Consider the following 144,179-nt stretch of genomic DNA (forward strand, 5'->3'; position numbering starts at 1 on the left):
CAAGTAGTGGCCAAATACTATATCCCATGAGTGGCGGTTAGTATTAGGCACCACCCTCTGTGTCCTGTGGATTAGGGCTACCTTTAGGAGAGACATATTTAGTATCTCTCACATAGACTATGGTTCAGTACAAAGTGCCAAGGCAGAGGGTATGTCAGCCATGAATGGGCTGGAGAACTACGCACCCACCTGGAGCTGCGGCAGCGCCACCTGCTGGGTCCATGTGAGGTGGGAGGGCCAACAATTAGGACGACCCCTATGGAGTACAGTATTTAGTCACAGCTCACATATAACATGGCGGCAAATCCCACCACGACGGCTTGCACTGACTTCATATATAAATTGTGAATTTGATGCCGACGTGTATATATATATATATATATATATATATATATATATATATATATATATATATATTTACACATACGTCACCCCATGTATCTGCCGGGCCGACCTATCAGGACAGCCTTTTCTGCACCCCGACTGATGGACTCCCATAATACTAGCAAGTAACATCCTGTATATGGAGGAATTCCCGGATTGTGCCGAATTAAAGGAATTTACCGCCCTGACAATGGTAATCGGGAACAAACTGCGGGTGTGAAAAGGTCACCCGAAAATCACATAGAAAAGCAAAAAACCTCAGGATCTGCTCCAGGTCGTAGAGTCAGGACGTCAGATGGCTCAAGGTCAGGAGAGGTCGGACCAGGAGCAGAGAAAAAAACGGGAGCAGAATCGTATTAATACACAGCGAACCAAGAAGACGACTTTACACTGCTCAGGGCCGAAGTGCTGAGAGAAGCAGAGGATTGTGGGAAAGAGCAGGCTGAGGGGATCCGAAATCTGTGTCCTCCGGGGGCCAATGGCTTTAGGTCAACGTGATGTAGGCCGAGGCTTTCTCCTTCAGTTGTCTCAGGCACAAATGACAACTCCAACTACCTGCAAAGCCAAAAGCCTGTTAGTCAGATAGATCAGACCCCCAATGGATCCCACTATAAATCAATTGGGGTCTGGCGCCCCCACTTGGATCATCCGATCACCCTGGGATTACATAGTCTACAAACATGTGCAGCAGGACATGACAATACACAGGGGCGAGGCGGCCTATGGGGGAGATCCCGACTACAAAGCAGAGCTAGGATTGCTATGGAAAACTCCAGTATGTGCAGGGGCCTATAGACTCACCTTCAGGGGGCTCCAGCATGGGGGGGCTCAGACAATACATGTGGTAACCTCGGTCACAGTCATCACAGAACAGCAGCTGGTCCTGTGAGAAGAGAAGGGTTAATGGCAACATCCGAAAAAAATACAACATGACCAGCGTCTCCCCTATACACCCCTATATACACACAGGAGCGGATACTCCATATACTGTATATACAATGTGTGAGCAGAAAACGAGCGTCTCCCCTATATACACACAGGAGCGGATACTCTATATACTGTATATACATATGTCATGGCTGTATATACAATGTGTGAGCAGAAGAGGTGCATCTCCCCCCCCCATATACAGACAGGAGCAGATACCCTATATATTGTATATACATATGTCATGGCTGTATATACAATGTGTGAGCAGAAGACATACATCTCCCCCCATATACACACAGGAGCGGATACTCTATATACTGTATATACAATGAGTGAGCGGAAGAGAAGAGGGTCCCCTCTACATCGCTATATACTGAGGAGCAGACACCCTATAGACTGAATATACAATCTGTGAGCAGAAAACGAGCATCTCCCTTATATATACACAGGAGTGGATACTCTGCATACTGTATATACATATGTCATGGATGTACATACAATGTGTGAGCAGAAGACGAGCATCTCCCCTATACACCCCTATATACACACAGGAGCGGATACTTTATATACTGTATATATAATGTGTGAGCAGAAAACGAGCATTTCCCCTATACACACACAGGAGCGGATACTCTATATACTGTATATACAATGTGTGAGCAGAAAACGAGCGTCTCCCCTATACACCCCTATATATACACAGAAGCAGACACCCTATATACTGTATATACAGCGTATATGTCAGGGGGATATTCCAAGCACTCACATCGTTCTCTGACGTTCCGCAGAGTATACAGGACTTGCACTCAATGCATTGCCAGCGATAAGTCCGGACAGCCGCTGTCATATTGACGGTGAACTGTAGACACGAGGGGTGACCTAAAGGAAGAGACAACCACAGTATAGGTGCGGGTCATACAGGTGCACAGTCTCATAGATGTTTTATATTGTCAAGAATTGACCTCTTGGGATCCGTTTTGACTTGATTGACCTGAATAGCTGCAGAAAAGATAAAACAGATCCCACCAGATCCCTGAAACACACTGGCGAGAATAGTCTCACCGTCTGGGCAGAGGCCCAACCAGATCCAGCCCTGCTTACGATATAAGTGGCGTCACCGATGCAGGCTGGACGTATAATGGTGGAGGAGGTTCCCTTGGCTCTTGCCGTACATCCTGCTCCGCTCTACTAGTAAGTCTCTATTCAGATAAGACAGTCTCTCAGTCATGTGATGACACAAAGAAAAAGCTCTAATAGCAGAGCAAAAGGAAAGGGAACGGTGAAGAACCTATCAGGGCAAGTCAGGAGGTCAATGTCATGAAGGCTCTACAATGGATTGGAACGTGAGGATGACCATAGGGGACCAACCCTTTATGGGGGGCATGGCCAAGAGGGGGTTAGGAGTTTTGGCAGCAGAGATAAAGGGACCTCATCTTGTTGTAGAGACACCTCTTGGACCTCATCTTGGTGTAGAGAAGCCTCTTGAACCTCGTCTTGGTGTAGAGAAGCCTCTTGGACCTTGTCTTGGTGTAGAGAAACCTCTTGGACCTTGTGTTGGTGTAGAGAAACCTCTTGGACTTCGTCTTGGTGTACAGAAACCTCTTGGACCTCATCTTGGTGTAGAGAAGCCTCTTAGACCTCATCTTGGTGTAGAGAAACCTCTTGGTCCTTGTCTTGGTGTAGAGAGGATGAGTCTTCTATCCCAATGTTGGTTGTGCCTCTGGTGGGGCGCTGGAGAGGACCACAGAAGGAAAAGGCCGCGAGAAGATAGAAGATGGGGCTCTACATGAACAAGGGTGAGGTGGGCTGCCTTGTAGGATGTGTGAAGGTCTATGAGGGCGAATCCTCCTGCACCAATGAGCACAATTCAAAGCTTGGTGTTTCATTTCTACGATGTTCACGTTTAGGATCTTAATTGTCAGTTTTATTCTATGACTTTACGTCCATAACCTCATGTAAGACATCTATATATCTTATGTCCAAGTCAGCAGAACACCTTGGAGAAACGGCTGAGAAGGTGATCTATAGGTGACACCACCAACATGGACCAGAACCGCCAGGGAAGAAGTCCAGAACCAGAGAGTCCACCCAACCCAATAGACAGAAGATCCCTCAAGCCTTCATCTTACCGGAACGGCCGCAGTCAGCGCAGGAGATCAGGTCCTCTGGACACCCCGTCTTCTTGGCCCCTCCTAGACAGAAGTCGCAATAACCATTGGCAATGACCGAGCCATCAGGAGCTTTCTTTACTGCAATACACCAAAGAGAGGATTGCTTTACTGCTTGTATAACATTTGCTTCCGGATTCCAAGGTTTCATATATACCTTTAGTGTCTCTGCAGGACTATTCACACCACACCATATATATATACCCGTATACACACCACACCATATATACACCCGTATACACACCACACCATATATATGTATATATACAGATCCCCTATGGCTTGTGTTATGTCTGGCCTGGTTCCGGGAGTTGCGGTCACCACTGATACCTGTGACTGTTGCGGCCACTGAATTCGATCATCTGTTTCTCACCCAGACTTTATATATCCCCAGATTTCTTAGGTCTACTTCTATGTTGTACAATTCACAATGTTCAAACGCACACAAAAAAAAAAAAATTGCAATTTTTTACAGTGAATCTGTCGATTTGGGACACTGAACTGCCTACAGGTCCTTATGGGTCGCGGGTTTAGTGGCCCAAATCGCCCTGTTATAACGCAATCTGCGACCACATTAAAAATATAAAAGCTTTATACTCTGCCACGGGCTGTGACTCCCTCCTCCCCCCACCGGGGCAGTTGTACAATAAAGCCCAAGGGGTAGGCCTTAGTATCAGTGCGCATGCGCTAAACCTCAGGCACGTATACAGTGAGGTTGGGGGCGCCGGGAGCACCAGAGAGGGGTCCGAGGAGTCTCTTCAACTATCTCTAGGTAAGTAGAAAAATAATTTCTTTACAACAGGGAGATTTGGGACGCTAAAACCATAAGGGCCTGTATAGCATAGAAGACAAAGAGGGGTAAGGGGCAGAAAGAGAGGTAGAGGGTATAATATAACATATAGAACGGGCGTAAGGGGCAGAGAGAGAGGGAAGGGGTATAATATAACATATAAAATAGGGGTAAGGGGCAGAGAGAGAGGTAGAGGGTATAATATAACATATAGAATGGGGGTAAGGGGCAGAGAGAGAGGCAAGGGGTATAATATAACATATAAAATAGGGGTAAGGGGCAGAGAGAGAGGGAAGGGGTATAATATGCAGCCACCCAACAAGGCCCCTTTAGCTGTCTATATGCAAGTCTGGCCCCGCCCGCAGAGCACTTGATGAATTTCTTGGCACCAACTGCTTAAAGGTCCTGTATTATAAGCCTTAAAGGGATTATTAAACATGGCCGTTTCTTCTTCTCACTACAGTGCTGTAGTTCAGTCCCATTAAAATGAATAGGACTTAGTTTTAGCAAGGTCACGTGACCAAGACACGTGATGTCACTTCCTGAGAAGAAGAAAGCCACCATGTTGAACAATTCTGCACAACCCCTTTAAGGAGCTGCCGCCTTCTTCTTATTTGACTCCTCCCATTACTTTTCTATGTCGCTGTACCGGGGCTTGTTTTTTTGTGCGATGATTTACATTTTGGGGTATAAATAATTTACTGATTTGCTTTCAGAATTTTTTTTTTTCATTTTTTTTTGGGGGGGGTGGCAAAAAACTCTGCAATTCGTGGGTTCTGCTCAGTTTCTATTCCCGTAATAATACACTTTATTTATATGGCGCCGCCATATTCCTCAGCGCTGTACAATTTCTCTGCACCTCTCCGAGCCCTATAAATGACTTTTGTGGGTCCATCCGATTCTGGCAGTTTTTAGGTTTTTCTATTTTTGAGTATTTTTCCTGCCTCCCTTGAAGGCCACCGATTGTTTCCGTTTCTTTGTGTTTTCGACACATTTCATTGTCTTTATTATTACAATTTTACACTTCCGGTCGCCTCAGACCCCACGACAACAATAAAGCTATTTTAATTTATTTTGAAGGTTTTTCCTTTTCTTAAAAAAAATTAAATATTTTTAGACATTTTTAAATAATTTTTTTTTTTTCACTTTTTCTTGGAGTCCGACTTTGGGGTTTTATCACTCACATAATGTGCCGCAGTGTGATACAGGTCAATGTTACACCGGCTGCCATCTTGTCACGCCGCTCCTGGGTTGGGCCTCACAGGCTGTCGTAGCTGGTAAACTAGCCGGCCAATGTTAGGTCTCTAGGTTGCCATGAGAACTCCTGGATACCCCACAAGAGCAGAGGGGCTGACAGAGGGACCCCCTCCCCAATCGTTAGTATCTTAGATTCTGTGCTCGCTGCATGTAAGGGGTTAAAGAGATGACAAGGTGACGGAGCCGACAGTTACCCAAGACGGGTTATTGTTCAGCGGATTTCGGAGGCTTTCCGGACCTAACTGACCCCTTTAATGGCCACGGGGTCATCTGTTTTTTTTAACTCTTTATTTAAATTTTTTTAACGTCCAATGAAACTTCCTCGGACCCAAATTACCCTAAAGGGGCGAGGCCAGGAAGGGCCTGAGATTCCCGTGAGACTTTCTGTCCCCTCAGGACCGCTCAGGTCATTTCAAGGCAAAACTGAATTTCAGGCCTGGAATGGGGGACGGAAGAAATGTCCTTTATCCCCCCCCCCTCCCCCCAATATCCCTGGTTATTGTCACGGCCTCTCTATTATGGGGTGGATAGGCGCTCGCTGGTGACTAGAGGGCAGATAAGTCAGAGGAGCCCACAACTCAATTATTCATTGATGGGCATCTAATGTTTCTTTTTTGATGTTTCGAAAATGGTCCAAAGTGATCGACTTTTTATTTACTTCTACTCCGGATCCTTGTGGATCATCTGCAGATACTGAAGGGAATGAGAATCCTGTAACAAGGGTGTGGGCCTCATGTGGCCCCAGGACTGTCACCCAGGGATCGGGAGGGAGGGGGCGCCCAGTTGTTCGCCGGATATTATTAGGAATTCCCGCAGTACAATCTACTTGGATCCAGATTATTGGATGAAAACAATCTCAGAAGATTTAGGAAAGTTCCCAAATACATTGGGTGTAAAGTCAAAGAGTCGGAGGCTTGGGTCGGGCCCTCGGATGGGTCAGGCCGGGCTCACCTGTATGTCGCGGCTGCATCTCCGGGACCCAGTTCAGCTCCTTGTAGAAATCTAAGAAGGAAGAAAGGTCGGAATGAGAAGGAACGGAAATCCCAGGCAGCGGCACACAAGGGGTTAAGTGGGTGGTAAGATTATTTTAGGGAAGCGAGGAGGAGGGGAGCCTACCATCACCCAAACTGATAACCTACCCCTGTCACTCCTCTGTTTCCATAGCAACTGTCTGCATCCGAGGGACCGCCAAAAACATGCAGCATGGATTTAATATATCTCTGACTGATTTATTGTTTCAATTAGAGAAACAGACATAGAAATGGGGGATGGAAGAATCTGCCGGAAACATCCGCGAAATGCTACGGAAACTTCTACAGCCGAGGAATCAGACAAAAGAACAGTCTGCCTATACAACACCACTATAGATATGTCTATAGAAATGGGGGATGGAAGAATCTGCCGGCAACATCCGCAAAGTACTACGGAAACTTCTACAATCAGGGAATCAGATGCAGAGAACAGCCTGTCTATACGTAATCACTATAGATATGTCTATAGAAAAGGGGGATGGAAGAATCTGCCGGAAACATCCGTGAAATGCTACGGAAACTTCTACAGCCGAGGAATCAGAGGCAGAGAACAGCCTGTCTATACGTAACCATTATAGATATGTCTATAGAAATGGGGGGGGGATGGAAGAATCTGCCAGAAACATCCACGAAATACTCTGGAAACTTCTACAGCCGGGGAATCAGATGGAACGAACAGCCTGTCTATACGTAACCACTATAGATAGGTCTATAGAAAAGGGGGATGGAAGAATGTGCCGGAGACATCCACGAAATGCTACGGAAACTTCTACAGCCGAGGAATCAGACGCAGAGAACAGCCTGTCTATACGTAACCATTATAGACATGTCTATAGAAATGGAAGGGGGGGTGGAAGAATCTTCCGGAAACATCTGCAAAATACTAAGGAAACTCCTACAGCCGGGGAATCAGACGGAACGAATAGGTTGTCTATACGTTACCACTATAGATATGTCTATAGAAATGAAGGTGGGGGGGATGGAAGAATTTGCCTGAAACATCCGCGAAATACTACGGAAACTTCTACAGCCAGAGAATCAGATGCAGAGAACAGCCTGTCTATACGTAACCACTATAGATATGTCTATAGAAATGGAGGATGGAAGAATCTGCCGGAAACATCCGCGAAATACTACGGAAACTTCTACAGCCGTGGAATCTGATGCAGAGAACAGCTTGTCTATACATAACCACTATAGATATGTCTATAGAAATGGGGGGGGATGGAAGAATCTGCCAGAAACATCTGCAAAATACTACGGAAACTTCTACAGCCGAGGAATCAGACGAAAGAACAGTCTGCCTATACAACACCACTATAGATATGTCTATAGAAATGGGGGATGGAAGAATCTGCCAGCAACATCCGCGAAATACTACGGAAACTTCTACGGCCGAGGAATCAGACGAAAGAACAGTCTGCCTATACAACACCACTATAGATAGGTCTATAGAAATGGGGGGGAATGGAAGAATCTGCTGAAAACATCCGCGAAATGCTACGGAAACTTCTACAGCCGAGGAATCAGACGCAGAGAACAGCCTGTCTATACATAACCACTATAGATATGTCTATAGAAAGGGGGATGGAAGAATCTGCCAGAAACATCCGCGAAATGCTACAGAAACTTCTACAGCCGAGGAATCAGATGCAGAGAAAAGCCTGTCTATACGTAACTATTATAGATATTTCTATAGACATGGGGGGAAAATGGAAGAATCTGCCAGAAACATCCGCGAAATACTACGGAAACTTCTACAGCCGAGGAATCAGATGCAGAGAACAGCCTGTCTATACGTAACCATTATAGATATGTCTATAGAAATGGGGGAGATGGAAGAATCTGCCGGAAACATCCGCGAAATACCCCAGAAACTTCTACAGCCGAGGAATCAGATGAAAGAACAGTCTGCCTATACAACACCACTATAGATATGTCTATAGAAATGGGGGATGGAAGAATCTGCCGGAAACATCCGCGAAATGCTACGGAAACTTCTACAATCGGGGAATCAGACGCAGAGAACAGCCTGTCTATACGTAACCACTATAGATATGTCTATAGAAAGGGGGGATGGAAGGATCTACACTTTTGGAAAACCTGAACCAGCCCCGAAATAATATAGAAACTTCTACAGCCGAGGATTAAAGGGGCTCTATCACTAGGAAAAGTCATTTTTAACTAATCACACCTTTGCATAGCCCTTAGAAAGTCTATTCCACACCTACCTTTTGTATGTAGATTGCCTCAGTGGTTTCTGAATAAGTCCGTTTATATTCATATGCTAATTAGAATGGTGCATGATAGATGGTGCACACCTCTCTCTGCTGTTTTCTATGGGAGGCTGCTGCTGCTGCCTGATGACTCGCTTCCTGTTTGCTTCACTCACATAGAAGATAATGGGAGAGAGGAGGTTGCTGGGAACTTCCTGAGCAGGCTGGAGGCTCATTAGCATATGAATAAAAACGGACTTATTCAGACACCACTGAGGCAATCTACATACTAAAGGTAGGTGTGGAATAGCCTTTCTAAAGCCTATGCAAGCATGTGATTAGATAAAAATGACTTTTCCCAGTGATAGAGCCCCTTTAAGTCACAGAGTCTAGTCAGTACATTGGGCACCAAAACTAACTGCACTGACTACTCAGGAATGGAGGGGGGCGAGAGAAAAGTCTGTGCTGTTGTCATGTGGGGGCAGGGGAGTAATAGGTAGTTAGAATTGGTGGCGGTGATGAAAGGTCCTGCCTTAAATAGGATGAGCCGCAGTACCGGACACAGCCACACTTGTCTGGATGGCGCTCTTTCTGGATAAACAATGATTGGGCTGGAAAGCTGCGGCCCCTAAAGATGAAAGGAATGATTTCATGGGGGTGTTCGTGGGAACAGATGTAGTAAAATGCACCTATCAGATCCTTCTGTGCTCGCGGTCAGAGGCTCCTGGTGTCGGGGCAGTCTGCTTCCCCCCTTTTACAGTTCAGCACTCATGCACAGAGGTGATAGTGTCAGATGATCGCTGTAGTAGACGCCTAATTGTATAGGGGACCGCAGATGCCCACAAGGTGCAGTACGATGTCTGAAACATTAACCCTATAGTCACACAACAGTGAGAATCAGCCGTATTATTTTCAATGTCGGTGAATGGGGCCTACTCACATGAGCGATATTTTGATGGTCCTTTGTCATGGACTGTCAGAATATATAGGTTAAGGTTGAAATATATAGGTCATGCACTGTAATGTATTACAGATCAGCCGCCCCTCCACTGCAAAACCGTCGTGTGAATACAGGCCAAGTGTCCCCCGCGTTACACAAGTCAGGACTCTCAGAGAGATAAACTGCGAATTACAACGTACATCAAAATCGCGATTAATCCGGCATTTTACCTCAATTACAATTAGTGGTGATTATTTAGGCCACGCCCCTTTTACAGTAGGTGTATGTGTTCGGAGAACCTTTCGAAAGTTGTTTTACGAGCTTCACCCGGCGGTTTCATCTGGACCAGACTCGGCTGTGGTACTCACCACTCCTGGGCTCCGGCGAGGCTACCTGTTCTCTTCTGGTCTTCTGAATGACATAAGGCCTGTGATTGGGCCTCAGCAGTCACATGGGTCACATGATGTTGTCATGTCTGTGTCTATGTGTCATGATGCCATGTGACCTGCTGAGGCCCAATCACAGGCCTCAGCAGTCCCTGACTTGGGGTTAGCAGGGGAGGGAGTCTTGCCGGAGCCCAGGAGAGGTGAGTACTACTGGTTTTAGGTTTGTCACCCCTCCCTGCGCCTCCGATCATTATACTCTGGGGTCTGAGCAGAGAATATAATAAAAGCTGATTTGGATATTTTCTGTTTTAAGGAAACTGCTGGTAGAAGCTCCGGAATATTGTAATAACCGAATCTCCCCGGGATCCTGCCTCATTGTGATTGCAGCTCTGGAGGATAATAGAGGATGTAACCAAGTATAGGATGAAACCACCTCATTACAATCTGACTCCACATTCTATGTCATATATAGAAATTTCAGGATCAAATTTGCAGCATGTAACCTTAGTCTTAGAGCAGTGACCTACAATGGGGGCTCCGCCATGTCATAAACATCATAAAAGTGCAGGGTCGCATTGACTCTCTCCGGAGGGTGGTCAATGGACGCCATCAATTATACTCCTGCCGAAACGGTACTGAGAGGTGGCAGAAGAGCTTACAGTCTGATGGAGATGGGACCCGGCTGTGGAAGACGCGACATCACATAACATCGAGGACTGTATTTTATGGGCTTTTCCACTGAATCTGTTTGTAAAACCTCCAAACCTTGCAGTAATGAGTCCTCGATGCCACAACCACTCTAGGGGGCGCTATGGCAATAATAGGGTGGATGGGTTCATCTGAGGCTGTAGTCAGATGAGTGACTCTGGAGTGTGTGACGTATCGAAGCTGTATCCGAATCCAGAGAGACATCCATGGCACTCACGTTTGTGGTTATTTTTCCTATGGAAGGGGATGAGATATCGCTCGGCATTCTCTTCCCCCTCTTCCTCGGCCAGGTGGGTGTGGGTGTAATGGTAGCTGAGGCCGGGCCGGTTCTTATATCGCTTCCCGCAGACTGTAGAGATAAAGTGGGAGATGATGAAGTAAATCTGCAACGTGTGAGTGACAAGGCCGCTCCGCCAGGACAATACTAAGGTAACACTTACTGTCACAGACATAGGGCTTGTCGCGATCTTCTAAGGTGGAAGGATCCTGTCTTTTTTTCAATCCCCCAATCCCACAGGCCTAAGGAAACAAATATCTATTAGCGGATCCTCCGATCTTCATAATGTCTGTTCAATCAATGGAGACCGGACCAAGACTAAAATAACCTCTTCTAAAATATGGAGATGTCACCAATCTAAAAAAGTTTCTCACAAATCACAATTTCTCGACTCAAATATATGTACAGAATGTGGGAAAAAACTAGGGCTGGATATAAAATGGTTCCCACTCATAATGAACCAAGAATCCTGTTATATTTGTGCACTTCAGAGACGTAGTCGTTTTACAATAGTATTACATTGTTTCAATCCCCAGAATTGTGCCTATAGGTGCACCAATAACCCCCGAGCACCGAAAGCAGGGTCTGATCTACTACACCAGGGCTGTGCACCAATAACCCCCGAACACTGGGAGCCGGGTCTGATCTACTACCCCAGGGCTGTGCACCAATAACCCCCAAGCACTGGGAGCAGGGTCTGATCTACTATCTCAGGTCTGTGTACCAATAACCCCCGAGCACTGGGAGCAGGGTCTGATCTACTACCCCAGGGCTGGGCACCAATAACCCCCGAGCACTGGGAGCAGGGTCTGATCTACTATCCCAGGGCTGTGCACCAATAACCCCCGAACACTGGGAGCAGGGTCTGATCTACTACCCCAAGGCTGTGCACCAATAACCCCCGAGCACTGGGAGCAGGGTCTGATCTACTACACCAGGGCTGTGCACCAATAACCCCCGAGCACTGGGAGCAGGGTCTGATCTACTACACCAGGGCTGTGCACCAATAACCCCCGAACACTGGGAGCAGGGTCTGATCTACTACCCCAAGGCTGTGCACCAATAACCCCCGAGCACTGGGAGCAGGGTCTGATCTACTACACCAGGGCTGTGCACCAATAACCCCCAAGCACTGGGAGCAGGGTCTGATCTACTACCCCAGGGCTGGGCACCAATAACCCCCGAGCACTGGGAGCAGGGTCTGATCTACTATCCCAGGGCTGTGCACCAATAACCCCCGAGCACTGGGAGCAGGGTCTGATCTACTATCTCCAGGGCTGTGCACCAATAACCCCCGAGCACTGGGAGCAGGGTCTGATCTACTATCTCAGGTCTGTGCACCAATAACCCCCGAGCACTGGGAGCAGGGTCTGATCTACTATCCCGGGGCCGTGCACCAATAACCCCTGAGAACTGAGAGCAGGGTCTGATCTACTACCACAGGGCTGTGCACCAATTACTCCCGAGCACCAAGAGCAGGGTCTGATCTACTATCCCAGGGCTATGCACCAATAACCCCCGAGATCTGGGTCGGATCTACTACACCAGGGTCATGCACCAATAACCCCCGAGCACCAAGAGCAGGGTCTGATCTACTACACCAGGGCTGTGCACCAATAACTCCTGAGCACCGAGAGCTGGGTTTGGTCTACTACACCAGGGCTGTGCACCAATAACCCCTCATAAACCCTTGTACACACATCTATTACAACCAATAATGTATAAAAATGTTAAAACAATTTTTTATTTTTATTTTTGTATGTTCCTGGAGAATACACAGTCAGCCCAAACCTCCGGCTCTCTGCAGATCCCTTCTCAGCTTTGCTGTATACCCTGGGACAGGCTTAGCAGAGTCATCTCACTATCTCCAGTTTATGACATTTTTAATGTATTCCTGAAAGCCAAGATAAGTCCGGACATCAACACTATAGACATAGCCAAGACCTGTAGGCAGTTGTCCTGCTACTCATGGCCCTCGCGGGGAAGGGGGGGGGAGGGGCTCTAGCTGAAGACTACTAATACATTGGGATCCTCCACTAATTCCAATAGGATGCCATAGAGTATAACCCAAGGCTTTATTGGTGACACAGTAAAGAAGTCTTCTGTGGTCTCGGAGTCCAGATGCCAATGGATTGTCCAACATACAAGATTCTCTTAACCTCATACAATTCACTTAACTCTTTCTTACAGGATTCTTAATGACACATCAATTGAATAAAGTATCTGCAATCTCTATCCCCCCATTTCCGCCATCTTACCTTTCCTTTTGCTCTGTTCTTGCGCTTTGGAGTGTCATCTTCCAGATCGTCACCTTCCAGTTCATGTGGGAGATCTCCCACCTGTGTCTTCTGGAAACATGGGAACCAAACTTAAAATTTCCCTCCCCTACAATTCACTGTACATGTCCATAGATGGAGAAAGATTGGTGTTGGACAAGTGGATGGAAAAAGAACCAAGATTGAGGAGAGTTTAGATGCCGAATACTAGAAAACCACATTCAGTCTGGAATAGATACTTCCATATTTCTAGAGGTCAATGATTGACATTTAGTAAACAAAGCGATGACCATTATTGGGGATGATAAAAGAGAGGAAGGAGATTCCATGTCAATAGTTCTGTGGATGGATTAATAAATGGACATTACACAGCGGACAACAAACATCTGGCGTTATGATACAATGGCGATGATGATGATGGAAGAGCAAGGTCTAGGCAATGGCTATCCAACATGGCGGCCTCACCTGACAGTCACTTATTATCTCCTCTTCTTTGAGTTCCAACTTCTTGTCCACCGTCTCGGCACACAATAAGGCTTCTAAGACCGGGCCCTCCGGTAAACTGCTTTCCTTCTTCATAGGAACCTCATAATCTAAGACACAAAAACAAAGCTAAGACGTCTGAGTCTGTTTAGGGGTAAAGCTGAAGACAAATTTATACTCGCGGTAACCTTGTCACAGACAACTGAGGAACCCACAAGAACAAAAGCCAAGGAACAAGAAACACAAGATGGCGATTGTATTCCAGAAACTCCCAAGGTTTACATAGAGCAAACAGATGTTCAGCAACAACGTATGAGGGAAGTTTAGTGACTGCCCAATATAAGAAAACCAAAACGGTAACGGCGAGTAAGAGATCGGTAATGGGAGGAAGACTCTGGAGGAAACCCAATAACGGACAAAATCCATTCACATTACACATCAGTCTGCTCATGTATAGATCTCAGGTCCATCCTGCCCTATAGATTCATATATAATAGAACTGGCATGTCTGTAACCAACGGGAACCTACACAAGACCATATATGACAAGGCGCTGAGATGGCGCTAATAACAAAATCACTTAAAGGGAGTCACCAGAACCAGCATATCACCTCAGTTCTGCAGATAGATGGGTTACTGTCACCAGAACCAGCATATAACCTCAATTCTGCAGATAGATGGGTTACTGTCACCAGAACCAGCATATCACCCCAGCCCTGCAGATAGATAGGTTACTGTCACCAGAACCAGCATATCACCTCAGTTCTGCAGATAGATGGGTTACTGTCACCAGAACCAGCATATCACCCCAGCCCTGCAGATAGATAGGTTACTGTCACCAGAACCAGCATATCACCCCAGCCCTGCAGATAGATAGGTTACTCTCACCAGAACCAGCATATCACCTCAGCCCTGCAGATAGATAGGTTACTGTCACCAGAATCCAGCATATCACCCCAGTCCTACAGATAGATAGGTTACTGTCACCAGAACCAGCATATCACCCCAGTCCTGCAGATAGATAGGTTACTGTCACCAGAACCAGCATATCACCCCAGCCCTGCAGATAGATAGGTTACTGTCACCAGAATCCAGCATATCACCCCAGTCCTGCAGATAGATAGGTTACTGTCATCAGAACCAGCATATCACCCCAGTCCTACAGATAGATAGGTTACTGTCACCAGAACCAGCATATCACCCCAGCCCTGCAGATAGATAGGTTACTGTCACCAGAACCAGCATATCACCCCAGTCCTGCAGATAGATAGGTTACTGTCACCAGAACCAGCACATCACCCCAGCCCTGCAGATAGATAGGTTAGTGTCATCCAAACCAGCATATCACCCCAGTCCTGCAGATATTAGAGGCTATTAGTAGGCACCTTTGTCATCATGTAGCCTATAGACTGACTATATGTAACCTATAGACTTTCAGTCGTGTTTAACATTTCAAATAGAAAGTATAAAAGGAAAACGGAGAACTTTTTAGAATATAAACAATATCATAAATTTTATCTGAGACTGGACAAGCCCTTTACTAATCCTCCCATTCTCCCCATTACTGACATTCAGTGCAGGACATTGTAAAGCATTTGGGAATTTTTTTGTGCAATATTGTGATGACCAGAAATCCAATTTGGCTTCCAAGGCCCTTCCCTTTAGATCGAGGAAACTTAAGGCCTCTGGATGTGATGTCTTGGGTTATATTAAATATAAAAGAATTAAAAGTCAGCAACCAAAAATAAGACAAAGTCAACTTTTTTCATAATCAGTTTCAATCATTGATATTATATAGATATAATGTACAGTATATAACATATATATATCCTATTAATATTATAAATGTGAAAGTTTGGCACCAGAGGGCAGAAGGTATTTAGGGGGGAGGGGGGCCAGATTGCACATGTGCAAAGGGGGGGAGGGTAACCTGGGTCACAGGTAGGTGGTGGTGGGGGGAAGGGGTAGATGTAGGAGGTGACTCTAATCTCTAAAGGGGGGAAGGGGGCCGGCGGCATGGGTAGGGGAAGGGGGAGGAGGTGCAGCATCGGGGCCGTGGAGTCCCGGCCCACGATGCTGTGGGAGGGGCCCGCGCCGGCCGCAAGGAAAGGGCCGTGGGGGGCCACGGGGCGAGCTGCAGGTGGTTCACGCAAGGGTGAGGGGACAGCGGACGAAGTCGCGGGTTATAGCTAGTATCTATCTATCTATCTATCTATCTATATATATATACACACACACACGAAGACAATGGCGACCGACTAATAGTGTCCTTGAATAAAACCTACCTCAGAAAACATCACCAAGGCTGCTATAACCGAGACCCCGATGTCTCAAGGCTTCTAAAACGGCCCTAAATAGAAAATGTCCTATTGTTTTCCCCTTTTCGGAATGATTGGTCACCATGGTAACAAACTACAAAACACAACAGTGTAGTCTGATCCGGGACTCACTTTTATTATTTTGTATTGACTTTATTAGTCGACAAATCAGGATCATTGCAGATGAGGAGAGTCCGAGCGTGTGGTCAACCTCCCAATCTAGGGGTTCTGTGGCGTCTGTCCTAGTACACGGTTAGTCCACGGATATCTTACTCCAATGACTCGGTAACATTGATCTAGTAACAAATCTCCTAAATGTGACACATGGACCCAATAACAATCAGTTACCGGATGTCATGAGGTGTTACCATCTGCTAAGAATGGATTGGTGGGACGGGTAAAGGTGAGAAGACAGATTAAAATGATTTAGTTAGAATGGATGCAAAATGGCCGACAAAAAACAACAGATTGGGAACACACGGACTGAATTGTGGACACGGCTGTGTGAATACAGCCCAAGGCCTTAGAGAACTTGAAGCTTTTCTGGGCCAGAGGACGAATCCGTCACTAACACTCAGATATTCACCCTGGATGTGCAGTTCGAGGCGCCGCAGATCTGCAGGAAATTTGCAATATTTTACTGACAAGCGACTAATCCACCAGATTTTTTACAAAAATGAGCAGCAGAATATTTATAATTCTGTTTTATTTTTTATGGCAAAACCAGAGAAATTTTTTACCAATACATGTGAATGAGGTTCTGGCCATACAACAGGTCCTTAGTAACAGATCCCACAGATCAATGACCCCGATACTATACTGGCCATACAACAGGTCCTCAGTAACGGATCCCACAGATTAATGACTCGGACACTATACTGGCCATACAACAGGTCCTTAGTAACAGATCCCACAGATCAATGACCATTATACTGTACAGGCCACACAACAGGTCCTTAGTAACGGATCCCACAGATTAATGACCATTATACTGTACAGGCCACACAACAGGTCCTTAGTAACAGATCCCACAGATCAATGACCATTATACTGTACAGGCCACACAACAGGTCCTTAGTAACAGATCCCACAGATCAATGACCATTATACTGTACAGGCCACACAACAGGTCCTTAGTAACAGATCCCACAGATCAATGACCATTATACTGTACAGGCCACACAACAGGTCCTTAGTAACGGATCCCACAGATTAATGACCATTATACTGTACAGGCCACACAACAGGTCCTTAGTAACAGATCCCACAGATCAATGACCATTATACTGTACAGGCCACACAACAGGTCCTTAGTAACGGATCCCACAGATTAATGACCATTATACTGTACAGGCCACACAACAGGTCCTTAGTAACAGATCCCACAGATCAATGACCATTATACTGTACAGGCCACACAACAGGTCCTTAGTAACGGATCCCACAGATTAATGACCATTATACTGTACAGGCCACACAACAGGTCCTTAGTAACAGATCCCACAGATCAATGACCATTATACTGTACAGGCCACACAACAGGTCCTTAGTAACAGATCCCACAGATCAATGACCATTATACTGTACAGGCCACACAACAGGTCCTTAGTAACGGATCCCACAGATTAATGACCCTGATACTATACTGGCCATACAACAGGTCCTTAGTAACAGATCCCACAGATCAATGACCCGGATACTATACTGGCCATACAACAGGTCCTTAGTAACAGATCCCACAGATCAATGACCCGGATACTATACTGGCCATACAACAGGTCCTTAGTAACAGATCCCACAGATCAATGACCCGGATACTATACTGGAGTGGACATTGGTTCAATCGAGGCTTCGTGTCTAGCGCAGATTTCAGAGCGGCCTCGGCCATCCATTAGAAGTAATGACATAGACGGCCGTACAGTGACATTCTCGTAGAGTCAGCGTAGACACAGAGCCGCACATATATCTCTATATAGACAGATCTCCTTATTTTCACCACCTTCTTCCATACAGATTCTATTACTTGGAGGTTTTTCTTCGTTTCGCCAGGACTGGATTTTTTATACGAGAAGTGAAATTGCATTTTCTTTCCAGACAAGTATACAAAAAAAAAGAGCATTAATACGTCTGGTCATGTGGTTTGATAGTTTCCATGGCAACTGCTTTTTTCATTTACCGAATAGCTGAATTAAAAAAAAAAAAAACTGAAGAAAAATGTGAGAGGAAAAAACGGGGGAAGGGAGGAAAAGAAAGGGGGGAGGGAAGAGGAAGCGAAAACTGGAGGATATGAGATGGGATATAAAGAGTATGGAAATATAGGAGAAGAATGGAGGGCGACGGAGCAGCCGCAGCCAGAAGGGTGGAGGGGTCTGGGTGGAAGGAAGGTGGGGGAGAGAGCAGAGATCTCACCATCGATGTATGGAGGGTATACCGGGGTCATTTCCGGAGGGTTCTCTATTACACCCAAGCTCTTACCTGATGACACCCGACTAATCCCGAGACAGCGGCGGCGACTACTGACACCAAATTAGTGATAACTCAATTATTGCCCTTATATCATCTATGGTAATGGTAATTAATAGACAATCCTTGTAACGATCTGACAACTTCAGCAGAAATAAGGGCATACTAGAAAATCCCCTGAAGGCGCCTGGATGTGATGTCTACCAGCCGCGCCAGTGATACCCTGCAGGCGACTCCTTGTAAGAGTCTTACAGACAGTCTATAGCATTACCCTCGTGTCTACACCGACATCAAACCTCTAAAGATGGAGGTGAGAAGATCTACTAGGGCCCGAATGTGACCGCCCAATAATACCCTACAACCGCGTCTAGCAATAATCTATAGACAAGTGGGCAAATACCCCAAGTCAGAGCCTAAAACTCTACAAAGTCTGGAATGGAGAAATGAAGTTTAAGCGAATGAAATGATAAAAATTATCAATAGCAGAGAAAAGACGTCTACGAGGAAATTACTAACAATGCACAAATACAAGAAGGGACAGGACCAGGAACTTAAAGGGTCTCCCATGCACATAATCACAGCTATATCTGTAGACAACTAAAAATTAAACATTTTTGCAAATATAAGTAATTCAAAATTCTGCAGCGTTTTAAGGATTTTCTCTACTATCTCAGTGGTGACAGTTTGCCAAATGCAGAAACTTAAAATGGTCTGGGACTTGTCAAAAACCCAGCCGTGACTTTCTTATTGTAGCTGTTTTTCAGGAGAGGACACTACATGTATAAGAAGATAACCCGACCATAATAAGGACATCATGGCTGGTTATCAGGAGGACACTACACCCGACCACAATAAGGACATCAGGGCTGGTCATCAGGAGGACACTACATGTATGAGAAGATAACCTGACCACAATAAGGACATCATGGTTGGTTATCAGGAGAGGACATTACATGTATGAGAAGATAACCTGACCACAATAAGGACATCATGGCTGGTTATCAGGAGGACACCACATGTATGAGAAGATAACCCGACCACAATAAGGACATCATGGCTGGTTATCAGGAGGACACTACATGTATGAGAAGATAACCCGACCACAATAAGGACATCATGTCTGGTTATCAGGAGGAAACTACATGTATGAGAATATAACTCGACCACAATAAGGACATCATGGCTCTGACCTAAGGCTCTGACCTTAGAAAGATCCTGCATCCATGGTCGGATCCATTGGCAACTGATCAAGACAACAAAACTGTGAAAATTTAGAGAATATCTTTAAAATTCTGCAAAATGTTTAACTTTTAATTGCCTACAAATTTAAAAACGGTTATGTACATCGGAATACCCCTTTAATAGTAATCTTTATACTCCTGGACCAGTGACAAGGGGACGTCCTCTACACCTAGACCGGTGACAGTGACAAGGGGACGTCCTCTAGGTGTAGAGGAGAGAACTGTTCACCAGAATCATAGACGGGGATTAAAAGAGCAGCTAAACTTTTCTAATGAAAATTAAAACTGGTATCAATAAGAACCGACCCACAAAACAGACCCAAGCAAAGAAATAACAAAAATTCCAAGAAATCTTTAGGTCTCCATAGTGGATTCTTGGTTATGTGGTTGACATTTAGGTTTCACACCCCGCAGGTCTCCTGTTATTTTCACCATTCCCACAGGTTTTCTATACAGTTGAAGCAGGACTATTAGAGGTCATTCACATGGTGCAGTAAAGGTTCACCAAATACTGAATATAGACATTGTAGGATTAATAAGATTGATAGAATACGGTATCATGTATAGGATCAGAAGATGAGACATCATATATATGACCGCTAATAACGCCATAGGTTCCAACAACCACCTATAGGACAGTAAAACAAGATTTTGCAATTGGTCAGGACAAATACACTGGGATAAAAGGGTTAAAAACATAACCCAAGAAAATTGATCAAAACATTGCAAATAATCAATCGCGACCCTGGAAAACACTGATCCTACCATAGTGTTTGCCTGATAACTGCCCCTGGTGTTAAAAGGATTTGCACTCAGAGAGACCTGCAAGGCATTGTCCGGCTACTCTAGTATAAACCCTGTACATGGCCGTCAGAGTCAGCGGGGAGAAGTTGGAATGAATCTAAGCAATCGTTAAGTTTCCCTGCAGCGCCACCACAGGACATCTGAGGAACTACACAGTGTCCATGGGAATCAATAGGCGGACTCTATAAGGCATGGACATGGCAGCTCCTCCGGACAGGGAAACGCTTTTGTAGCCGTTTTTGTCAATGGATGAGGGTTTTTGGCGGGGAACTCCCAAATATTACCACAGAGATCTATAAGACCAGACAAAATTTCTAAGGGTCAGTTCACACGTGAACTGCCCGAACGGGTTTTGACACCGAGAGAGACGAGGCGAGCCGCGTCTCTCTCTTGTCAAAACCCGCCTGCCGCGACCATCGCGGTCGCGGCTTTCCCCTCTGCTGTCGGCTCGAATGAATGAGCCGACATAGGAGGGAGCTGCCGGGGGCGGAAGCTGTGCGGCTGAGCCCGCGCGGCTTCCGCCTGAAGATAGGGCAGGTCGTTTCTTTTCTCTGCCGCTAGCGGAAAAAAAAAGCCCGGCGGTCTACATAGACCACCATTGTAAAGGGGCGGATTTTGAAGCGAAATCCGCTGTCAAAATCCGCCCCTTTGCCCACGTGTGAACTAGCCCTAAGAGAAAGAGAAACTTATAAAAGCTTTAAATAGGACAAGAAAACTGAAGCCGATTGGAATGGAATACCTTATAGACAACAGCCGGGCCTGACACCCACTACTAACAAACCACCCCAGCTGGGCCTGACACCCACTACTAACAACAACCCCAGCTGGGCCTGACACCTGCTACTAACAAACCACCCCAGCCGGGCCGACACCTGCTACTAACAACAACCCCAGCCGGGCCGACACTGGCTACCAACAACAACCCCAGCTGGTCCTGACACCCGCTACTAACAAACCATCCCAGCCGGGCCGACACTGGCTACTAACAACAACCCCAGCGTGGCCGACACCAGCTACTAACAAACAACCCGAGCCGCACCTGACACCCGCTACTAACGACAACCCCAGCCGGGCCGACACCGGCTACTAACAAACCACCCCAGCCGGGCCTGAAACTCGCTACTAACAAACCACCCCAGCTGGGCTTGACACCCGCTACTAACAACAATCCCAGCCGAGCCTGACACCCACTACTAACAACAATCCCATCCGGGTCTGACACACGCTACTAACAACAATCCCAGCTGGGCCTGACACACGCTACTAACAACAACCCCAGCCGGGCCTGACACCCGCTACTAACAACAACCCCAGCCGGGCCTGACACCCGCTACTAACAACAATCCCATCTGAGCCTGACATCCGCTACTAACAACAATCCCAGCCGAGCCTGACACCCGCTACTAACAACAATCCAAGCCGGGCCTGACATCCGCTACTAACAACAACCCCAGCCGGGCCTGACACCCGCTACTAACAACAACCCCAGCCGGGCCTGACACCCGCTACTAACAACAATCCCATCTGAGCCTGACATCCGCTACTAACAACAATCCCAGCCGAGCCTGACATCCGCTACTAACAACAATCCAAGCCGGGCCTGACATCCGCTACTAACAACAACCCCAGCCGGGCCTGACACCCGCTACTAACAACAATCCCAGCTGGGCCTGACACCCGCTACTAACAACAATCCCAGCCGGGCCTGACACCCGCTACTAACAACAACCCCAGCCGGGCCTGACACCCGCTACTAACAACAACCCCAGCCGAGCCTGATACTCGCTACTAACAAACCACCCCAGCCAGGCCTGACACCCGCTACTAACAAACCACCCCAGCCAGGCCTGACACCCACTACTAACAACAACCCCAGCCGGGTCTGACACCTGCTACTAACAACAACCTCAGCCGGACCACACTCCCGCTACTAACAAACCACCCCAGCCGAGCCTGACACCCACTACGAAAAACAACCCCAGCCGGGCCTGACACCCGCTACTAACAACAACCCCAGCCGGGCCTGACATCCGCTACTAACAACAACCCCAGCCAGACTTGACACCCGCTACTAACAACAACCCCAGCCAGGCCTGACACCCGCTACTATCAACAATCCCAGTGGGGCCTGACACCCGCTACTAACAACAATCCCAGCCGGGCCTGACACCCGCTACTAACAACAACCCCAGCCGGGCCTGACACCTGCTACTAACAACAACCCCAGCCGAGCCTGACACCCGCTACTAACAAGCCACCCCAGCCAGTCCTGACACCCGCTACTAACAAACCACCCCAGCTAGGCCTGACACCCGCTACTAACAACAACCCCAGCCAGACTTGACACCCGCTACTAACATACCACCCCATTCCTTATTGATACATCCCAGCTGAGAATCTCCCTGACCCACATGCACCTCGACTTGTGTCCACACTGACAATGACCATCCTACAAGATTCACACACCCCCCTTCTCCACCAAATAACCAAGTTGACAACCATACTGACTAGACGTCATGCTAAAATTGCATCCTTCTAGACAGTCACACAACCAGAGACTACCAAAGGGACTCTATTACTTAAAGGGGTCTTCCACAACTATGATATTGATGATTTACCCTTAGGTAAAATCTTCAATATCAAAAAGGTATGGGTCTGGCATCAGGCACCCCCACCGATCAGCTGTTTGAAGAGGGTGGAGAATTGGGAGAAGGCCTGGGGGCTCATCACCACATGCCAAGCCCAGTGCCGTTTGTGTAGTGAATCTGAATGGGACTGAGCTGCAGCATGGCTGTGCGACCAGCAGAGGTGATGTCACTGATCTGAAAGAGGACGTGGTTCTTGCCAGAGTTACATGACCTAATCCATCAGCTGATCTGTGGGGGTGTCGGACCTCCAATACTGATGACCTATCCTAAGGATACATCTTAAAGTTTATAGTCCAGGAAGCCCCCTTTAATTTTACAAATTTATTGAGTAGCCTCTCCCTAAACTCTCTTGGAAGGCCTCAAAGTGAAGCTACCGATCCATAGTAGAGTCCACCAAACGTTGCCATATCCAATCACCTGCAGCCTCTCATCTTCTCGCCTTCAGCACATCATACCCCTATCTGACCACCAATGGTCCTTCTAAGAGCCTTCTAAAGCCCCCAATCTGTCATTGTCCTGGGATAACGTCATTATGATAAAGCGTCAAGTAGGTGGTCCTTTATGGCCGACACCTCCTATTCATGTGGTGGCCATACAGGACCAGGAAACCATCTGAGGTGTAGGAAAGGTCCAACCATTGCTTGTATGGTAAATTTCAGGGGAATATAGCAGAATTTCGATATGCCTCATCCTTTCTTCTCATGCTTCCCTTTGCTGGTCTGACAGTGGCTTATTCTACTTTCCCTGGTCATGCTGTTCAGTCGGGTGTGCGTGTGTATGGAGAGACCATTAGGAATAGCTGAATGATCAGTTTCTAAACATCCACTGCAGTTGTATGGCCACCTTGACTTTTGTTCATTGCGCCCTGATATTCTATATCGTCTTGGCCTTCAAACCTTCCTCTATTGTATTCTATGAAAGAGTCTACCAGTAAACAAGCCATGTGACTCCTCTCCGTATACTCTCCTCATACCTGGTGGCCAATGTGTTGCAGGTCCCACGATGGCAGAACATGATAACACCTGGGCCCCCCAAACTAACTTCTTACCAAGCTTAAACTCACAGGGCCTCAGACGAGGATCCTCCAAGATGTCCAGCCGCCTTTTCTTCCTCCAACAACGAGCAGGATACGTGTAGATCTGTCCCGGGGACAAACCTAGAGGTGAGAGGTGAGACGGGACAAGATCAGAGGGTTAATATGAGATATAAGGTATACAAAGAGAGCAGAGAAGAACAGACGACGTCAGGGGTCAAAGGCAAAAGTTCAAGGAACACCGGGAGAGTCTGGTATTGGTGGTCAAGCTCGTGGTATGTCTGGCCAGTCTCTGTCTATTCTAATTTTAATAATCTGGATAGATTTACATAAAAAAATCTCAATAATTTTGAGTATATATAAACCTCGCTCACTGACCACACATGGCCATCTTATCACTGGTGGACGGATCTTACTTTACACGGCACATGAGTGGTATGAGCGCCAATATGGTATGGACTAGAAGAGACTGAGGACAAACCACAAATGTTCCACCACCAGATCTGAATCCATCGATGCACAAAGTCTGGGCCGGGACAATAAGACAGTCTGAAGTAACGGTAAGAAACTCTTTATTAGAGGCAACTCCTAAAATTATTACAATACTGCTCGACCCTAATAAATAGAGATACAATTGGTGGCTCAAACATGTTCATGCAACTTCAGATCTCAAGACCTCTCAAGACGTCTTCCTGACACAACGCGGTTCGGTTTAATAGCGAGTCAGACGTCTGTAAAACGCAGACACAATACAGTGAACGCATAGTTAAGAGGTCATTGTATTCACGAGCCTGACGCTCGCCATTGACGGACAGCCACTCAGATATATTCCTGTCACTCATGGGTGGGGTGGACTGGACTCATGAGTACTGGGGACTCTCAGGGGAGTGAATACCCTCTATCTAATCTGATTACACAAGTATATAGACAGGCTGGACCTAAACCCTCATACCCTGCAAAACAGTCAACCCAACACATCTTTACCAAACTACACATTCTGAGCCCAGGCAGTAACCTAAAGGGGTCGTCCACTCAAGTCATGTTTATCTTTCACAGAAGCAGCATTGTACTACTCCCCTGCTGCGGACAGTGATTCCACGGCAGGTGAGTAGTTCCACCACCTTCCACCAGCTCCATGCATCCTTCAATAGCCCCCGCTCCACTGATGCCGGCACTGTGGGAAGCCTTTCTCTGTTCCTCACCATTCCTGAGCAATTGGTGCTGTTAATTTCAGCACCCAGTATGCTAGTTTGGCTCTCTCCTGTCCTGGACTTCAGCAGACAGACAAGGACAGCCCACCTGACAGTAGAAAGCCTAACTAGCATAGCAGGTGCTGAAACTAAGGACACCGATTCCTTGGGAGTGGTGGGGCCTAGGAAAAATTTCATAGCTCAGCATTCATAGCAGGGAGCGGCTACAAAGATGTGGAGGTGGAAACTTAGGAGAATGGACTACAAGAATGGCCATAGGTGCTCGTCCCACCTTACCTGGTCCTCTGTGTGTTTTCTCCATCCAGATATAGCAATTGTTCTGGGCTACGCCAGTCTGGGAGTCCAGGAATGGTAGCCTCATACTTCTCTCGGCACACAGGCGGGCGTTATAACTGCGGCAATGTTCTATGGCCTCCCGGTAGAAGTCCTCTCCCAGCCTGCAGAGAGACAACATCCTCCATGTTACTTTAGGTTCACCCTCTCAGCCTAACGGATCCACCGTCATTCCCATGTTGGATTATCCAATGACCCGATGACGGACATGTCTTACAAAGGTTATACAATGGGGGCCACGGTGGGATATCAGCGACACATTATCAGCTCCTCCAGACATTTCTCGAGGTGCCATATTTCAACCCCCTAATATTTCATCATTACGGAGGACTCATAATTGTTGCCCCATTTCATAGTTTTTTTCCTGAGTGTTCTCCACGCAGTTATAAGAAAATCATAAAGTCTGAAATCTCTGGTATTACATATCAGAACATAATAAGAAATATCTGCTCCTTAGAAGGTCTTAAATTAAAGGGGTCTTCCAAGCTTAACCTATAGGTCACTAATATCAGACCTGTGGGGATTTGACACCTGGTCCCCACATCGAGCACATGTACGTGTTCCTTCCTGATCATTGCCGGTAACTCCATCCTGCCTGGTACGGCCTTTAGTCCAGACCGCAACTGAAATGCCATGGCAGAATGATAAGCGAGCTGCACGAAACCCAATGTCCACAAACCTCAAGCAACCGAAAGAAGGTTGTAAAGAAGAATGGGCCAAAAGTCATCCGGAATAAGATTACTTCAAGATATTGCGGCTAAAGCTGTTGATTCGTTGTTCACCTGACGTTCTATCTATTTAAAAGGGATTTCTGGCCACAAATATTGATGACCTATCCCAGGGGATGAGATTGGTGGTTCTAATTGCTCCGAACTTCAACAATTAAAATTCTGAGTCCTGTAAAGTCTGAGATTTAGCTTTTGAGTCCCCCCCCCCCATTTTCTCAGATACAATAACAATTGCTTCTCTACGATCCTTGCTGATATCTTTCTTCCATGGCACTGGGCTAATACACACCTGAATGCTGCAGATCAGCAAACTTCCAAAACATCTGGCTTTATAGAGGTGGTCACAGTTGCTGATGATCAGTATTTGACTTACCCTCTTAATTGCTATGGAAACATTTTTTTAGCTTTTATTAAATAAACAATGCTCCGGAGTATTTCTCATGTGTTGTCGTTCATCTGAGGTTGTATCTTGTCATTTTCAGACCTTCTACAGGACCGGTTATTTTTCTATTATGTCCTGACCATCAAAGGGGGGGACTTGTATTTCCTCATGTTTAGTCTAGTCTAGTCATTCTACACTCTACGGCACCAATTCCTGCAGGACTCCTACCACATGGGGTCACAGTGCACCGGGGTGCTACCTAAAGGTGTTATACCTTCTTACATAGTATACTGTATATTGATAGAGTGTATGGATGTATTTACATAGGGAGTAACTAATAGCAGCCTATTATTGGTATACATGGTATATACATGGGTATATATGGGTGACTATGGAACCCATGCGAAGGATGGAGACCAGCTTAGGTGAGATCTAATGTGCCAAACCTTCCTTATCGACATATGAACTTTGCACACTGATTCCTACATTATAACACCCCATCAAACAAGCAAAGGGGGAGACAGCTAGAAGTTTCCAACAACCTTCTCTACCACAGGGGATGAGAGGACATTGGACCAAGCTATTGCACCTCCTAGACCGAGCCGCACAAGTGCCAGCAGGGGACGCCATTTTGGCTCCATGGCTTCCTTTGGTGATATAGCCCCCTGTATACGAAGGCTTGTACCTATTATTTCTGTATGGCCTATACAGTCCTATGAAAAAGTTTGGGCACCCCTATTAATCTTAATCATTTTTTGTTCTAAATATTTTGGTGTTTGCAACAGCCATTTCAGTTTGATATATCTAATAACTGATGGACACAGTAATATTTCAGGATTGAAATGAGGTTTATTGTACTAACAGAAAATGTCCAATATGCATTAAACCAAAATTTGACCGGTGCAAAAGCATGGGCACCCTTATCATTTTATTGATTTGAATTCCCCTAACTACTTTTTACTGACTTACTGAAGCACAAAATTGGTTTTGTAACCTCAGTGAGCTTTGAACTTCATAGCCAGATGTATCCAATCATAAGAAAAGGTATTTAAGGTGGCCAATTGCAAGTTGATCTCCTATTTGAATCTCCTCTGAAGAGTGGCATCATGGGCTACTCAAAACAACTCTCAAATGATCTGAAAACAAAGATTGTTCAACATAGTTGTTCAGGGGAAGGATACAAAAAGTTGTCTCAGAGATTTAACCTGTCAGTTTCCACTGTGAGGAACATAGTAAGGAAATGGAAGACCACAGGGACAGTTCTTGTTAAGCCCAGAAGTGGCAGGCCAAGAAAAATATCAGAAAGGCAGAGAAGAAGAATGGTGAGAACAGTCAAGGACAATCCACAGACCACCTCCAAAGAGCTGCAGCATCATCTTGCTGCAGATGGTGTCACTGTGCATCGGTCAACTATACAGCGCACTTTGCACAAATAGAAGCTGTATGGGAGAGTGATGAGAAAGAAGCCGTTTCTGCACGTACGCCACAAATAGAGTTGCCTGAGGTATGAAAAAGCACATTTGGACAAGGCAGCTTCATTTTGGAAACAAAAATTGAGTTGTTTGGTTATAAAAAAAGGCGTTATGCATGGCGTCCAAAAAGAAACAGCATTCCAAGAAAAACACATGCTACCCACTGTAAAATTTGGTGGAGGTTCCATCATGCTTTGGGGCTGTGTGGCCAATGCCGGCATCGGGAATCTTGTTAAAGTTGAGAGTCGCATGGATTCCACTCAGTATCAGCAGATTCTTGAGAACAATGTTCAAGAATCAGTGACGAAGTTGAAGTTACGCCGGGGATGGATATTTCAGCAAGACAATGATCCAAAACACCGCTCCAAATCCTCAGGCATTCATGCAGAGGAACAATTACAATGTTCTGGAATGGCCATCCCAGTCCCCAGACCTGAATATGATTGAACATCTGTGGGATGATTTGAAGCGGGCTGTCCATGCTCGGCGACCATCTAACTTAACTGAACTTGAATTGTTTGTCCAAAATACCTTCATCCAGGATCCAGGAACTGATTAAAAGCTACAGGAAGCGACTAGAGGCTGTTATCTTTGCAAAAGGAGGATCTACTAAATATTAATGTCACTTTTCTGTTGAGGTGCCCATACTTTTGCACCGGTCAAATTTTGGTTTAATGCATATTGCACATTTTCTGTTAGTACAATAAACCTCATTTCAATCCTGAAATATTACTGTGTCCATCAGTTATTAGATATATCAAACTGAAATGGCTGTTATAAACACCAAAATATTTAGAACTAAAAATGATTAAGATTAATAGGGGTGCCCAAACTTTTTCATAGGACTGTACTATAGGTTACCACTATACAGCTCTATTTTCCAGATCTCTAGCACTGCATTGTTATTGTTGGAGCATTTCGCCCAACCCTACAGATTTATACTGCCGAGAACGAGAACAGATTATTCTCTTCTGCTCCTAATCTGAAGTCTTTATCTGGAGTAGAGTTGTAAAGCCTTTACTACATGGCTCTTGTCACATCTGCTGGAGCAAAGCTTTCGGTTTACCCGGCCCAGGTGCAGATTATGGAGTGATAAAATATTCGGGTGTGAAATATTTCCTGAATAATTATCGTCCTAATTAACAGCTTCTAAACAGGGAAATCAATATCAGCGCTGATCCCGTACGACAGATCCTCAGAGACAAAGAGCAATCTTCATTTAGCCAAACTATCTCCAGCAAACGCTTCCCTTCGTGGGTTTAAAGCCCCATTGTACAGTTGTCGCACTTTGTGTCACCCACACATATTATAGTGCAGCCTCCGTGTGACTATATGTATGGGTGGTATCGGCTCTCACCCCATATCCTACTAAGGGAAACTTCTGCATTACCCCATTGCATTTATTCAGCTTTTCTCCTTGCCCAATACAAATTTCACTTAATATTTCCTTGTGCTGCTCAGACACCTCTTCATCTCTCCTAGACCACTGGTGTCCCCTCCTCATCTCTCCTAGACCACTGGTGTCACCTCCTCATCTCTCCTAGACCACTGGTGTCACCTCCTCATCTCTCTTAGACCACTGGTGTCCCCTCCTCATTTCTCCTAGACCACTGGTGTCCCCTCCTCATCTCTCCTAGACCACTGGTGTCACCTCCTCATCTCTCTTAGACCACTGGTGTCACCTCCTCATCTCTCTTAGACCACTGGTGTCACCTCCTCATTTCTACTAGACCACTGGTGTCCCCTCCTCATCTCTCCTAGACCACTGGTGTCACCTCCTCATCTCTCTTAGACCACTGGTGTCACCTCCGCATCTCTCCTAGACCACTGGTGTCACCTCTTCATCTCTCCTAGACTACTGGTGTCCCCTCCTCATCTCTCCTAGACCACTGGTGTCCCCTCCTCATCTCACCTAGACCACTGGTGTTACCTCTTCATCTCTCTTAGACCACTGGTGGCACCTCTTCATCTCTCCTAGACCACTGGTGTCACTTCCTCATCTCTATTAGACCACTGGTGTCACCTCCTCATCTGTCCTAGACCACTGGTGTCACCTCTTCATCTCTCCTAGACTACTGATGTCCACTCCTTATCTCTTCTAGACCACTGTTGTCACCTTGTCATCTCTCCTAGACCACTGGTGTCACCTCCTCATCTCTCCTAGACCACTGGTGTCACCTCCTCATCTCTCCTAGACCACTGGTGTCACCTCCTCATCTCTCTTAGACCACTGGTGTCCCCTCCTCATTTCTCCTAGACCACTGGTGTCCCCTCCTCATCTCTCCTAGACCACTGGTGTCACCTCCTCATCTCTCTTAGACCACTGGTGTCACCTCCTCATCTCTCTTAGACCACTGGTGTCACCTCCTCATTTCTACTAGACCACTGGTGTCCCCTCCTCATCTCTCCTAGACCACTGGTGTCACCTCCTCATCTCTCTTAGACCACTGGTGTCACCTCCGCATCTCTCCTAGACCACTGGTGTCACCTCTTCATCTCTCCTAGACTACTGGTGTCCCCTCCTCATCTCTCCTAGACCACTGGTGTCCCCTCCTCATCTCACCTAGACCACTGGTGTTACCTCTTCATCTCTCTTAGACCACTGGTGGCACCTCTTCATCTCTCCTAGACCACTGGTATCACTTCCTCATCTCTATTAGACCACTGGTGTCACCTCCTCATCTGTCCTAGACCACTGGTGTCACCTCTTCATCTCTCCTAGACTACTGGTGTCCACTCCTCATCTCTTCTAGACCACTGTTGTCACCTTGTCATCTCTCCTAGACCACTGGTGTCACCTCCTCATCTCTCCTAGACCACTGGTGTCACCTCCTCATCTCTCCTAGACCACTGGTGTCCCCTCCTCATCTCTCCTAGACCACTGGTGTCACCTCTTCATCTCTCTTAGACCACTGGTGTCACCTCCTCATCTCTCCTAGACCACTGGTGTCCCCTCCTCATCTCTCCTAGACCACTGGTGTCACCTCCTCATCTCTCCTAGACCACTGGTGTCACCTCTTCATCTCTCCTAGACCACTGGTGTCCACTCCTCATCTCTTCTAGACCACTGTTGTCACCTTGTCATCTCTCCTAGACCACTGGTGTCACCTCCTCATCTCTCCTAGACCACTGGTGTCACCTCCTCATCTCTCCTAGACCACTGGTGTCCCCTCCTCATCTCTCCTAGACCACTGGTGTCACCTCTTCATCTCTCTTAGACCACTGGTGTCACCTCCTCATCTCTCCTAGACCACTGGTGTCCCCTCCTCATCTCTCCTAGACCACTGGTGTCACCTCCTCATCTCTCCTAGACCACTGGTGTCCACTCCTCATCTCTCCTAGACCACTGGTGTCACCTCTTCATCTCTCTTAGACCACTTAGACGTCATCTATACATCTCTCCTAGACCACTAGTGTCGCCCCTTCTTGTCATAATACACTAGAACCACTCCTGCATATCTTACTATGGTAACCCCCGCATCACTTGTTACACTAAAGTCACCCGTGCATCTATTATACCAGTGTCACCCCTACATCTATTATACTAGTGTCACCCCGCATCACTTATTGCACTAATGTCACCCCTGCATCTATTATACTAGTGTCACCCCTGTATCACTTATTAAACCCCTGAATCTCCTGCACTAGTCTCTTCACCTCCGTCTTTACTTTCGTAGTATCCAGACACGTCTCCTAGCGCACTACTAGTCACCTCCACATCTTCCAAGGACAATTTGATGAAATCAGAACCTATCATGAGGGAACCCAAGACAAATTCAAAATATCTTCTGATAGCGTCTCCTATGGAAGATGCAAAGTATGAGCGTGTATACAGAGCCGTGCATTAGAAGTATATACAGATACGTATATTCCAGCTCTTATATAAGCTCGCGCTTTGCGTTCTCCATGAATTCCTCTGGGAGAACTGATTGGAGCTTTGAGGGAACATAAAATTGCATTTGCTGCATAAAGAGATTCAGGTATGAAATGAATAATTCATTGGGTAAAGCCTGAAAAATCACCATTAATGCTGCCATCCCTATCCAGGGAGGAAACGCACCCAGGACGCAGGAGAGAGACAGCCGAAATACGTCGCCCCTCAAGGTTAACATGGCCTCACATCTTACCCTGAGCATATGGGCTCCTCGTATACTACACGGTGCTGTCTGATGAACTTTCCACATAGTTCATATAGACTTTGATAGAATTCCTTTACAATTTTTATAAATTCTGGGGACGTTGGATATGAAGGCCATCAGATTACCATGGTCGTTTTGGGGCCCAATGAAATTTTGACTCTTCATGGATCCGACCGCGAACGCCGCCGTCTCCAAAGCTTAAATAGGGAACTTACGTGACATGGGATTGCTCAGTGTGAATCTAAGACTCACAAAGGCCCCAACAGCATAACATAAGTTTCCCTTATAGTCACGTATAGAACTCATCCTGCTCATGAGACTGGCTGCAACGTTACCTGCCTTATTATGGGGTGGCGTTATGGATTTGTGCATCTATTTGCATATGTAATTGCATATGTTACGTACGTATGGAAGTATTTACAGCAATTAGCCCAAATTCTGGTTTATTTTGCCCCAATCTTCATTTACGTCACTGAACTCCGTCTATTTCTGAAGGGTGAATATTCCTCTTATTTGTCCGTATCTTTAGGATAAAACAATTTGCTTTGCCGTTGCCAATTCACAGATTTTTTTCTTTTATACCCCCCTCCCCAAATTCCTGCGTATCGGCTTCTCTAGGTCTCACAGCGAGCAGTCAGCACTTTCCGTCTCCCCCCATTCTTCCCCCCTTATCAATCAGGACCTGGATCTCCCCCCCACGACCTCTCCTACATCCCCCTCCCCACCCTCGCCAGCGTGCTCTTGAGCAGCCAGGCCTGAAGCCTGGGGTGGTTGTAATTCCCGAATCTGAGCCCGCCACCATCCAGTGATCTCTGTCACCATGGAGAACAGTTGTAATATCCAAATAATACAGTATAATACTAGGTGTATGGGGGCAGGGTGGAGGGGGTGGTATGTCAGGATTTCGCCGGTATTAAGGCCTACTCCTCCCCCTCACCCCATCTCACCCTTCCTTCCAGGCCTGCACGTTGTTCTCGTACATATATCTTCTCGTGTTCTTGACCTGTATTATTGGTCCTTGTGTGGTGAACTTCTGCCCAGCAGGCCGAAATCTTACAATACAGAATACAGAAATATACTGCGGATCCTTCTAGTAAATTACACTTGACGTGATGTTATACTTGGAAGGAAATCAGATTCTATAAATTCAGTGTTAGGAATGTAGTGAAAAGGACGTAACCCTACAGGAGATACTCAGGGACAGGACTGGGGAAGCGGAATTCATTATTACTAGGCCGGGTCCAAAGTAGTATCAGATACAACGCTGCACCTATTACCATACTCCGGATCATACACGTACCCCTCAAGACGTGGCAATGTACCCCTGGGTAGAAACTAGGGCTCTAGAGTGGTGGTCCTTACAAAACGGATGGACAATGTACAAAACCTGCACCCTGGAAAGGAGTTACTACGAGTAAGGGACTTACATCAACTTTTGTCCCGAAACGCGTCAGCTTTTCATCATGTTCCTACCTTCTTTAAGGTGATATAATATACATCTTTTTTATACATTGAAGTAAAAGTTATGTTTTAGATAATTGGTGGCATGCTGGAATTTTTTTCTTGGATTTTTTCAATTTTCATACTCCTTTACGGTCAGGGGTTTCCGTGCAGCCACATTGGTCTCGAACTGTGAATTCAGGATAAGTAGAGCGATTTTTCTTTATGTCATTTCCCTGCAAATTAGGTCTGACTAAAGAGAACCCTCTCCCATGCCATCACCTGTCAAGGTCACAGATGAACTACACAAGATCACACATGATCTACACAAGGTCACACATGATCTACACAAGGTCACGCATGTGCGGGAGGTCTGGGAAGAGCAAAAACACCATTTACAACAATTTATGTCTCAAACTTCATTTAAAAATTTGCAAACCCGAGGATTCGACATTTTTTACGCAACAACAAAAAAAATTCAGTCCCAAACTGTCTATTCACGTTTCTGGGTTTTGATGGTCTGTCAGCAAATAGAACTTGTCCTCCTTGTCCACTTCCACAGTAAATTGAAGTCTTTGAGAGGTCAGTGAAAATAGGTCCCAATGGCTGCAAAACGGCCTTGAAAAAATTGTCCCAACCAATAGGCGATATTTAGAGCCAGGTTTCTTGGACATCTCGCACGTACAGGCACTTATTATCACAGATCACCAAGACATTTAAAATAAAATTTCAACTTTTTGACAAAAATAGGCCATGACCTACATCCGTTTCACGTCTGTTAAAAATGGATCAGTGGGTTGGATCGAAAAAAAAATAGACCAATAGTTAAAAACTGGTGCAAAACTGGATGACACTCGGCAACCAGAACAAAGAAAGAGAACAAATGCAAAATGGCCACCAAAAATGAACATTAAAGGGGATGTCCAGGCTGAAATTGTAGTTTTTATTTAGGCTGGGGGAGGTGAAGAAAAAAACCTCCATACTCACCTGTCCCCAATGCTCCAGTGCCCGCCAGCGTAGTCCGGGGCGCAACTTTTAGTCAATCAGCAACCTCAGCAAATGCCCCGGGAGGTCACAGCCAGCGAGAGCTTCCACAAAAGGAAAGAGCCAAGCAGCAGGACCGCACCGTGCTGGGAGGACACCGGAGCACCGCGCTGGGAGGACACCGGAGCACTGCACACAGGCGAGGATGGTTTGTTTTTTACGCACCTTCCTTGGCCTAATTAAAAAATAAAACTTTAACATGGACAATCCCTTTAATGTCAGTTTTTAATAGACATTACATCCATCCAGGGGTGAATCATGGCTTTCTGCCGCCTGAAGCGGATGTCAGAAAGCCGGGGCTGAGGGGGCGGGCCGAGTGGTGGGGGCGGGGCCGAGCGGAGCGATCGTCTTTAGCAGGCAGAGAGCAGGCAGCGAGAGGACCTGCTCTCTGCCTGAGCGTGAGGGGCGGCCGCTGCAGCAGCGCTGCTCCAGCGGCCTCCCCAATCCACCGCTCAGTGACGGTGACCCTAAGCCAGTCCGGGACAGCTTGTCCTGGACTGGCTTAGGTCAGCAAAAATGCCGCCTTCCTCGTGGCCCTGGCATAGCCTCATGGGAGGTGCGGCGCTGCATCCATCACAAATGTCACTGTCGTGCGCAAGGGACCTTAAGCTATAGTCACATCACAGCGAATAATCGCCATGTGATGTCACACGGCAGCATTAAATTCGAGTTTATGGGGGCTATTCACATGACCGTTACTTTGACAGGCTGTTGTAACCGATTGTTGTAATATAGGTCATGCCCTAGTTGCCGGTTTTCACGTATCCCTATAATACACTGTAATATACAAGGGATCCGTGAAAATGCCCCTTAGTTACAAGATGGGCGGGAAAAATGGACAATTTTTACAGCCTTTTTGCATCTCGGTCATGTGAATGTAGCCAGATTCTCAACAATCGTGTGAATATCGCAAAGTCCTTGGTAAACTGGAATGGGATCTGGTATATTCCACCAAAACTTAATCCTAGATTTCTAGGTCAATGGCAGCAAAAAAAATATAAAAAATTGTGTAGAAATAATCCAAGAGAGATGGCGGCGTATAATAGAGAGAATCTTAAAAAACTTGGAGAAAAATATAACAAACAGCATAGCAACAGGTAAGGGCCCTGTAAGCCATAGCAACAGGTAAAAAGTGACAGGTCATCTGTAACAGAAACGGTTCCATAAGAAATAGCGACCAGATTCCCAGTAGATCACCATGACAATGGTCAGACATAAACAACTAACGTGTACAACTCCTTGAAACCAATATATATCAATTCTTACAACGCTAAAGGTTGTCACATAAAAGCCGGAGCCTCATCATCAGTCGGTGCGACATCCGCCCGCACCGTATTTACCATCCCATCATCTATCACACTGAGATTTCTCCATATGGTGGAATATTGCCTGGTGCCGTTGTTATCCAGCCCCTACACAGCAGGACCAGTCAGTACGAGCCAAGTGTTTATGGCTAGACATCCCTCCCATACGTATCGCCATGGTAACAGACAACAAATAAACCCTGTGTAGTCTGATCCTGTATCAGTAATGTTGTGTTTCATGCTGACAACTGAAACCGTGGATGAAATATACAGATCTTATAGAAAGTCCATGTGCAAAGGTATGATCTATTACATTAAAAGGGTTTTCCAGGATGGAAAGGTCATCAATAACAGATCATGGCAGCCTGACTGACACCTGGCACCCCTGCTGACCAACTGTTTGAAGAAGATGCAGCCAATACCCTCATCATACACTACCAGGCACAATGCCGCACACCAAAGGAGACAGACTTGTGAATGTAATATTACAATCTGCTCCCCCTGCTCTATAACCTGTAGATAGGACACTATATACAATCTGCTCTAAAACCTGTAGATAGGACACTATATACAATCTGCTCTATAACCTGTAGATAGGACACTATATACAATCTCTTCCTCTATAACCTGTAGATAGGACACTATATACAATCTCTTCCTCTATAACCTGTAGATAGGACACTATATACAATCTGCTCCTCTATAACCCCTAGATAGGACACTATATACAATCTGCTCTATAACCTGTAGATAGGACACTATACAAAATCTGCTCCTCTCTAACCTGTAGATAGGACACTATATACAATCTGCTCCTCTATAACCTGTAGATGGGACACTATATTCAATCTGCTGCTCTATAACCTGTAGATAGGACACTATATACAATCTGCTCCTCTATAACCTATAGATAGGACACTATATACAATCTGCTCCTCTATAACCTGTAGATGGGACACTATATTCAATCTGCTGCTCTATAACCTGTAGATAGGACACTATATACAATCTGCTCTAAAACCTGTAGATAGGTCACTATATACAATCTGCTCTAAAACCTGTAGATAGGACACTATATACAATCTGCTCTATAACCTGTAGATAGGACACTATATACAATCTGCTCTATAACCTGTAGATAGGACACTATATACAATCTGCTCTAAAACCTGTAGATAGGACACTATATACAATGTGCTCTAAAACCTGTAGATAGGTCACTATATACAATCTGCTCTAAAACCTGTAGATAGGACACTATATACAATCTGCTCTAAAACCTGTAGATAGGACACTATATACAATCTGCTCTAAAACCTGTAGATAGGACACTATATACAATCTGCTCTATAACCTGTAGATAGGACACTATATACAATCTGCTGCTCTATAACCTGTAGATAGGACACTATATACAATCTGATGCTCTATAACCTGTAGATAGGACACTATATACAATCTGCTCTATAACCTGTAGATAGGACACTATATACAATCTGCTCCTCTATAACCTGTAGATGGGACACTATATTCAATCTGCTGCTCTATAACCTGTAGATAGGTCACTATATACAATCTGCTCTAAAACCTGTAGATAGGACACTATATACAATCTGCTCTATAACCTGTAGATAGGACACTATATACAATCTGCTCTATAACCTGTAGATAGGACACTATATACAATCTGCTCTATAACCTGTAGATAGGACACTATATACAATCTGCTCTAAAACCTGTAGATAGGACACTATATACAATCTGCTCTAAAACCTGTAGATAGGTCACTATATACAATCTGCTCTAAAACCTGTAGATAGGACACTATATACAATCTGCTCTAAAACCTGTAGATAGGACACTATATACAATCTGCTCTATAACCTGTAGATAGGACACTATATACAATCTGCTCTATAACCTGTAGCTAGGACACTATATACAATCTGCTCTATAACCTGTAGATAGGACACTATATACAATCTGCTCTAAAACCTGTAGATAGGACACTATATACAATCTGCTCTATAACCTGTAGATAGGACACTATATACAAATCTGCTGCTCTATAACCTGTAGATAGGACACTATATACAATCTGCTGCTCTATAACCTGTAGATAGGACACTATATACAATCTGCTCTATAACCTGTAGATAGGACACTATATACAATCTGCTCCTCTATAACCTGTAGATAGGACACTATATACAATCTGCTCCTCTATAACCTGTAGATAGGACACTATATACAATCTGCTCCTCTATAACCTGTAGATAGGACACTATATACAATCTGCTCTATAACCTGTAGATAGGACACTATACTGTATATAATCTGCTCTATAACCTGTAGATAGGACACTATACAAAATCTGCTCCTCTCTAACCTGTAGATAGGACACTATATACAATCTGCTCCTCTATAACCTGTAGATGGGACACTATATTCAATCTGCTGCTCTATAACCTGTAGATAGGACACTATATACAATCTGCTCTAAAACCTGTAGATAGGTCACTATATACAATCTGCTCTAAAACCTGTAGATAGGACACTATATACAATCTGCTCTATAACCTGTAGATAGGACACTATATACAATCTGCTCTATAACCTGTAGATAGGACACTATATACAATCTGCTCTAAAACCTGTAGATAGGTCACTATATACAATCTGCTCTAAAACCTGTAGATAGGACACTATATACAATCTGCTCTAAAACCTGTAGATAGGACACTATATACAATCTGCTCTAAAACCTGTAGATAGGACACTATATACAATCTGCTCTATAACCTGTAGATAGGACACTATATACAATCTGCTGCTCTATAACCTGTAGATAGGACACTATATACAATCTGCTCCTCTATAACCTGTAGATGGGACACTATATTCAATCTGCTGCTCTATAACCTGTAGATAGGACACTATATACAATCTGCTCTAAAACCTGTAGATAGGTCACTATATACAATCTGCTCCTCTATAACCTGTAGATAGGACACTATATACAATCTGCTCCTCTATAACCTGTAGATAGGATACTATATACAATCTGCTCTATAACCTGTAGATAGGACACTATACTGTATATAATCTGCTCTATAACCTGTAGATAGGACACTATATACATTCTGCTCCTCCATAACCTATAGATAGGACACTATATACAATCTGCTGCTCTATAACCTGTAGATAGGTCACTATATACAATCAGCTCTAAAACCTGTAGATAGGACACTATATACAATCTGCTCTATAACCTGTAGATGGGACACTATATACAATCTGCTCTAAAACCTGTAGATAGAACACTATATACAATCTGCTCTATAACCTGTAGATAGGACACTATATACAATCTGCTCTAAAACCTGTAGATAGGTCACTATATACAATCTGCTCTAAAACCTGTAGATAGGACACTATATACAATCTGCTCTAAAACCTGTAGATAGGACACTATATACAAATCTGCTGCTCTATAACCTGTAGATAGGACACTATATACAATCTGCTGCTCTATAACCTGTAGATAGGACACTATATACAATCTGCTCTATAACCTGTAGATAGGACACTATATACAATCTGCTCCTCTATAACCTGTAGATAGGACACTATATACAATCTGCTCCTCTATAACCTGTAGATAGGACACTATATACAATCTGCTCCTCTATAACCTGTAGATAGGACACTATATACAATCTGCTCTATAACCTGTAGATAGGACACTATACTGTATATAATCTGCTCTATAACCTGTAGATAGGACACTATACAAAATCTGCTCCTCTCTAACCTGTAGATAGGACACTATATACAATCTGCTCCTCTATAACCTGTAGATGGGACACTATATTCAATCTGCTGCTCTATAACCTGTAGATAGGACACTATATACAATCTGCTCTAAAACCTGTAGATAGGTCACTATATACAATCTGCTCTAAAACCTGTAGATAGGACACTATATACAATCTGCTCTATAACCTGTAGATAGGACACTATATACAATCTGCTCTATAACCTGTAGATAGGACACTATATACAATCTGCTCTAAAACCTGTAGATAGGTCACTATATACAATCTGCTCTAAAACCTGTAGATAGGACACTATATACAATCTGCTCTAAAACCTGTAGATAGGACACTATATACAATCTGCTCTAAAACCTGTAGATAGGACACTATATACAATCTGCTCTATAACCTGTAGATAGGACACTATATACAATCTGCTGCTCTATAACCTGTAGATAGGACACTATATACAATCTGATGCTCTATAACCTGTAGATAGGACACTATATACAATCTGCTCTATAACCTGTAGATAGGACACTATATACAATCTGCTCCTCTATAACCTGTAGATAGGACACTATATACAATCTTCTCCTCTATAACCTGTAGATAGGACACTATATACAATCTGCTCCTCTATAACCTGTAGATAGGATACTATATACAATCTGCTCTATAACCTGTAGATAGGACACTATATACATTCTGCTCCTCCATAACCTATAGATAGGACACTATATACAATCTGCTGCTCTATAACCTGTAGATAGGTCACTATATACAATCAGCTCTAAAACCTGTAGATAGGACACTATATACAATCTGCTCTATAACCTGTAGATGGGACACTATATACAATCTGCTCTAAAACCTGTAGATAGGACACTATATACAATCTGCTCTAAAACCTGTAGATAGGTCACTATATACAATCTGCTCTAAAACCTGTAGATAGGACACTATATACAATCTGCTCTAAAACCTGTAGATAGGACACTATATACAATCTGCTCTAAAACCTGTAGATAGGACACTATATACAATCTGCTCTATAACCTGTAGATAGGACACTATATACAATCTGCTGCTCTATAACCTGTAGATAGGACACTATATACAATCTGCTGCTCTATAACCTGTAGATAGGACACTATATACAATCTGCTCCTCTATAACCTGTAGATAGGACACTATATACAATCTGCTCCTCTATAACCTGTAGATAGGACACTATATACAATCTGCTCCTCTATAACCTGTAGATAGGACACTATATACAATCTGCTCTATAACCTGTAGATAGGACACTATACTGTATATAATCTGCTCTATAACCTGTAGATAGGACACTATATACATTCTGCTCCTCTATAACCTATAGATAGGACACTATATACAATCTGCTGCTCTATAACCTGTAGATAGGACACTATATACAATCTGCTCTATAACCTGTAGATAGGACAATATATACAATCTGCTGCTCTATAACCTGTAGATAGGACACTATATACAATCTGCTCTATAACCTGTAGATAGGACACTATATACAATCCGCTCTATAACCTGTAGATAGGACACTATATACAATCTGCTCTATAACCTGTAGATAGGACACTATATACAATCTGCTCTATAACCTGTAGATAGGACACTATATACAATCTGCTGCTCTATAACCTGTAGATAGGACACTATATACAATCTGCTGTTCTATAACCTGTAGATAGGACACTATATACAATCTGCTGCTCTATAACCTGTAGATAGGACACTATATACAATCTGCTCTATAACCTGTAGATAGGACACTATATACAATCTGCTCTATAACCTGTAGATAGGACACTATATACAATCTGCTCCTCTATAACCTGAAGATAGGACACTATATACAATCTGCTCCTCTATAACCTGTAGATAGGACACTATATACCAGCGGTTCTCAACCTGTGGGTCGCGACCCCAGCGGGAGTCGAACGACCAAAACACAGGGGTCGCCACATACCTCCCAACCGTCCCAGTCGGTGGGAGGTATGTCCCGGTTTCAACTGATCGGCGCCCGGAGGACGCCGATGAGTTGAAAACACATGCGATTAAAGCAGGAGCTGTCACAACCAGCTCCTGCTTTAATGCTGTGCTGCGGCTTTTGAATGTGTAGCCGCGATGTGATGACGTCACATCGCGGCTACAACTATATGAGTGAGCGGGCAGCGGGGGAGCGTTGGAAGGTGAGTATAAGTGTTTTTTTTGTTTGTTTTAAACATTAAGGTGGAACATAATGAAGGGGCAGATGAAAGGGGGGATGGCATGACACTGGGGGGCAGAGATGGAGGGACATGAAACTGTGGGCAGATGAAGGGGGGGACGGCATGACACTGGGGGGCAGAGATGGAGGGACATGAAACTGTGGGCAGATGAAGGGGGGGACGGCATGACACTGGGGGCAGAGATGGAGGGACATGAAGCTCTGGGCAGATGAAGGGGGAGACAGCATGACACTGGCGGCAGAGATGGAGGGACATGAAAGTGTGGGCAGATGAAGGGGGGGGATGGCATGACACTGGGGGCAGAAATGGAGGGACATGAAACTATGGAAGAGATGTGGGACATGAAGCTCTGGGTAGAGATGAGGGAACATGAAACCGGGGAACAGATGGGGACATGAAACTGGGGGAAGAGATGGGGGGACATGAAACTGTGGGCAGATGAAGGGGGGTACGGCTTGACACTGGAGGCAGAGATGGGGGGACATGAAACTATGGAAGAGATGTGGGACATGAAGCTCTGGGTAGAGATGGGGGAACATGAAACCGGGGAACAGATGGGGACATGAAACTGGGGGAAGAGATGGGGGGACATGAAACTGTGGGCAGATGAAAGGGGGTACGGCTTGACACTGGAGGCAGAGATGGAGGGACATGAAACTATGGAAGAGATGTGGGACATGAAACTGGGGGCAGAGATGGGGGGACATTAAACTGGGAGCAGAGATGGAGGGGGGGACATGAAACTGGGGGCAGATGAAGGGGTTATATGAAACTGGGGGAGAGATGGCGGGGGGACATATAATGTACGGGTGACTGTAGGAGGATTATACTGTGTGGGAGCACATGAAAAATGAATGAGAATGGGCGGAGTCAACATAAAAGTGGGCGGAACTAAATTCGCCGCTGCGTGCACCGCATATTTTGTCCCTCTTTCTAGTCTTCAAAAGTTAGGAGGTATGCCTAAAACCATCAGAAAATACATATTTCTGATGGCTTTAGCCACTGAGAAACCGCGCTACTGTCTGCAGCAGCGCTATTCAGCTGGAACACACGCTGTTATGGATGCGTGTTCCAAACTGAATGGGGTCACCACAACATGAGGAACTGTATTGCGGGGTCACAGCATTAGAAAGGTTGAGAACCACTGCTATATACAATCTGCTGCTCTATAACCTGTAGATGGGACACTATATACAATCTGCTCTATAACCTGTAGATTGGACACTATATACAATCTGCTGCTCTATAACCTGTAGATGGGACACTATATACAATCTGCTCTATAACCTGTAGATTGGACACTATATACAATCTGCTGCTCTATAACCTGTAGATAGGACACTATATACAATCTGCTCTATAACCTGTAGATAGGACACTATATACAATCTGCTCTATAACCTGTAGATGGGACACTATATACAATCTGCTCCTCTATAACCTGTAGATAGGACACTATATACAATCTGCTCTATAACCTGTAGATGGGACACTATATACAATCTGCTCTACAACCTGTAGATAGGACACTATATAGTATCTGCTCCGCTCCAGTGATTTTGGATGCCCCCCCGCACAGTAGTACAACACACTCAGCAGTCAATTTACCCTTGGAAAGGACTAGCCATAAAGAAATATCCCAAAATACCGAAGCCCCCGCAGTTCTCTATATGGGTGAAGAGTCACAATAAATGGCCACAAGGATCGGAATTTACTTTTTTTTTAAGCATATGAAGTTTTGTTGGTTTCTTCTTGTTCTGGGAAAGCTGGGTACCAGTCAGGTCTTGTATTACTGCTCTTACCAATGTGTCCTGAATGATGGATCCGCACTGACACCATGATTTGTCCCCTGCTGAGGGGTCTGTAATGGACAATATCATTTTTGTCACACATTTCAGAATTTTTTAATATAGTGATGAAATTCTGCTAATATTATTATGAATTTGGGGTGCGGTGTGTGAGGGGCTGCCGGGGGTGCATTACTAATAGTGTACTGTATGGAAATGGTGTAATAAATAGATGATTTCTATCCAGTCTTTGCCTCTTCCATTTCGCTCCCTTACCCCCACCCCACTCCCCCACCCACGTATTCCCCCAGACAGCCAACCTGCAGAACAGACAGAAGACTGTGTGGGTGTGAGGGGGGCAGGGCGCTGACACATTAATACTTGCACACCCTGCTGCATCAAGTCCCAATATATATGTATATATGCAGCAGTACAAGGGCATTAACATTTCAAAGGCCCCGGCCCGAGGAAGAGAATCCGCAGACTGACACCTCACCAAAAATACAATTATCTGCCGAGAGATAAATGTGGGGACAGGTGAATAATAAGGGTCTGGTGAGGCGCGCACCCCTCACGAATATTGGGAGACAATAAGAGAAATTACAAGGAGAGGTCACAGAGAGAAGATGCTCAAAATCACAGCGAGGAAAAAGTCATGTGACCGCGCCTATAGACGATTCTGGATGAAGAGAATAGATATAGGAAGGATGATGGGGGTTAGACAGAATATACCGGAGCCATAATCATTAAAGTAAAAGCAGCATTTAAGCCGGGGCCCCACGTGGCGGAAACGGCACGGAAAAAAAACACGGCACCTTACAGTGACAGCAAAGTGGATGAAATTCTAGCGAATCCGATCTCCTCATTCCGCAAAAATACGCCGAGCAGATAAGTCACGTTTTTGGAAATCGCAGCATGTCAATTATACCTACGGAAACGGCAGCAGATTCCCTAGGTATAATAGAAGCTGAAGGTCCTTTGCTGTCACGGTTTTTCCCGCAGCCATTGTCCACTACTTGGGGCCTTATTGTTGCAGATTTTCAGGCCAATTCTCAAAAACATAAGCCCGGACAAACCTCTTAACAGAAGGGAAAAGTATATGAAGTTTCCTTCACATTCCCATTTCTTTCCCACTTTTTTCTACAATGTGGGGCTTTGGCCTAGGGGTGCATTCACATGGAGGCCTCGGCCTAGGGGTGCGTTCACATGGAGGCGTCGGGCTAGGGATACATTCACATGGAGGCATACGGGAGCCGACTCTTAAAGGGATTGTCTATTTTCAGGAGATAAATGTTTGTATTATAAAAAGGTAATTAATATTTCAATATATTTTCTGTAATGTTTCCTTACAGGATTTCTAGATCTCTGATTGTTGTTCATTTTATGTACGCCAGTGCATAGAAATAAAAATCAGTCCATGGATATGTGAGGGACGCAGAACTGCACGGCTTGTTACATGGCGCATCCCAAAGCGACCAATATCTATACATCTCTCTCTATACATCTACAAATCTATATCTATAAGTCTCTCTATACATCTATCTATCTAACTATCTATCTATCTCCTATCTATCTATCTACACATTCAGCAGTACATAGAAGTTACAGCCGGCTCCCTCTTTCAGCAGCTGCACAATATCACAGCGGACTGTCCTTGCAGAACGCGGCCAAAACGATGCGTTTTCACAACATGGGGCCCCAATCTTAATGCATGAGCATTGGGCGAGAATTGTTGGAACAAACATGCACCAAAGTCAAATAGAGGAGTCACAAATATCCCAAATTACATAAAATATAAATCACCTTATGGCTAAGACCCCACGTAGTGTCCCGCAGTAAAAAAAAGTGCTGCGTGAAGAACCATGAGAGCAACGCATCGCAGTTTTCTCGCAGCGCTTTTCAGAGAAAGTTCACAGAGGATTCCTCCGCGCTTCACTTATACCTGTAGGGAAACAGTCAGCATTTCTGTAGGTGCTACTGAGATATCGCAATTTACAGAAACACAACAGTTTTAGAAATCCCAGTGTATCTGCTGTGCGTATTTATCCACAAAGTGGGGATGGGATTACCTGACCCTGGTGCTCCGGGGTCCTCCCAGCGTGGTTGGGTCCTGCTGCTCGGCTGTCTTCTTCTGGCAGAAGTCCATTCAGAACGTGACCGACTGAAAGGACAAGGAACGTCACAGCGAACAAAGGAGTCTGACAGAAGAAGACACCGGAGCAGCAAAGAGATGCCGGACCACGATCAGATCCAGTATTGTACAGTATGGAGGAGATCAGACCCCGTATTGTACAGTATGGAGGAGATCAGATCCCATATTGTACAGTATAGAGGAGATCCGATCCAGTATTGTACAGTATGGAGGAGATCAGACCCCGTATTGTACAGTATGGAGGAGATCAGATCTTGTGTTGTACAGTATGGAGGAGATCAGATCCAGTATTGTACAGTATGGAGGAGGTCAGATCCCGTATTATACAGTATGGAGGAGGTCAGATCCCGTATTGTACAGTATGGAGGAGGTCAGATCCCGTATTGTACAGTATGGAGGAGGTCAGATCCCGTATTGTACAGTATAGAGGAGATCAGATCCCGTATTGTACAGTATGGAGGAGGTCAGATCCTGTATTGTACAGTATAGAGGAGATCAGATCCCGTATTGTACAGTATGGGAAAGATCAGATCCTGTATTGTACAGTATGGAGGAAATCAGATCCCGTATTGTACAGTATGGAGGAGGTCAGATCCTGTATTGTACAGTATAGAGATCAGATCCCGTATTGTACAGTATGGAGGAGATCAGATCCTGTATTGTACAGTATGGAGGAGATCAGATCCCGTATTGTACAGTATGGGAGAGATCAGATCCTGTATTGTGCAGTATGGAGGTGATCAGTTCCCGTATTGTACAGTATGTAGATCAGATCCCGTATTGTACAGTGTGGAGGAGATCAGATCCTGTATTGTACAGTTTGGAAGAGATCAGATCCTGTATTGTACAGTATGGAGGAGGTCAGATCCTGTATTGTACAGTATAGAGGAGATCAGATCCCGTATTGTACAGTATGGGAAAGATCAGATCCTGTATTGTACAGTATGGAGGAAATCAGATCCCGTATTGTACAGTATGGAGGAGGTCAGATCCTGTATTGTACAGTATAGAGATCAGATCCCGTATTGTACAGTATGGAGGAGATCAGATCCTGTATTGTACAGTATGGAGGAGATCAGATCCCGTATTGTACAGTATGGGAGAGATCAGATCCTGTATTGTGCAGTATGGAGGTGATCAGTTCCCGTATTGTACAGTATGTAGATCAGATCCCGTATTGTACAGTGTGGAGGAGATCAGATCCTGTATTGTACAGTTTGGAAGAGATCAGATCCTGTATTGTACAGTATGGAGGAGATCAGATCCTGCATTGTACGGTATGGAGGAGGTCAGATCCCGTATTGTACAGTATGGAGGAGATCAGATCTCGTATTGTACAGTATGGAGGAGATCAGATCCTGTATTGTACAGTATGGAGATCAGATCCTGTATTGTACAGTATGGAGGAGATCAGATCCCATATTGTACAGTATGGAGGAGATCAGATCCTGTATTGTACAGTATGGAGGAGATCAGATCCCGTATTGTACAGTGTGGAGGAGATCAGATCCTGTATTGTGCAGTATGGAGGAGATCAGATCCAGTATTGTACAGTATGGAGGAGATCAGATCCTGTATTGTACAGTGTGGAGGAGATCAGATCCTGTATTGTACAGTATGGAGGAGATCAGATCCAGTATTGTACAGTATGGAGGAGGTCAGATCCCGTATTGTACAGTATGGAGGAGATCAGATCCTGTATTGTACAGTATGGAGGAGATCAGATCCCGTATTGTACAGTATGGGAGAGATCAGATCCTGTATTGTGCAGTATGGAGGTGATCAGTTCCCGTATTGTACAGTATGTAGATCAGATCCCGTATTGTACAGTGTGGAGGAGATCAGATCCTGTATTGTACAGTTTGGAAGAGATCAGATCCTGTATTGTACAGTATGGAGGAGGTCAGATCCTGTATTGTACAGTATAGAGGAGATCAGATCCCGTATTGTACAGTATGGGAAAGATCAGATCCTGTATTGTACAGTATGGAGGAAATCAGATCCCGTATTGTACAGTATGGAGGAGGTCAGATCCTGTATTGTACAGTATAGAGATCAGATCCCGTATTGTACAGTATGGAGGAGATCAGATCCTGTATTGTACAGTATGGAGGAGATCAGATCCCGTATTGTACAGTATGGGAGAGATCAGATCCTGTATTGTGCAGTATGGAGGTGATCAGTTCCCGTATTGTACAGTATGTAGATCAGATCCCGTATTGTACAGTGTGGAGGAGATCAGATCCTGTATTGTACAGTTTGGAAGAGATCAGATCCTGTATTGTACAGTATGGAGGAGATCAGATCCTGCATTGTACGGTATGGAGGAGGTCAGATCCCGTATTGTACAGTATGGAGGAGATCAGATCTCGTATTGTACAGTATGGAGGAGATCAGATCCTGTATTGTACAGTATGGAGATCAGATCCTGTATTGTACAGTATGGAGGAGATCAGATCCCATATTGTACAGTATGGAGGAGATCAGATCCTGTATTGTACAGTATGGAGGAGATCAGATCCCGTATTGTACAGTGTGGAGGAGATCAGATCCTGTATTGTGCAGTATGGAGGAGATCAGATCCAGTATTGTACAGTATGGAGGAGATCAGATCCTGTATTGTACAGTGTGGAGGAGATCAGATCCTGTATTGTACAGTATGGAGGAGATCAGATCCAGTATTGTACAGTATGGAGGAGGTCAGATCCCGTATTGTACAGTATGGAGATCAGATCCCGTATTGTACAGTATGGAGGAGATCAGATCCTGTATTGTACAGTGTGGAGGAGATCAGATCCCGTATTGTACAGTATGAAGGAGATCAGATCCTGTATTGTACAGTATGGAGGAGATCAGATCCCGTATTGTACAGTGTGGAGGAGATCGGATCCTGTATTGTACAGTGTGGAGGAGATCAGATCCTGTATTGTACAGTGTGGAGGAGATCAGATCCCGTATTCTACAAAGTGGAGGAGATCAGATCCCGTATTGTACAGTGTGGAGGAGATCACATCAGGGTTATGGACGAGTTTGAATTAAATTCTGGACAAACCCTTTAAGTCCACGCTGGGATATAGGGTCAGACAGACTCCCTATAAAGGGCTGTATAATTAAATAAATCCATTAATTTGCCATTGTTATCAGACTGATATATTCTACACTGGACCTCTCCTTCCCCCCCGCAGAGTCTTATATATTTCATACTGGACGTCTCCCTGCAGAGTCTGATATATTCCATCCTGGATGTCTCCCCGCAGAGTCTGATATATTCTATACTGGACGTCTCAATGCAGAGTCTGATATATTCTATACTGGACGTCTTCCCCACAGAGTCTGATATATTCCATACTGGACGTCTCCCCGCAGAGTCTGATATATTCTATACTGGACATCTCAATGCAGAGTCTGACATATTCCATACTGGATGCCTCCCCACAGAGTCTGATATATTCTATACTGGACGTCTCAATGCAGAGTCTGATATATTCTATACTGGACGTCTTCCCCACAGAGTCTGATATATTCCATACTGGACGTCTCCCCGCAGAGTCTGATATATTCTATACTGGACGTCTCCCCGCAGAGTCTGATATATTCTATACTGGACGTCTCCCCACAGAGTTTGATATATTCTATACTGGACGTCTCCCCGCAGAGTCTGATATATTCCATACTGTACGTCTCCCCGCAGAGTCTGATATATTCTATACTGGACGTCTCAATGCAGAGTCTGACATATTCCATACTGGACGTCTCCCCGCAGAGTCTGATATATTCTATACTGGACGTCTCCCCACAGAGTCTGATATATTCCATACTGGACGTCTCCCCGCAGAGTCTGATATATTCCATACTGGACGTCTCCCCACAGAGTCTGATATATTTCATACTGGACGTTTCCCCCCAGAGTACTGATATATTCCATACTGGACGTCTCCCCGCAGAGTCTGATATATTCTATACTGGACATCTCAATGCAGAGTCTGACATATTCCATACTGGATGTCTCCCCACAGAGTCTGATATATTCTATACTGGACGTCTCAATGCAGAGTCTGATATATTCTATACTGGACGTCTTCCCCACAGAGTCTGATATATTCCATACTGGACGTCTCCCCGCAGAGTCTGATATATTCTATACTGGACGTCTCCCCGCAGAGTCTGATATATTCTATACTGGACGTCTCCCCACAGAGTTTGATATATTCTATACTGGACGTCTCCCCGCAGAGTCTGATATATTCCATACTGGACGTCTCCCCGCAGAGTCTGATATATTCTATACTGGACGTCTCAATGCAGAGTCTGACATATTCCATACTGGACGTCTCCCGCAGAGTCTGATATATTCTATACTGGACGTCTCCCCACAGAGTCTGATATATTCCATACTGGACGTCTCCCCGCAGAGTCTGATATATTTCATACTGGACGTTTCCCCCCAGAGTACTGATATATTCCATACTGGACATTCCTCTGCAGTCTGATATATTCCATACTGGATGTCTCCCAGCAGAGTCTGATTTATTCCATACTGGACGTCTCCTCGCAGAGTCTCATATATTCCATACTGGACGTCTCCCCGCAGAGTCTGATATATTCTATACTGGACTTTCCCCGCAGAGTTTGATATATTCCATACTGGACGTCTCCCCACAGAGTCTGATATATTCCATACTGGACGATTCCCCCCAGAGTACTGATATATTCCATACTGGACATTCCTCTGCAGTCTGATATACTCCATCCTGGATGTCTCCCCGCAGAGTCTGATATATTCTATACTGGACTTTCCCCGCAGAGTTTGATATATTCCATACTAGACGTCTCCCTGCAGAGTCTGATATATTCCATACTGGATGTCTCCCCGCAGAGTCAGATTTATTCCATACTGGATGTCTCCTCGCAGAGTCTGATATATTCCATACTGGACGTCTCCCCACAGAGTCTGATATATTCTATACTGGACTTTCCCCGCAGAGGTTGATATATTCCATACTGGACGTCTCCCCGCAGAGTCTGATATATTCCATTCTGGACGTCTCCCCGCAGAGTCTGATATATTCCATACTGGATGTCTCCCCGCAGAGTCTGATATATTCCATACTGGACGTCTCCCCGCAGAGTCTGATATATTCCATACTGGATGTCTCCCCGCAGAGTCTGATATATTCCATACTAGACGTCTCCCTGCAGAGTCTGATATATTCCATACTGGATGTCTCCCCGCAGAGTCTGATTTATTCCATACTGGATGTCTCCTCGCAGAGTCTGATATATTCCATACTGGATGTCTCCCCACAGAGTCTGATATATTCTATACTGGACTTTCCCCGCAGAGGTTGATATATTCCATACTGGACGTCTCCCCGCAGAGTCTGATATATTCCATACTGGACGTTTCCCCGCAGAGTCTGATATATTCCATACTGGACGTTTCCCCGCAGAGTCTGATATATTCCATACTGGACGTTTCCCCGCAGAGTCTGATATATTCCATACTGGATGTCTCCTCCACTGCAAATTATGATGTCCAGTTTCTTCACTGTAGTCAGGACCAGGAAGCTGCGTCCCATCTAATTCTCCTCGCTCTGGACCAGATTAACTTTTTAAGCAAAAACTTGAAGTTTTGATTAAAATTTTCCCATAAACTTGAATAAAACTGAGATTTTAATTTTCGGCAAAAATTGTCCAGTCCTAAATGTTTGAATATTTTCTCTACACAACATAGTGATCTAGTAGATAAGACAAGTCCATAAGTCAGACCTATAGACCTACCATATTGATCCACCCTGAGGTTGGTGCCAGTCGCCCTATCAGGGGAGAAGGATTCCTTCCCAGCTCCAAATAAGACAAGCGGACTAAATCCCAGGATCAACCTCCTATCCCAAAAATTCTACTTCCCCAGAAGGTCGTCCAGATCCTCCTGGAGCTTACAAGTGACCAGTCATCCCAGATCTTGCGGCAGCGAGTTCCATAAACCTCACCGCTATATGTACCTAAAGGACTCAAGACGAAAGAATAGACCAGATCTGTCAACTGCAGCGCTGACAATATACAGGTAGCAACAAAGAAGTAAAAAAAAAATAAAAACAGCAGAAAAAGACGCAACAATTTATATAAACCTATGGAAAATAAACAATTCATCTCTATATGGTGGGAAGGCACAACCTTACAGATGAAGGGGCATTATGGAGAAGCCTTGGCGATATGTAGATGTATCATAAGTGACATAAATCACTATATAGAAGTTATCGTGACCCCCCACTCCTAGGCACCTCGTAACACCTATAGTACATTACATTATATAAATCCGTATATAGGAGTTACTATAATCTCTCACTCGTAGGCACCCCCGTAACACCTATAGTACATCACATTATACATTATATAAATCACTATATAGCAGTTACCATGATCTCTCACTCCTAGGCACATCGTAAAACACCTATAGTACATCACATTACACATTATATAAATCAGTATATAGGAGTTACTATGATCTCTCACTCCTAGGCACATCGTAAAACACCTATAGTACATCACATTACACATTATATAAATCAGTATATAGGAGTTACTATGATCTCTCACTCCTAGGCATATGATAACACCTATAGTACATCAGGTTATACATAATATAACTCACTATATAGCAGTTACTGTGATCTCTCACTCATAGGCATCTCGTAACACCTATAGTACATCACATTATACATTATATAAATCAGTATATAGGAGTTACTATGATCTCTCACTCCTAGGCATATTATAACACCTATAGTACATCATATTATACATAATATAACTCACTATATAGCAGTTACTGTGATCTCCCACTCCTAGGCACCTCGTAACACCTATAGTACATCACATTATATATTATATAAATCACTATACAGGAGTTACTATGATCTCTCACTTGTAGGCACCTCGTAACACCTATAGTACATCACATTATACAAATCACTATATAGTCGTTACCGTGATCGCTCACTCCTAAGCACTTGGTAACACCTATAGTACATCAGATTATACATTATATAAATCAGTATATAGGAGTTACTATGATCTCCCACTCCTAGGCACATCGTAACACCTATAGTACATCACATTATACATTATATAAATCACTATATAGGAGTTTTCTGTAATCTCTTACTCCTAGGCACATCATAACACCTATGGTACATCAGTTTATATCTACAGACGCCTGCACATATATGGAATGCATGACTATACTATTCCTCCAGTCGCAGACAGGTCACAGACAGCTTCGGTATCTCTTAGATATATGGATTGTAATGTTGCATAATAAGATTGCAGGACGACAAAACAGCGCGACAAAGTGACATTACACCCGATATTATACAGATCTGAGAATGTTTAATGACTTGTTACAATGTGACATCTCTTACCCTATAGAAATCATTACAAGCTATACAACTCTACATATAGTAATAAGAGAACAGGAAGGTGGAAAAGTATTAACGCCATAGGGAACGAGGAGTAATAAGGCAATGTATAGGGGACGTAAGGAAGTCACAGTCTGGGGAGCCTGGCAGTACAATGTATAGGGGATGTAAGGAAGTCATAGTCTGGGGAGTCCGACAGTACAATGTATAGGGGATGTAAGGACGTTACACTATGGGGAGCCCAACAGTACAATGTATAGGGGATGAAAAAGTCACACTATGTGGATCCCGGCAGTGCAATGTATAGGGGATGTAAGGATGTCACACTATGGGGAGCCTGGCAGTACAATGTAAAAGGTATGTAAGGATGTCACACTATGGGGAGCCCGGCAGTGCAATGTATAGGGGATGTAAGGACATCACAGTATCGGGAGCCTGGCAGTACAATGTATAGGGGATGAAAGAAAGTCACACTATGTGGAGCCTGGCAGTACAATGTATAGGGGATATAAAGATGTTACACTATGGGGAGCTCGGCAGTGCAATGTATAGGGGATGTAAGGATGTCACACTATGTGGAGCCCAACAGTATAATGTATAGGGGATGTAAGGATGTCACACTATGGGGACCCTGGCAGTACAATGTATTGGGATATAAGGACGTCACACTATAGGGAGCCTGGCAGTGCAATGTATAGGGGATATAAAGATGTCACTCTATGGGGAGCCTGGCAGTACAATGTATAGGGGATATAAGGATGTCACACTATGGGGAGCCTGGCAGTACAATGTATATGGGATAAAAGGATGTCACTCTATCGGAAGCCTGGCAGTACAATGTATAGGGGATATAAGGACGTCACACTATGGGGAGCCCAGCAGAGGGTACAAGTTATATCATTTAGGGAAATGTCACGGGGATGAATGAGTCCAGCGGACAGTCACATGGGGTTCAGGCTCTCCACAAGTATACTGGACAGAGGCTCCTATACAGTCTGATGCTCATTACGTCTGTAGGGGGCTGACATCTGCACGCAGGCTGCTGTGTAATCCAGATGCCGGAGCCTCCATACATGTGACCTTTCTATGGAGACCCCTAATGTATAGTCAGTGCAGACAGGCGGAACTGCTGACTAATGGCAGCCAGGTGTCTATGTTACATACATGTGCACTTACATATAGTCATGCACATGCATGCTACACTGCACAGACTACATGCATGCAATCACATATACATCCCTGCACAAGTACATATAGATCTATGCATAGCCCTGATATTACCTATATCTCTATAGGCTACATGCAGAGAGCTGCACAGCCAGACATTAGTCATGCATGCATGCCTGTACTCACGATTTGAGGGGGTTGTGCAGGGCTGTGTTCATGGTGCTGCTGGGTATTAAGCAGGGACACTGCAGCCCCTCTAATATCACAATACTGTACAATTTCATTCATTCTGCACACAGCAGCCAATCACAGGCCAAGCTGAGGGAAGCCGGCCGCGGGGGGTGACGGGACATGTAGTCCGGAGGCGGCGCACGGCCAATGCGCAGGAGAGCGGCAAGAACTACGAGTCCCAAAATGCCCTGCGACAGACAGGTCTGGGAGGCTGAGAAGAAGCCGGATTGGTGTAGAGGGTTAGGGTACTGTAAGAGGGGAGGTGGGTGACAAAGAGAGGGGCAAGACAGGAAGGAGGGGGGACCAGAAGGGCTGAGGAGGGAGAAGTCAGGAATGGAGGGGTGAGGAGGAAGGGGAGTGATTAGGGGAGGCAGGAGGTGGGCAGCCGGGGAGACAGACAGGGGGGGAGACAGGTAGAGACGGGCTGAGGGGAAGAGACAGACCTAGGGGGAGAGACAGGTAGAGACAGACTGAGGGGGAGACAGGTAGAGACGGGCTGAGGGGAAGAGACAGACCTAGGGGGAGAGACAGGTAGAGACAGACTGAGGGGGAGAAGCAGACTGAGGGGGAGACAGGTAGAGACAGACTGAGGAGATGAGACAGACTGAGGAGATGAGACAGACTGAGGAGATGAGACAGACTGAGGAGATGAGACAGACTGAGGAGATGAGACAGACTGAGGGGGAGAGGCAGACTGAGGGGGAGAGGCAGACTGAGGGGGAGAGGCAGACTGAGGGGGAAACAGGTAGAGGCAGACTACGGGAGAGACAGGTAGAGACAGACTGAGGGGGAGAGACATACTGTGCAGGACCAAGGAAAATGTTTGTTTTTGTACCGTGTTAGCCAGTGGTTATGCAATATAAAAAACAAAAAACTTGCAAGTCTTCAGTAGGTGATACCTTTTTTAATGGCTAACTCATAATGATGACAGAATATGACATTTCGCAGCTTCCTCTGAGCTCCTTCAGATATATCTGAAGAAGGAGCTCAGAGGAAGTTTTGAAACGTCATATTCTGTCATCATTATGAGTTAGCCATTAAAAAAGGTATCACCTACTGAAGACTTGCAAGTTTTTTGTTTTTTATATGTGCAAGACTTCTAATACTGTGCAGGACCACTAATACTGTGCAGGACCTCTAATACTGTGCAGGACCTCTAATACTGTGCAAGACTTCTAATACTGTGCAGGACCACTAATACTGTGCAGGACCTCTAATACTGTGCAGGACCTCTAATACTGTGCAGGACCACTAATACTGTGCAGGACCACTAATACTATGCAGGACCTCTAATACTGTGCAGGACCTCTAATACTGTGCAGGACCTCTAATACTCTGCAGGACCTCTAATACTGTGCAGGACCACTAATACTGTGCGGGACCACTAATACTGTGCAGGACCTCTAATACTGTGCAGGACCTCTAATACTGTGCGGGACCACTAATACTGTGCGGGACCTCTAATACTGTGCGGGACCACTAATACTATGCAGGACCTCTAATACTGTGCAGGACCACTAATACTGTGCAGGACCACTAATACTGTGCGGGACCACTAATACTATGCAGGACCTCTAATACTGTGCAGGACCACTAATACTGTGCGGGACCTCTAATACTGTGCGGGACCACTAATACTATGCAGGACCTCTAATACTGTGCAGGACCACTAATACTGTGCAGGACCACTAATACTGTGCGGGACCACTAATACTGTGCGGGACCACTAATACTGTGCGGGACCACTAATACTGTGCGGGACCACTAATACTATGTAGGACCTCTAATACTGTGCAGGACCTCTAATACTGTGCAGGACCACTAATACTGTGCAGGACCACTAATACTATGCAGGACCTCTAATACTGTGCGGGACGACTAATACTGTGCAGGACCACTAATACTGTGCGGGACCCCTAATACTGTGCGGGACCACTAATACTGTGCAGGACGACTAATACTGTGCAGGACCTCTAATACTGTGCAGGACCTCTAATACTGTGCGGGACCACTAATACTGTGTAGGATGACTAATACTGTGCAGGACCTCTAATACTGTGCAGGACCTCTAATACTGTGTAGGACGACTTATATGTGCGGGACCTCTAATTCTGTGCAGTACAACTAATAACAATGGAGGACCACTAAAACTGTGCGGGACCTCTAATACTGTGCAGGACCTCTAATACTGTGCGGGACCTCTACTACTGTGCGGGACGACTAATAACAATGGAGGACCTCCAATACTGTGCAGGACCTCTAATACTGTGCGGGACCTCTAATACTGTGCGGGACCTCTAATACTGTGCGGGACCTCTAATACTGTGCAGGACCACTAATACTGTGCAGGACCACTAATACTGTGCAGGACCACTAATACTATGCAGGACCTCTAATACTGTGCAGGACCTCCAATACTGTGCAGGACCTCTAATACTGTGCGGGACCTCTAATACTGTGCGGGACCTCTAATACTGTGCAGGACCACTAATACTGTGCAGGACCTCTAATACTGTGCGGGACCTCCAATACTGTGCAGGACCACTAATACTGTGCAGGACCTCTAATACTGTGTGGGACCTCTAATACTGTGCGGGACGACTAATAACAGTGGAGGACCACTAATACTGCAGGACCTCTAATAATGTGCACGTCACCATGTCTCTATAAACTTAGGGGGTGTTGGCTCCTTCCAAGAGAAGTTGTCAGAGAATTGAAGAATCAGACATGCTCAGTCCTAATGGGAAGAATCTGTGGTCAGAACTGTCAGGCAATGGACGAATTATCTTCTCCCCCCCCCCCCCCACTCTTCCCCGGTCTGCTTGGCCGAGTCAGGTGTGCATGTGTATGGGGGGAGGGGTTCACGACCAATAGTCTGGCAGTTATGGGGGTGTGTATGGGAACCTGAACATTTCAAGATTGGATGAGAAAGTTTCTTTAAGGGGCATTTCTGTAGTTACAAGTGTATACCCCGTATTCATAGGACAGAGGGTGAGTGCGGAGACCGGCGGCCACATGGGGCAACGGGGCATCTGTATGGGGCTGCTATAAAAGCTCAGCTATCCCCGGCAGTCCCACAGTACGTCCTGCCGCTCCAGTCATATGGGGTACGTAGGAGCCCCATTCTCATCAGTTATTCCCTATCCTGTGCTGTAATAATCAGAATACCCCTTTAAGGGACCCCTTGTTACAAACAGGTTTGGGGCCACGTTAGGAAAGTTGTTCCTCTTACTCTGTGATTACCACTGTGATTTAGACGCCCCAGTGAAAATTGTCACCTTTTCCCCTGAATGTGGCTCAGAGTTCTTAGAGGGCTTCTAGCACCTGGGATTGCTAGCCATGGGGCGTCTTATTCCCCAGGACCCCAGTCCTGCAGCTCCATCTGTGACCGGGTCTTGTCGGGAATGATCTTGGCATTAGGCCAGAGGTAACAGTCCCAGCCTGCTGCACATGGAGGGACTGAGTATGAAATCCAGGTGTTTGCGGATGCTCTCACATTACAATACCAGATTACTGACTGGTGCAATGGGATTGGTAAACTCATACATGCCCCTACAATATGCATTATATGGGGGAGAGGGGGGTAACCGATTAGCTTGGGGACGCCTGGCTCCCATGCTTACACAAGTGCCCACTGGTTGCAACGAGCAGTTACCAAGCAGCCCCCTGGTAATGGCAGCCCATTGGGGGGTCCAAGTGTTACAAGGGTTGGTATCTCGCCCCTGCACTTCCCATATATCAGTCACATTGGCGCTGGTAAGAACTACAGAAAGAGGTTGGTGGATCAGTGATGCGGGAACTGAAGGGTTAATGGCCCTGTGCTCTGATCCTCTTATAGGATAATGCTGACCCATATGGCAGGAGTGGGGGCACAGCGACATCTAGTGGCCACCAGCGGAAGTCTCTGGAAGTATCAGATATCACATTTACACATCTGTTAGTGGCTGCAACCTCCCCTCGCCTGCTCCTGGTGAGCAAATGACTGGACCATCGTAACGAAACAGCCAAGTGTAGAACGGGTGCAAAATACTAAATATGGAAGTAATTGTAATGCAGTGAGAGGGTCCCACAGCCTGACCCCACCCCAATAAACTGATCTGACACACTGCATAGGGCTGTAAGTAGCTCCATGTCTATTCCAGTAATATAAGGAAAATGTTTGTTCTCGTACCGTGTTAGCCAGTGGGTAGGAAATATAAAAAAAACAACTATCCACTATAGGTCCCCTTCCAGATGGAACCATCCTGGCCACCATGGATGTAGAATCCTTGTACTCTAACATCCCACACCAGGACGGTGTAGACGCCTGCCAGTTTTTCATGGAAAAGTGAGGTATGAACGCTGAATCGGTGATGAAACTCACAAAATTCATCCTCACCAACAATTACTTCTCCTTTGGTGACTGCATGTATTTACAGCAGATTGGCACCGCAATGGGGAGTAAAATGGCGCCACAGCACGCTAATCTCTTCATGGCCAAGCTTGAGAGTGACTTTCTATCCACCTGCACCACCAGTCCTCTGGCCTACTATTGCTTCATTGACGATATCCTAATCATTTGGATGGGGTCTGAACAACAGCTGAAAACATTCCATGAACAATTCAACCAGTTCCATCCCACCATCAACCTGACGCTCAATCACTCCTTCTCTGACATAAACTTCCTGCACGCAGTCATCAAGATACAGGACAACAAAATTGAGACATCGCTGTATCGGAAACCTATTGACCGTCCTACCTACCTAAGATGGGATAGCTTTCATCCGAAACACATAAAGAACTCCATTCTATACAGCCAGGCCATCAGATACCATCACATATGCTCAAACCCTGCAGATAGAGACAAACACCATGGAGGGCTCAAAAACACATTCTTGAGGCAGGGCTACCATCCAAGATCAAATCACCAGGGCCACCAGAATACCACGATCAGAGTTATTAAAATACAATACCAAACAGGAAAACAATCGGGTGCCCCTGGTCGTCACATATAACCCCCACCTGGAGACGCTGAGAGGAATCACACCCAAATTACATCCACTACTGCAAAAAGACGACCGTCTAAAATCCATATTTCCAGACCCCCCTCTCCTGTGCTACAGAAAGCAACCAAACCTCAAGAATATGATTATTAGAAGCTCACTGTCACCTCCAACTAACACAGGAACATTTCCATGCGGACAGAAAAGGTGCAAAACCTGCCCGCACATACTGACCACTGACAGGATAGAGATCCCAAACTCTAACAGGGAATATCAAATCCCAGGTACGTTCACCTGTAACACACCTAATGTAGTGTATTTAATAATGTGCACCAAATGTTCCACTGATAATCTGTATGTTGGAGAGACCGGACAGCAGCTTAGAATGCGTATGAATTCACATCGCCATACAATTAGAGAACGAAGAATGGACCTTCCCATATCAAAACATTTCTGCAATGAGGATCATAATATCACCAATCACATGAAAATTTTGGTTTTAAGAGGGAATTTTAAATCAAGGAAAGAGCAGCGAATTTATGAGTATAAACTTATGACCCTGCTTCAAACACTGGAGAAGGGGTTAAATCGGTCACATGGGTTTATGGCATCTTACAGAAATCACTGACCTGAGAACTGATAAGAACCTGGAATTGTTTACATGATTTCTACCAATGACTAATAACCCTCTATCCCCCCTTCCTCCTAGACTTCTATCCCTATGTGTCCTTTTGTACATAAATATGCATCCTTCAGAAATGGTTTTTAACTTTACGTGAGAAAGGAGCCGAGAGTTCTGAAACGTTATAATCTGTCATCATTATTAGTTAGCCATTAAAAAGGGATCAACTACTGAAGACTATCAAGTTTTTTTGATATATTTCCTATTCCAGTAATAGGAACAGAGACACCCTGGTGCCCTTATAGGAGGGAGTCTGACACTGAAACCACCAGAAACTGATGGCCTATCTTATGGATCTAGTATGAAATGAAATAGCACTGGGGGCCCCACAGATAGATAGGTTACTGACACTGAGCCAGCATATCACCCCAGCCCTTCAGACAGATAGGTTACTGTCTCCAGAACCAGTATATCACCCCAGCCCTGCAGATAGATGAGTTACTGTCACCAGAACCAGCATATCACCCCAGCTCTGCAGATAGATAGGTTACTGTCTCCAGAACCAGCATATCACCCCAGCCTGCAGATAGATACGTTACTGTCACCAGAACCAGCATATCACCCCAGCCCTGCAGATAGATAGGTTACTGTCACCAGAACCAACATATCGCCCCAGTACTGCAGAAAGATAGGTTACTGTCACCAGAACCAGCATATCACCCCAGTACTGCAGATAGATAGGTTACTGTCACCAGAACCAGCATATCACCCCAGTACTGCAGATAGATAGGTTACTATCACCAGAAACTGCATATCACCCCAGTCCTGCAGATAGGTTACTGTCACCAGAACCAGCATAGGTTAGTGTCACCAGAACCAGCATATCACCCCAGCACTGCAGATAGATGGGTTACTGTCACCAGAACCAGCATATCACTCCATCCCTGCAGATAGATAGGTTACTGTCACCAGAACCAACATATCACCCCAGCACTGCAGATAGATGGGTTACTGTCACCAGAACCAGCATATCACCCCAGCCCTGCAGATAGATAGGTTACTGTCACCAGAACCAGCATATCACCCCAGCCTTGCAGATAGATAGGTTACTGTCACCAGAACCAGCATATCACCCCAGTCCTGCAGATAGATAGGTTAGTGTCACCAGAACCAGCATATCACTCCAGCCCTGCAGATAGATAGGTTACTGTCACCAGAACCAGCATATCATCCCAGCCCTGCAGATAGATAAGTTATACTGTCACCAGACCCAGAACATCACCCCAGTCCTGCAGATAGATAGGTTACTGTCACCAGACTCAGCATATCACCGCAGTCCTGCAGATAGATAGGTTACTGTCACCAGACCCAGCACATCACCCCAGTCCTGCAGATAGATAGGTTACGGTCACCAGACCCAGCATATTACCCCAGCCCTGCAGATAGATAGGTTACTGTCACCAGAACCAGCATATCACCCCAGCCCTGCAGATAGATAGGTTACTGTCACCAGAACCAGCATATCGCCCCAGCCCTTCATCATCATCAGGCTCCCACCATGTGCACCACCACAGGATCCATCATAGGACCCATCACAGGCACCACCATCATCAGGAGTACCATTGTTATCTGCTTACTGAGATGGGATCAGGCGATCGCCAGAAGTGGGAGTGGCCTCTATAAAAATAGCCAAGTACATTTATATAAGAAGACCAGACCCCAGATAAAATGTACAATTGTGCCAGGTTCAAGTTTTTTTCTATTTTTTTTTGTAAAATTGCTAAATAAAAATACAGAATATACAATAACCCTGAAGCCAAATCTCAGGAATCTGCTGAAGTGAAGACGGTGGGTATTGGGCTCCATTCACACGACCATTTTCATCCATTTAGCAGATTCATATAAAAAATGTTAAAAGGGACATAAAAAACAAGGCCCTAAAATATAACACTCCCCGATTTCTATGTCAGTGGTGCAAAAAACTGAAGGAAAAAACCTGATGTGAATAGACCCTAAGGCTACATCCACATCTACCGCCCGGATCAGCAGCTGCAGCAGAACCATGTGACCAACGACCGCAAAGTAATCGGCACAGTGAAGAGCAGCCCTCGGCCTAGTCAACAGGCTGATCAGTGGGGGTGCCGGGCACCAGTATGTAAGGCCCAGGGCACCCCACGACCTGCAGTACCTCCTTTCACCACAGCCATGACTCTCATAGGTTCCAATGCAACAGCGCCACCAGCTGTACATGGCTAAAGTAGAACTACAAGTAGCATCCAGGAATGGCAGAAATAATGGGGAGAGAACGAGATGAGGAAAGAGCTGACAGGACAATGCAAAGGGTATGGCGGCCGGGAGAGGAGGGCTCAGTCCTGTGGCCACAGTCAGAGATGGAAACCAGAAATATGAGCGAGAAATGCTAAGAAATAATAAAATAATAATAATATAATAAGAAGAAATAATAATACTAATATATAATACTACTACCCCATCTCATCAGGGCTGCAGTGTCCGGCCTGGCCGCTGGGTGGCGCCGCTGATCTCCGCTCTGCTTTGTAAACACTGAAAGTGAAAGTAGCCCGAGTACAATGTCCGCCGGGGGTCGGTGGCTGGTCGCGTCCGCTGGTGGTGTCGGGGGGTAGGTCGGTGGTCGCCTCTGCCCCCACCATGTCCGCGCTGCTCCTGGATCATCCTCTGACCATAGAGAGCGAGGCGGCGGCGGAGCAGAAGGGCAGCTGCTTACTGGTGGACGAGCAGGAGGACCTGCAGGTAGGGGGAGGCCGGGCCGGGGCTGACAGTGACGGGGAACCCTACTACTATGTGACTATATGGAGAGCAGACTCCTCAGGTTACCAGGCCCCTCCATATAGTCCTAGTAACGGCCTTAGTGATGGCCTAGTAGTCACAGACTAGCAGAAGCTTCCATACATACCTTCGTAGTGCCCCCCTGTATAATCCACACATGCCCTCCTAGTGCCCCCCCAATACTTACAGCGCCCAGTACAATCCGTACATACCCTCATAGTGCCCCCCTGTATAATCCATACATACCCTCATAGTGCCCCCCCCTGTATAATCCATACATACCCTCATAGTGCCCCCCCCTGTATAATCCATACATACCCTCATAGTGCCCCCCTGTATAATCCATACATACCCTCATAGTGCCCCCCTGTATAATCCATACATACCCTCCTAGTGCCCCCCTGTATAATCCATACATACCCTCATAGTGTCCCCCAGTACAATCCACACATACCCTCATAGTGCCCCTCTGTATAATCCATACATGCCCTCCTAGTGCCCCCCAATACTTACAGCGCCCAGTACAATCCATACATACCCTCATAGTGCCCCCCTGTACAATCCATACATACCCTCCTAGTGCCCCCCTGTATAATCCATACATACCCTCATAGTGTCCCCCAGTACAATCCACACATACCCTCATAGTGCCCCTCTGTATAATCCACACATACCCTCATAGTGCCCCCCTGTATAATCCATACATACCCTCATAGTGCCCCCCTGTATAATCCATACATACCCTCATAGTGCCCCCCTGTATAATCCATACATACCCTCATAGTGCCCCCCTGTATAATCCATATATACCCTCATAGTGCCCCCCTGTATAATCCATACATACCCTCATAATGCCCCCCTGTATAATCCATACATACCCTCATAGTGCCCCCCCCCCTGTATAATCCATACATACCCTCATAGTGCCCCCCCCCTGTATAATCCATACATACCCTCATAGTGCCCCCCCCTGTATAATCCATACATACCCTCATAGTGCCCCCCCCCTGTATAATCCATACATACCCTCATAGTGCCCCCCTGTATAATCCATACATACCCTCATAGTGCCCCCCTGTATAATCCATACATACCCTCCTAGTGCCCCCCTGTATAATCCATACATACCCTCATAGTGTCCCCCTGTATAATCCATACATACCCTCATAGTGCCCCCCCCCTGTATAATCCATACATACCCTCATAGTGCCCCCCAATACTTACAGCGCCCAGTACAATCCGTACATACCCTCATAGTGCCCCCCTGTATAATCCATACATACCCTCATAGTGCCCCCCCCTGTATAATCCATACATACCCTCATAGTGCCCCCCCCTGTATAATCCATACATACCCTCATAGTGCCCCCCTGTATAATCCATACATACCCTCATAGTGCCCCCCTGTATAATCCATACATACCCTCCTAGTGCCCCCCTGTATAATCCATACATACCCTCATAGTGTCCCCCAGTACAATCCACACATACCCTCATAGTGCCCCTCTGTATAATCCATACATGCCCTCCTAGTGCCCCCCAATACTTACAGCGCCCAGTACAATCCATACATACCCTCATAGTGCCCCCCTGTACAATCCATACATACCCTCCTAGTGCCCCCCTGTATAATCCATACATACCCTCATAGTGTCCCCCAGTACAATCCACACATACCCTCATAGTGCCCCTCTGTATAATCCACACATACCCTCATAGTGCCCCCCTGTATAATCCATACATACCCTCATAGTGCCCCCCTGTATAATCCATACATACCCTCATAGTGCCCCCCTGTATAATCCATACATACCCTCATAGTGCCCCTCTGTATAATCCATATATACCCTCATAGTGCCCCCCTGTATAATCCATACATACCCTCATAATGCCCCCCTGTATAATCCATACATACCCTCATAGTGCCCCCCCCCTGTATAATCCATACATACCCTCATAGTGCCCCCCCCCTGTATAATCCATACATACCCTCATAGTGCCCCCCCCTGTATAATCCATACATACCCTCATAGTGCCCCCCCCCTGTATAATCCATACATACCCTCATAGTGCCCCCCCCTGTATAATCCATACATACCCTCATAGTGCCCCCCCCCTGTATAATCCATACATACCCTCATAGTGCCCCCCTGTATAATCCATACATACCCTCATAGTGCCCCCCTGTATAATCCATACATACCCTCATAGTGCCCCCCTGTATAATTCATACATACCCTTATAGTGCCCCCCTGTATAATCCATACATACCCTCATAGTGTCCCCCAGTGCAATCCACACATACCCTCATAGTGCCCCCCTGTATAATCCATACATACCCTCATAGTGCCCCCCTGTATAATCCATACATACCCTCATAATGCCCCCCTGTATAATCCATACATACCCTCATAGTGTCCCCCAGTACAATCCACACATACCCTCATAGTGCCCCTCTGTATAATCCACACATACCCTCATAGTGCCCCCCTGTATAATCCATACATACCCTCATAGTGCCCCCCCTGTATAATCCATACATACCCTCATAGTGCCCCCCCCTGTATAATCCATACATACCCTCATAGTGCCCCCCTGTATAATCCATACATACCCTCATAGTGCCCCCCCCTGTATAATCCATACATACCCTCATAGTGCCCCCCTGTATAATCCATACATACCCTCATAGTGCCCCCCCTGTATAATTCATACATACCCTTATAGTGCCCCCCTGTATAATCCACACATACCCTCATAGTGCCCCCCTGTATAATCCATACATACCCTCATAATGCCCCCCTGTATAATCCATACATACCCTCATAGTGTCCCCCAGTGCAATCCACACATACCCTCATAGTGCCCCCCTGTATAATCCATACATACCCTCATTGTGCCCCCCTGTATAATCCATACATACCCTCATAATGCCCCCTGTATAATCCATACATACCCTCATAGTGCCCCCCTGTATAATCCATACATACCCTTATAGTGCCCCCCTGTATAATCCACACATACCCTCATAGTGCCCCCCTGTATAATCCATACATACCCTCATAGTGCCCCCCTGTATAATCCATACATACCCTCATAGTGCCCCCCTGTATAATCCATACATACCCTCATAGTGCCCCCCTGTATAATTCATACATACCCTTATAGTGCCCCCCTGTATAATCCATACATACCCTCATAGTGTCCCCCAGTGCAATCCACACATACCCTCATAGTGCCCCCCTGTATAATCCATACATACCCTCATAGTGCCCCCCTGTATAATCCATACATACCCTCATAATGCCCCCCTGTATAATCCATACATACCCTCATAGTGTCCCCCAGTACAATCCACACATACCCTCATAGTGCCCCTCTGTATAATCCACACATACCCTCATAGTGCCCCCCTGTATAATCCATACATACTCTCATAGTGCCCCCCTGTATAATCCATACATACCCTCATAGTGCCCCCCCCCTGTATAATCCATACATACCCTCATAGTGCCCCCCTGTATAATCCATACATACCCTCATAGTGCCCCCCTGTATAATCCATACATACCCTCATAGTGCCCCCCTGTATAATCCATACATACCCTCATAGTGCCCCCCCTGTATAATCCATACATACCCTCATAGTGCCCCCCCCTGTATAATCCATACATACCCTCATAGTGCCCCCCTGTATAATCCATACATACCCTCATAGTGCCCCCCCCCTGTATAATCCATACATACCCTCATAGTGCCCCCCTGTATAATCCATACATACCCTCATAGTGCCCCCCCTGTATAATTCATACATACCCTTATAGTGCCCCCCTGTATAATCCACACATACCCTCATAGTGCCCCCCTGTATAATCCATACATACCCTCATAATGCCCCCCTGTATAATCCATACATACCCTCATAGTGTCCCCCAGTGCAATCCACACATACCCTCATAGTGCCCCCCTGTATAATCCATACATACCCTCATTGTGCCCCCCTGTATAATCCATACATACCCTCATAATGCCCCCCTGTATAATCCATACATACCCTCATAGTGCCCCCCTGTATAATCCATACATACCCTTATAGTGCCCCCCTGTATAATCCATACATACCCTCACAGTGCCCCCCTGTATAATCCATACATACCCTCATAGTGCGCCCCAGTATAATCCATACATACCCTCATAGTGCCCCCAATACAATCTATACATACCCTCATAGTGCCCCCTGTATAATCCATACATACCCTCATAGTGCCCCCCCTGTATAATCCATACATACCCTCTTATTGCCCCCCAATACTTACAGCACCCCCCAGAACCTTCCATACATACCCTCATAGTGCCCCCAATAATTACAGCACCCCAGTACATTCCATATATACCCTCATAATGCCCCCCAATACAATCCATACATACCCTCTTAGTGCCCCCCAATAATTACAGCGCCCCCAGAACCTTCCATATATACCCCCATAGTGACCCCTACATATAGTGCACATATATACTAGCGCTATCCCCCTCCCCTGTTCTCTCCTCAGTATTTGCACCTCCATCACTCAGCCTCCTCCTGTCACAGGTTGTGGATTAATTTGTTAACGACCTACATTAGGCTAATTATCAGGCTATTACAGTAGACGAAGCTCATGGGGGAGGATTTATTGCAAATGTCAATCAAAGAGAAGATATCGTAACGGGCAATTATATGGGGCAATTATATAGGGCACTTATATGGGACAATTGTATTGCACATTTATATGGAGCACGAGGTAGGTGAGCAGTGCAAGAACTCCAGGGAAACTTAGACTGAAAACAAGAACATATTACACGCGTGTCACAGAGAAACCTATCAGACCGGCCGATCACATGTCCTCATATAAACCCTTCCCTAAATCTAGCCCTCCTGTGTTCCGGCTCCCGCATTACCCCACAGGGTGTCATATAAGTTTATGGGGCACCTGGTGCAGGAGCTTCAGGTTAGGGCTCTGACGTGTCGGATTACAGTCCGCCATACTGCGATCCATTCTGTCCACGTTCCCTGTAATTTAATGGGAATCTTTTATTTTCGGTCTTTCAGGTGAAGGATGTCTCCGACCTCATCACAAAGCTGGGGTGCAGCTCGGAGCAGCCGGTGAAAGTTCTCAGTATCTTTGGCAACACTGGAGATGGGAAGTCGCACACGCTCAACCACATGTTTTTTGGGGGTGTTGAGGTCTTCAGGACGTCGCCGTCTCAGGACTCTTGCACTATAGGAGTATGGGCTGCGTATTACCCGGACCTGTCTCTTATGGTCTTGGACACAGAAGGTCTACTCGGGGCATCAGATAAACAGAACCAGAGGCTTCGTCTTCTCCTGAAGGTCCTGGCTGTGTCCGATGTGGTGATCTACAGAACACGGGCCGAGCGCTTACACAACGACATGTTCCAGTTTCTCGGAAACGCTTCCAAGGCTTATTTAAAGTTCTTCACCCCAGAACTGAAGGCCTTGTCGAGCCGCTGTGGTCTGGAGGTCACCTTGTCCAGTCTCGGACCAGCTCTTCTTATTTTCCATGAGACTTCACGGACAAATCTGCTGGGTCACGGTGAGACACTTTGTATATTGGAGGGATCATATATGTGGTGGATAGCGGTGACATTATATACGTGTATATTGCCCCACAGGCAGTAAAGTCCATGGACAGGCAGAGGCCGACCTCCTGAAAAGATTCCACGATCTCGGGGCTCCTCCAGAGGCCTTCAGCTCCATACAGTATATAGGAACCAAAACTGTCGTTCCCCCGACCGACTTCTCCCAACTAAAAGAGACTGTGAAGAAGCAGGTGCTGGACACGTCTACTCGCTCCTCCAGGCCCCCGGCCCACGTCTTCACAGCTTTGCAGGTGAGGTAGAGGAATGATGCGGGAAACTGCGGCCTCGTATCAAAGTGTCTGTTATAATGTTATATTATTTCCGTATTGTTACTGCAGCTTTTAGGTAGAGTTATGTGTTTCCATGGTTACAGACTACATACAAACCCTGTGCAGTCTGGTTGTGTGGTCCAGTTTCTGCCTCCCATTCACTTCAATGGGGTTATCGGACAGAATCTGCCTGAAGACTGAGCAGGACACTCAGAGGAACAATTGGGGTCTGAGTCACATTGGAGTCTATGAAGGCGGGATTCAGCCTCAAATTCAGCGGCAAATTTGCCCTTGTGAACATAAAACATATCTCCGGCATTATAAAACCTTGTATCTGGTGTATGAGGAGCTGGATGTATATATATATATATATATATATATATATATATATATATATATATATATATATATATATATATATATATATATCTGTATATGTGTATATATATATATATATATATATATATATATATATATATATATGTATCAGCCTTGGAGAGTCTTCTCTTTCATACGACACCAGAACCAGGTTTGTAGGCTTTATATCACATGAGCTATGACCGGGAGACCCCTCCCCCCCAATACACATCACATGCCGGATGTCACAAAAAGGAGACAAAATGTGTTAATAAAGTTGTAACAAAATGTGTTAATGACACAAAGGTTAGACTTGGATAGTTAGGGGGCCCCTTTAATAGCCAATGTGTTCTCCTTGCAGAGTCTGAGCGAGCGATTCTCCGGCGATATTCCAGACGAGCAGCTGCACATCACGTCTTTCTTCCCAGACGAATATTTCACCTGTTCCCTCCGTTGTCTGAGCTGCCGGTAAGTCTGATATACGATACCATACACGAGATACGATATGCTATACAATACGATATATGATACGATATACAATATACGCTGTGATACACGATACGATATACGATATTCCCGTCTCCTCCTGCCATATTTCATTCTATAGGTAATAATTGTTTTGGTTTTGATCCTAAAATCGATGGATCGTTGACATGAGGGGTCTGAGCTGCCACGTCCAATGCAGGTGCTGGTTCTGCTGATCTTTGGGTTCGTGGGGGTCGGACCTCTCCTTCTCTATAAATAAGTTATCTATGAAAGGACATTAAAGGGGTCTGGTCCCCACTTCTATACATACAAGATAGGGGACCTAGAGTGTGAGGGTCTCACCATTGGAGTGGGGTACCTTATAGTGTGTATGGAGCAGACGCCGTATTCACTTCTGTGGGGCCACCAGAGAGTAGTAAGTGCAACACAATGCATATAAGGCCGTGGTCATGGATTTGGGATTTTCTGTCCCCCATTTACATGCAGTGGATTTGTGTCTATGGAAAAGCTGTGGATCAGCCCAACTGAATGGCATTGGGGCTAATTCTCATGTGGATCTGTGGCAGAACCCTGAGGGTCCGCCTGTTATGGATCCCCTTATAATTACACATCGTATGGGCTCGGCACTACCCTGGGGGGCGCTATACAGTGTACAGAGCTTTACAAGGGTGCCGCACATTAATTAGAAGGATCTTCCAGGGCTTTCCTATTGTTAACCTGTCCTTAGGAGAGGCCACCAACGTCTGATCATTGGGGGTCTGACACCCAAGACCCCCCACTGATCATCTGTGTGAACAGGCTGCAGTACTCGCTAGCATTGCTGCATCTTCCCTGTGCAGATGACATCAGTTCATCAGTCACTTGGTACAGTCAGCTCAGTCCTATTCAAGTGAATTGGGCTGAGCTGCAATACCAAGCACAGCCACTATACAATGTGCGGCGCTGCGCTTGGTATTCTACAGAACTCGCCCCAACACTGCAGTCTCTCCTACCAGCTGGTCTCTGGGGGTCCCAGTTATCAGGCCTCTAGCGATCACATAGCGATGGCCATTTATAGGTTGGGTTATCAATAAATAATTCCCAGAAAACCCCTTTAAGTGAGAAGCAGGACCGCTTCATCCATTTAGTGCAGGCCGGCTATTGTTGACTTGTGCGTTGCAATGAAGTTTGATCCAGAAAGGAGAGCAAAGTGGCTGATACCTGCGAGCCCTGGCCGGCAGCCTTCAGGCTTTCTCATTTATTGCTGCTTTTGTCCCATTGACTTTCTATGTCTTGAGGACTTTGATCCTTATGGGTATAAAACGTCCTGTGCAAACGCCAAACACGAAACCTAGAATTCTGCAAGTGAATCTGTTCTTTAAATCTATTATCCTGGATATCCCACAGGGCTCGCTGCAAGAACAGGATGAACCATTTCAAGGATGGCGTTCCCCACCAAGTAGATGGTTTGTGCCAGTATGCCCATGAATATAACAACAAAGTGTTAATATGCAAGGTGAGTGCGGGGGGTGAACAGTACAAGAAACCCGAGCATTGCAAGGGGCAGAAAGTGGGGGGACCACAAGAGATCCATTTGTGTGTGTACAAGGCCGTGATGTACCGAGCTGGGCTGGACCAAGGATGAGGAGATGGAAGAGGAGATGGAGATAGAGGAGGAGGAGATGGAGATAAAGGAGGAGATGGAGATTGTGGAGATGGAGGAGGAGGACGTGTAGGAGGAGTGGAGGTGGAGGTGGAGGTGGAGGTGATGCAGGTGTAAGAGGTGTAAATGGCCTCCAGAAGGACAGGCAAAGAACCAGTGCTCACCCGAATGGATAGATGTAGAGGACAATTTTATTCAACACAACACGTTCCGGGCTTTAAAGCCCTTTCTCAAGTGCAATAACAATGTTTAAAAATAAATAATAGAAATCAATAAAACAATAAGTGCAATAAAATATGTATATCCATGAATGGAATAAGACAGATGCGCGACCAAAACCCTACATGCTTGCAGTATTGAGCAAATATCAAGGCATTTGAATAATCTTGAATGCTATAATACATATTCATGACCATCAAATATTTGTGAATTGATGAGCAGAGATCATGATATACCCGGCTTATTGTGTCCCCTATGCAACACTGGGACAAAACACTATTGGTAACACCACTTTAAGACGTTTGCTACCCATAAAAAAACATGTCACATAGCGTTCCTGAAGGCAGGTACTGCCTATGAAAATGGGTGGAAAATAAACATTCAAGTACAAAGGTATAAAGATTCGATTCACTTACCTTGCCTCGGTGGGCTAGAAACATGGATTACACCGGGCAGGCCAAGATTAAATATTTGATGGCCATGAATATGTATTATACCATTCAAGATTAGTCAAATGCCTTGATTTTTGCTCAATACTGCGAGCATGTAGGGTTTTGGTCACACATCTGTCTTATTCCATTCATGGATATACATATTTTATTGCACATATTGTTTTATTGTCAAATATATCTGTATCTATTATTTATTTTTAAAGATTGTTATTGCGCTTGAGAAAGGGCTTTATAGCCCGGAACGCGTCGTGCTGAATAAAATTGTCCTCTACATCTATCCATTCGGGTGAGCGCTGGTTCTTTGCCTGTCCTTCTGGAATCTAGTCCATTTTCTTCTCACAGTTCAGACGTCCCCGTGACGGTGTCTAGCAGCTCACCTCCTTGACCTCTCTTGGTTAATACATCCATTGGTTGTTGTGTTTCACACAACCTGATCAGGTGAGCAGTCACCTGTTATTCTTTATTGTCCCTCCGCTGACTGAGGGTATTACACCAAGAACGGCTCGGTGCCGTGTCTTTTCTGTTCTTGTCATTGCAGGTGTAAGAGGCGGAGGTGGTGTAGGGGGAGGGGTAGGTGGAGGAGGGGGAGTTGTGGGACACATCAGGTATCAAACAGCAGGATTGTCTCCTAAATTCTGTCTCTTCCTCACAGCGATGTTATGAGAGTGGGCGAGAGATGTTGGTCATCCCCAAGACCTTGGCATCCACAGACAGCCCCTGGATGGGTTTGGCAAAGTACGCCTGGTCTGGGTATGTTCACAAGTACTGAGTATTATAGAGGATTGGGCAGATTAGTCACATTTTTAGGCAGTTTTTCTTCTAATACCACCATAGAGGGCCCAAGAAATAAGCGGCATCAAAACACTACAGTAAAAGTGATACTGTCATATAAAACCCATAATACTGTCACTGAAAGAGGTGGGCCAGCCCCAAATGTATTTCTCATACTGATGAGCTATCATAGGATCTTCCAGAGTCTGACACCCAGACCCCACACAGGTCAGCTGATTTGACAGTTGTCGTAGGCATCTAGTGGACAAAGATTGCCAATTCCAATAATATGAGCGGCACAACAGCCTCATCCACTGCATAGTGGTGGCTCCGGGGGAATTGCAGAGTCGTTCCTATTACTTGCTTGGGGTACATGCTCCCCCCGGAGGCTGCAGTAACAGCTGATCTGTGCAGGTGCCAGGTATGAAGCTGATGATGAGCTGATGAACCAACCCGTTACTCGGTCACTAAGCTGGATTTTGTTCCTGTTCGTCACATACAAGCCATCATGGTGCGGGGTTTCTTACTGTGACTTTTCTTTCAGGTATGTTCTTGAATGCCGAGTGTGCGGGATTATTTACCGCAGTCGACAGTATTGGTATGGAAATAGAGATCCCGATGGATCGGTAGTACGACAGGAGGTTCGCCATGTCTGGTCTGAGGTACGGGCAGCTTGTGTTTAATATAGAGAAGGGTAACAGGAAGTAAAATTCACCTGCTAGGGTTGCCAGGGGTGTTGCGAGCTGTGTGTTGTGTCACTGTCAGCTCAATGATTTAAAGGGGTGTTGTGGGAGTTAAGTTCTTAGGATAGGTCACCGTTATCTGTTGGTTGGGGTTGGACACCTGGGACCCCTACGCGATCGCCACTTCTCAGGTCAGTGATGTCACATGGCTCGGCCATTACTAAGTGTACGGCGCTGTACTTGGTATTCAGTGAAGAGGCCGCAACGCTCACCGGAACGCTGCAGTCTCTTCAGCCAGCTGATCTGATATTAGTGAGCTATACTAAGAATAAATCATGAATATGACAATCCCGGACAACTCCATGTAGGTTTCTGGGTAAGGTGCACCTGCCTCATGTCCAGCCCGCACCAACTAGCGACCTATCCCTTGTCATGTTCATGCTTGGTACACACCACACGTTGCATCACCTGTATCTCTGTATTCCCTGCAGACTGACTCTTGTGCCTTGGACCAACACAATGCAGCTCAGCGAGTCCTGGATGGAGTGACCCTGGTCATTCAGTCGGTGAATGAGTACAGTGCTGCCCCCACCCGAGCGGTCACATCCTGGGTAACTGACCGTGTAGCGCCCTCTTACTGGCGACCTAATGCAGGGATTACCGTAAGTTTGACTCTAATTGGGGGGCAGGTATGATTGTACTCTGTGTGGGGGCATTCACTGGCAGTGACTCTATTATTAGTGCCTGGTCTGGTCTAGGAGCAAACGGGGGCATTGTACTGTGTGGGGGCCACTAAGGGGGCATTGTACTGTGTGGGGGCCACTAAGGGGGCATTGTACTGTGTGGGGGCCACTAAGGGGGCATTATACTGTGTGGGGGCCACTAAGGGGGTATTATACTGTGTGGGGACCACTAAGGGGGCATTATACTGTGTAGGGGCTTGAAGAGGGGCATTATACTGTGTGGGGTCACTAAGGGAGCATTATACTGTGTGGGGGTCACTAAGGGAGCATTATACTGTGTGGGGGTCACTAAGGGAGCATTATACTGTGGGGGTCACTAAGGGAGCATTATGCTGTGTGGGGGCCACTAAGGGAGCATTATACTATGTTGGGGGTCACTAAGGAGGCATTATACTGTGTGGGGGCCACTAAGGGAGCATTATACTGTGTGGGAGTCACTAAGGGAGCATTATATTATGTGGGAGTCACTACACATAAGTACCCATTCATGTGTCTGCCTTCTACACCATGTTACTTCCGTCTTTCTCCATTGTACCTCTCTGTCCCCCAAAGGAGTGTCACGAATGCAAAAAAGTCTTCCATCCGGCCGAGCAGAAGCATCACTGCCGCGCCTGTGGGGAGGGATTCTGCCATAACTGCTCCAATCTGAAAATGCCTGTCCCTGAGCGAGGCTGGGGGCCGTCTCCTGTGCGCGTCTGTAAGAAGTGTCACACTAAAGGGCCTGGAAACGGTAAGCGGCACCACCATGATGATGATGATGATAATGGGAGGAGAGGGGATGCCGAAGGTCCTATAACCAGTGCGCGGGGTCTCATGACACATTCTGCCAGCGCAGGCTACTCTGGTTTACTAAGGTGGGTTCAGGGGCCTCTGAATACTCCAAAGTCTGAGATCTTGACTGACAGTAAGTGTTCTGGTCACATCCTGGACATTCTCCAAGGACCAAACGGCACAAAGACAAATACAAGGAAACCTCTGAGGAGAACAACCCCAAATAGCGTAATAAAGTGTTGTAGAGGGGCGGTCTCCTCAAAGAAGATGGATAAGGCTAAGTTCACATGTGCACCGGAGTCTCTGCTGGGGGGTAATTCCACGGAGGACTTGTCTATCCGCCATTTCCAATATAGAAGCGGTACACTCCATTATAGTCTATGGGTCCAGTGGTGGATGTTTCAGCGCTCCGGCCATCCTTCGGGTCCCCCGGCACTGACCCTGGTGTAGATGTGAACCTTCTCAGAGGCGTCTTCAGTGTAATAATCTGACCCCTCCTCCCGTGTCACACTTGGGGCGGTTCTTTATTGTATTTTTGGTTGTCCCCGCAGGTCAGCGGACAGTACAAGACGATGGGACTAATCTCTTACCTCGTAAGGTGACCGAGATGGCTCAGAGCTCGCTGACCGCGGTCTCGTCTGTCATGGAATATCCACTCAGTAAATATGGTTTCATTACACTATGGTTTTATTTACTTGCCGCAGACTGACATACGTGTACATGCCCTGCATTGTGTACGTGCCACAGACTGACATACGTGTACATGCCCTGCATTGTGTACGTGCCACAGACTGACATACGTGTACATGCCCTGCATTGTGTACGTGCCACAGACTGACATATGTGTACATGCCCTGCATTGTGTACGTGCCACAGACTGACATACGTGTACATGCCCTGCATTGTGTACGTGCCACAGACTGACATACGTGTACATGCCCTGCATTGTGTATGTGCCACAGACTGACATACGTGTACGCCCTTGTGCGTTGCCGTAACCCTGCCGACCCGCAGAATAAAGTTATTGTGAATGTAAATGGCATAAAAAACAGAAAAGTTTATTCAAGTTTTTTTGCAGGGGGAGTGGCAGTTTTTATTGGCACCATCTTGGGGTTGACTCCTTCGCTTTGTGCGTTCTTTCTGTGTATAGTTTACCAGTATTATCTGTCATCATTGTCAGCTTTTTGGAATAAAATTCTCTTCTATTCATCTCACTTGGTTTTCTCCAACAATTTACAGATTTTGTGAAGGAAGCCGCACGCCCCAACTACTGGGTATCGGACCAAGAGATCACCCGCTGCCATGGCTGCCAAAAAGCCTTCACACCTAATATGTCAAGACATCACTGCCGGGCTTGTGGTCAGGGCTTCTGCCATGTGTGCTCAGACTTCCAGCGACCAGTTCCTTCCCGCGGGTGGTATCATCCAGTACGCGTTTGCCGGGGGTGTCAGGCTAAGAAGGGAGAACTGTAGGGCCTTAGATCCAGCGTGGCGGCTGGCGGACGGTCCTTACTCCTGGTGGATTTCCATAGTGACTGCACAATCCTTTCTCACACCACTATGCAGAGGGCCTGGAAGAAGATGCAGTAACTTATCTTCGCCTTGTCGGGGATATCAGTGTCATCTACAAGACTGGAATCCGGTCTCCTGGACTATCCCGCCACGCTGAGCCTCTTCTATCTACCGCTCATACTGAATGGATAAGTCAATAGCATGTAAACTTTTTAGGTAAAAGCACTAACCACCTATGCAATGAGATTCCAGGTAGACATTACTCAGATCAGGTGCTGTATACACTGCTCAGGGGTGTATATACCATACACACAAACCATGCAGCTGCTCCAGGGCCCTTGGAGACAGGGGCCAAGTGCTGGAGGACAAGAACCTATGTAGGGACTCCCCTTACCTGTGCACCTGTACTGCTAGGGAATAGTCCTAAAGGTAATGGAGGGAGGGGAGACCTCAACACTAGAGATGAGCGAACACTGTTCGGATCAGCTGTTCCGAACAGCACGCTCCCATAGAAATGAATAGAAGCAGCTGGCACATACACTTTTCCGGCGGCTGGTCGTTTAACCCCCCGCATGCCGGCTACGTCCATTCATTTCTATGGGAGCGTGCTATTCGGAATGGCTGTTCGGAACAGTGTTCACTCATCTCTACTCAACACCGAATGCTTCTGTCCTGGGCAGCAGCACCATAATGGAGGGCACACGTTAACCCTTGTAAGACTCTCTATGTGATTGACAGGAATGAACAGATAATACTAAGATAAGAGAATAGTGTGAGACTGAGCCCTGCAGGTTCCGAGGACAGTCCCCGCACCAACTAAACTCGTCCTCCCTGTACGGCGAGAGTAATATTAGAGAATCACAGCTCAGCTCCCAGCATGCTCCATTCACATCTATGGGAGTTCCAAGCACAGGTGTGCAGTGGGCATGCTGGGAGTTGTAGTCTCACAACAGCTGGAGGTTGTGCTGAGTTGTCGGCTCATCTGTTGTAGTAGTCAGGGTGGAATACGGACATTTCTGGAGAGATTGGTTTTCCATATTTGCCTTGATGCATGTTGGCACTTCATATAGAACGTCATCGTAAATCCTTGTTGTAGCATTGACGATACAGACTGGAGGGGAAGGGGGGGGCAGGATCGCAATATCGTATGGAAAAATGCGACGCTCTGCTTAATGGACGCAAACGCATAGTAGAGTCTCTTTGTTCTGCTCTCTGAGCATGCACAGAACAATACGGACAAGATAACGGATGAACGTCCATTATCATACGTCATGTGTCAGTAATGTTAGACAGACACTTAAAGGGGTTGTCCCACAAAGTGAAGTCTACTAACCGCAGCCATGCTGAATGTGGGCGGGGCTGGTGGTCGGTGTACCAGAGATAGCACAACTACAGCGCTCGCCTTCACTTTGTGGGACGGCCCCTTTAACACTCCTCAAGTGGCCATTTTCAGCTGAGTCAAAAGTCCCGCACCCGCCTTATTATCTGCGCCAAAATAAAGAACCTGTGACAGAAACGGAGGGTAATGGACGACGACAGTCCCGGCTCAGGGAGTGTCCACTGCAACGTTACCTGACGGGTGTGAAGAGGGGACACCCCCCTATATGGTGACTTCACCTTTAAACAACTCTTTGTAGTGCGAGTGACTATAGGCCAGTTGTGTCTGACTACTGACTACATTACAGTGATGTGCTCCTGGCTCGGCTGGTTGTCAGTCGTGCACTGCAGTAGAACCAGGGGGGACTTCTGCCTCCACTTTACATCCCGGTGGGTTTTAGCCGCGGCTTTCACGCTCTGTTAGGCCTCCGATGATTGGGCCTACTCACCTGGGGGTCTCCGCTGCAGGATCCTCGGCCACAGAGTCCGCAGTGAGATGAAGCAGGAGGCTCAGGACTCGGATTGTGAGACAGAATTTCCCGCCGTGTAGACTTCCCCTTGTGGTCTTTTCACACAGAGAAAGTTGCAGCTGATTTGCCAGAATAATTTCATTGAAATGAATGAGAAGAAGATTTCTGTGTTTTTCTTTGATTTCTGAGCAATAATCTGCTTTAAATTACTGATTTTTTTTCTTCCTGATTGAATTCTTTTGTGTAAACATCTTGGGTCGGGTTCACACCGGGCCTCAGGTAGTCTTGGGTTTTTTCCTCCTGATTTTGGTGCATTAGATTGGTGACTTAGATGTGACTCCTGTTGTTTCCAATGAGAGTTTTCTGAATCTGGGACTTCCAGTAGATCAGTGGGGACCTCGAGGTTTGGTTTCGGCAGATTCCACTACAGATACTCGTCTGGTTCTTGTCCTTGTGTATTAGATCTGTGGGATCGCCCACTTAGCAGATCACTGTACATCTCCGTGTGTCCAGACACTACTAAGAAAGCAAATCACTAGTGAAGATGCTGAGCCGACTGATAGCGATGACAGAATTCTGAATACAGCTCTGGAGTACAATATAGGATCAGTATAAGGTTAGGAGTGAATCTGTAACTGGAGATTCTTGGTGTATTTTATTTGCCTCTGGAAGGAGCAGTGGGTGGGGGCTGGAATTAACCCCAATTTATGTAATATAGGGGCGTCTGCTCCCCACTGCTGCTTCCTGCAGCCCCATCTGCTGATCTTGGCGGGGACCAGTTATCAGATCCCATATAGATTATCTTATATAGACCCATGTGTGTATGTGGTCACCTTATGGCTGCACAGATGGTCAGAGACCCCTTATATATGACCAGTATGAGAGGAGGGGGCACCTTGACCTCAGTGCCAAATGCAGGTGTAGTGTGGAACGTCCCGAATGCCTGAATAGCTTCATTGTCTGTCATTCACATGAGACCAAATCTGGACAAACTGGATGAGATGGCTGATGCTCTTGCTGCTCTTAGGAGATCTCCCCGATTGCAGAGATCTGATGTGCACGAGCAGGACTGATGGCGTCTTCACGAGTTGCGGGAGATTTGCGCATGTACTCGTGAGTCTTCCCATTGGACATTGAGCTTTGCCGTTGTCTTCTCCTCACAATCTCTTACATTCCTTATCGATGTTACTTCTATTTTTTTATATATATATATATATATATATATATATATATATATATATTAGAATAAATTTTCCTTCCACTTGTCGGCTGCTTCACTTTCTTACACCCTGAGCGTTTCTTTCCTGTGGTCGGGGGCCGGACCGCCCAGACGTTCCTCTGGATTGAACATAATCTATATAAAGAGTTTTTCAATATACATAATGGGGGTGACCTAAGTGCGCTCCTGAGGGTCGTGTAAGGAAACTCTCCTCCTGGGACTTGTTATCCGCCATTTACCCTCTTTGTGATATATTATATAGTCTCTGTACTGTCAGGAGGGCGGGGTCAGGTAGGAGCAGACAAGGGGGTGTGGGCCTGAGCTCTGACATTGGCTGCTTCTGATTGGAACTCTGAATCACGCCCCTGGCCTGACTCCGCCCATCTGACAATACAGAGCTAAAACAGCACATCAGACAACGAAACTACCTGCACTGACTGCTCAGGAATGGTGGGGGCGAGAGAGGAAAACCCAACTGTGCCGGAATCAGCGGGCGGTGGGGGGAGGGTACTAATACTAAGAACTCGAATTGGTGGAGGTGAAATAAATCAATGCTTTACCTGGAAAGACTGACACGACAGCAGAGACACATTCATTTATTCAATGCACTTTTAGCCGCACCATGTGAATGGGCACAAGGGCTGCGGCTCACATGGCGTCACACAACACGGGATCCCTATAACACCTAATGTCAGATTGTGACCCATAAAGTGCCCCGACCTGAGAGTCCTGTTGGATTTCTGTCACCGTATCCGCTATCATTAGTTGTGACTTGTGGTGCAGTGTTAGCCATCTTAGGCTCTGCGTTGCAGAAAAGCGGGTTTTATGTTGCAGATTTTTCTTCATTTTTTTGAGCCAAAGCACGAAATGATTTTAGCAGCTAGAAGTCTCAGAAACTTCTGGATATTTCCTGGTCCTCTTGTCACCAGCCTTGGCTTTGGCTCAAAAAACCTCAGTAAAATTGCAACGTGTGGCCTCGGCCTTAGTGTCACATGGTATAGCCCCATCCTAATACACAACGTACCTATCACAATCCCTGTGTTTAACCCATGACATTGGCTGTCTATTATCCTGAGGGCTGATCCAGAGGAGACAGAACCCCCGGACATAATAATAATAATACATTTTATTTATATAGCGCCAACATATTCCGCAGCACTGTACAATTTATAGGGTTCAGATACAGACATACATAACAAAGAACGTCATTTCACACAATGGGACTGAGGGCCCTGCTCAAAAGAGCTTACAATCTATGAGGTAGAGGGGGTGACACAAGGGTTAGCAGGCGCGGCATTGCTTATACAGTGTTCAGACAATTTTGTGCATTAGGAATTGTGATAGGCTTGTCTGAAAAGATGCGTCTTTAGTTTGCGTTTGAAACTGTAGAAATTGGGAGTTAATCTTATTGTCCGGGGTAGAGCATTCCAGAGAAGTGGTGCAGCTCGGGAGAAGTCTTGTATACGAGCATGGGAGGTTCTGATAATAGAGGATGTAAGTGTTAGATCATTGAGTGAGCGGAGAACACGGGTTGGGCGGTAGACAGAGATGAGGGAAGAAATGTAGGGAGGTGCGGCATTATGGAGAGCCTTGTGGATGAGAGTAATAACTTTATATTTTATTCTATAATGAATAGGCAGCCAATGTAGTGACTGGTACAGACCAGAGGCATCGCTGTAGCGTCTAGCCTGATACATGAGCCTGGCCGCTGCATTCAGAATAGATTGTAGAGGAGAGAGTTTAGTGAGGGGAAGACCGATTAGTAAGGAGTTACAGTAGTCAAGGCGAGAATGAATCAGAGAGACAATAAGTGTCTTTAGTGTATCTCTGGTAAGGAAAGGGCGTATTCTGGAGATGTTTTTGAGGTGGAGGTGACATGAACGTGCGAGTGATTCAATATGAGGGGTGAAGGAAAGGTCTGCGTCAAATATGACCCCGAGGCAGCGGGCATACTGCCTAGGAGTTATAGTAAGGCCTGAGACTGCAATGGATATATCAGGGACAGATCTGTTAGATGGTGGAAACAGTAGTAGTTCAGTCTTAGAGAGATTTAGTTTCAGATAGAGCGAGGACATGATATTAGAGACAGCAGAGAGACAGTCACTGGTGTTCTGTATGAGTGCAGGGGTGATGTCACGGGAATGGGTGTCATCAGCATAAAGATGGTACCTGAAGCCAAATCTGGCGATGGTTTGTCCAATGGGGGCTGTGTAGAGAGAAAAGAGCAGGGGGCCGAGGACCGAGCCCTGAGGAACCCCAACAGCAAGGGAAAGAGGGGAGGAAACAGAGCCCGCGAATGATACACTGAAAGTGCGGTCTGAGAGATAAGAGGAGAACCAGGAGAGCGCAGTGTCATTGAGTCTAAGGGTGCATGCACACTACGTAACGCCGGGCGTGTATGAGAGCCGTACACGCCGGCATTACAGCAGACTGCCGAACACTTCCCATTCACTTCAATGGGAGCGCTCGTAACAGCGGCGTTTACGAGCGCTCCCATTGAAGTGAATGGGAAGTGTTCGGCAGCCCTGCTGTAACGCCGGCATGTACGGCTCTCATACACGCCCAGCGTTACGTAGTGTGCATGCACCCTAACTCACTTAGGTCGGGCCCACGTGTGAGGAGTGTTGCAGGAAAAGCTGTGATCCTTTACCCTCATGGAGTGTCCCATATAGAACGTCTCATCTTCCGAAATCTGTGATATTATCGCACTGCACAAAGGCGGCCGTGAGATTCTCCACAACCTTAGCAAGTTCATAGGACAAGTTCCTCTGATGTGTAACTAATATACATATATATATATATATATATATACACACACATATACATACACATGTACAGTATATATATATATATATATATATATATATACAGTCCTATGAAAAAGTTTGGGCACCCCTATTAATCTTAATCATTTTTAGTTCTAAATATTTTGGTGTTTGCAGCAGCCATTTCAGTTTGATATATCTAATAACTGATGGACACAGTAATATTTCAGGATTGAAATGAGGTTTATTGTACTAACAGAAAATGCGCAATATGCATTAAACCAAAATTTGACCGGTGCAAAAGTATGGACACCTCAACAGAAAAGTGACATTAATATTTAGTAGATCCTCCTTTTGCAAAGATAACAGCCTCTAGTTGCTTCCTGTAGCTTTTAATCAGTTCCTGGATCCTGGATGAAGGTATTTTGGACCATTTCTTTCTACAAAACAATTCAAGTTCAGGTAAGTTTGATGGTCACCGAACATGGACAGCCCGCTCTCAAATGATCTGAAAACAAAGATTGTTCAACATAGTTGTTCAGGGGAAGGATACAAAACGTTGTCTCAGAGATTTAACCTGTCAGTTTCCACTGTGAGGAACATAGTAAGGAAATGGAAGACCACAGGGACAGTTCTTGTTAAGCCCAGAAGTGGCAGGCCAAGAAAAATATCAGAAAGGCAGAGAAGAAGAATGGTGAGAACAGTCAAGGACAATCCACAGACCACCTCCAAAGAGCTGCAGCATCATCTTGCTGCAGATGGTGTCACTGTGCATTGGTCAACTATACAGCGCACTTTGCACAAGGAGAAGCTGTCAGGGAGAGTGATGAGAAAGAAGCCGTTTCTGCACGTACGCCACAAATAGAGTTGCCTGAGGTATGCAAAAGCACATTTGGAGAAGCCAACTTCATTTTGGAAACAAAGATTGAGTTGTTTGGTTATAAAAAAAGGCGTTATGCATGGCGTCCAAAAAGAAACAGCATTCCAAGAAAAACACATGCTACCCACTGTAAAATTTGGTGGAGGTTCCATCATGCTTTGGGGCTGTGTGGCCAATGCCGGCACCGGGAATCTTGTTAAAGTTGAGGATCGCATGGATTCCACTCAGTATCAGCAGATTCTTGAGAATAATGTTCAAGAATCAGTGACGAAGTTGAAGTTACGCCAGGGATGGATATTTCAGCAAGACAATGATCCAAAACACTGCTCCAAATCAACTCAGGCATTCATGCAGAGGAACAATTACAATGTTCTGGAATGTCCATCCCAGTCCCCAGACCTGAATATCATTGAACATCTGTGGGATGATTTGAAGCGGGCTGTCCATGCTCGGCGACCATCTAACTTAACTGAACTTGAATTGTTTGTCCAAAATACCTTTATCCAGGATCCAGGAACTGATTAAAAGCTACAGGAAGCGATTAGAGGCTGTTATCTTTGCAAAAGGAGGATCTACTAAATATTAATGTCACTTTTCTGTTGAGGTGCCCATACTTTTGCACCGGTCAAATTTTGGTTTAATGCATATTGCGCATTTTCTGTTAGTACAATAAACCTCATTTCAATCCTGAAATATTACTGTGTCCATCAGTTATTAGATATATCAAACTGAAATGGCTGTTGCAAACACCAAAATATTTAGAACTAAAAATGATTAAGATTAATAGGGGTGCCCAAACTTTTTCATAGGACTGTATATACGCACATATATAAACACACACATATACAGTACACGCACATATACACACATATACAGTACATACACATATATATACACGCATATACATACACATATATACACACACATATACATACACACACATATACATACACATATATATGCACATGCACACACACGTATACACATATATATTTACACACACACATATATATATACCCCAACATTATAATGTTCCTTTACAATGTCCCTAGAGTATGAAGTCCCTTTCCTCGTGTCTCAGTTTAAACTGGGGGCAAATAGAGGGGTCATTATACAGGGGCAGCTGTAGGGGGCGCACAGCAGAGAGCAGAAGCCGTCTGTGGGTAGCTCTACTTCATTCGCATCCTCTAGACCAGAACTGGGCAAAGCATGGCCCCCGAGCCATATCCGGCCTTCTGACTGATTCAGGCCCGCACAGCTTGACTAGGGGGCGTGTCTTAGGCCGGAAGGACAGTGCAAGAAGATGGAGACATGTGGTGTGTGTCATAAGGTACTGAGAGGGGAATGTGAGATGCAGGGGGGAGAGTGTGTGTCTGTCTGTATGTGTGTGTGTGTCCAGTAACCTAGGGGCAGAGATGGAAGGGGAATATTATACTAGAACACAGATGGAGGGGGGGACATGAAACTGGGGGAGAGATGGAGGGGGGACATGAAACTGAGGGAGAAATGGAGGGGGGACATGAAACCGGGGGCAGATGAAGGGGGCACTTAAACTGGGGGGGACATTAAACTTGGGTTGACTGGAGGGGGCATTAAACCATGGAGGTAGGTGGAGGGGGACCTGTCTGCCTCTAGTTGCCTCCAGTTTAATGTCACCCTCTAGCTACCCCCTACGGTTTAATGTCCCCCTCTAGTTGCCCCCAGTTTCATGTCCCACTCCAGCTGTCATTAATTTATTGCCGCCCTCCAACTACTCCCACTGTTTAATATCTCCCTCCAGCTGCTCCAGTTTCATGTCCCATCTAGTTTCCCTCTAGTTTCCCTCTAGTTAAACTGGGGCACCAGGAGAGGGACTTAATACTGTGGGGCAGTTGGAAGGGAACATTATAATGTGGGGACATATAATGTACAGGTGACTGTAGGAGGATTATACTTTGTGGGGGCACATGGAAAGATGATTGGTAATGGGCGGAGTCAACGTAGAAGTGGGTGGAGCTAAATTTTCTGCGACGCGGCCCTCTAGCATAGTTTCAATTTCTTATGCGGCCCTATGGGAAAATTAATTGCCCACCCCTGATATAGACGCAGACATCCGGGACAAATCTCCTGCCAACCAGGACCGCGGGACACAACCCACAATACGGGACTGCCCCGCAGAATCCAGGACGGTTGGGAGGTATGTTGTGTGTATTATATGTGTTGTGTGTATTATATGTGTTATATGTTATCCTGATTCCGGGGCTCCATTGGATCTCTTCATTTGGTTCCTGGACTTTCGGGATTTGTCCCATCTGGGCAGCCATACTTGAATAACTGTCTTGGATTGATAGCTATAAACCAAGCTGTTACAGTCTGTACAATGCTCAGTTCAGGTTTCTCGTTCACAAGACTACTGCAATGAATCAATGTCAGGACACATAATGTTCGCTGTGATACTAAGTGCTTGGAAATGGCGTGTGCAGGTGGTTAATCAGGCGCCTCCTGTGTCTGGATGGTGGACAAGGGAACTGCAGGATCTGCTCAAACACTCCTCTCATGGTGGTCTGTGTGGGCCGTCCGGAGTCTGTTTGCTGTGTGTGTGTCCTCATGTGACCACTGCCCCCAACATCATGGCGGAACGACTTAGATGGCGGCAAAGACAACCATCCTGCTACTCTCAGTCCAGAGACCCTCACCAAGTCTGTCAACTGGGCTGTGTCTTATCTAGGACTTGCCGATCTGTCTCCAAGAGGTACACTATCCAAAAGTAAGTGATAGATGCAGAGATATCCCGTATACTGTGGTGCACAAGAAGCTGAATTTCTGTGCTGTCAGGGCCCGGATAAGGCGCACACAGGAAACCATGAATGTTTGGTCATTGTAAATAAACTAAAGAGCAGTAAAGCAAATATTTCCCATGTGTTTTATCATCCACACCACCATATGTGAGATGTCTGCCCAGGCTCGGCTGTACCACCATATGTGATATGACAGTGACAGTGTCATACACTATGTATTATAGATATATATAGTCCTAGGAGTCCTGACAGTGTCATACACTGTGTATTATAGATATATATAGTCCTAGGAGTCCTGACAGTGTCATACACTGTGTATTATAGATATATATAGTCCTAGGAGTCCTGACAGTGTCATACACTATGTATTATAGATATATAGTCCTAGGAGCCCTGACAGTATCATACACTATGCATTATAGATATATATAGTCCTGATTGTGTCATACACTATGTATTATAGATATATATAGTCCTGGGAGTCCTGACCGTGTCATACACTATGTATTATAAATATATATAGTACTAGGAGTCCTGACAGTGTCATACACTATGTATTATAAATATATATAGTCCAAGGAGCCCTGACAGTGTCATACACTATGTATTATAAATATATATAGTCCAAGGAGCCCTGACAGTGTCATACACTATGTATTATAGATATATATAATCCTAGGAGCCCTGACAGTGTTTTGGGGGGTACTTTGGAGGGGTCTTGGATGTCTACCTTTGTTTCATCCTATGTGGGGGTCTCTATTGTCATTGAGTTTTATATTACTCTCTAATTCTATCGATCTGCTGCTTTGGTTCTGTTCACACCATCGGATACTGCAGCGGTTTGTGGTTGTGTGGGGACCTTTATATATATATATATATATATATGTATACCTTGATGGCTTTTTGGACTTCTCCGGGTCATCTTGGTTCAGTGATCTCCCCCTGTAGGATAATATGGGGGGTAATAATGTCGGCCATGTTTGGCTTCCATGTGATCTGTTATTTCCTTTCCTCTCCGATATTACTGATCACCTCCTTTTACCATTATATTTAGTGGCCTCGTCCTTGTCCCTGATGATTGCTGGGATTTGCGGTTCGCCAGGTTCTATTCTCACCATCCTTCAAAAATTTGCAAAAATAAAATTGATATAAAATGAATATGAAGCCTTGTGTGTCACCGAAAAACTGAAACCTAAAATGGCTCTGACTGATCCTGAAGAAAGTCAGTAAGTGGTTAATGCTCCAAATTCCGCGGCGTTGTAACATTAGATCTGAGTCTCGTCTGATGCTGCAGCTTTGGGGGTGAAAAGTAAAATCTCCTTCCCAGAACTTTCTCTTGAAGTTCAGTCAATGACCTAAATGCAAAGATTTCTAGAGCAGAGATTGTCCCTGAAGACACGGCGGTGCGATCACATGGACGTCTGAAGGTGATGAGAGACAATCGGGGCGGATTAAAGTGCAGGAGAAGGAGGGGACTGGATCATATTTGGCAGCCCCATGTACAGATGGAGAGGACGAGGGAAGGAGCTGACGAGGCTCAGACCTAGGTGTGAAGGATGAGAGGAGAAATCTGGAGGAGTTGGATGGATGTGGCAGATTCCTAGAGAAGAGGTGGCTCAGTCTCTGTCCTCTAGGAAGATCATACAGGATGCCGGAGCCGTCCCCACAGATATGGTGGAGTCAGGGGGAAGAGAATGAGTAATGTGAGGGAGGAACAAAGAAAAGTCTGAGGAGACGTATAGACATCTGGAGACAACAACCATTGTCTCAGGTCCGTCCGCTGGCATCCATGACAATCCATTCAGCTCTTGCTTTGTGGCTAGTCCTGGTCACCACCACCTGGGTGGTAAGAGGTCACCCCCAGTGTTTGGATTACAAGCCCCCCTTTCAGCCCTCTAAGCCCCTGGCGTTTTGCACAGATTATTCCTCCTTTGGATGCTGCGACGCAGATCAGGACAAACTTATCGCTGAAAGGTTCAACTACATCTCTGAGTTCCTGGACCACAGCGGGGTCAGCGCCTGCGGAGACTACATCCGAAATATCCTGTGCCAGGTACTGAACCTCTCCTAGAGCCATAGTGGATACCGCACATATCACTGTCTGCTCTTCTCTCAGTCCCTGGACACTCTCACCCTCCCACCCTCTTGCCCATCAATCCCTCGTTACCTTGTTCTGACGTATTTCATATAAGGGTTCTCCATTTTGGACAGTCCCTTCTGGTTAGAAAGGTCTGATGACAATGGCGTAACTACCGCCGTAGCAGCAGAGGCAGCTGCCACAGGGCCCAGGACATTAGGGGCCCGGTGACAGCCGCTACCGCTGTTATTGTTATACTCGGGGGGTCTTTTCTTTCCTTTCTCACACCCCATGCTCCATCTTTACTCTTCTACCTCTCACACCCCTGCCCATCTTCTCTTTCCTGACTTTTACCTTCTCTTTCTGAAGTCTAAGCTTTCTTTCGTAATTTTTGGCCACTCGATGGAAACCTGATTGGTCAGAAGACCCCACATGTTCTTTTATCCTTCGCTCTGTTGTCTTGTGAGCTCCTCTCATTCCCACAACGTCTGACTCATACAATACATTATGCAGATCGGTCCGGCTTTCCTCTAAGTGTTTGAGTGGTTGAGTTCAGTTATTTCACAGCTCCTTGAGGTCTTCTCATTTATAGTATGTTGAGTACTTTGTAGAAGATCCACCTACGGAGCACCTGTGAAGTTTCGGTCTCTTCTTTCTGTCTTAATTGTTCTCCCTCTTCCACCTTCTATAAAAGCCTCCTTTAAGTGACTCCCTCCTTCCTTTCTGCTCCGTCTTGGTCCTGTCCAGGGGTGGCCCACCAGAGTCTTGTAGAATCCTCCAGTTCCCCATAGACTTGTCTTTGGAGCCATCACTTGCCAGTAGGGTCTAATTCATATCGGTTTATTGCAAATACCCAATTGGACATTGTGGATGATGGGTCGTATGACGTGACACAATATTTATAGATTGGGGGGGGGGGACTCTTAGAATTATTTTCTCTGCTCGGCCCGGAGATGTTGGTCATGACCCTCTTCTCCACTCCATTCTGTCCCAGTCTCTGCACTTTCCTACACATCTCCTTGCCGCTTTCGTTCCTACTTTTCTATCCTTGACCTTGGTTTGCAGACTGTGAGAGCTTTGTAGGACCTTGTTGTGATGCTCCATGTAATGTGGTAATTTGTTGTCGTTTCATTCAGATGCTGGTGATAATTCATGAGCTTCCCCAATTTTCCACTCTGTTTTCCTGCAGCTTCGGGGCAGGCAGAGCAGATTGTAAGGTTAATATTACAGCTGGCGTCCGGACAGGGAATATTCTGCATGTATGAGAGGAAGCAGCACAAGGCTCCATTGTGGTCTTCACGGAAACCCCTTGTGAGAGGATGAGAGGAAAGCTGTGTCTGGAAGCCAAATATACAGCCGGGGGCCAGAGACTAGAGAAAGAGGCTGATGGCCTGGGGGGGACCCCTGAAGGTCTCGGGTCTAGTAACAAGTGTTTTTCTTTCATGTATTTCCATTATAGCACAGGTCCTATAGTCTCCTTCATTTACTCCATGTTTGCCTGAACCTCCAGGAAAATCCCTGCACTGGGACTGCAGAATCCAAGCTGTGCAGCGAGAGCGATAACATAAGTATCAGCAGGATCAGACGCAACTTCACTGGCGACAAGGAAAAACCACAAAATATACTGGGGGAGGAGGGGAACCGATCTATCATACACTCTATGCCAGATTCTGGTGTAAAAAGATGAGATTCGGGAGCACTGCTGTTATCGTGTAAAAGATTAGTGACTTTTGGTGCCTTTACAACTCTTAGGTCATTTTCTGAAATAGTGGGTGGGTCAGGGGTGTGGCTTAGTGGTGGGCGATGGAGCCCGGCAGATTTATTATTTTAGAAATTGGTGGAAGTTTTAGCTCAAATCTTGCCCGTTCCTACCTGGTGTAGATTTCAGAAAGGCAAGAAATGTACTAAACCTATTAAGAGATTCAAGTTCAGGCTCATTGTACTCCAGTGCAGGGAAGATCAACAGCAAACGCCTTCATAAACCTCCCTGAGTGTTGGGTAGTGGTGCCCATGGCTGGTGTCAGGAATTGCAATGTAGCTGCTGTTGCTTGAAGGTTATGGTGCTGACTTGTGAAGCTTCTGAAGTGTTCAGGGGTCTCTTAGACTGATGAGAGATATTTAAACCCTCTTCCTCCTCAGCCAGGTGCCTGCAATTAGGTTGTACCTAGTGTGGCTTCTGTATCCTAACTGTTGTTCTGTACCGCTCTACATTGACCTTTGGCTTCTTACTGTAAATCCACTTGTTTCTTGATTTTGGCTGTGACGCTACCTCTCGGACTGGCTTATGGCTTGTTGCTGTAAATATGCTTGTCTCCTGATTTTGGCTTTGAGGTTAACTATCTCTTGGACTGGCTTATGGCTTGTTACCGTAAATTTGCTTGTCTCCTGATTTTGGCTCTGATGTTACCTCTCGGACTGGCTTATGGCTTGTTGCTGTAAATATGCTTGTCTCCTGATTTTGGCTTTGAGGTTAACTATCTCTTGGACTGGCTTAAGCTTGTTACTGTAAATCTGCTTTTCTCCTGATTTTGGCTCTGATGTTATCTCTTGGACTGACTTATGGCTTTTTAGCTTGGACTATGGATTCTGTGGTAGACTCCATGCTACATTATCACCGCTCTCTCCTTCTTTATGAATTGTTCTTGATATTACTGTTCTCCTCCATATTCACAATACTCCTACAATTTTTTCTGGTTCACTTATAAACTCCTTAACAAATCGGCTTTATCTTTTTTTTTTCCCTAGGAATGTTCTCCCTATGCAGCCCATTTATATGATGCAGAAGATGCCAACACTCCTCTCCGCGACCTCCCTGGTCTATGCGGCAACTACTGTACAGAATTCTGGTTCCGATGCCGATCTACACTAAGTCTGATCATTGAGGATCAGGACCTGTCAGCTATAGAGAAAGATGTTGTCAAATTCTGTCGTCTCCTGACAATAGATGATGTGAATTACTGTTACCCCAATGTCTTGACCAATGCAGAACTTAACACTGGACTTGGGAATATGCAGGAGGATGAAGACGGATGTCTTCAGTTGTGCTTACAAGAAGTAGCCAATGGACTCCATAATCCAGTTGCCATGGTGCACGCCAATGATGGAACCTATCGCTTCTTCATAGCAGAGCAAATGGGCTACGTATGGGCCTATTTGAGAAATGGCTCAAGAGTGGACAAGCCCTTCCTTAATGTTTCCAAAGCTGTACTGACATCCCCCTGGGCCGGAGATGAAAGGGGTTTTCTGGGTATTGCCATGCATCCTAACTTTCGGCATAATGGAAAGTTCTACGTTTACTACTCTATCTATGCTAAGAAGGAGGAGAGAATACGAATTTCAGAGTTCCAAGTATCGACTGAAGACATGAACATGGCGGATCACAAATCTGAACGGTATCAGTATTAGGAAGGGGTGGGAGAAGGACCATGGTCCTCCAGATGTCCTACTAGGTCCTCCAGATGTCCTACTATGATAAGCTGTCTCAATGGTCAGACTTTTCTTGTGATCATGGAGACCATTAGATGAACCCAGGCGAACAATGTCTGTGCTGACCAATCCCCTATAGCTAGAATGAATCCATCCATATTATGGCTATAGCTTGTACATTAGATTAGGAACAAAGGGTCTGTATTTTTCCAGTAAGAGCGCCCCTCATGTGCATTGTCTGTATCTGGTACTGCAACTCATCTCTATTCAAATGAATGGGGCTCTTCTGCAATACCTGTCACTGCCATTAGGCAAGAGTGGCACTGTTTCAGATAAATAAAATAGATGTTTTTATCCAAATCTCATAAACCCCTTTCATATATGTCAGTATAAGCTAGATAGCACAGGGTTAAAGGGGTCTTCCAAAAACAAGTTGCCCCCTGTTTACTGAATGGACAGTGGCAGAACTACCGTCATAGCAGCTGCAATGGGGTCCGTGACATTAGGGGGTCGGCCTGGCTCTACCCGCTGTGTTACCTGCTAGATACGGTATATTGATCCTTTACTGATCTCAGTAGGTTGACTTTAGGCTCCCACCTTGTGGAACAGCCAATATTCACTTACCCATCCCCTCTCCTGCACAACTCCACCTCGGCCTCTGGGGGGCGCATCGTATCCTTCAGGCTGGTCCCAAAAAGGAGGCGGCCATGGGCATAAGCAAAGATAGGTAAGTGAATATTCACTGTTACCTGCTGGGGTAATCCACGAGGGTCACTGGGAACCAGTAAAGGGAGCCATATACAGTGTGGGGCCAATAAAGGAGGCCATATACAGTGTAGAGCCAATAAAGGAGGCCATATACAGTGTGGGGGCCACTAAAGGAGGCCATATACAGTGTGGGGCCAATAATTGAGGCCATATGCAGTGTGGGGGCCATATACAGTGTGGGGCCAATAAAGGAGGCCATATGCAGTGTGGGGGCCACTAAACAAGGACATATACAGTGTGGGGCCAATAAAGGAGGCCATATACACTGTGGGGCCAATACAGGAGGCCATATACAGTGTGGGGCCAATAAAGGAGGCCATATACAGTGTGGGGCCAATAAAGGAGGCCATATACAGTGTGGGCCAATAAAGGAGGCCATATACAGTGTGGGGGCCATATACAGTGTAGGGTCAATAAAGGAGGCCATATAAAGTGTGTGGGCCACTAAAGGAGGCCATATACAGTGTGGAGGCCATATACAGTGTGGGGCCGATAAAGGAGGACATATACAGTGTGGGGCCAATAAAGGAGGCTATATACAGTGTGGGGTTCAATAAAGGAGGCCATATACAGTGTGGGGCCAATAAAGGAGGCCATACACAGTGTGGGGCCAATAAAGGAGGTTATATACAGTGTGGGGGCCATATACAGTGTGGGTTCCAATAAAGGAGGCCATATACAGTGTGGGGCCAATAAGAGGGCCGTATATGATTTGTAGGCCATATACTAACTATGTAGTCAAATGTATGTATGGGCCTGATCTTTCCCAGTTATGGATTGGGGTTCCCTTGAGGTGACGTCTTGTTCCCCCTTTAATCTAGATTTCGGAGTGCACTACTAGCAGGGGGCAGCATAGCGGGTGGGGGACACGTTACTGCCGATTACTATAGACCCCGCTTTCACTATCTCTATGGGATTTGTCTCTCCAGGCCTGACTATGGCCCCAGCTGTGGGACGTCCTCGGCCGCATTGACCTCATCTGGTATTTGAGGATTTGCAGACGACGGCCTGATCTGGGGGGTTCTCTGAGAGGGGGATGTGACGGGAATGTTTCCATATTAATTGTTTGGCTGATGTAGTATATACTTTGTGGTGAGGAGTCTGCGTATACTGGGCTAGAGGGGGGGATGTAGGGACAGCTCAGCATCCTCGGCGCCTGTACACACTGTACAGACCACGCTGACACAGGACGGGCGCCCGACACATTGCAGCAATTTACTGGATTCTAAGAAAACCCATAAATGCAATAACCGAGACCGACGTCTTCTAGGGATGGAAAACCTGATACTAGATAGTTATATATGTATATATAGTTATACTAGAGTATTATCTCAGATGAGGGTCTGCGCAGGTTAGGAAATCTGTTTTCATATAGGAGGGGGCTGAGCCTAGCGTCCCCTGGAGGTCTCGACCCACCCAAGTCCTGCATTACAGTGAGAATAATAAATGTGTAGTACTTACTTTCCCCAACGGAGGCACTGCAGGGAACTCCGAAAAATTGCTGGACCCTTGACAGGCAAGCGGCCAAGACTCCGTCCTCCACCCTGCTGTTTGCATCTGAGGAACACTTAAATAGGCTGTTGTTGTTGTTATTATTATTATTATTTATTATTATTATTATTACTATTAATTCATTATTTTATTTGTATTTTTTATTATTTATTTTATATTTTTATGTCATTATTATTATTTATTAGTATTCTATTTTTTTTTTTTTATTTATCATTAGTAGTAGTTGTATTATTTATTATTATTTATTATTTTGTATAATTCTTTGTATTTCTTTATTATTATTATTATTATTATTATTATTATTCAGGTTTTCCAGGATCTTTGTAAGCGATGACTTATCCTTCGGATCTGCCGGACTCTGACACCCAGTAACCCCTTGTGGATCAGCTATTTGAAACGGCATTAGTTCCCTGGTCACATGGCCTGATCACAGCTCAGTCCAATGCAAGTGAATGGACTGAGCTGCAATACCAAGCACAGTCATAATACAATGTGAGGCGCTGTGCTCCGTCAGTACTGAGAGGCCACAGCAATCCTACAAACACTGCAGTCTCTTCAAACAGCTGATCAACTAGGGGACCGGGTGAAAGACCCCTGACAAACTTTAACTGATGACCTATACTAAGGTGCTGGTTACCCTGTACGGTCAGTATGGTAAGGCCTATATGGTATGGTCAGTATGTTATGATCAGTATGTTATCGGTCAGTATGGTAAGGCCTATATGGTATTGGTCAGTATGTTATGGTCAGTTTGGTAAGGCCTATATGGTACAGTCAGTATGTTATTGGTCAGTATGGTAAGGCCTATATGGTATGGTCAGTATGTTATTGGTCAGTATGGTAAGGCCTATATGGTATGGTCAGTATGTTATTGGTCAGTAGGCACAGACTGAAATATCATACTATATTATTATTCTATATGGCTCTGAGTAACCCAATATTTCTGCTCCATAGAATTATCCTGGAGATCACCGAGCCGGCGTCTAACCACAATGGTGGCCAGATCCTGTTTGGAGTAGACGGATATTTGTACGTATTCACCGGGGATGGTGGACGAGCCGGAGACCCATTTGGAGAATTTGGAAATGCCCAAAACAAGTGAGTAAAATAATTGGAATTCCCTTAGGATTAGTCAGGACTGAGGTAAAACCTATAGAGGGAACGTATATAACCCGTAGGGAATAAGTACAACATAGGGCAAAGAAGCCCACCTAGGCCAAAGTGTACGAGCGCACAAAAAGCAGCACAGCTGGAATCGGGGGACTCATCGCGGATTCTGGATTGGGGGCTCAAGAGCCTCTCCAGCCACATATTTGTGGCCATAAAGATCTTTGGTGGTTATGGGGTAAGGACCTGCTATAGGTAGCGCCATCGCATCTTCTCACCTACTCTGTGTGTCTATCACCAGGTCTTCTCTCCTGGGCAAGGTTCTGCGCATCAATGTGACGGGAAATGACAAGGGTCCTCCATACCGTATACCGGTAGACAATCCCTTCCTGAGAGACCGCACAGCAAGGCCCGAGGTCTTCGCCTACGGTGCCAGGAATATGTGGAGATGTTCGGTGGACAGGGGAGATCCAATCACTAAGAAGGGTCGTGGACGGATATTTTGCGGTGACGTCGGCCAAAACAAATTTGAAGAGGTGGATGTCATCCAGAAGGGAGGCAACTATGGCTGGAGAGCAAAGGAAGGGTTCTCTTGTTACGACAAGAAGCTTTGTCACAACGCGTCACTTGGTAAGTGCTCTAGTTATATACGTGGGAATGTCATGGACACGGGCCGGCCTGGCTGCAACATTACAGGAGACTTTACAACAGAGTCCGATGACTGTCTAATGTGCCTGACTCTCCCCCAATGTTAGATATCAGGAGACCCCAAAGGCAAGTCAATGGTGCCAAATGGGCTCATCGGAGGCTGCATTACTGATCTAATAGCGGCTTATTGTGAGGCCATCGCCGGACTCTGTTATTATTTCCTGATATATCTCCTGCTATGTGGGTATGAAGTATTTGTAGAGGAGGGGGCTGAATTGGCCCATGTTTCGGGTGACGTTCCCTTATCCTAAAGTTAGGCCCAGATATCAGGATATGACCCTTGTGGCTCCTTTGAAGTGCGTTAAATGGCTGGAGCTGGGCCCAGTATGGCTGAGATCTATTCCAGACATTCACACAATCTCTACGTATATGGACTCCATGGATCCAACAAAGTCATCTGTCACACAGAGTCACGGAGAATCTTTCCCAAATCTGGTGGAGATTACCCAGAAGAATCTTATTGTACATCCGGCCACGAGCGGAGTCATCACATCTGTCTATCACATGACACGTCCCATCCTCTTATGTACATTATGTGGCGCTCCAACGTGTGACTCACCAGCCGGGCTGTAACTACAACTCCCATCATCCCCTGACAGCGCTGCCCTATAAGAATGTACTGCAGAATATGAGTAGTTGTTGTAGCGCCCCCTCTGTCCATTCTTACATAGACGTATTGTCTCCTGTAATGCTCACTTTCCTGTTTTCCCGATTTCAGATGACATCTTACCAATATTCGCCTATCCCCACTCTCTTGGGAAGTCGGTGACTGGAGGTTATGTCTATCGTGGATGTCAAATGCCCAACCTTGTAGGACGTTACATCTTTGGGGACTTCATGAGTGGGTGAGAATAGCTAAGACTACTAGGACATTGTGTTACCCCAATAACATGGACAGAAGGGCACTACCCTACAATAGGGCTTCTGTATAAACCCCGAATATCTCAGCCTGTCACATTGCAGGAGACCCCTGGAGGACATTCTTGTACAGACCTAGGGACGTCCTTCGCTGATGTTTCCATTCATCTTCCCAAGGACATAGAATAAGATGGTGACGGCCGGAGCTCGCTGACTAAAATGGAGCTTGTTGGGTTTCTGTCATGGTGACCGTCACATTATGGGTCAGCCACTGGTCAGCAGCTCAGTGTGTGGCACTATTGTGTCTGGTGCATGTACAAGAGCAGCGTGCGGGGCGCACAGTGCAAGTTGTCAGGCTAAGCCATGACCCTAATGTCGTGACCCCAGCCTGTTACCGGTGCGGCCTTTTGTGCATCTCACCCACCTTTATGGTTACTTGGGCAAGCAATGTACTGACTGTGGCCCTATATAGAGACATGACTGGTATATAAAGTGCCCGTATCATATGTACAACTAGCCGGGCCGGTGAGGGATCTGTCCTCCGGAGAGTTGGCGAATCCGTATTTATGGCAGAATCTGTGAAGGAGGCTCCTAATGCAGATTCCAGATGTGAACAGAGCCTTAGTAATGTTATATGGGGACAGCTGAGTAATATACAAGCCCTATATCCGCCCTGTTACATCTAGTGCACCGCTATATGGCTGTACTATTACCATCAGGAACCGCAGGGCAGTATCTCGGGGCAGAGTTGCTCTTTAATACCCAGAAATCTCTATTATTTGGATTTGATGCGTTCTCTTACTTTGTTCCAGGCGTCTGATGTCTCTAAAAGAGGACAAGGACGGAAAGCAATGGCATTACACCGAGGTCTGCATGGGACGTGGCCAAACCTGCAACTTCCCCAAACTCATCAATGCCTACTACCCCTATATCATATCATTTGGAGAGGACGAGGCAGGTAACACATTATATATGGCCTATGTATAGAGAGTATAGGGAGTGGACGTCCGGTAAATATGGAGGGGTTAAGGTCACACCTAGGTCTGAGGGTCCGGAGCCACCAATGGCCGCAGGGAAGACACCAGTCATATAAATGGTAGTGGGGGCTGCAGGACAAGGGTTAATGGCAGAGATGGGCGACCGCCCGAGATTCAATTCCTTTCTGGTTTGTCTCAGGTTTGTGATTTGTTTCCAATCAGACAAGTTTGGATAGAACCAGATGGGACATTATTACACTGTGGGGTCTCTTCGGACTCTTCGGACCCCAGACTATAATAGGTGGAGGCCCCGGGAGGTGGAAAACAATAAAACACATTTCTACTCCCCCTCCCTCGCCTTTTGGGCCTCGTCTCAGCGTCCGGATCACTCTCTCGGTCTCCATGCACCCAGGGTCACTGCCGAGGCCACTGATTGGGCCCCAGAGGTCACATGGGCGCACGGAGAGTCATGACGTCACTATGGAGACCCAGAGAAAGCCCCAGTGGCATGCGGAGGCCCAGAAGAGGCCAGAGAAGGTGAGTATAAATGTGTTTGTTATTGTTCCCCCTCCCCCCGGGGCCTCCACCTATTACAGTCTGAGGAGACCCCACAGTACAATAATTCACCCCCATACACGTTGTGGCGGCCATTTTAGTTTGTCTGATACAAATCCTCGGTTGTTTGTTATAGTTAAAAACCAAACAATTTGGGATATTTGGGTTGAACCCGACTCCTGATGAAGCGATGCGAACAATCTCTAGCTAACAGAATGAAGTGACCGAAGAAAAGACAAATGTAAATCCCCTCAGTATTTGGGGTGACCTTTGCCCTCTACCCGGTACTTGCAGGCAGTATTTGGCAGACCTGGGCAGGGAGGTTGTTCCTGCCGCCATCTTGGAGAACTAAACACAGATTTTCCGTGGATGTAGGCTGCTCCATTCCGTTTGTCTCTCCATGTCATCCCAGACAGATTGGGCTATATTTGTGGGGGCAGGATCATCACTTCCAGGACTCCTCCCCCAAAGGGCAAAGGTCACACCAAATATTAATGAGATTTACATGTCCAAAATTAAACCTTCTATTTCTCTTACTGCGCAGCATTTTCACCACCACTGCCTAAAACTTTTGTACAACCTTGTTTGTGAATAACTATTGGAGGTATAAAAAAAACTAAAAAGAATAATGGAAGACATGTAGGATATAATGTGATTATATAATGTCAGATCTCCCAACCGTCCCAGATTGTGGATAGTGTCCTGGTCGGCGGGAGGTTTGTCCTGGGGGACGCAGATGAGTTGACTTCAATAATGAATGAAGCAGGAACCCCCTGCTCCTCTCCTCGCTCCCCTGTACCTCCCCTCTCCTCTGCTCTTCTCCTCGCTCCTTTCCTCTCCTCGCTCCTCCCCTCGCTCCCTGGCTCTTCTCCTCACTAAATTCTAATTCTAAATTCTAAACCAGCGCACCCCTTTATGTAGCAGACCAGGGATGAAACCACCAGGAGATCACATCACACTGATCGAGCACCGATGTCTTAATCTTTTTTTTTTTTTTTTAAATGTAGATTGTGAGCCCCACATAGAGCTCACAATGTACATTTTTCCCTATCAGTATGTCTTTTTTTGGAATATGGGATGGAAATCCATGCAAACACGGGGAGAACATACAAACTCCTTGCAGATGATTTTTTGCCCTTGGCGGGATTTGAACACCAGGACTCCAGTGCTGCAGTGCTAACCACTGAGCCACCGTGTGGCCCCCTTCGATGTCTTAATCTTCAAGTGTTTCTCTCCTCTGCAGGTGAATTGTATTTCTTGTCCACGGGAACGCCCAGTGCAGCGGTAGCAGCGGGAGTCGTGTACAAGATCGTCGACCCATCCAAGTAAGTCCCATTCTTCATCTATCCGGAGTAATCAATATCGGACGAAGGGGGCAATAATCAATATATAGGAGGGAAATCCGGGGAGAATCGCAAGGAATGGCAAGAGGATAAAACATGGATGACATTGTATCAGATTAGATTGTATTATATTATATAGGACATTATAGACCTGCAATGTATCCTATACTGTACACGCAGCTGGCGGCAGATCTTTGCCGTGTCTTGGATCCATCTTGAGTCCCCGCTGACTGCACTTCCAGGGGTCTCCACTTTTATTAGATTTATTTTGTCTCTTTTGGGATTTCCATTTTTCTCTAAAGTTGGAGAACAGATCAATCCACCCCAGCGGGTGATGGGGGCACCAAAGGACCGTGCATATACAGAACTATAAAGATTTATCCAGACAGGTATTTTCAAGGCTCATCTGATCAGACACATCTCTAGGTGGACACTGATGGATTTATAACAGGGCGATGTAGGACACTCAATGCCGCATAAGGACTCCGTGCTCCCATGTGACCTCTGGGGCCCATAAGGACCTGTGAGGGAGGGTTATTGTCCCAAATCGACTTTACAAGTTCCCTTTAATAAAAATACACCCATATTTTGCCTTCCGTGTCTCAGATGCTCAGTCCTACGCTGGCTCAGAGCTGGAATAGATCTGAGCTATCACTTAGAAGAGTTTCTGGCATAAATAATAGTCAATTTGCTGCACCAGAGGGGCGGAAAACACTAAAAAATTGCAGATTTTCGCTCAAAGACAGGTTTGCCAAAAAATTTGTGACTTCATTGCCAGAGAACGGAGTGTCCCACTGCAGTATACCACAGGCCATAAGTGATAGGAGGAGGACTAGGCAGCCATGGAGGATCTCTTAGCCGAAGTAATGGGGGGAGGGTCTCTTACCCAGGCCAAGAGTTCCTTCTCCTGAGACGTCTTCTTCTCATGTGTCTTCACAGAAGAGCTCCTCCAGGCAAATGTGCACTTAATCCTCGATCCGTCCATGTCAAAGGAAAACTGGTGGATTTCTACCCAAGGCAAAGTGAGTAACGCTCTGCAAGACGAAATCCAGACACTCGCAGGCATTTCCAAGGTGTTTGTCTTCTGTCTTGTCCATTAGGTTTGGCGTCTATTCCCATTTGTGTTGACAAATGAGATGTTGCTTAAGGTGACAAATCAGCAAAAAAATATCCATATATTGTGTTATAGGATCTATAGGTACGTTTTGTTTCACCCCCTATAACTTCACATGTTAACTCTTTGTTCCCCACAGAACTCATTCTGAAGTCCAAAGTTATGACAACTGAATCTACTCCAACCTCAAGCTCGGCCAAAGTGCACGACACGACCAGATTCAGCACAACATTAGAACCTCACGTTACTGCTACAAGTCCTGCAAGCGTAACACACAGGAGAACGACCACCCCAGGGTACGTTACAGCCGCGCCTGTCCCTAGGCCGGCAACACCAAGAAAAGCAGTAACGCCAGTTCCAAAGATGGAAAAACGGGTAACCACGGTTAAGAAGGGAGGAAAGTCTACCGTGACCTCTCGACCTATCGGTCAATGGATTCCCACCAAAGGTTGGCAGAGTGAATTAAAAGATGTCTTCACCACCACTAAAGGAAGATCACACACAACCTTCACCGCCAACCAGGGAACGTCACGCCCAAGATACACCCCCCTCCCGAAAACCACATCACCTCCACCAAGAAGAACCGAAGCAGGAACTAAGACCACAGGCAAGAGGGGCCCAGCCATAAAGCGGGTGAAGAAGAAGGTTGTAAAAAAGCAAAAAGTAAAGATCACAAAGAAAATCAAACATGGGACTGTCCGTCTGATCAATGAAGATAAAAAACCTGACCGGGGGAGGCTGGAGATCCACATCAATGGAGAATGGGGCACAGTCTGCAATGACAGATTTGACAGTAAGGCCGGCTCGGTGGTCTGCAGACAGTTGGGCTACCCCTATGTGTTGAAGGTGGCCAGAAAAGCAGAATTTGGGGAGGGGAAAGGGCTGAGAATTCTGCTGGATGAAGTGAAATGTCAGGGGTGGGAGAAGACCCTATTGGAGTGCCAAAGATCGAAAATTGGACAACATGACTGTGCCCATGATGAGGATGTTGGGTTAGTCTGTGGGATGGAGGACAGAGACTTGGAGAAGGACCTGACAACATAGAGAATATGAGATGTTGCAAACAATCACAATTATCATCCATCGCAGATCAGGAATTTGTTCCACAGGGAATTTTTCTTTCCAAACTAACACAATGGGATGAGTTAAAACATTTAAAGTGGAAGCTGCGCTTTCCTCAGGTGTCATGGCGGTGCTAGAGGAGGTGAACGTCCTCAGCTGGGCTCAGGGGATTATATATATACACGAGTATAGTAGACGGTAATCTATACCTATGGAGGGGGCAGCCGGACTGCAACTCTTTGTCTTACTTGCCCATCTGCTGTAATATGAGTCACCAGAGCCGCAGCCGCTCACATGATGCAAACTCAGCACACGACAGACCTGACAGTGGAAAAGTGCAAATGAGTCAGCGGTCTCCATGTCAGGTCACACGTCAGCTGCATCCTGTTCACACTCAGCACATGATTGCGCCACCGTCTGTTTTTGTGTCCTCCTGGTGTAATAAAATAATAGTGGTTGGAGCATTGTTTTATTTTAGCCCCTCCAGGGGTCCTGGGAGCCCCCTCCATCCCTGTAACTATCACTAGGATGTGACATCACTTACTGAGAGGGTTTCTGACACGCGGATCTCTTCCGAACTGGAGGGGAAGGTCCTGCACGGCGTGAAAGCTGCAAAATAAGGAAATGAGGAGTTTGTCTGTGTTTTGCAGCAGTTTGTGCTGCTTTCAGTCTTTGCGTTGTTTAGTTTTTTATTTTCTCTCTCTTAGGCCCAGTTCACATCTGCCTTCAGGTTTCCGTTCGGGGAGTCCACTTGGGGACCCCTGAACGGAAACCTAATCCACATACTCAAGCAGTTACCTTAGAAAACCTGCGACCCCATAGACAATAATGGCGTCCGTGTGGTCTCCAATCAGTTTCTGCATGAAAAATGCGGGGCCACACAGTGGCTCAGTGGTTAGCACTGCAGCCTTGCAGCGCTGGAGTCCTGGTGTTCAAATCCCGCCAAGGGCAAAAAACCATCTGCAAGGAGTTTGTATGTTCTCCCCGTGTTTGCATGGATTTCCATCCCATATTCCAAAGACATACTGATAGGGAAAAATGTACATTGTGAGCTCTATGTGGGGCTCACAATCTACATTTATAAAAAAAAAAAAAATGCGGAGAGAAAATTGCTGCCTGCAGGAGAGGGGAACAGAATCCCCAAACGCAGGTGTGACCCGGGCCTTACTTGTATATCGCCATCATATTCCGTAGCGCTGTACAGACATTGTGGTCAATGAGAGGCCCTGAGCAGAGGAGTTGTGCGCAGGTCAGTATGAGCAGCTCTAGAGTGCCCCCTACTGGGAAAATATTCATATTCGCAAAAACGGGACGCTAAAGCCTAATGTGAACAAACACCTTTGCTTGAGCTGCAGCTCCTAGGACTTTAGCATATTAGTTATTTCCTTCCAATATGTTACAGACAAGGGATCGGCCGACACCAGAGCCTGCAGCGGATTCGTTATTACTGTGACAAGTATTTGGGGCTTTCCAGTATCTGCTCGTGGTCACAGGAAGATGCAGAAGTGGGAGCAATTCTGACCATTTGGAATATTTTGGTGGTTTTTGCAGGGTCATAGTCTGGCAGATCTGTAGAAGAAACCTATATATATATATATATATATATATATATATATATATATATACAGTCCTATGAAAAAGTTTGGGCACCCCTATTAATCTTAATCATTTTTTGTTCTAAATATTTTGGTGTTTGCAACAGCCATTTCAGTTTGATATATCTAATAACTGATGGACACAGTAATATTTCAGGATTGAAATGAGGTTTATTGTACTAACAGAAAATGTGCAATATGCATTAAACCAAAATTTGACCGCTGCAAAAGTATGGGCACCCTTATCATTTTATTGATTTGAATTCCCCTAACTACTTTTTACTGACTTACTGAAGCACAAAATTGGTTTTGTAACCTCAGTGAGCTTTGAACTTCATAGCCAGATGTATCCAATCATAAGAAAAGGTATTTAAGGTGGCCAATTGCAAGTTGATCTCCTATTTGAATCTCCTCTGAAGAGTGGCATCATGGGCTACTCAAAACAACTCTCAAATGATCTGAAAACAAAGATTGTTCAACATAGTTGTTCAGGGGAAGGATACAAAAAGTTGTCTCAGAGATTTAACCTGTCATTTTCCACTGTGAGGAACATAGTAAGGAAATGGAAGACCACAGGGACAGTTCTTGTTAAGCCCAGAAGTGGCAGGCCAAGAAAAATATCAGAAAGGCAGAGAAGAAGAATGGTGAGAACAGTCAAGGACAATCCACAGACCACCTCCAAAGAGCTGCAGCATCATCTTGCTGCAGATGGTGTCACTGTGCATCGGTCAACTATACAGCGCACTTTGCACAAATAGAAGCTGTATGGGAGAGTGATGAGAAAGAAGCCGTTTCTGCACGTACGCCACAAATAGAGTTGCCTGAGGTATGAAAAAGCACATTTGGACAAGGCAGCTTCATTTTGGAAACAAAAATTGAGTTGTTTGGTTATAAAAAAAAGGCGTTATGCATGGTGTCCAAAAAGAAACAGCATTCCAAGAAAAACACATGCTACCCACTGTAAAATTTGGTGGAGGTTCCATCATGCTTTGGGGCTGTGTGGCCAATGCCGGCATCGGGAATCTTGTTAAAGTTGAGAGTCGCATGGATTCCACTCAGTATCAGCAGATTCTTGAGAATAATGTTCAAGAATCAGTGACGAAGTTGAAGTTACGCCGGGGATGGATATTTCAGCAAGACAATGATCCAAAACACCGCTCCAAATCCTCAGGCATTCATGCAGAGGAACAATTACAATGTTCTGGAATGGCCATCCCAGTCCCCAGACCTGAATATCATTGAACATCTGTGGGATGATTTGAAGCGGGCTGTCCATGCTCGGCGACCATCTAACTTAACTGAACTTGAATTGTTTGTCCAAAATACCTTTATCCAGGATCCAGGAACTGATTAAAAGCTACAGGAAGCGACTAGAGGCTGTTATCTTTGCAAAAGGAGGATCTACTAAATATTAATGTCACTTTTCTGTTGAGGTGCCCATACTTTTGCACCGGTCAAATTTTGGTTTAATGCATATTGCACATTTTCTGTTAGTACAATAAACCTCATTTCAATCCTGAAATATTACTGTGTCCATCAGTTATTAGATATATCAAACTGAAATGGCTGTTATAAACACCAAAATATTTAGAACTAAAAATGATTAAGATTAATAGGGGTGCCCAAACTTTTTCATAGGACTGTATATATCGTCATATTCACATTACAGCCGTTGTCTCACTGGGTTATTCTTTATCCTTTGGAACCAATTGCTAATCCTGCAGGTCATCAAATCAAATCAAACAAGCTTTATTGGCACGTCCAAATACATATTTGGCATTGCCAAAGCTAGTAAAGTGTGTGTGTGGGGGGGGAGTTGGATTCGGGTGGGGAGTGGTGGGTATAGGGGGGTGGGGTGGGTGGTTTGGGGTATAACATCTCTGTGCGGACATGGCAGGGGCCTACTCGGTCCACAGGGGCACGGCAGGGGCCTACTCAGACCGCAGGGGGCACGGCAGGGGCCTACTCGGACCACAGGGGCATGACAGGGGCCTACTCGGACCACAGAGGCACACTGATTCTGAAATGTCCTTTATGGTCCACAACTTTTGTAGCCCCCACTAGGGAGATCGTATTGCAAACAGATTTCTACAACGAACGGTGAGTGCGATTCTGTCTATATAAACCCGTCATGTCCGTGGCACCAGCCCGTGTACCGACACTGGTGCAGAACGTTAAGTCAGCGCTCGTTCAGAAAAATAGTCCTGTGTAATAGGAGCGTCAAGATAGGTGAACAATTGATAACTCTACAAAACCCTTTTAGGCCGGGGCCACACAAAGCAAAACGCAGCTAAAAAAAACGCAGCAGAAAATCAGGGATGATCACAGATTAGCTGTGACACCTGCTGACAAATGTTCAATCCCTCTGCAGCGCCACCACTGGCTGAATGAAGTATTGCAACGTCCTTCACAGATTCGACTCATAGATGAGGCTCCTGAATGTCCCCCTATGAATTCTCCCCTAAAATAAGGCTGTACCCCGTTGTTCTTTGGGAAGCCATTCAGCTCTCATTCTAGGCCACAAAGGCGACATGTTGGGCCTCCATTTTTACCCAGTTTTGTAGATTTCTTCCCCTATAATCCTAAATGTGACGGGACCGTTTCAGAGTAAAGAGACTTTTTGAGTCACATCATAGACACGGACACTATAATACGATATAATTCATGGAGATTGTGCAAAACACTGGAACACAAATAAATGACAGATCCTCAGATACAAAACCAATAAAACTTAATGTTTAATAGTTAAAGGGGTTGTGCAGGGAAAAATGGACGAATCTTCCAAATAAGCAGTGAAAAAAACTAAAAAAAAAAATAAAAATATTCACATTCCCCTGCCCCCGATGCTCTGGTGTCCTCTGGCATCTCTCCTGCCCCTGATGGTCCGGTGTCTCCCCTGCCCCCAATGCTCTGGTGTCTCCCATGTCATCTGCTCCGGCGGCCTCTCCTGGCGTTATGCTAAAGCCACTGAGGCCAATCCGCGAAGAGCCTGAATGTCGCTATCTATGACATCACGGCTCGTTTTCCTGAGGCAGCTGATTGGCCTCACTGGTCATGTGACCGCTGAGCCCTGCACCAGACATGAAGTCTATGTCAGAAGGGAGTGAAGGTCTCTGATATAAGTCACCCCAGCTTTCTGTCTTTTCTGCCTCAGTCTCTGCTCTGGACACAAATGCACAACTACAGGAGAGGACTGGCCTAGAGGGAATGGAAAACCCCCTAATGACTTGTGGGCACCCCAATGGTCACCCCATGATCAACCCAATGGTCACCCTATGATCAGTCAATGATCACCCCATAGGTCATCCCAATGGTCACCCCACGATCACCCCAATGGTCACCCAATGATCACCCCATAGGTCACCCCATGATCAGTCAATGATCACCCAATCTATTTGCAGGGAAGACTTCAGAGGACATTGTGTGTTTTATGAGATCTTTTTACTGCGATAAGCAAGGTTGTGTCCTTAAAATGTGCATCTCCCCCCCCCCCCCAGTGCCCGCTTCCAAATGGTTGGCGGTCATCGGTTGATGGATGAATAGCTGGGCTGGGTCCCTGTAGTGAGTGGTCTTTTAGGCTCTTTTTCACTCAGAGTGGAGTTGGAGGTCTCCAGAATGGGCTCCTGGTCGTCTTGGTCGTGAAGATGAGGGAGGTAGAAGAGATCTGTCAGTCCGTGGAGATCTGCAGCTTTGTGGAATGTCTGGAGGATGAGCAGCATGGACATAAGACCAAGGAAGAGGTAGACTGGAAGACAAGAGATAAGACTCACTGTAAGGCGCCCCAGCACTAAGCCAATAAAACATTCACAACACCTGCAAAAAACATTGTGAAAATCTCCGGGGGCCTCTTATTAACAGGATTTATTGTCCCTTCTTTATCCCCTTAACATGGCACCAACTTCTGAGACTACCCAATGTACACCGAGCTCTGGTAGTCTGATTCCTCCCTCTTAGATGGACCAGCTGAGACTACGGGGGATGTTTTAGACTACCAAACCAAGTGCACGGAGTTGTGAGAATCTGGTGGCCATTTTACTAGAAGGGATTAGGAATTGTAGAAACCATTAAAAAGAAGGTCCAGGGGGTAAATATATATGACCCATAGAGCCCCAGTCATGGGGTAGTGCGGTCTATATCAATTATGGAAGTGGCTGAACCATTAAGGTGTTATGGGTACTTAAGGACAAGCTGGAGCCGGAACCGGAAGACATGAAGGGCTAGAACAATGGCCAAGTATGGAGAACCTAAAGTCAGACATCGGTACCTTCTGCGGGAACCAAGGACTGGGCATGTCAAAAGTCCTTTCCTGTGACGTCTGCCATTGATGTGACGTCTGCCATTAATGTGACGTCTGCCATCGTGATCGAGTCAGAGGAGTCTTCTCCAATGTCTAACATTAATGGTGAACATGACGTGTCGGAGTTGGATTGTTTTGGGCAATTTTTATTAATGTTATAGGAGATAAAAAACTCCAAAACACCAGGCTGGGTCCACAAACCAACACGTCTATGCCAAGGAAACGTCTGTCGGGAAAATCTTTACAATCTGAAACCACCCGGTCATGGATTCCTTTCATACGCCATCACAGAATTTCCAGATAGACCAGACGGACTAGCCATACAAGATACATAGTATATACTGAATAACCATGGAGCTCGCACTCGGGAGAGTTTTGTCTCTCACTTTAGTCATTCAGAATGGGTCAAGATAAACTTTGCAAGAACAAAGTGCAAGATTGCCAACAATGATAGAAAGGCCGGAGTCACTAATGGTAGATACAGAGGAACTATAAGGAAGATTCCTGAATAGTAAATTTGTCTAAATGAGGGGAACAACAGGGATCCAAAATTCTCGTACATTTTAGTTGTACGGCTCCTATAAAGACCAATATGTCTCCACGGTTACAGATACAAAGAGCCCAGTGTAGTCTGACCCTGTTATGCTGGATTAGGGTTGGTGATGCGGCAGACAGCGTGTAATGTGTGTATAATGTCTATATAGGCTTCGTATAATGTCTCGGGGGGGGATTGAAGATTGCTCAATGCTTTGTATTAGAAGACATCAGAAATAAAACATGCACAGCCAATAGAGTTGCTCAGAACGTCCATGTATAGATGACAATATCTTGTGTATATGGGTGGCCATAATCTACTCTCCTTATTCTTGGTAACCTATAGACAGCTGACCCGCAGGGTCCCGAGGGGTCAGTCCCCCATTGATGACCTCTTCTGAGGATTAGTCTCGCTGTTCCCTCCTTCATTTATACACAGAAGTATAACAATTGAGAGCCCCAACCATATATTATATGTGATATTGATGACCTAACCTAAGGCCTGAAGGTGCAGGCGAGGTCTATTATAGCTGATGACATAATATGGAAGTGTGCAGGAGCCTATAATAGAGGTTGTGCGCACAGATAGTGCTGGTGGTTGTGCGCACAGATAGTGCTGGTGGTTGTGCGCACAGATAGTGCTGGTGGTTGTGCGCACAGATAGTGCTGGTGGCTGTGCGCACAGATAGTGCTGGTGGCTGTGCGCACAGATAGTGCTGGTGGCTGTGCGCACAGATAGTGCTGGTGGCTGTGCGCACAGATAGTGCTGGTGGCTGTGCGCACAGATAGTGCTGGTGGCTGTGCGCACAGATAGTGCTGGTGGCTGTGCGCACAGATAGTGCTGGTGGCTGTGCGCACAGATAGTGCTGGTGGCTGTGCGCACAGATAGTGCTGGTGGCTGTGCGCACAGATAGTGCTGGTGGCTGTGCGCACAGATAGTGCTGGTGGCTGTGCGCACAGATAGCTTTATTGCTCTGCATTGTATGATCCTGGGGCCCAAATGAAAAAACATGAGCCCCCCCAACAACAGAAGATGAAGGCAGTGTTACTTCCAATACTTACAGGCTACGGAGACTTTGTAGAGCTGACGGAGCCATTGGTCGTCCTGTTCTCCGGGGACATAGTCTCCAAGTCCGATTGTGCAAAGTGAGATAAAACAAAAGTAAAAAGCATCCAGGAAAGTCCAAGAACTCTCGATGGAGCTGAATATGGCGGAGGGCACCACAAGGAACAGGAGCAGCACCGCGATAGCCAAGACCACAAAGTGCACCCTGGTGACCTTCTTGCGGTCATAGCCTCGGTGAAGCTGGAAGTAGTGGATTGGCCGATAAGTAAATGTGGACATAAGACGTTGGACAGCGGCGCTGAGGACCAGCATGGTGAATGGAACACCGAGCAATGCGTAGAAGATACAGAAAGCCTTCCCGGAGTCTGTGAGAGGAGTCGTATAGCCATAACCTAGGAGGAGGGAACACGGCAGGGGTTAATATTCAGTCTATACACGACTATATACAACTATATACAAACATACATGACTATATACAACTATACACAACTATACATGACTACATACGACTATATAGTACTATATACAACTATACAGAACTAGACGGGTCCTCTGTAAGGGTTGATACCTTGACCTCAATCTTTTTCCTACAGTACAATACAAATATGGGGAACTGCTGCCATATATATATATATATATATATATATATATATATATATATATATATACACACACACTGTATATTATTAGTCTGTGCGCAGCAGTTTTTCGGCTTCGTCAGCGACTACTTCATCAGATGTTCAGTTTCCTCAGACCTTCAGAGTACAAACCTTTATACAGCCTTAAGAAAGATGAGACTTTTGCATAATCTTATAGTGGAAACAGATTAGTGAGCAGACTATTCCGTATAGATAAAGGGGTAACGTATAGCTCTAACGTATAATTATATAACATATTTCTATAGCGCCAACATATTCTGCAGCGCTTTACAAATTGTAGGGTTCATGTACAGACAGAGTCAGGGCCCTGGACGCAAGAGCTGACAATCTTATCCTCTTATTACATAGCCCACAGAATCAAAACAAAGGGGATAAAGAGATAACGTATGGCCAAAAGCAGAGAGGTAATGCATGGCCAAGAGCAAAGGGATAACGTATGGCCAAGCATCTAGATCTGACAGAGTAAGAAGGATCCGCCAAGCGCTGCCTGCACAAGTCTTCAACTTTAGGGCCCATTGCACACATAAGAGCCCGCACCGGAGCCCACAAGAGCACCCAATGCCCGGGTTAGTACAAATGGCACAGATGACGGATTGGTGTCCTTGAGTCATCCGTGATTTTCACTGACTCGTACATTGAAATGAATGGACTGAGCAGGTATAGGGACAGATATAGGGACGAGTAGGCCTCATGCTTACGACTGCCATGGTGGATCAAAATAAAGACACTTTCATTTATAGGGGCCCATACACACAGAGGCATTTTTGAGGGTCATAGTGGACAGCCACCAAATATGAATATCTGTCCCTATTCCTGTCCCTATACTTGTGCTATATATATGTCCCTATACCAGTCCTATATATGTCCTATATTTGTCCATAATTGCAGCTCAGGCCTGGTTCACATCTGCGTTCTGTATTCTGCTTGGGGACCCCTGAATGGAATACCGAAACGCATTAAAAAGTGTTTAGCTTAAAGGAACTACATGGACCCCATAGACTGTAATGGGGTCCATGTTTTTTCTGCAAGGTGTCTGCGCGAATCATGCAGAGAGGAAAGTAGTTCATGGGCTTTCATTGCTCGCTGCTTTTTAATGTATTTGGTATTCCATTTGAGGGGGAGGGGGGTCTCCAAACAGACTCCCTGACCTGAATACCAAACACAGACGTGAAGGCCTCAGTTCATTCATTTCAATGTATGGGTCAGTGAAAATCATGGAAGACACGTAGATACCAATCCGCCTGTCATAGGTGCCATTTGTACTGACTCGTACACTGCACTGTGTGCATATAGCCATATAGGACCTGCAGCCATGATAACTACAGCTGTGTGTGTATGGGTCCATATACAGTATATCAATGTGATCAAACTGATCCACAGATAAAAAGAAGGATTGTGTGCACGAGGCCTTATATTCTTCATTAGAAGCCGTGCTTATAGGACTATGAAACCACAGGGACTCCATGTGCCACTATATAGGGTCAGCGCATGAAGCTTTCCCATATACATGGACCGTAGATCAGGTTATGTGCACCTTAATCCCATCTGGTCCTATATACGGCCGAAAGGTTTGGCTTAGAAGGTTTAGGGGAGTCTTGAAGTGGAGTCCATAATTCGGACTGTTGGATGTGGGTGTGATCGGCCTATATGGCCTCAGCCTTCCCCAGTATACAGAAATTCTAGGACACGGTCCCTTATAAGTCCCTGGATGTGGCCTGAAGACACAATAGACCCCGAGCCGCTTCTGACCTAATTCACACAAACACGTCGGCGTCCTAATTTCACAGCTCAATCCAACAAGCCAAAAATCTAAGAAATGCGATTTACACAGAGCTCCGCCTGTTCTGCGAGACCTTCTGAATGGCCTGGTATTAGGTGACATCATTGGGGTTATTTATCCCCCGGCCAACGTAATGGGGAGGATTAGTGACGAATATAAAGCGGCGGCCGCAGTGGCAACAACCCGGATGTCTCAAGAGTCAGAGAACTAAAATACAAGTCTTCAGGTATTACCATAGGAAGGAGTAAGACATTATCTATACAAGGGGGTAGAGCCATATAGTACAGGACATTATGTATACAAGGGGGTATAATACAACCGTATAGTACAGGACGTTATGTATACGAGGGGGTATAGTACAGCCATATAATACAGGACGTTCTGTATACGTGTATACAGCTCAACATGTAAGCTATAAGGTGTATACAGCTCAGCATATAATCTATGTGGTGTATACAGCTCAGCGTGTAAGCTATAAGGTGTATACAGCTCAGCATGTAAGCTATGTGGTGTATACAGCTCAGCGTGTAAGCTATAAGGTGTATATGGCTCATCACGTAAGCTATAAGGTGTATACAGCTCAGCATGTAAACTATAAGGTGTATACAGCTCAGCATGTAAGCTATAAGGTGTATACGGCTCAGCATGTAAGCTATAAGGTGTATACGGCTCAGCATGTAAGCTATAAGGTGTATACAGCTCAGCATATAATCTATGTGATGTATACAGCTCAGCGTGTAAGCTATAAGGTGTATACAGCTCAGCATGTAAACTATAAGGTGTATACGGCTCAGCATGTAAGCTATAAGGTGTATACGGCTCAGCATGTAAGCTATAAGGTGTATACGGCTCAGCATGTAAGCTATAAGGTATATACGGCTCAGCATGTAAGTTATAAGGTGTATACGGCTCAGCATGTAAGCTATAAGATGTATACAGCTCAGCACATACGCTATAAAGTGTATACGGCTCAGCATGTAAGCTATAAGGTGTATATGGCTCAGCATGTAAGCTATAAGGTGTATACGGCTCAGCATGTAAGCTATAAGGCATATACAGCTCAGCATGTAAGCTATAAGGTGTATATGGCTCAGCATGTAAGCTATAAGGTGTATACGGCTCAGCATGTAAGCTATAAGGTGTATACAGCTCAGCACATACGCTATAAGGTGTATACAGCTCAGCACACTGCCATATTGTGTCCTCAGTACCAAACACAAGTCAAACAAGAAGCTGCTGCAAATATTAGTCCAGGGTGAGGTCAGGCGAGAGGAGCGGGGACAATCCTGTGATACAGTCACAGCCACTCGGCCTATAAGGAACCTGGGATTGTGTTAGGTCCCTTCTCCCCATAGACTCTCTTTAACTCTCACATCTCTATCAGGACTTCAGTTTTCTGTTCTGTTACAGGAAGAGAAAAATGGAAATCCCAAATCCTTTATATGCTGTGCCCACATGGACCCCAATAGACTCCACTGCCTAACAATGAGAACATAGCCTTACAGGAGCCATGGATAGGCTAGTATATGCTCCTAAGAGGTTCTGCAGCGACTATCATCACTTATTTCTGAGCTCCAGGATCAGAACCATCTCCCGTCTCCTCACTGCTCTCCTGTAGTCACCACTAGTGATCTGTATCATGGAGACATGGGGAGGAAGTGATGATGGAATAACTGGAGAAACCCTTTAAGATTTTGTATGTTTTTTGGAGACACAGGTCAGACTGGCTGGATTTCAACCTTAACCTATCTATCTGCAGGACTGGGTGATATGCTGGGTCTGGTGACAGTAACCTATCTATCTGCAGGGCTGGGGTGATATGCTGGTTCTGGTGACAGTAACCTATCTATCTGCAGGGCTGGGGTGACATGCTGGTTCTGGTGACAGTAACCTATCTATCTGCAGGACTGGGTGATATGCTGGTTCTGGTGACAGTAACCTATCTGCAGGGCTGGGGTGATATGCTGGTTCTGGTGACACTAACCTATCTATCTGCAGGGCTGGGGTGATATGCTGGTTCTGGTGACAGTAACATATCTATCTGCAGGACTGGGTGATATGCTGGTTCTGGTGACAGTAACCTATTTATCTGCAGGGCTGGGGTGATATGCTGGTTCTGGTGACAGTAACATATCTATCTGCAGGACTGGGGTGATATACTGGTTCTGGTGACAGTAACATATCTATCTGCAGGGCTGGGGTGATATGCTGGTTCTGGAGACAGTAACCTATCTATCTGCAGGACTGGGGTGATATGCTGGTTCTGGTGACAGTAACATATCTATCTGCAGGGCTGGGGTGATATGCTGGTTCTGGTGACAGTAACCTATCTATCTGCATGACCTAACTTATAAACTGGAAATAATGTGACTATAGCAGTTACTGGAGCCGTTCCGATGTCATCTAAAAGACGGAGACTATAGAGCCTATATCTGATAACATCCCGCCCTCCCCCCCATAGGTAACAGAAGGATTACATTAATAACCTGGAGATTTTACTAAAATTGTGGAAAGCTTTTCCTAAGTCCTTCAGTCTTGGGCCAGCTTCACAAGGGACATGAAGGCCAGAGAGGTTCTCACACCAACAAAGGGGCGATATATACAAGCGACAAGAAGACTCAGGTCATATTAAAGGCTCCAAATCAGTGTAAACAGCAAACAAGGGAAGGAGCCAAAGGGTTAAACCTTCTATCCGGGATCCGAGGGGGAAGGGCGGGCAACAAGTTCTGTTCCTTACTGTCCATTAAATGGGGCATTTAGTTTTGTTATGGGGCCAATGGATTGCTGATGACATCATCAGACTGAACCACTGTCTTTGGCACATCTGGCTTCTCCTCCAGTGCAGGGATATAGATATAGCTCAGACTTGCTGTATACATTACCTGGTATATATATTTTCTGGCCTTCTGTATGTGGACAATGAGCAGCTTGTACATCACATGGATTTCTAGTGAGCGGCACTGACCCCGCTGTTCTCACTACTAAGTGATATGTTTACGAGGCGAACAAGTTGCTGACCCCAGAATCAGGCCCCGAGCCAAGACACACAGATGGACGGGTGCAAGGTGGGTGAGCAGTCCAGGCGTTCAGTACAGCACTCCAGTGAGGCCGAAACCTGAGATAACCAAGCGTAGAGACATAGACCCAATATACACATTGTCTAGTCCTTACTGACATACCATAAGGGGCGTCTACTAAATACAAGGAACAAATTGGAAAGCTAAGAAGCTTCTACTAAATATAAGGAACAATCTGAAAATCTAAGGAGCGTCTACGAAATACAAGGAACAAACCGGAAATCTAAGGAGCGAAAAGCAAGGAATAAAACAGAAATCTAAGGAGCATCTACTAAATACAAGGAACAAACCGGAAATCTAAGGAGCGTCTATTAATTAGAAGGAACAAACCGGAAATCTAAGGAGAAAAAAGCAAGGAATAAAACAGAAATCTAAGGAGTGTCTACGAAATACAAAGAGCAAACCGGAAATCTAAGGAGCGAAAAGCAAGGAACAAACTGGAAATCTAAGGAGCATCTACTAAATACAAGGAACAAAGGGGAAATCTAAGGAACGTCTACTAAATACAAGGAACAAACCGGATATCTAAGGAGCGTCTACTAAATACAAGGAACAAACCGGATATCTAAGGAGCGTCTACTAAATACAAGGAACAAACTGGAAATCTAAGGAGCTAAATACAAGGAACAAACTGAAAATCTAAGGAGAATCTACTAAATACAAGGAAAAAACAGGAAATCTAAGGAACGTCTACTAAATACAAGGAACAAACTGGAAATCTAAGGAACGTCTACTAAATACAAGGAGCAAACCGGATATCTAAGGAGCGTCTACTAAATACAAGGAACAAACCGGATATCTAAGGAGCGTCTCCTAAATACAAGGAACAAACTCGAAATCTAAGGAGCATCTACTAAATACAAGGAACAAACTGGAAATCCTAGAAAGTGTTCCAGGATTTGAGAGTTTGCCTATAGGGGCTCCATGTGAGTAAATCCGAAGAGGCAGATACAAGCTGATCACCACCTGGTACCTTGTCCCGTCTAAACTACACAGTTTCTTTCCGTCTACCTCCTCTAGGTGTTGGTGGTGTGGCACAGAGGAGGGGGGGGGGCAACTCCTGCACGTTTTCCGGGAGTGTTGTTTTGAGGGACTTTTGGGATGGGGTCCACCGTATGACTTCTAGGGTATACCAGATCACCCCCCACCCTCCCTCGGACACCAGCTTTCTATCTCTTCCACCTCTCCGATTACTCCAAGTGTTCCCTAAGGCCCCGGGGGATGCGGCCTGGACCTGCATACACTTACATATGAATAAAACATTAATTTACACAAAAATGGGGCTCAAAAGCTGAATAACAAAGATATATCTGGAAAGTGTAGGAGCAAACTCTACAAGGTACTGGGATTAGGCTTATACCCAATTTACTGCTGACACTCCCTTTAAGGCAAAGGCTCATCTCTCCCAAGAAGAAAAGGATTTGCCATTGAATTTCAACCTTCTTTCCCACAACATCCCTTTCCATGGGAGTATTGGAAGGCCCCATATACAGAGGATGGTCAATGGGTCCCACCAATAAGTGTTGGGTCCGGCCATTGTTTATGGGGTCTTTATAGGGGGCTGCCGGATCTTTGCTGATGTCAGGGTACATAGATGGCAATGATCCTGACGGCCTTAGGTGTGTCTTGTGGCTTCTCATCACCGTGTTATAGAGGGAGGGGACCCAGAAAACTGACGGACCTACTAAACCTGTTCTTCCCTCTCCTGGCTGTAGGCTCGGGCTGGATTTCTACATATTTTATACATCTCATTGCTGTGCATTGTCTTACATGTATAGTATTATCAATCGCTGATCTGTGCGGGGATTGTGACCAGGTATAATCTGAACACAGGTCTAATGTTGACCATACATGAGGCGGTTGTTCTCTCCTGACCCCATGAATATTCAGTGTACAGTCAGGGGGTTGTAGATGACATGTATGCCCGCCTGTAACATGGCCCTCGCAGTATCAGCTCCAGCTAGGAGATAGCGTATCCTCTATAAACCGCTCGGCGAGATCTGTACACACTGTGTAGACATTTCCCAGTGCCCTGGAGGGGAATACTTGGGATTACGAGATGGATAGATTTCTTATGTTTGCCAAATGTAACCGGAGCGCAGGTGTTACCGCGCATGTGACTGCCAAGGAATCGCTCCGTGTCATACCAGGTGGAAATACTACTGACTGCTTCCAACGTTCCTGCATTGTAGGAGATTAGGGAAACCCTATAGGATATGTGAATGTAACCCAATAAATACAGGATCACCTAAACCAGGAGAAGCGCAACACGAGTGATCGGCAGCTTTATCTGGTGAATGGGCAGCACTGAGGTCACTATAGGGGCGATTATATATGGTGGGTTCTCCAGGGGTAATAAATGTCTATAGACAGCTCACTATAGTGTAATAGTCTTCCATCCCCGATAGTGCCCAAGTCCCCGCCAATCCTTCCCAACGCACAGGATATGACCAGCCAATCACTGACTACTATAGCAGAATCTCGGCCAGCGATAGGCTGATGACACCTGGACATAAGGCCCGACAGGCAACCAGAACGGAGAAACCACCACAAGATTCACTTCTGTCACATAATATTTTATCACAATGATCTATTTTTTCTATATTCATTTCGTGATGCAAACATTTTTGGCAAATATTGCACACAAAATTTGGCCATTGACCTGCAGATTGCAAACAGTATTACTCATGATCCCCATCACAACCTCAAGTACTCACCAACAGTGGTCACCAAAGTGCTGGAGAAGAAGAGGGAGGAGGCGAAGTCCCAGTTGCTTTCATTGGACGCGTTATTCAAGACCGACACCCCAAATTTGTTGGCACTGATGACTTTCTGCAGCAGGGTTTCTAAGCTGCTCTCGTTCACACACGGACTGTTGCGCAGAAACGCCCGCTTCAGCTGCTTCAGCTCCTCACGTAAACTTTCCTCATATGGAGCCTCAATACTGGAAACCACCAACGCACCCAGAAAGAGATAGACCAGGTAGACGACCACGAGCAGCGTCAGCACCAGCCAGGACTTCATGTCAGAAGATCTAAAAAGAGAAAGCTTGAATTTATTAATATCGCTGATGTTGTAAATACTTGTACAATATACTGAGCTTAGGAACCTGTAGGATTCATGGGGCGGCTTTACAAGACACATTTCTAACCCTTTCCCTTGAGCGGTAATGATGGCCAGTGAAATCTGTAGATTTGGCATTGTGACTTACCTCTCTGAAGAAACATCAACGCCCTCAAATAAAGCACAATATACAGCAACAGAGGCCCTGAGGGGAAAACACTGAATCTGGTGACAGTAACCTCTCTATCTGCAGGGTTGGGGTGATATGCTGGGTCTGGTGACACTAACCTATCTATCTGCAGGACTGGGGTGATATGCTGGGTCTGGTGACAGTAACCTATCTATCTGCAGGGCTGGGGTGATATGATGGTTCTGGTGACAGTAACCCATCTATCTGCAGGGCTGGGGTGATATGCTGGGTCTGGTGACAGTAACCTATCTATCTGCAGGACTGGGGTGATATACTGGTTCTGCTGACAGTAACCTATCTATCTGCAGGGCTGGGGTGATATGCTGGTTCTACTGACAGTAACCTATCTATCTGCAGTACTGGGGTGACATACTGGTTCTACTGACCGTAACCTATCTATCTGCAGGGCTGGGGTGATATACTGGTTTTACTGACCGTAACCTATCTATCTGCAGGGCTGGGTTGATATGTTGGTTCTACTGACCGTAACCTATCTAGCTGCAGGGCTGGGGTGATATACTGGTTCTGGTGATGATGTTACTGCTAATCTAACAGTCACCATCTGTCCTGTAAGGGGCTCATGTGACAACTAACAATATACTTAACTGACAACTCCGCAGTAATTACAGAGGAACGTGACGCGGTGTCACCGGGGCTGAGCCCACTTGGTACAATCCTGACATTTTGCATGTAGGTGTGATTCTTGTTAGTTACCATCTTATAAATTCTACGGCCTCTGCTCACATCTGTGTCATGTTGTCCATTCAGCAGACACCACAACGCAACATCCGTCCTGTCACATGATGAATACCTGGGGTACCTGATGGACCTCTTTGATTTATAATGGATCCGTCCGGTCCGTCCATCATTCTAATGGGGTGAAATGTGATGGAACCTGCAGTGAGTTCCTCTTCCTGGAACCTCCAATACAGATGAACAAGGAAACGAAACGTCTCTACAGTTCTGTACAATAAACGGCACGGACTCATTCACTCCATAAAATCTCCTCCTCGTTTCATGAAACCTCACAATGAACCAGAACCTTTCACGTGATCCGCTCACTTTATGTATTTCGTCTATAAGAGCCCATATTGTATACAAGGGCGACTACTGGAGGTGGCTACAACAGGATGAGGCCTACGGGCCCGCCGACCCAGTAAGACAATGTACGGGACTAAGAGCTAGGGGGTCTCCTGACCTTACTAGGGTGGCGGTGAGATCCAACATGGGTGTAACCTCTGCAAGGGCCGAAATGGGGCCAAACAAGGGACTAAAACATTGTAGGTATCCTCAGGTTGACATGTGATGGGGCACAAGGGCCAGGGCTGGTTAGGAGTGGGATAGCGGCAGACGGATTGATCAGGGGCCTTTCATCGGTCTTATGGGGTCCTCGATGTAAGAAACCTTCCTTACAAGTCACACAGAAGATTTCATTTTCATTTAGCGCTAACGTAACATTCATCCAGGCGGTCCTTATGGACCATGAGTAGTCCAGTATAAGGGATGGCACCTACAAATACATCCTCCTATCTCAGCATAGCATGACGTCACCCACAAACGGCTAACGGCCAGAGAATGGGGCGGTGGAGGAGATGACCGAGTGTTTCTGGAAGAACTTGCATCATTATACGTCTCAACAGAGCTGTAGCTTGAAGCTCCTGCACCCCAAAGTATAAGGTGTAATGGGGCCCCTAGTAATCCTCTGCCATAGTGGTGTATTGTATGTGTGCTGGGGCCCGGGAGTGACCACTGCACCCTGAATCTCTCCCTAATCTAAGACATCCCCTGATGTAGGGAAACCTCTAGAGGAAAAATTTGTCCTTTTTAAGGTTAGGGCAACACCCCCATACACATGCATGCATGGTCGAGTGTGCAGGTGTTCTTCACAAGGATAGGGGAATAATCTGCAGACAGACTGGTGGCAGAGAACAAAAGGACCAGACATGCCGAAATACAACCTGTCTAATTCTTCTTTCCTCTGACAACCCCGTACACGTTACATGGATGTTGGTCCTGCGGGAATTGTCAGACATTCATCTCATGTGTACGGATACCTAGAAGACTTATTGGGGATTACAAGCCATGGCCGATAAATTGTGTAAAGTCTGTGCATTCCTCAGGACGGCCATACAGACATCTCCTGTGCCCAACGTCATCAGATGGACGACCAAGTACAAGACCCCAAATATTCTGCCACAGACACTTGTAGAGTGGACTTTGTCATTAATACTGAGCTGATTTCTTGGTATAGGAGACCTGGTATAGGAGACCTGGTATATTAGACACATGGTATAGGACACCTGGTATAGGAGACTTGGTATATGAGACACATAGTATAGAAGACCCGGTATAAGAGGCAAAGTATAGGGGAGACCTAGTATAGGAGACCCGGTACATTAGACACTTGGTATAGGAGACCTGGTATAGGGGAGACCTAGTATAAGAGACCTGGTATATGAGACACATAGTATTGAAGACCCGGTATAAGAGGCAAAGTATAGGGGGGACCTAGTATAGGAGACATTGTATACGAGAGCTCTATCCCTTTAGGGCCGGTATGCTTGGCCTTACATCTGCCTGGTGGGCATACAGCTCAGACTTTCTGTAATCTCTTAAGACCTAACAATGGAGCAGACACACAAACACACAAACGTCTTGTCTTCCTTCTTCCTCTTCCCTTTATGTGAATAAGAAGCTCTCTCGACTCAGCGACACTGGAGTCTTTATATCACATAGGTACAACATAGGTATAGAAGATGCAGTATATACAGTCACTCACCTGATCGGTCTCTCAGCGCCTTCTTGCAGCAGACAGTCTAGACCCCCTCACCCCAGCCTAGCTGTCTCTTTCACATTCAGACCTCCCTGTCTCATATATACATATTGATGTGTCAGTTTTTCCAGTCCCTGCCCTGTTTCACAGAGATCTCCTCTGCAGTGAGCAGTCTCTCTCTGTCTCCTATGAGTGCTCTCAGCTTGTCTAATGTGCCTGCTGTCTCTCCACCTCCCTTCCCCCTCTGTCTCTCTCCTATTCACTTTATTGCCTTCTCCACCTCTGAACAACAAAAACTTTTACATGAGAAGAAAAGTCAGAACTTCCTGAGAGTGCAGAGAGGGAGGAGAGACTGCAACCACTCAGGGAGGGAGGAGAGAGACTGCAACCACTCAGTGAGGGAGGAGAGACTGCAACCACTCAGGAAGAGAGACTGCAACCACTCAGGGAGGGAGGAGAGAGACTGAAACCACTCAGTGAGGGAAGAGAGACTGCAACCACTCAGTATGTGTGTACAAGGGAATAGAGAGACCTACAGTATGTGTATACAAGGGAACAGAGAGACCTACAGTATGTGTGTACAAGGGAACAGAGAGACCTACAGTATGTGTGTACAAGGGAATAGAGAGACCTACAGTATGTGTGTACAAGGGAACAGAGAGACCTACAGTATGTGTGTACAAGGGAGGAGAGAGACGTATATAACCGATAATTAGACAGACATATGTATGTGTATAACCTCTCTCTGGAGCAGAGTATACAGATGTGCGGAAGGTAAGTAGTGATACTTATGGAGTCTCCGCACATCTGCATGCACTGCTCAGCTCCATTCTATCTGATGACTGATGAAGTTCTGCTGTTTAGACCGAAACGTCTCGTTCAAGTCAGATTTCTGGATGTATTAAAATTTTGCAGTTTTCAAGCATCTACTAAAGGAGGGCAGGGTTCCTGTTCTTGTTATTGATGGACATGAGGTCCTATGTGAACAGCGCTGCCTTATATCACACCGAGGGACGCATTATTAATGGAATACAAGACTGAGCGTATATAATGTATACCCTAGGAACGTATGGCTACAGGTAATATCAGCTTATATGGAGATCCACAAAGAGACACAATAATAAATACCAATAGCTCCTATATAGCAGTATTATATTACTAGAGCCTATATAACAGGGGATAATGTCACTCCTTAAGGAGAGACCACCTTTTCCGGTGTGTGGAGACTTATATAGCCATAGTTGCTACACTGCAAGGGAACATGGGAAGAATATGCAAATCTGTCTCCCAAGATGGAAACAGGGAGACAGTGCAGCATATCAGAGGCACTGTCTCCCTGTTTCCATCTTGGGAAACAGATTTGCATATTCTTCCCATAGATTCTATATAGCAGTATTATATTACTAGCTTCCATATAGCAGTATTATATTACTAGATCCTATATAGCAGTAATACATTACTAGATCCTATATAACAGCAGTATTATATTACTAGATCCTATATAACAGCAGTATTACATTACTAGATTCTACATAGCAGTATTACATTACTAGATCCCATATAGCAGTATTATATTACTAGATCCCATATAGCAGTATTATATTACTAGATCCTATATAACAGCAGTGTTACATTACTATATCCTATATAGCAGTAATACATTACTAGATCCTATATAACAGCAGTATTATATTACTAGATCCTATATAACAGCAGTATTACATTACTAGATTCTACATAGCAGTATTACATTACTAGATCCCATATAGCAGTATTATATTACTAGATCCCATATAGCAGTTTTATATTACTAGATCCTATATAACAGCAGTATTATATTACTAGATCCTATATAACAGCAGTATTACATTACTAGATTCTATATAGCAGTAATACATTACTAGATCATTTATAGCAGTAATACATTACTACATCCCATATAGCAGTATTATTTTACTAGATCCCATATAGCAGCATTATATTACTAGATCCTATATAACAGCAGTATAAGGGCTAGTTCACACGTGAACTGCTCGCGCGGGTTTTGACACAGAGAGAGACGCGGCGAGCCGCGTCTCTCTCTTGTCAAAACCCGCCCGCCGCGACCACCGCTGTCGCGGCTTTACCCTCTGCTGTCGGCTCAAATGAATGAGCCGACATAGGAGGGAGCTGCCGGGAGCGGAAGCCGCGCGGCTGAGCCTGCGCGGCTTCCGCCTGAAGAAAGGACATGTCCTTTCTTTTCTCCGCTAGCAGCAGCCCGCCGCTAGCAGAGAACAGAAGCCCGGCGGTCTCCATAGACCACCATTATAAGGGGAGGTTTTGGACGCGAAATCCGCTGTCAAAAACCTCCCCTTATACTCACGTGTGAACTAGCCCTTATATTACTAGATCCTCTAGAACAGCAGTATTACATTACTAGATCCCATATAGCAGTATTATATTACTAGATCCCATATAACAGCAGTAATACATTACTAGATTCTATATAGCAGTAATACATTACTAGATCCTATATATCAGTATTATATTACTAGATCCCATATAGCAGTATTATATTACTAGATCCTATATAGCAGTATTATATTACTAGATTCCATATAGCAGTAGTATTAGATTACCAATATGTCCTATATAAGACTTACAGTATTACAATATAGTAATGTTAGAATTACCTTGCTCGGACTCTCCACATTCTCAGGTCTCCTTCTTATTATCCCAGTGTCGCCCTGTAATGAGTCTTCCCCAGTAGCAGCCCCGGGGTCTTTTATACCCCTCCCATGTAAATCCACTCTTTTCCACCTCTTAACACTTTTTGCATCCTGTTTTGCCTTCATTATATGTAAATACAGGAAGAGGGATAAGATAAGATAATCCTTTATTAGCCCCAACAGTGAGGAAATTTCATTATGTTACAGCAGCCTAGTAATACAGATACAGGATAATACACAGTAATATATTACAGATGTAGACACACATAAGCTGAGAAGAGAAGATATACTAGGAGTCCATAGCAGCGAAGTAAGAAGGAAGGAAGACTTCAGGATATAAAGTGAAGTCTACAAGGAGAGGAGTGTCTCCACTACTTATTGGATTAAGTGTCTGGGAAGAGCAAGACCTTCTGATGTGAGAATAGGGGAAACAATAAGTATTTACATATAAATAAGACCCCCCCCTACACACACACACACACACACAATGCCTATTTACTTCCTGATAGACTCCCCCCACACACACACACACACACAAATACAATACAATGCACACACACACAGTGATAGGTATTTACATACTGGTAAGACCCCCCATTACCCTGCGTTTCCTACACAGCAGAGCCATGGGTGACATCTTATACTTTTTGCTCAGTTTTATATAACATTAAGTCATTTTGCCACCAATTTGCATGAAGACACAATTTTGGTTGTGGAGCGTGTGGGTGAGACATGCAGCTAGTGTACTGTAGATTGCAGCAGGTTTGGGATTATGGGCCATGGTCCTGGTTTTAGGGTTAAAGTGGTCTTCTGCCCCATATGGATTCTTCATATTGATGAACAATCTACAGGATGGGCAGTGACAGCCGGACCTCTGGGTGATGGCCCTTGGTAGTGGCCAGGCAGCACATTTATGTAATTCCCCAGAACCACCACCATGTAGAGGATGGGTGTGCTGAGTCGCTCATATCACTAGGATGTCCACTGGGTCCACTGACAGCTACTGCAACTGCTGATCGGTGTGAGGTCTGTGTGTCAGACCCCAACAAATCACCTACTGATGGCCTATCATGTGGGACTGGAAACCCCCTTTATAAACTGACAGTCCATCGTCCAGACATGAGGTGGCCGGAGGCAGTATGAAAGTATCTGGAGACAGATACATTAGGATTACGTATTGGCCACTGGACAGGTTTCGGTTGCGTTCAGAAGCTGTGCTGTCTCTTCTTACCCAACTATGGTTTGTACTAATAGCTCAGAGACTTAACGTGACCTCCAGTTATAAAGGACATCTATAAGACACTGTAATGCATCTTATTGAGGAACTGTTCTGCTCCTTATCTTCAGTCTGACTGTTTGTCTATATAAGATTCAGCCTCAGGCGCAGGAACGCAGCTTTTTTTTTGCAGATTTTGCTGCGGATTTTTGAGCCAAAGCCAAGAATGTCTACAGAAGGAATGGGAAATATATAGAAAGTTCTTAGGCCCCGTTCACACGGGACAAGCGGGGGCAGATTTTGGTGCGGAATCCACGTCATAATCCGCCCCTTCACAATGGTGGTCTGCCCTTTCTTCAGGCGGATTCCGCGGCAGATTCAGCTGCAGCGTCCGCTTTGCGGCAGCACGCTCCGGGCTAGGCCCCTTCATTTGGGCCTACCTCAGACCAGATTGTCGCGACTCTCAGAAGTCGCAGCAGGCGGATTTTGGCCATGTTCTGACGCAGCTTCCCACGTCAGAATCAGGACCAAAATCCGCCATCCGCGCCCCGTGTGAATCGGGCCTTATACTTCTACCTTCTGTTCAGTTCACTCCTGGCTTTGGCTTAAAAAAAACGCAACAAAATCTGCAAGAAAAGAAGCTGCGTTTCCGCAACGTGGGGCCTTAGGTTAAGTTCACACAGGGGGTTTTGGATCGGAACCTGAGGCGGAGGCTGCCTCAGGTTCCGATCCAAAAAACGGGTAGCCGTGACTGAAAGCTGGTGCAGCACCCCGGCATCCAGTCGCGCACTCCACTCCGGATTAGGCCCAATGAATGGGAGTGTCTTCAGACCGAATCATGAGGTAACTCAGCCTTAAGAATGAGCATCTTGCTTCTTTTTTTCCGGGAGCCGGAAGAAATGGCTCCCAGAAAAAAGACCTGAGCGGCTCCCATTGATTTCAATGGGAGCCGTCTTTTTGGTCAGGGTTTTGAGGCGGATACGGGCTCAAAACCCTGACCAAAAAAATCCATGTGAACTTACCCTTAGCTTGACACATAGAGCTCTATGGAGCAGGACTAGTAACTGCTGCTCGCTGGTTAATTCATTTATTGCCTCACTCTGTGCACTGCTAGCTTCTTACCTACAACCTAAGGCTCTGTTCCCACGGTATAACGTGCCGCTTATTTAGACACACATACACGTGTCAGAGTCAGAGCTTCAAAACAAATCCCATTGACTTCAATGGGTGCCGGTCTTACACGTTGAAATCAAGGAGTTATAAAGCCTCCCATTGATTTCAATGTGTAGTGCGCGTAAGCTGGCACCCATTGAAGTCAATGGGATCTGTTTTGAAGCACCTCGCTCTGACACGTGTATACATGGATAAACGAGCGGCGCGTTACTCCGTGGAAACGGGGCCTAACAGTGTTAAAAGTGCACAGAGTATCAAAATGTAGGAGCAGCAATTATCTGAGGGTCTTTTCTATCCCCCTCCCTTCTTCATAGACTAATATGTAAAAAGTAACGGCCTGAAAAGTGGAGAAGAAAACGGATCTCCTTAATAAGATCTATTACAAGGTGTCTCATATCCACCAAGACTAAGTAAGTAAGGGGCCGAATTTCTCCTCCCCGAAACACATAAGCTGTTTTTTTTAATCTTGTATCATGGATCCCTGTTACGTGTCATTTTTATCTTTTTTGATATGAAGTTATATTTTATACGTCACGCTGGAATTCTGTTACAAGTTTGTTATTTATGAGGATTGTTAAGACAATGGCCAGCAGGATCAGCAGAGCTAAAGCGAACAGAACCTTCCCTGACCAGCAGGGGTGCCCTATGTCCTCAGTAATGGCCTCCATTATTACCCACTAGCTGGTACCCGCGACTTTGTCTGCGGTGATTGTAGAAGTGGGTATATACAGGCATGGGTAAGGTTTTCGTAGTGTGTATAAGGTATGGGATATGAAATGTAACTTTGTATCTTGTTTTTGCTGTAATTCAGAGAATACGTGAGACTTTTGTGTTGAAGTTAATTTGTATTTGAGCTGCTATATATACGGTGTTGTGAGAAACTTTACATAGTGACTTTGGGACAGAGGTATTTGAAGTTAACCCTTTCCCGCCGATGGCATTTTTTGATTTTCGTTTTTGACTCCCCTCCGTTTTTGACTCCCCTCCTTCTAAACCCCATAACTTTTTTATTTTTCTTCATGATGCCACCATTAATTATTCTATATAATGTACTGGGAAGCAGGGAAAAAATTCCGAATGGGGTGGATTTGAAGAAAAAATGCATTTCTGCAACTTTCTTACGGGCTTTGGTTTTATGGCGTTCACTGTGCAACCAAAATGACATGTCCCCTGTATTCTGTGTTTCGTTATGATTCCGGGGATACCAAATTTATATCGTTTTATTTACATTTTGACCCCTTAAAAAAAATCCAAAACTGTGTTAAAAAATTATTTTTTGATAAGTCACCATATTCCGACAGGCGTAACTCTGGTATACGTGCGTGTACGGGGATGTATAGGGCGTCTTTTTTTGTGGGACCGGGTGTACTTTGTAGTTCTACCATTTTCGGGAAATGTTATTGCTTTGATCACTTTTTATTCAAATTTTTATCAGAATCAAAACAGTGAAAAAATGGCGGTTTGGCACTTTTGACCATTTTTCCCGCTACAGCGTTTACCGAACAGGAAAAATATTTGTGTAGCTTTGTAGAGAGGGCGATTTTGGACGTGGGGATACCTAACATGTATGTGTTTCACAGTTTTTAACTACTTTTATATGTGTTCTAGGGAAAGGGGGGGGGGATTTGAATTTTTAATCCTTTTTATCTATTTTTTTTATATTTTTGTTACTTTTTAAAAAAATTTTTTTTGCATTTATTAGACCGCCTAGGGGTATTGACATGGGTGGGCGGTGTCGCGGATTGTCAGAGCGGTGGGGGTCGGCAAACATGGCTGCTCCGGAGCGTTAAAGAGAGCCTCCTGGAGTATCGTTAAGGTGAGGGGCAAAGTGGTAAAGTATATGTATATGTGATTGTGTGGGGTTAGGGGCGAGGCTGTAGAGGGTAATATGAATTTTGGGGCTTGCTATGGTCCAAAGTGTGTGAGATTGCAGAGATGGTGGTGTGAGTTTGGGTTTTGTGGGGGTCCTGGCACAAACGTATGTGCGCTATTGTGACGAAAAGTAGCCTATTGCTACTAATCGGGTGTATTAACTATGTTTGTGGAAAATTTCAGCCAAATCGGTGGAAGGGTTTTCCGTGATTGAGGAACAAACATCCGAACATGCAAACCCACAAACTTTCACATTTATAATATTAATAGGATCAGAGCTGGGGAGAAATATCTGAAGAATAAAATCACATGTTATCACTTTCAGGCTGCCCCAGTCCTGCTGTAGTAACACACTGGTACTGCCCCAGTAACGCTCTATTACCGTTCTAGTAACACCGCAGTACCGGGCCAGTAATACTCCATTACCATCCTAGTATCGCTCCAGTACTGCCCCAGTCCCATCCAAGTACCGCCCCAGTCCCACCCCAGTGCCGCTGTAGTAATACTCCAGTACCACCCCAGTCCCACTCCATTACCATCCTAGAAATGCTCTAGTACCACCCCAGTCCCATCCCAGTACCGCCCCAGTCCCACTCCATTACCACTCTAGTAACGCTCCAGTATCTTCTCCCTCACTGTGACTTAGCACACCGGCCCGTCCTGTTTCTCTCCCGGGGTCTTTGTACAGACAGTATTGCCCAGAGCAGGGGGGTTATTTGCCCTCCCCTCACAAGGACGATTATGATGACCCATCAGCTCCCCGGGGACCCCCTTGTGTCTCTACCATAACACTATTATAATATTAGGTAAACCATGGCCGCCTTCCTCCAAATACAGCCCTAGGCTCCGCAATACCTCAGGTGACCTGTGACTGGACGGGGCGCAGCTGTGTATAAATATGTTGGAGATTGAGGGAGTCCTCACATACAGCTGGGGCAGACAAGGTCTCTATGACAACACTGCACCTGAAGACAAGAGCCGCTACCAGTAGTGTAGCCTCAGGCTTATTAGGGTCCATTCACACTGAGTATATGCGCGCTCATTTTGGTGTGCATTTTTACACGTGTAAAATAACAGAAAACGCGACAAAAAACCACTTTGCAACAAAAAAACGCCTCGCCTATTCTTACACGTGTAAGAATACACACCAAAAGAGAGCACGTTTACTCCGTGTGAACGAGCCTAAACTTTACAGGGATTCCATTCACTTTACTATATAATCTAATGATACAGGAGAGGCTGCAGCACAACTACCGCACGTCCCTGTACACACACAGCGAGCTCAGCGCGTCTTCTCTACTGCGCTTTCTCGGCAGGGTCATGTGACGTGCCAGGTCCCGCCCCTGCCAAGTCTTTGATCTGACGTCATCAGGTCCCGCCCATGCCACATCACAGATGCGTTACATTTTTTTACTACGATTCGACAAACTTTATTAGCATTCTATACTGAACATTGTGTCTCAGCAGCCCTGTGATTGGTCAGTAGAGAGTCTGCGCGTCAGCTGGTTAAGAGGAGGAGGGGAGGCCGCGTCACCACAGCGGAGCCATGAACCGGGAGAGCAGCTTCAAGGCCCGTAAGTAATGGACGTGGCGAGGGCTTGTGGTCAGCAGAGTACGGGGCGCGGGCTGAGGGCAGTGGCAGTACCACACACGGCCGTTGTACAGTTGTACATTTGTACATGGTGGTGTCTTGCCCCAGTATTATGTCCCATAGTGGCCCCTACGCACAGTAGTATGTTCCATAGTGGCCCCTGCGCACATTATTATGTCCCATAGTGGCCCCTGCACACAGTATTATCCCCCATAGTGGCCCCTGCACACAGTATTATCCCCCATAGTGGCCCCTGCACACAGTATTATCCCCCATAGTGGCCCCTGCACACAGTATTATCCCCCATAGTGGCCCCTGCACACAGTATTATCCCCCATAGTGGCCCCTGCACACAGTATTATCCCCCATAGTGGCCCCTGCACACAGTATTATCCCCCATAGTGGCCCCTGCACACAGTATTATCCCCCATAGTGGCCCCTGCACACAGTATTATCCCCCATAGTGGCCCCTGCACACAGTATTATCCCCCATAGTGGCCCCTGCACACAGTATTATCCCCCATAGTGGCCCCTGCACACAGTATTATCCCCCATAGTGGCCCCTGCACACAGTATTATCCCCCATAGTGGCCCCTGCACACAGTATTATCCCCCATAGTGGCCCCTGCACACAGTATTATCCCCCATAGTGGCCCCTGCACACAGTATTATCCCCCATAGTGGCCCCTGCACACAGTATTATCCCCCATAGTGGCCCCTGCACACAGTATTATCCCCCATAGTGGCCCCTGCACACAGTATTATCCCCCATAGTGGCCCCTGCACACAGTATTATCCCCCATAGTGGCCCCTGCACACAGTATTATCCCCCATAGTGGCCCCTGCGCACAGTATTATCCCCCATAGTGGCCCCTGCGCACAGTATTATCCCCCATAGTGGCCCCTGCGCACAGTAGTATGCCCCATAGTGGCCCCTGCGCACAGTAGTATGCCCCATAGTGGCCCCTGCGCACAGTAGTATGCCCCATAGTGGCCCCTGCGCACAGTAGTATGCCCCATAGTGGCCCCTGCGCACAGTAGTATGCCCCATAGTGGCCCCTGCGCACAGTAGTATGCCCCATAGTGGCCCCTGCGCACAGTAGTATGCCCCATAGTGGCCCCTGCGCACAGTAGTATGCCCCATAGTGGCCCCTGCGCACAGTAGTATGCCCCATAGTGGCCCCTGCGCACAGTAGTATGCCCCATAGTGGCCCCTGCGCACAGTAGTATGCCCCATAGTGGCCCCTGCGCACAGTAGTATGCCCCATAGTGGCCCCTGCGCACAGTAGTATGCCCCATAGTGGCCCCTGCGCACAGTATTATGCCCCATAGTGGCCCCTGCGCACAGTATTATGCCCCATAGTGGCCCCTGCGCACAGTATTATGCCCCATAGTGGCCCCTGCGCACAGTATTATGCCCCATAGTGGCCCCTGCGCACAGTATTATGCCCCATAGTGGCCCCTGCGCACAGTATTATGCCCCATAGTGGCCCCTGCGCACAGTATTATGCCCCATAGTGGCCCCTGCGCACAGTATTATGCCCCATAGTGGCCCCTGCGCACAGTATTATACGTGTATGGGGTACAGATGGCTGAGGGGTGACTGGGGTGGGGGGATGTAAAGGGACAAAATGGTTACAGATAATTAGAAGTGCACAGTAATGGAAGGTAGCGAGCCCCCCAGCACACGTCCGTTATCTGCTCTGGGTAAGGACGGGTTCACACCAGCGCCCATCCTCCGTTCTGCATATTTCCATCTTGTGTCGGCAGAACACGGAAACCTGTATAACGGAGATGGGGCGCTGGTGTGAATCCAGGATAACTTGGGTGGAGATGAAATGGAGACGTAACAGACAATTCGAAATGTCCCCTGCCAGTCTGTGTCATACTGACGGGGGATTGTATTGTGGTGCACATTTTGGTGCGAGACCCTTTCTTGTGCCACAAGCCCCACCCACCCTAATTCCATATGGCATAGTCTCCATTCCGGTGCAGCCTCTTCATAAATCTCCCATCACCGGTGTCAGTCGGGGCCTTTATTAAAGGGGTTGTCCAGGATATTCAGCTCTCCAGTGTCCTCCACTGCGGTCTCTTATGGTGGCGTCCCGAGGTTTCTTGCAGGAAGTCGCCACCGCACTGACATAAGACATCTCCGGGTCTCTTCCTTAGACGTGTAGACGTGGCGTTCCCGTGTGGTGGAGTCTTCTGCCGCAGGTGACGCTGCTGGACTGGCCCGCTGATTCTCCAGCCTCTGTGCTATCTGTATACCTGGGCTGCCCCTTTAAGACTGGTGTACAGTATGGCAGTCTTATTAAATTCTAGCCCTAGTGTGTAAGCCTTCCTAAGTCCCCTCTACATTCCCTGTGGCTGCGGTGGTCTCGCACATCATTCATGTGAGCGCTGCAGCCGTCTGCTGGTTTCGGGGCACCTTTGCATGTTTGGTGTAACCCCTTGCACTGTGATGGGGCCTTGGGGTTGTGTTTCGGCCTCCCGTGGTCCTGAGTTGTCGTCCCGGCCGGTTGTATAGTGAGCTGTCATTAGTCGTTCGGCTTTGTTCACATTTGGTTTTGGTGCTGAGTTTGGACGGCTGCTCTTTCCCAGACATCAGAAATTTTACCTAAAGGATTTTTGGTAGAGTTACATCTTGATGGCCTGTGCTTAGGGTAGGTGACCCGGACCTGATCGGTGGGGTCTGATGCCTGGGAACCCCGCACACTAGCTGTATACAGAGACCACAATGCATCCTCTTCACTGTATACCACAGCGCCACACATTGTATAGTGGTTGTGCTTGGTATTGCAGCTCAGCCCTATTCACTTAAATGGTACTGAGCCGCAATATGACATCACTGGCCTGTGACACAGAAGCGGCCATCACTCAAGCACTGTTGGGACCCCGCTGATCAGGTATTGATTATCTTTCCTAAGAATCGGTCATCCATATTAACTCTCAGAAAACCCCTGTAATACAAAGATGTCCTGACAATCTGCCCGTAGTGTCTGGTATATACTATTGTGTGTGTGTGTATAGGGGTCTATAGTGCACGGCACCTTAATTCTACCCTAACTATAGATCTGGTGCTCGTCGTGTATGTGATGGGCGGAGTCTGAGCTGACTATTGTGAAATACGGAGATCGGTCAGAGAGGAAGGACCGCCATATTAAGATCCGTCAGCAGAGATGTCAGTGAAATAACTGGAGTATATAGTATATATTCTGATATTGTGCTGCTCCTCTGAACTTACCCAGTGCGTGCCAGGAACTAGTCCTACATTTCCAGGAGTAGCAGCAGAGGAACAACCTAATCTAGTGCAGTAAGAGCTGAAGATGATGGAGACCTGCCGTGACTGATAGAATCTGTGGCCGTAGTGAATGGACGTCCCGTCTTTGCTGCTTTGTCTACCTTATGACATTTTTTTCTTTCTTTCTTTCTTTCTTTCTTTTATTAGCTTCAAAGCGGCGGCTCCGAGGCTCCAACCCCAATATGGCGGGTCCCCATCAGCTATTCGATGACACAAGCGCCGGGCCTGGACCTCATGGCACAGAGTATCACAACCATGGCTCCCCGGCTCTGGGCATCCCGACTCAGGCCTTCCTGTCAGAGCCCATGTCCAACTTCGCTATGGCCTACGGCAGCAGTCTGGCTACTCAGGGCAAGGAGATGGTGGACAAAAATGTGAGTGCACAGTAATGTCCCTTGGTCACTTCCAAGTAACGACTGAAGACGTCCAATGTCTTGGGATGGGATTGAGTGTAAGAGGTTTCTTCTGTGTCTTGCAGATTGACAGGATTATCCCGGTAAACAAGCTCAAGTATTATTTTGCAGTCGACACGGTTTATGTTGGGAAGAAGATCGGGCTGCTGCTCTTCCCCTACGTGCACCAGGTAAGGTTGTGTCCTGCTCAGCCCGGGCCGTATATCTGTAGGGATTCTTGTCCTGTGTTGTGCCGGTGGTCGTCGTCTCTGCTCACCACAACCTTGTAAACACTGCTACATCCCAGTAATCTCTGATTGTGTGTCCTAGGACTGGGAGGTTCGGTACCAGCAGGATATTCCTGTAGCTCCGCGGTTTGACGTCAATGCTCCGGACCTTTACATTCCAGGTGAGTTGTTGCGCTGGTTGTTGTGAATGGCGACGTCTCGATCAGTAGTAATGTTATGTCTTCTCCTTCCAGTCATGGCTTTTATCACTTATATTCTGGTTGCTGGGCTGGCTCTGGGGACACAGAACAAGTGAGTAATGTCATGTTTGTGCCATAGATTTAGTGTATGTGTATGTGCGCTGCCTGTGCCCCCAGGGACCCCTGCACTCCACCTTATGAACCTTCCAGGACCTGCCCTGAGTCTTGTGCTGGACTCACTGACGCATACACAGGCCCGGAATAATACAAGGTCTTGGATGTGGGGCCATAGACTCGAATGGGTCGGTGTGTTAGCTATGACAAGCACATCTAGCAAACAGTCATGTGCATGAACGTTCAGACAACATGTGATTTTCCGCAAGCGCTTGTAATATAATTTATTATAGTTTGTATTACACTGCCTGATCTTATGCAGGTCAATGAGAAAAGCATCGAACTGCACAGGCTGATGCAAACTGAATAGGGAGCTGAACAATCTGCTGAAATCCCCTCCTACCCCCACCCCCCGAGCATCATCATCGTCTCTGGTTGTCTAGGGCAATGAAGGTTGATGTCCTGGTAGAGATGAGATAATAGTATTACCTCGCTCCCAAACACCAAGGGGTTAAGCACATCGAATATTCACTACGCTTAACCCCTTGGTGTTCTGTGGGAGCGAGGTATTCGATCGAATACTATTCGCTCATCTCTATGTCCTGGTGGTCTAGGGCAGTGAAGGGATTAATGCAATAACCCCTGTTGGTCCGCACCAGCCAAATAGTTAATGTAAGATGGCAGTGGCAGGGTTAATGCTGCCTCGCTGGGGTTCAGGGGTCACTCTCCTCCCCAGGCTCCGGCTGTGTCAGGGGACGATGGTTTGTCTTTGTTTCCTCCTTCCATAGATCATAGAGATGAGTTCAGGGTGGGATGGACAGGACTCTGTTCTCCCTGTTATTGGGCAGGACGGCTCCAGAGCGCTCTGCCTGATCTTTTAGTTCTGTTCATTGGCCTCTATTATGCCGCATTGGCAGCACAAGTCATGTGACCCCTGAGGATAGTCCTCAATCAAAAACTCTTCCACACCCTCCAGTCTCATTGAGACTGATCTGCAAACAGATCATGTGACTGATTCTGATGCCATGAGACCTATGAGGTGGAAGTGATGGAGTGTCCTGGGGGGTTCTGGGGGTCAGACTCCTGCCCAAGGGAAAGGTCCTCAACCCCTTTAAATCCCAGGGTGGTGGTGGGGGGTGTGATTGCCATATATTGTATTGATGGATTATCTCGTTGCTCCTCAGCTTCTCCCCGGAGATCTTGGGCATGCAGGCCAGCTCAGCCTTGGCCTGGCTCATCGTCGAGGTCTTTGCCGTCCTTCTCAGCCTCTACCTTGTCACTGTAAACACCGACCTCACCACCGTGGATCTCGTAGCATTCTCTGGCTACAAATATGTGGGGTGAGTAAACGGGGGGGGTTTGGGGGGGTCTTGGTAGCGGATGCCCACGGGTCCCATTCTGATTAGATTTGAGGGTAATCTTTGCCCCCTCCCCCAGATACTATAGTAGTAAGGTCTTCATTACTAGAATCTTCTGTCTGTTCTGACCCTTCAGGATGATCTCGGGCGTTTTGGCCGGCCTCCTCTTTGGGAAGACAGGATACTACATCGTACTAAGCTGGTGTTGTGTCTCCGTCGTGTTCTTCATGGTAAGTGCTGAATATGACACCGTAAGAGACGTCTAACAATGGCCGATTAGTACAAATAAGCCCTTAATGGGGTTCTCCAGACACATCCCCGCATCCCACTTGTAGCTGCAAGTGTTGTGCTTGGGTCCTGCCTGATTTGGAGAATTGAGTAGTCCTTAAAGAGGTTTTCTGGGACCTTAGGATAGGTCATCAATTAAAGACCCATGGGGTGTGACACTCAGGACCCCCCATGGATCAGCCGTTTGAAGCGTCAGCAGCAGTCCCTGAGCCCCTTCTCCGCTGTACAAGCCATGTGACGTCCATTGGTCACTGCTCAAACCCATTCAAGTGGATTCACTGAGCCGCCATGCTTGTACTGAAGTGGCTGCCGCGCTCCCCTACACACCTCGGCCTCTTCAGCTGATCAGCCGGGGGCCCGGCTGGACAGTAGACAGATAACTGCGATCCTCACCTGTTCTGCTTTGTCTTCTCAGATTCGGACCTTGAGGCTAAAGATCCTGTCAGAAGCTGCAGCCGAGGGCGTCTTGGTCCGCGGCGCCAGGAACCAGTTACGTATGTACCTAACAATGGCCATCGCTGCAGTGCAGCCCCTCTTCATGTACTGGCTGACTTACCACCTGGTGAGATGATTTCCTATCTGATGAGCGTGTGCTGAAGATGGAGGGGCCATATTGGAATCTCAGCCCTATGAGTGGGCCACTTCGCACCCTCCTTCCATCAGGCACCTTCTTTAACTGTTTTTGTACTGTTTTCTGTGCATGGACCCCATTGCTTGGATATTATTTGTATAGGGGTCCCGACCACATCTCCACCACCTGGCGCACTGGACGACCTTCTCCAGAGATGGGACCCTCATAAGTGCAGACTGGGGGGATCTTCTTCTCCTGATGACCCCCTTGTATGAAGCCTCTGTCTGTCTTTGTGCCGCTGCCTGTTGTCCCCAGAAGAGGGGCCGATAAGTATTAGGAAGCGAGAACTAAACCCCTTTATATTTTAGGCCTTGCATCTAATCCCCGAGTCCTTCATTCTGGCTATTTATGTCCTTGGGTTTAGTCCCATCTGCAGTGCCTGTAGTATATACACCCCACGTATCTGATAGATAGATATATACAGCTACTGGACTCTGACAACCTACAGACTGTGCATTCAGTTAGCATCTTACAAAATTTTAGGAAATTTCATCTTTCATGGAAATGTGCAGGCCTTCGCCTTTATTCGCTAATTCAGCTCTGAATAAACCAAACTCTCCTCTTTCTATCCGGTAAGTGGACGCTATGGGCTGCGTCCTCCTCTAATGGAGTGTTGGCTCACTATAGTGTCTGCATTGTACAGGCGTTATCTCGGAGTGTGGCCCCACTGTCTGTGTTTGTCACTATATTAAATTCTTTTCCACTGTCAGTGACTATTTTTTGCCTCCTGTCTCTTATTGGTGGTTGTCAGAATTCTATAGGTGACTCCTATACCTGCTTGTGTCCATGTTCCATCCGTCCCGTTTCTATAGCTCCTGATGCTGCCTCTGGTCATGGCTCCCTCACTGTTGTCTTCTGCCTCCTCATCCCTTCTCGACTCACTGGAAATGGCTGAGGCCGGTCATTGGCTGAGCAGTCGCTTCTTGGGTGTTGGGATGGAGTAAGGAGTAGAACATGCTGGAGAATTGGAAAGCTGGAGTCGTCTTTTGCCTGATCTATAGGGTATATGGGTGCATTATTGATAGTCTGTGTTTGCTGCAGTTGCTCCTCTTAGACTATGATGTTGCTGCTGTATGTGCGGACTTTACACCTAATATCTCTGACACCATCACTACTGCGCTTGCTGAGTACTCTGGAGATTCGGAGCGCGTTGCTATGGAGCGATGTACATTTTTAAATGCCTTTGGGGAAATCTTCAGTTCAGAGTCTGCAGAGATCATGACTGAGCTGCTGCAAAAACTTCCCGTGTTCCTCCCCCGGCATGGTCCTGCTGCTCAGTTCCCCCGTGTTCCTCCCCCCCCGTGGTCTTGCTGCTCCTGTGTTCTTCCACACAACCCAGCGCGGTCCTGCTGCTCCCGTGTTTCTCCCCCCGGCATGGTCCTGCTGCTCCCATGTTCTGCTTTTTTGCCCAGTCCACAAAATCACACAAATGTATGTAAAAAAAATAAATAAAATAATTGATTGGTCGTTATGAGGGATAAGGGGGACTATTCTCCGTCTGTGACATCTGCAAGTGCCGGCTACCCTGCACCCTGGGCTGTATGGAAAATGTGCCCCCCTCCCCCCAGGCCCTTTCAGATGACAGAATTTGGAGCTGATTATGAGTCTGTCTCCTCAGCAAGCAGAAAGTAAAACAAGTGTCCTGCTCGATGTTCAGGCGGATTCCCCCAGATGATCCCGCAGGACCACAGTCACCCCATGAACATCCTTTATATGGGAGTCCTAGACCTGTCCATTCTGCATCTGTGTCAGGTTTATATATCGCCCATATGTGTATGTGTGCCTGCTATACTGCCGATCCCAGGGAGCAGAAGAGAGCAGGCCAAGGTAATATTATCGCTAATGGCCATGGAGTACGGGGGGGCGTCATAGAGCGGCAGTACAGGAGTCGGCCACATGATGATGATGCTGCTGCTGCTGCTTATGGGACAACGAGCTGAGGCCGAGGCTTCATGTCCAGGTACGTGTGACATTCTACTGTCACCACTAGTCACGTCTAGCCTCGGGTCTCCCACAATCCTCAGGACCGACTCTGCTTCCCAAAATAAGCCCTAGTGGGATTTTTTTCAGGGTTTTTGGAGTTTGCTTGAAGCTTTACCTGGAGTAATCTGCCCTACTCCAAAAATAAGCGCCACTTACAATTCATTGAAAAGTAGTGTCCGGACAGTTCTAGATGTAAAATACAGGGGGACAGACACAGCAGACCCCTCAGTGAGGGGAGCGGACACCTCCAATGAATGGGACATTGACCTTAAGGAGCTGTCAGTACCGGATGGTGAGCAGGTTCTCCACAACAATAGTCGCTAACTACCACTAGTGCCGGCTCTCACACAGATCAGTCCCGCTGCCATCCTGCCGTTCCTGAGCCCAAGCGTTGTGGCTGCTTCCAGTCACCAGGGGGAGCCAACCGTTACACTGGAACGCTGCTGCAATGGGAAGGGCTGTGACAGGAGTGAGACAGGCCCGTGTGTGAGAGCCCGGACACCACTGACACTCGCCAGCGCTCGTTCTGGGTCTGGTGAGCGGATAGAAAAAAAACATAAGACGTCTCCTGAAAACAATCCTAAGACAACTCTCAGTGATATAAGATCCTGAATTATGTTCAGGGAAATGCAGGAGATGTGCCCCAACATCCCAATGGTGCAGTATATAAGACAGAGCGTATAGTATAGGGTGCCTTTATTGACACAATGCTGCAACTTATCCCACACACAAGACCTTGCTATTAAAGCTTCTTCTCGCACTTCTCCTTCTTGTCTTTGTGCTTCTTCTCCTTCTTCTTGTGCTCGTGGCCGTCTCCGTGTCCCTGCAGAGAGGACCGAACATTGAGCTTTGTCAGTACTAAGCTGCAGTGCACACAGCGGCCTGTAGGCGGCAGTAATGAGGAATGTTTAGCCACTATAGGACATACTACTGTGCGCAGGGGCCACTATGGGACATACTACTGTGCGCAGGGGCCACTATGGGACATACTACTGTGCGCAGGGACCACTATGGGACATTTGGTTGCCCTCGCCTCATTCCCCCTGCACCCCATGTCACCATTGAGGCTGGAGAAGGATCAGTGATGTCACTCACATATGTCACCGTTCCCTCTCCAGCGGCTCCTGAGTGGTCTCCATGGTCACATGGGGTACTTGGGTTCATAGGACTGAAGCACGGCGTGCGACTGAACAGGCTGCGGCAGCAACACCAGAGCGCCAGGAATTTATTTATTTATTTTACTTTTATTTATGTTACTCCGGCCCCGGGCCCCTCTGGAGTTTGTTCAAATCCTGAGGGCCTCTGACCCTCCAGTGGGCTGTCAGTGTTACGGCGGCCACTCCTGCACCTACAGTATAACGGCCACCCTGACCCCACTGCCTATAACTTGACTTGACTGCCGTACATGGAGGAGCTACTTGCACTGAGCCTGCCTATATAATGGGGCCACTTTCAGGTCCCATTGCACGTAGGGTGTCACTACTTGGCCAAAATGGTGCCTTATAAATGCCCCATTTATAAGACACCAGTATTATACAAACAACATAGTAAGCGGGGCCCTGTTACAGATGGAGCACGGGGGCCCTATTACAGACTGTGCTTTGGGGCCCAGGGCCTCCTAGTTCCCCTCAGACCAGTGACTATATGAGTGCCCCTCTGACCTATTACCCATCTGCCCCTTCTCCCCATCCTGCACCTCTCGAGGGCCCAATGTATTTCCTATAACTCCATATCATACACCAATGTTCTGGCCTGGCTGATACAGGAATGGCCACAGATCTCTATCCTGACACACGGGCAAGAGTCCAGGGCTGCGGGTTAAGTCAGCCGTACCTTGTGCCTGTCCAGGACTATATGAAGATGGACGGACAGAACCCCAATCTTAATGGATCTGCCCCATATGGATCAGCTAAACCAGATCTCCCCACAATGATCCAAATCTGGTTCAGAAGGACCCTGGAGCCTGAACAGACACTGAGCTGGTGCTGCCTCATGGCTTTACCTTTCCCTTCTCGCAGTCACTTCCACTGGAGCTGCTGGAACTACTGGAGTCACTGGAATGGCCGCACTCCCCCTGCAAGACACAACGTCTCAGAATACTGCGCTATATCATCCATCATATCCTACAAGTCATCACTGGCTGTACCTTGTGTCCTTTGCAGTGGCCTTCTCCATGCTTGTGGTCTCCATGTTTGTGGTCTCCATGTTTGTGGTCTCCATGTTTGTGGTCTCCATGCTTGTGGTCTCCATGCTTGTGGTCTCCATGCTTATGGTCTCCATGCTTGTGCTCATGTTTCCCATCGCCATGTTCATGCTTTTTCCCACCATCACATTTTCCTGGTTTGGCAGCCGGGGAAAGATAATTCTTACAATCTTATTATTTATGGAGAACATATATAAAACCTATACGTGTGGGGAATCTCATACAAATACCTCACACGTAGGGAAAATCAGGACCGCAGTATTGTGTGAACAGAGAACAAGAGACTTTATTTACTGTAGTGGAAAATATTTAAATAAAAATTACAGATGAAAGAAAAAAAATATCATAAAAAGCGGGTCCTCTATCCTATACGCGAGGCTGAGGGGTGCCCTCCATATACATCACAGTATACGGCTGCAGGTTATTCAGGATCGGCTCAGACTCTTCTTATTTCACAGGTGACCTGAATAATATACGGATTTACCTGCAGCCATATATTACACATCACCCGCCCTCTTCTTATCATGACCTGCGTGTTACATGCCTGTACAAATAAGAAAACCCCGACCCTCCCAGGGACACAGAGGAGCAGGCGCGTTACTACCCAGTTTTCCATCAATCAATCAATCATACTTAACTGGAGATGCCAACAGTGAAGAGGTCACAATGATTGCACAAGCCCCTTCGAACAGCTGATCAGTGGGGGTTCTGGGTGTCAGACCTCTAGTGGTCTTTTATGGACTAACCTATCCTGAGTATAGATCATCAATAAAAATGGAGTTTGATAACCCTTTTAAATGAACTGCAATACCAGATACAACCAATGGACAAGAGTGGCACTGTTTCCACAGGCGCAGATGCTGGTTTTAGTGACACTAACCTATCTATCTGCAGGGCTGTGGTGATATGCTGGTTCTGGTGACAGTAACCTATCTATCTACAGGGCTGGTTGATATGCTGGTTCTGGTGACAGTAACCTATCTGCAGGGCTGGGGTGATATGCTGGTTCTGGTGACACTAACCTATCTATCTGCAGGGCTGGGGTGATATGCTGGTTCTGGTGACAGTAACCTATCTATCTGCAGTGCTGGGGTGATATGCTGGGTCTGGTGACACTAACCTATCTATATGCAGGGCTGGGGTGATATGCTGGTTCTGGTGACAGTAACCTATCTATCTGCAGGGCTGGGGTGATATGCTGGGTCTGGTGACAGTAACCTATCTATCTACAGGGCTGGTTGATATGCTGGTTCTGGTGACAGTAACCTATCTGCAGGGCTGTGGTGATATGCTGGGTCTGGTGACAGTAACCTATCTATCTGCAGGGCTGTGGTGATATGCTGGTTCTGGTGACAGTAACCTATCTATCTACAGGGCTGGTTGATATGCTGGTTCTGGTGACAGTAACCTATCTGCAGGGCTGGGGTGATATGCTGGTTCTGGTGACACTAACCTATCTATCTGCAGGGCTGGGGTGATATGCTGGTTCTGGTGACAGTAACCTATCTATCTGCAGTGCTGGGGTGATATGCTGGGTCTGGTGACACTAACCTATCTATTTGCAGGGCTGGGGTGATATGCTGGTTCTGGTGACAGTAACCTATCTATCTGCAGGGCTGGGGTGATATGCTGGGTCTGGTGACAGTAACCTATCTATCTGCAGGGCTGGGGTGATATGCTGGTTCTGGTGACACTAACCTATCTATCTGCAGGGCTGGGGTGATATGCTGGTTCTGGTGACAGTAACCTATCTATCTGCAGGGCTGGGGTGATATGCTGGTTCTGGTGACAGTAACCTATATATCTGCAGGGCTGGGGTGATATGCTGGTTTTGGTGACAGTAACCTATCTATCTGCAGGGCTGGGGTGATATGCTGGTTCTGGTGACAGTAACCTATCTATCTGCAGGGCTCCCTTTAAGTGACACATTCTGGATTCCTGGTACTACCACTAGAGGGAGCTCCGGGTATTACCACTAGAGGCAGCACATTCTCAGACTACCCCTAGTGCTGGGCGGGGCGGTCACAATTTTGGCGATCTGTAACATATGATTGAAGCTGTTTGTACAGTATAAAGAGAGCAGTGAATGGTGCGGGGTCTTCTGCACACAACATAGATAGATAACAGAACTGCTATGTCTGTGTTCACACCTGTCTCTTACATTCTGCTGAATTTCCTGTAAGTTGATATTAATGATATGAGCTGTTAAACAATGGACATGGCCGTCCGTCTTGCCATACAGGTAATTATGATAGAGACAGACAGACCCTCCTACAGTGGTCCAGTCTAGTTGTACAGCTCCCCATATTTCCCTGGCACTGGGGGTCACTGCGAGGTACTGGGGGATGCTGCAGGGTACTGAGGGGCAGTGAGTGGGGGGTTCTGGGGGATACTGCGGGGTACTAGGATCACTGGGGGTACACAGTGTATCCTGAGCTGTCACTTACCTGCACACTGACTGTCCATTGTTGCTGGCTCCTGTTATTCTCACAGGTGGTGTATGTGTGAGCCTGGGGATAAGGTGACTATATACAGCTAGGTGTGAGCAGGAGGAGGTGACAAGATGGAAGAAACACCCACAAGACTAAAAATATCCAGTAACAGACCGAGCATTGTGCAGAGCGTTCCAACACCAACCCCCCCCCCCCCCCTCCCTTAGACAGGCTAAATATTCACACAGGAGGGAACCCTGAATTACCTGGTGCAGGCAGCCAAGAGCCGGGCCGGGGGTGCACATTCCCTGCTGGTCCCTGGACAATGTGTAATAGCCGCTGTCTGAGGGAACATTTGGTTTGCAGCTATTCCTCCGGACTCCCCCATACACATGAATGCTCGGTTCTGTTATGCACTTTCATGAAGGCGAGTGAATCTAAGTGACTGCTACACATCACTGGTGGCTGAACGTCTGTGCAGCGTATGTGTGTGAACAGTGCTCTAATAAGGGACTGCTAGGACTCCAGAAGTGAATAGAGCGTCAGTCACACAAGGCAGCGTAACGTCAGTGACATGCAGAGATATCCTGTGCTCGGGGGTTTTATACATATATACAGTACAGACCAAAAGTTTGGACACACCTTCTCGTTCGCAGAGTTTTCTGTATTTTCATGACTATGACAATTGTAGATTCACACTGAAGGCATCAAAACTATGAAGTAACACATGTGGAATTATAGACTTAACAAAAAGTGTGACACAACTGAAAATCTGTCTTATATTCTCGGTTCCTTTTGCTTTGATTCCTGCTTTGCACACTCTTGATGAGCTTCAAGAGGTAGTCACCGGAAATGGTCTTCCAACAGTCTTGAAGGAGTTCCCAGAGATGCTTAGCACTTGTTGGCCCTTTTGCCTTCACTCTGCGGTCCAGCTCACCCCAAACTATCTGGATTGGGTTCAGGTCTGGTGACTGTGGAGGCCAGGTCATCTGGCGTAGCCCCCCATCACTCTCCTTCTTGGTCATATAGCCCCACAGCCTGGAGGTGTTTGGGGTCATTGTCCTGTTGAAAAATAAATGATGGTCCAACTAAACGCAAACTGGATGGAATAGCATAACTGCAAGATGCTGTGGTAGCCATGCTGATTCAGTATAAATCCCCAACAGTGTCACCAGCTTGGCCCCCCCCCACACCATCACACCTCCTCTATGCTTCATGGTGGGAACCAGGCATGTAGAGTCCATCCGTTCACCTTCTCTG

At 46.2% G+C, this 144,179-nt stretch overlaps 6 protein-coding genes across 7 annotated transcripts; 3 read left to right on the top strand and 3 right to left on the bottom strand.

The window, feature by feature from the left end:
• Window positions 1-823: 823 nt before the first annotated feature.
• Window positions 824-55,304, bottom strand: DPF1 (double PHD fingers 1). 2 transcript variants are annotated; one of them, XM_075260116.1, is made up of 12 exons: window positions 55,207-55,304; window positions 25,840-26,000; window positions 24,383-24,475; window positions 13,829-13,956; window positions 13,346-13,435; window positions 11,251-11,329; window positions 11,028-11,159; window positions 6,481-6,531; window positions 3,444-3,563; window positions 2,081-2,193; window positions 1,186-1,267; window positions 824-939 (listed from the first exon to the last, which is right to left on the bottom strand). In XM_075260116.1, exons 1-12 carry the CDS (start codon window positions 55,302-55,304, stop codon window positions 869-871), a joined length of 1,218 nt encoding a protein of 405 aa, XP_075116217.1. In that variant the 3' UTR covers window positions 824-868. The 2 variants fall into 2 exon arrangements, with proteins under 2 accessions (XP_075116217.1, XP_075116216.1); XM_075260115.1 differs by having other exon boundaries at window positions 24,368-24,475.
• An 8,184-nt stretch (window positions 55,305-63,488) lies between these two features.
• Window positions 63,489-80,226, top strand: LOC142185630 (zinc finger FYVE domain-containing protein 1-like). Its single transcript, XM_075261057.1, has 11 exons — window positions 63,489-63,624; window positions 68,747-69,251; window positions 69,331-69,548; window positions 70,285-70,391; window positions 71,796-71,904; window positions 73,375-73,472; window positions 74,038-74,155; window positions 74,668-74,838; window positions 75,472-75,649; window positions 76,242-76,349; window positions 76,930-80,226. Exons 1-11 carry the CDS (start codon window positions 63,523-63,525, stop codon window positions 77,160-77,162), a joined length of 1,947 nt encoding a protein of 648 aa, XP_075117158.1. The 5' UTR covers window positions 63,489-63,522; the 3' UTR covers window positions 77,163-80,226.
• An 8,252-nt stretch (window positions 80,227-88,478) lies between these two features.
• Window positions 88,479-102,261, top strand: LOC142185152 (HHIP-like protein 1). The gene is made up of 9 exons (XM_075260417.1): window positions 88,479-88,742; window positions 91,512-92,158; window positions 95,427-95,570; window positions 95,881-96,209; window positions 97,006-97,132; window positions 97,958-98,103; window positions 99,921-100,002; window positions 100,960-101,042; window positions 101,274-102,261. Exons 1-9 carry the CDS (start codon window positions 88,479-88,481, stop codon window positions 102,176-102,178), a joined length of 2,727 nt encoding a protein of 908 aa, XP_075116518.1. The 3' UTR covers window positions 102,179-102,261.
• Window positions 102,262-106,647: 4,386 nt separating this feature from the next.
• KCNK6 (potassium two pore domain channel subfamily K member 6) lies at window positions 106,648-121,578 on the bottom strand. Its single transcript, XM_075260363.1, has 4 exons — window positions 121,237-121,578; window positions 117,922-118,238; window positions 109,685-110,080; window positions 106,648-107,536 (listed from the first exon to the last, which is right to left on the bottom strand). Exons 2-4 carry the CDS (start codon window positions 118,226-118,228, stop codon window positions 107,313-107,315), a joined length of 927 nt encoding a protein of 308 aa, XP_075116464.1. The 5' UTR covers window positions 118,229-118,238; window positions 121,237-121,578; the 3' UTR covers window positions 106,648-107,312.
• Window positions 121,579-129,693: 8,115 nt separating this feature from the next.
• YIF1B (Yip1 interacting factor homolog B, membrane trafficking protein) lies at window positions 129,694-137,010 on the top strand. Its single transcript, XM_075258930.1, has 8 exons — window positions 129,694-129,773; window positions 133,239-133,465; window positions 133,570-133,674; window positions 133,814-133,892; window positions 133,965-134,022; window positions 135,209-135,364; window positions 135,519-135,612; window positions 136,086-137,010. Exons 1-8 carry the CDS (start codon window positions 129,746-129,748, stop codon window positions 136,239-136,241), a joined length of 903 nt encoding a protein of 300 aa, XP_075115031.1. The 5' UTR covers window positions 129,694-129,745; the 3' UTR covers window positions 136,242-137,010.
• A 1,963-nt stretch (window positions 137,011-138,973) lies between these two features.
• C11H19orf33 (chromosome 11 C19orf33 homolog) lies at window positions 138,974-142,995 on the bottom strand. The gene is made up of 4 exons (XM_075261068.1): window positions 142,935-142,995; window positions 140,431-140,621; window positions 140,287-140,358; window positions 138,974-139,107 (listed from the first exon to the last, which is right to left on the bottom strand). Exons 1-4 carry the CDS (start codon window positions 142,951-142,953, stop codon window positions 139,027-139,029), a joined length of 363 nt encoding a protein of 120 aa, XP_075117169.1. The 5' UTR covers window positions 142,954-142,995; the 3' UTR covers window positions 138,974-139,026.
• Window positions 142,996-144,179: the final 1,184 nt, after the last annotated feature.

Source organism: Leptodactylus fuscus, chromosome 11 (assembly GCF_031893055.1).
Source record: "Leptodactylus fuscus isolate aLepFus1 chromosome 11, aLepFus1.hap2, whole genome shotgun sequence".
Lineage (NCBI taxonomy): Eukaryota > Metazoa > Chordata > Amphibia > Anura > Leptodactylidae > Leptodactylus > Leptodactylus fuscus.

Excerpts from the sequence above, each read along its gene's own strand:
- LOC142185630 (XM_075261057.1), top strand. The coding sequence starts at position 63,523 with ATGTCCGCGCTGCTCCTGGATCATCCTCTGACCATAGAGAGCGAGGCG. Across the intron at positions 69,549-70,284 it reads ACGTCTTCACAGCTTTGCAG|AGTCTGAGCGAGCGATTCTC; the intron begins GTGAGGTAGAGG and ends TTCTCCTTGCAG. Across the intron at positions 71,905-73,374 it reads ACAAAGTGTTAATATGCAAG|CGATGTTATGAGAGTGGGCG; the intron begins GTGAGTGCGGGG and ends TCTTCCTCACAG.
- KCNK6 (XM_075260363.1), bottom strand. The coding sequence starts at position 118,228 with ATGAAGTCCTGGCTGGTGCTGACGCTGCTCGTGGTCGTCTACCTGGTC. Across the intron at positions 110,081-117,921 it reads CACTTTGGTGACCACTGTTG|GTTATGGCTATACGACTCCT; the intron begins GTGAGTACTTGA and ends CCCTCCTCCTAG. Across the intron at positions 107,537-109,684 it reads CTACAAAGTCTCCGTAGCCT|TCTACCTCTTCCTTGGTCTT; the intron begins GTAAGTATTGGA and ends CTTGTCTTCCAG.
- DPF1 (XM_075260115.1), bottom strand. The coding sequence starts at position 55,304 with ATGAAATTGTACAGTATTGTGATATTAGAGGGGCTGCAGTGTCCCTGC. Across the intron at positions 13,436-13,828 it reads AGATAATAAGTGACTGTCAG|AAGACACAGGTGGGAGATCT; the intron begins GTGAGGCCGCCA and ends CCATGTTTCCAG. Across the intron at positions 11,330-13,345 it reads AGAACAGAGCAAAAGGAAAG|GCCTGTGGGATTGGGGGATT; the intron begins GTAAGATGGCGG and ends TTGTTTCCTTAG.
- YIF1B (XM_075258930.1), top strand. The coding sequence starts at position 129,746 with ATGAACCGGGAGAGCAGCTTCAAGGCCC. Across the intron at positions 135,365-135,518 it reads TCTGGCTACAAATATGTGGG|GATGATCTCGGGCGTTTTGG; the intron begins GTGAGTAAACGG and ends CTGACCCTTCAG. Across the intron at positions 135,613-136,085 it reads TCTCCGTCGTGTTCTTCATG|ATTCGGACCTTGAGGCTAAA; the intron begins GTAAGTGCTGAA and ends TTGTCTTCTCAG.
- C11H19orf33 (XM_075261068.1), bottom strand. Across the intron at positions 140,359-140,430 it reads GCCACTGCAAAGGACACAAG|GGGGAGTGCGGCCATTCCAG; the intron begins GTACAGCCAGTG and ends TGTGTCTTGCAG. Across the intron at positions 139,108-140,286 it reads GTGACTGCGAGAAGGGAAAG|GGACACGGAGACGGCCACGA; the intron begins GTAAAGCCATGA and ends TCCTCTCTGCAG.
- LOC142185152 (XM_075260417.1), top strand. The coding sequence starts at position 88,479 with ATGACAATCCATTCAGCTCTTGCTTTGTGGCTAGTCCTGGTCACCACC. Across the intron at positions 96,210-97,005 it reads TTGTCACAACGCGTCACTTG|ATGACATCTTACCAATATTC; the intron begins GTAAGTGCTCTA and ends TCCCGATTTCAG. Across the intron at positions 100,003-100,959 it reads AAGATCGTCGACCCATCCAA|AAGAGCTCCTCCAGGCAAAT; the intron begins GTAAGTCCCATT and ends GTGTCTTCACAG.